Genomic DNA, 144,179 nt, shown 5'->3' with positions numbered 1-144,179 from the left:
CACGGTGCTTGCCCATGCCTTTGAGAGGGCAGGACGGGGATGAGTCAAACCTGAGTGAGATAGAAAGCATTTGTGATTCAGATTGAGCAACGGGCACAAACTGTAAAACACAAAGAGTGATTAGAGTGTATCAGAAAAAGAGGGATATCACTGCTCTCAATGTTTTGCGTCATTTAGTGCATTTGTTTGTGCAGTGAAAGAGCCCATGTCTGGACTGAACAACAGCACTTAGCCAAAAAAGGTGCTATTGATTTTCCTTCAAGTTCTCATGAAAGCATTTAGTATTTGTCTCCACTAGAAGTTGAGGGTCAAAGAACCTAAAATTCTTCAGCAAAAATTAATTTTCTTACTTGTTATTAACAGCCTGCTTAGTCATGCCGGCCTTTGGATAAGTCAACTGCTTGTAGGAAACTCTTACTTTGCTCATAATTGCCTCATTATGTTTAAGGTTGCTCTGACTCCAGGCTGTTTATTGCCCTCATCATCGTTACAATGTAATATGGTGTAATTAATATTTTTTTTCCTCTTAAAATGCCCTTTTCTGGGTTCATGACTGTGCCACTGTCGACTAATGATTCATGATAAGCATCAGAAGAAATGGACCAAGTTTGTCAAATATACAGACTTTGGATAATATTGCACTTTCAAAAAAAATATTTCCCAATTTGTTGGATGTATGGCCAAAACTCCTGCAACCGTAACCTCTTCATTTGTCTTTATGTTCATGCAAGAGGAAATTGGGGGCCAAGTGATTCTTGACCTAGAGTTTTTTTTAGTATTTTAAATAGGTTGAAGGAAAGCAGTGCCGCCATTCATCATGCAGACGGGGGATATCGCCAGAGCAAGGCCTATTTTCAGCCATCCTTGCACGGTTCACAACAATGGTACACACACTATATTAACTCCCTTTATTTTAATTATAGAGAGCAGCTACTACGCCCTGGGACAGTGTATGGATTCACTTTTTTCTATTCCAACATGTTTCCTCCTCACCATGTTGGTTTATTATCAGTAGAAACAAATATTTAGACTGTTTGGAGGGAAGTAATGTTAATGTGAGTTGAACGCAGGTAATAAGGCTGGATTTCCAACTACTTGTAATGGTGTCTTGATTGATATTGAGTTGTGAATGGAGCAGGCGGAACACGGTTAAAGCCTAAAAATAGAACGGTGATTTCCTGAAAGAATGACCAACAAGCATCAGTGGAAGTAACAGACGCTTCTGCCAAAGCAGAAGCAGAAACAAAGAGGATGCAGGAGAATGTGGAGGAGATGCCATCAGATAAAACTGAGATTGGTTTATTTGGCAGTCTTTGTGGTGACCGAGTGTGATTGTAAATGCTCCCGTTGCTCGCGCTGTCTGCTCCGTCGGGGTCTCGTCAGCTGCGTAAGGTGAGGTTGGTCGCCTCTGTGCTCGGGTGTCTTCTGAGCTTCATCACCACTGACAGCGTGCCTCACCATACACTCCATTGATTCTGTGACAGGCAGCCTCCACCAGTATGAAACATCCCTTTTGCTGGTGTGTGAATACTGAGTTTAAGTAAAAATGTGTCTGATACCCAAAATGACTTAATCCTGAAAGAATAGTGGCACCACTCAACTGTGACATGCTCCGTACAGGGTGTTAGTCTATGAAGGTTTTTAACATTTATTTTGCCTAAATATGCATTGAAAAGTGCAGCTCCAAACATGACAAAAAGCTATAATATCCAATGTTCAGGAAGAATTGTAAGAAAGAATATGAATCTTCTACACTGGCTATTGTGGAAAAAAAGAAGAAATTGAAAATCATGCCTCTAAGCGAAAGTTGGCCCCTTGTACTGTTGCTTTTGGACGAAGGAAACAAACAGATTGCTTCAAAGCTGTGATTAAACTCATCCCTGTGACAGTATCTGAGGCAGCACCGGTGTCAATGGAGACATTAAAAATGATCAGTCTATGTGTAAAGGAGTGTGCTCATAACCACAGAAGTCATCCAATGAGCCAAAAGGGATTAGTAGAGTCACCTTGAATCAGCAGTGTCATTTTGCCCAGTAAAATTGCATTATGGGAGCTGGAGCTGGCCCTGTGATTTGTGTCCTCCTGACAAGGCTTCAGTGTTCATTAGAGGCTGTGGTGAGCAGCCCTTAGACACACGGGAACCACACACACTGGACATTTCTGACCACACACACACACACACAGTGGACAGCTCTGGCCATCCCCACCCTGCTCATGAATATGCACTCTATCTTATCTAGAAATGTTTTATGATAAATTGAGCAATTTAGGGTTTTTCTAATTTAAGAGATTGGATTTTATAATCAGGTTTGTATTCGTTTGATAACGGTGGCGCATCTGTGCTTGCTGTGCAAATTGTTGGATAAACAGGCCACATGAGCCTGTGGACCTCTCACATGAAATCATGTTACATCATTTTCCTGTGAAGCCGGGGTCTCCCTCCCATTGCTGGTGTGTCAAAATGGCAAAGGGCTTCCCTGTCCATGCTGTGTTCATGTACACTCACGTATGTGCGTAGCATGTTTCTGCGTATCTACTCATATGTACCTTTTGCAACTACGTGTAACCTATTTTATGTGTTAAAACACACTTGACTACACAAAATTAGGCACCTCAGAGAAAAGGTTGTGTGTGTTTCTGCTGCATCCTGTGTCTGTGTACCCACTCGTGACCATTCCTCCTTTCCCCCTTTCTTTGCACAGATTAAATATGACAGTGCCGTTCCAGTTGGTTCGTCACTCCCATTATAATGAAACATCTCTTTATTGGGGACAAATTGATTTTGGGCCGAGCCTTGTTTATTAGCTTCTGCTCCTCTGAGCTGATCGTGATTCAGCAGATTCAGCATCTCTGTTTAAAACAATCATCTCCTCAAAACTAAGACCAACTCATGAAATATAGAACAAGGAGAGCGCCTCTGGAAATTGACTGTTCATTTTGAATAAAAACTGAGAGCTATTCAAATAAAAAAAGAAAAAAGCTTTTTCCCCTCACATCAGTCCAAATGATTAAAAGGCCTGGAAGAATGGTGAGTGAATGATTAAAGGGGTATGTGCTGTCAGTGGGGTGTCAACGGTACGTCTGAGATAGTTATGGATGTCGTGGAGAAGACGTGAGTTACAGGCAATATCTCATGAACATCTTCCTGTCTCTGACTTTCTTTCTCTTTTCTCTTTCTTCTCTCCCTTGGCCTTCCTTTTGCTTCCTATTATTTTCAAAAAAAATTGTCTTTTGCTTCCCCTTCCCCCATGTCTTCCAGCTTGGCCGATGATTGCCATTGTGGGTTATCTCCTGTGGTGACTGCAGACTCAAGAGTTTTCTTCCCTGCTGCATCTCGAGACCCACTGATCTCACCATTCTTGCAATCCCCTCATCAGCTTACATCACCCCTCTTTCCCCTCTTCCCTCCTTCTTCTGCTTCTAACTATCCTCCGAACCCCCGTGAAGACCTGCCAGTGGAGCCAGAATGGAGGACACTTACAATAACAGGACTTCCCTGGTTAAGGGGGCCAAGGGCATGGTCAAGGAGGCCAAGCGGCATGCAGCAAAGAAAGTCAACAAGGTGGTCGATCGCGCTACAGATGAGTACTCAACTCACCGCAACTACAGCCGATTCCAGGATGAGGAGGATGAAGATGAGGACTTCTACCGCAACCCGCCGAGGCAGGACGGAGAGGGTTACCACGACAATGAGGAAGGCTCCAGCGATGCCACGGAGGGCCACGACGATGAGGATGAGATCTACGAGGGCGAGTACCAGGGGATCCCCTCGGCAGGAGACAAGAAGCATAAGGAGGGCCAGGTGGCGTTGGGACAACCGGTGTCGGACTCCACAAGGGACCGTAAGGAGCTGGAGCAGGAGAGGCAAGCGGATGAGGAGGAGCTGGCCCAGCAGTACGAGCTGATCATCCAGGAGTGTGGCCATGGGAGGTTCCAGTGGCAGCTGTTCCTGGTACTCGGGCTGGCCCTCATGTCAGACGGGGTGGAAGTGTTCGTGGTGGGCTTTGTGCTGCCCAGCGCTGAGACAGACATGTGTGTGCCCAACTCCAGCTCTGGATGGCTCGGTAAGGACCATGCATGCGTTTGTGTGTTGGTGAATAATTATGCATCCGTTTGTGCTGATGTGAAATGATGCAACTGGTTCAGTGTTAATTTAACTGAGTGTGTTTGTTTTGTGATTCTGAATTGTGTTTGTGATTTTTCTCTATGTATCATTGATTACAGGCCTCTGACAATAACATTCCTAGATCTATGTCTACTTTACTTTCTTATTGTTGTCTTTCTTCTGAGAGGAATATAAATGTGCCTCGTGCATTTTTATACATATCTTCATATCTGCATTATTACAAAGCAGCACTCATATGTAAAAGGCATGGTATCAAAGCAATTTTCCCTAGGGGATCAAATCAATAAAGTATTTCCAATTCTGATTCTGTAGACACCCTGCTGCATTATGGGAACCAGTTCTCCTGGAGCTTGATTTGTACTTGGCCTTCAAAGTTGGGCTTCAGCTGTACAGATCTGGACTTTCACACATTCAGCAAATAGACTGAGTCACTGCTGCACTCCTTTAAATAACTAGTAACTGCTCTCAGTGCTTATAAGTGTCACGTTTTTCAAAGCATAGCAATCATCAATGTATGATTTAGACAGTTTCATCATAAAATATGATTTTGGATCTGCTGATGTTTAGCGAAAGTATCTTCTTTTTCTGGTGGTCTGGATGTAAAGGTACAAATTGAATAATATACGCAAAGAGCATTTAGCTTCTGATACAACTACATCTAGAATCAAACCATTTTAGCATGCACATGTACTCCATAAACATGTTGCATATTAGAATCATTGTTTGAATGAGTGTGTTGTGTGAAATTGCCACAAGCTTTTCTGTGTGTGGGATATCACTAGCCCTGAAAAACAGGATTGGCTCGACGTGTTTGTACTATACGTGTCACACTTTATCCAATAACAGTGTGTCACATGGATGAGGTGTTTCGGTCCGCTGGTCTCCGTGTCAGGATTAAGAGGGTAGCTAGAATTCCCTGTGTGCTCTGCGGGTTGAGGTGGAGTCTCAGCAGTCCTGGTAGCTGCAGGTGTATAATCCATCACCACAGAGCTGCGTACAGGGGCTGACTCATTGTGTCAGTACCAGAGTGGAGAGGACATTAAATCAGGCACACAGCCCTTAGATACTAACTGCCACAGTGAGACGTGACAATACATCAACTTCACCACAACATCGGATACAAAATTGATACGGCGGCGCCTCTTTGAGAGAAGAAGTTGTGACTGAAAGTTTGAGTATATGTGTAAAATAAGAATTGCCCCGGCACTTTTTAAAATGTATTATTGTGCCTTTTCAAAATCATACAGCGTAATAACAAGAAAACACTTGTTGGTATATGTTGTCCCTGTTACGTCTTAACAAGATGCTGTGGGTGTGAAACCTTCATTTTTCCGTCTCTTTCCAAGTATCCATGTAAACTCTTTTCTCCCTCCCTAGCCAAGCAAAGTCCTGCAGGCATTCATGCTCTACGCTCTGCTTCTCCTTGTTCGTGACTCCATCCCCTCACCCTCCATTCTATGTGCCTCCCTTTTCTTCTCCCATCCTCCCCCATTCTCCTCTCTTTTCTTCTACTGATTGCCCCCAGGCTCCTCCCCCGTTGAGGTGAACATGATTGGTGCATATATATGTGTGTGTGTGTGTGTCTGTGTGTGTGTGTGTGTGTGTCTGCATGTCGGAGCGTATCCTGCATGATTACTATGACCTTGTTGGTATCCATTTGGAGTTTTCCAGACTAATTACACTTAATTATAGCCAACAAACCGAAGTGAGTTGATGTTTTACAGGTGCCATGGCAATTTTTTATTGCCTTCAAGTGCAGAAATACAGAGTTAGTTAAATCTGTGGATGAATGCGATTGGGCGGTCTAATTTTTCATGTGTCTTGCATAACTTTTATTTAACTAAGCACGACAACAAGGCTGTTGTTTTGCAGTGGCAGGCTGACAGTTAGATGTCCTTTTTATGTGGGTCTGGTGTTAGCAGTAAAAAAATACTTGTAAAATAGAGCATCCAGCATTGTGCAGATGCAGGTTCAGTTTCAGCAGTCCTACCTGCGGCTTGGCCATATTATCACAACTGGCAGGTTTAGCGTTGGAGAAGCTAGTGAGGAATCATGTGGTTGCATGAATGGTTGGTTATGGTTGTAAAAAAAAGGAGTTGTGATCTCCATCTGTGTTGACATTCTCCACTTTGTGTGTTCACATGTACTTAAGTAGGTTACTCTCAACATTTTGACGTGTCACAGTAGAGGAAGCCCACACATAATAATGATGGGATGCCTCGGTTCTATTAAGCGTCCCAGTAAACCACCAGAATGCACAAAAGCAGGACCTAGACAAAGTGGAATGCAGCCATCATTAATATGCCTGTGTTCTTCATACTCTGACAAGCCATTATGTCTTGTGTTTATCTGACATCATGTACATATAAAAAACATGGTATTAGTATTTCAGATATGTGATTTGAGAATCTACATTTACACAGTGAAATTACATAAGAAAAAGCCTAGAAAGAGCCTATCTTGACTACACTAAATGAGTGTTTCAGAATAATTCCATCCAAAGTCTGATTAAAACTGGAACTAAAAGAAACACCATATTAATGTGTTTCCTACTATCCCCCACCCCTCTTCTTCCCCACTCTCACCCTAACCGGTCAAGGCAGATAACAGTCATCACTGAGCCTGGTTCTGTTGGAGATTTTTTTGTCCTCAATAGTTTTTTTTTTCTTTTTGGTTCCTTCCCACCGTTGCCCACTGCTTGCTCATAAGCAATCCAAAGGGAATGTTTGATTGTTGAGTTCTCTGTTCTCAGTTTAAGAATGTTGAGTGCTATGAGATGTCGTATGATGTGAATTGGTTCTCTAAAAGTAAAACTGAACTGAATTGTAAGTAAGTATTAACTTTAATGTGCAAATTGAATTGTCCAAGCAAATGTACCTACTGGCAGGTGGAAAAAAGGGTATGTTTAGTAGAGGAAGCTCATGGCCGTCTATAGTGAAGTTAACAGTAAAGTGGGCCTATCTCTTCCCAGAAATAACAAGTGAAAAATCACCCCAAACCGCTAAAACCAAATAACTTTCAAATAAATCAACACTTCAAAAAGAGCAGAAATCATTTATTTCACTGGAAAATTCAATTCATGCACTAAAACACATTTGAAATACAGAATTTAAAAAAATATATCCATTTGGTGTTTGGTTAGTGCTACCTGGGCTGGACTCCCATCACAGTTGCAGTGTGCAGCTCCATTAACCACATAAGAGGCGGAGACAGGGGCGCACTGCACAGAATGAGCTGAATGTAATGGGATAATGCAGTATGAAAAACACCAAGGCCTGAATAGGATGGATGAGTGAAATGCTGATTCGATTACTGAATTCAATTTGGTCCTACCAGTATCCCGATGTCACAGGAATCTTTAGCGTTACATCAGAATGAAGGATGGAGTGATGGGTTGGGAGGAGGAAGAGGAGGAGGGGGTGGGGTGGGGGTGGGGGTATACTGTAAACACCTTGAATATGAGTGGATGTTGTGGGGAAGGAAGCAGGAGGTGAGGCAGACGCTGTGAGATGTGATACGTGAGATGAACAGGCGAGAGGAGAGGCAGCTTTGAAGCAGAGAGATTACCAAGTTAGAGAGGAGTAAATTGGGGGAGAGGTGTGGGTGGATGGGAGAGGTAGAGATTGGTGGTGTTTAGTGCACCAACAGTGTGAGGGAGAGGCTTAGCCATCATCTCAGACACAACAGACAAAGGAAACGCATCGCCCTATCATTACTTATTTGTTCTCCTAGGCTGCCTTTTTCCCTGCTGAAACTCCCCTCATTTTTTCCCTTTGACATCCTCTCAACTCCCTGTTTTCACTTAACAGCCACCTCTCCTCTGCCGTCAACACATCCTCCCTCCTTTCTTTTTTTACTGCTCTACTTTATCTTCTCTTCACGCTCACTTCACCATCTTCTCATCTCTTGTACCTTTTCCTTTCTTGGCCGTCTTTGTGTCCCAACTTCACTCTCTGTCTCCTCTCAAGCTCCATCTCTACACTGCTTCTCCCTCTTTGTCTTTTCGTCATTTCCCATCATTACTTTCTTTTTTTTCTCTTTTACCCCCCTGTCTGTATGAGCCAGCTGGCAGGCTGTGTGGGGCTGCGTGGTCCAGGGGCAGCTGAGCATGGCTAAACTGCAGTAAGATCGCAGCGTCACTGCAGAGATACTTGAATAGTGCAGCTTGCTCCACATTGTGTGGGAGAATGTGCGTGTGCGTGTTTGTGTGTGGGAAAGAGGAAAGGCGGGAGTGTTTGATGGGACTGAAAGTGTGTGCATTTCTGCTCGCATACGGACACCAAACCTGCTGTCACCAGCAATATCAGCCACGAGTAAACCATGTCGAACCGCACGCTCTTATCACAGTCCCATAGCATCGCTGTATTTCATGGGAATTATCACAGTCTTTAATGTTAATGACGGCTGGATCATTACTGATGCTGAGTGAGTCATTTTAAACCCTGCACTCTAAGCCCCACAATAGGTTACTTTCATATAGATTCCATTGAAAATCCTGCCCCCACTGATATGACTTAAATATGACAAAAAAGCTTCAATCTCTTTTTCTGCGGGGGTGGCAGAAGACGGAGGCATGAATCCGATCAAACTGACACGATGTAGTACAAATGTGATTACACGCTGCTCACTGCAAAGGAGCTGTTGACAGCGGAGCAGAGAGGAAACTAAGGCAAATACTGTAAATGAGGAGAGAGGAGCAGGAGTGTAGAAGGGAGAAAAGGTAGGAATGAGGTGAGGAAGGGAAATGAGAAGTGAGCCAAGAAATTGGAAAGCACGAGGAGATGGGAGAAGAAAGAGAAATGGAGGAAAAGATTGGGAGGAGAGGCACGAGCTGAGGTGGAAGGAAAAGGAGGTAGTAATGCGGAGATTGAGAGAAACTGAGAGTAGTAGACAATTTTAAAACACAGGAAGGTACTGCAGTGTTGCCAGAGCGTACAGCAGCACGCTGTTGTATGATAGTAGCATCATTATGAATAAAACAGGACGGGTGTTTTTTGTGATGCTGAAACAGTTGGCACCGCTAAGAGCGAAGAGCATCAAAGCATGAAATCAGAGAAGAGGTCGTGATGCAGCTCAGCGCTCCCACGGCTCTCTGGGGGCTCCTTGGTATGTGACAGGGCAAAAAACACTGCACCAGGGCCTTCCCCATCTCCCCCATCTCCCCCATCCTCCCCTTCTCACTCAATCTCTCTTACCCTATCTGACAATTACCAAACTCTCCTCCTTCATTCCCCTTTTTCTCTCTTTTGTCACCCCTTTCATTGCTTTTGCACTTGCCACTGCACACTTATTTCATTTGCTTACATTTGTGCTTGATCCTGCATATTTTTTTTTAGTCTTCCCTCCTTCATCTAGTTCCCCATTTGCAAATTTAGCAGCACCAAAGGAAACTAAATGTATTTGTAATATATGAATCCATGTATTAGATTTACTCCTTTGTGTGTTTGTGTGATTGCAGCAGCACTTTGCTCCATATTTTAGTCTATAAGAGCAACTCTGTGGAATTTGTCTCGTCTTTAGAGCGAGCCTGGGATTTTGCTGAATATTTACCACTCTCGAAGACGTGTTTTGACATCTCAACATAGTGTCATGGGGCAAAACCTTTTGCTTCTGCCTGAGAGGTCTCCTGACACACTGTCATTTTCTGACGGTGCTCTGAGTCTATACGGGTTCACAGCTCTAAATTCAGCTGTATTTCACAGTCTTGCATGAGACATTTGTACCAGTTGGCATCCATTCAGAGCTTTAAAATCATAAAGAGAAAGCTGTAAATATGTAAGTAATATATTAAATATATAAGCAAACCTCAGGGCAAGACACCCATCCAAAAGCTGCAGAATGTACCCAGAATTGGTTGCCTATTTAACTGTTGTCATTTGTGTTTGTCTATTTTAGTTGCTTCTGTTTTTCTGCAAATTTCGAGAAGATTGTATCCTAAAGATCTCCTTTTTTTATTGCCAGATTTATGTAAAAGAAAAATTTTGCATGTAAGTTAGTTTGAACTAAAATATACATCTTGGGGAAACAGTTTAGTTGAACTTTGAAGGCTACGGAAAACATACTGCATTACCCTTATATAATTTGATATGCCTTTCGGAACAAAAGACACTAAATTCTGTGTGTAGCATAAATTTCGAACATGACAGGTTAATTCCACACAAAGGGGTGTCTGTGCTATTTTTGTATTATATTACACCACAGTGCACTACGCTGCCCTTTGCTGCTGCTGACATCATGCTCGAAGATACTGTGGAACAAGTGAGACAGAACGTCAATAAATTCATTACGTAGTTGACCGTCCTGTGAGAGATGTACTCATTAGTTAACAGTTTTATTGCTCTTTTTTTTAAGGGCATTAAAGCATCAGATTTTTCAGAGGTTTTATCCTCTTTGTCTTTTCTGTGCTGGCATCTCTAAAAAACAAAAAGTGGTTATTGTTTGTATGAAAAGTTGAATCCTGAAACAAAACGAAAAGGCCTCTGGATGTTTGGATGCACGACATTTAAATGGGAGGCCAGTGGGTGTTTGCCTGTGCACCGTATATCTAGCCTCTCCTTAATGAAGCAAATGTGAACTGTGCATTGGCTGAAGACTCTGTTAAATTTAGAATTGAATTTATGGTACCTTCTGGCGGGTATCTAGATGGCTGCCAAATGTGACAGATAGCTGGGTTTTGACCCCTGAAGCGAAAGAGTCAAACAGATATCCGCTGGCAGCAGAGGAGCACAGACCTGACTGCTGACATTACAGAAAGGAAATGCATCTTGCGATTAAGATTATTGTAATGGGACGAGCAAAGTGTCCCTATGGCTGAGCTGTATCACTCCATATATGACTGCAACTTTCACATCTTCTTCTTTTGGTGTGGAATTATGGATACGATAACCTCTCTGAACCAGGTTAATGCTTATGTGTCTGCAAATACCTCAAACATTGCTGTAATATTATCTGTTAGTAAACTCTGCTGTGTTCCAGCCTAGACCAGAAACATCACAGACATTTCAAATGGGAAAACAATCCAGCTGGAGTCACTCTTTGCTGCAGACATGAAAGCCTCTGACTGCACAATGCCACATACAATATAGACTAAAGCAGTAATGATAGGCTCCTCTCTTCAGGGCAGAGTCATGATGATCAGTGAAAGAAATCAATGCTGTTTTGTTGGAGCATTGATCCCATTTGTGATGAGAGAGATTAAAAGAGAGCAGAGGGCCCTTTTGTAAAGTCACACCGCATTACTGTTCACATTCATCTCCCCATTGATCAGAGCCGGTTTTCTGTCTTTTACACACTGTATTTACTCATCAGCGTTAGAGTGTGTTACCGGAGCCGAGGGTTTCCTGATTGACTTTGAGGTTTAGTGTCGTCAGTCAGAGTTTAGCTGTTAAGATGCAGTCAGAGCGGCAGGAATACTTTAAGTTGGAAATTGCACATGTAGCAAAAACGTCCCATCAGAGTGAAATTAGAAAGTATAGGTATAATATGTAGCTCAGTGAATATGTCTGTATGTGGGTGTTTGAGTGTGTGTGTGTGTGTGTTTTTGTGCAACAACAAAAGATGAGTGATATTACCACTTGTACTTAGCATTTCCTTTTCCCCATTTAAAAACATCACAATCCTTTATAAATTTTGTAGTCTGTAGGGTCTGTCATGAGTGCAATGTTGTGCAGTACTTTCATTTAAGAGTTTGCCATTTACCAGCAAAGGGACTTTTAGAGGACATTATTGAGTAAGTGTTGGCTGGCTCAGACCACTTAGACTAAGATATTTTCAAAATGAGGCCCCTTCAATCACTCTTTAGTCACTTCAGTGAATAAGATGTTATGGTAAATTGTGATTTAAGAATAAAAAAGCAGATCAGTGAATGCATTTTGTTCTGACAATGAGCAGAGAATGAAAGCATGATATGTTGTTTGGCAAAAATAAATAATGACAAGCAGCACAGAACTATGTGAACTTCCACTGTGCATATCTGGAATTATGTTAAGGTGTCAAAGAGACTATAATCAGTATTTTTATATTACCAATGAACCACATGACCAATTAAATGTGAGAGGAGTAGCTTGTAGTAACTGACCCTCAGCGATTATCTCCAGACTTTATAGGTCCAGTCAGCTCTATAGAGATTTAAAGTGTCTCATAATGCAAAAGGATACTTTTATGCATGGCAAAGTTACTATTTGGTTCAAGCTCACCTGACATCAGCATTAAAGTTAGCAACTAGCTGTTTAACAGGAGCACAGGAGTGGAGTATGTTCACCAAAGGGAAGAATAAAAAAAAGCAGGTTAACTTGTTTTGGTGTTACCAAAGGGGACATATAGTTTCTTTTTGAACTGCAGATAAAATCTTGCACCAAAATCATGTTTATTTGGTGACCAATGACATAAACAATAATGTTGGAAATGTCCATGTTACCAAACATGAAAACTCATCCATACATGCCTGAAGATGTGAGATACTGTAATGTATATCAAGACAAACAAAAACCAGGCCCCTCTCTCCTCCTTCCAGGCAGTGTTGTTTACTTGGGGATGATGGTTGGAGCGTTCTTCTGGGGAGGGATGTCTGACAAAGTGGGCCGCAGACAATGCCTCCTCATTTGCATGTCCACGAATGGCTTCTTTGCCTTCCTGTCATCTTTTGTCCAAGGATATGGCCTCTTCCTTCTTTGCCGTCTCGCCGCTGGCTTCGGGTAAGTTTAATAAAGTGGAGGTCATCCTGATGTCGACGAAGAGTTCAGGTGAATCGTGCAAAATGTTGCCTCAAAAGCTGCTTTTGCAATGGGAGGGTCACACTACATGTCCAAAATCAAAGAATGTATCAGTGACAGAAAGAAAGAATTAATCTCTGTGATGGAAAATCTATTTGGAGGAGTGTTTCTGTAGGCATGTCTCTGTCTCCTAATTATTTCTGCTGTTGTTGTTGACATCCTCTGAATAATTGTTGCAGTTGTTTAAAAGAGATTTGAGCCATTTTCTTCAATGATTACTTAAAGCTTGTTTCTCTCTTACTGCTCTACAGAAACTTATGACTATTTAATCATAGAATATTGAAATTATGCATCTGTCTATCTGTTTCGCTTTCAGCTAAATAAATACATTGTTTTCCAACTGCTGCAGAAACTGTAAAAGTGATGTAGTCAATGAAATTCCCACTATATATCAAAACTCTTAACACATACTGTACATCATAGCATCCTCAGAAAAATAAGTGTTTCAGAGTATGTGAAAGAAAATATCTACTGGAGACACGCAGTGTGTCCTCCTCTTACAACAAAGAAATATGGCACAGCCTGTATGATTTATTGTGTTGTCTTCGTCGGCAGTATAACTGTTCCTTTAAGAGCTAATTCAGTAATTGCATCTACATCATTCTCTCCGGAGACCTTCAGAGTAATTGAAAAAGCTGTCCAAACTGCCGATGTGACCCGTGTCCCTAAATCATGAGCTACTGGTGCACTAAGGATTTTTATTTATTTTTTTGTATAATTTTTGGCGTAAAATGTGCGTATCTGTACATATTTTTTGCTTAGTTGTTCTCTTTGTTAATTATTGCTAAGAGTGTTTAATTTACCACCAAACAATCCCCAAAGCAGTTTATAGAGGAAAAGAGCTGAATACAATGTACAGTACTAGTAATTTCATGTCTGACTTCTTCTACTTCAATTAAAGAAACAAACTAGGCCACAAACAGCATAACAATTCTAAATGCAGCTATATGAAAGATGTAAAACGTAGTGATTAATAAAGTTACTCCTACTAACCTTCCCATTGTCTGGTTCTTGCAGGATAGGAGGTGCCGTTCCCATCGTTTTCTCCTTCTTTGCTGAGGTGTTGTCCAGGGAGAAAAGAGGAGAACACCTCAGCTGGCTGTGTATGTTCTGGATGATTGGAGAGATCTATGCATCTGCTATGGCCTGGGCCATCATACCACACTATGGTGAGTTTACAAATATTGTAATGTCACCGGTCTGGACTACAAGGTTCGCTGGGAATCATAGTTTATATAATATAAATGCAATAACATTGAAAGAAATGTTATTCTTTGTCATTGAATGGTGCACTGGTAGAAGGCTGCAAAGTGTCTTAATCACTCAGATAAATGCCAAATTGTTGCTGGCAAAGTCTGCCAATTCTAAGTTGTAAAAGTCAGTGGTATGCTTACAAGGATTAAGTTTAGCACTGCCACTGATGGGATCGGCAATGTGACTTTATGCTAAGTTCCTGGCTACAGTTACAAAACTGTATGGCCTCCCTGTGGTCGTGGGTTAAGGTGCCAGTTTTCCCTGCTATGCAAATCAATCACTTAATGGCAGTGAGTGGCTGCAGGCTGGGAGAGGTAAAGGTTAAGAGATTAACGTATGCATGCATACATAGAGTAGGCACAGGCTGAAAGGGTGAGGGCGAGCCTGTGGGGAGAGAGAGCTGTGATTTATGACAGCACTGCATTGGATATCAACTGCACTCATCATGAAGCAAGATGAAGGGAATTGGCTTTCTTCCTCTCCCCTACACGCATCCTTTTCATTTCTTCCCTGCTTTTTTAACCTGCTGTCCCTTCCTTTTTACTGGCTCCCCTCTCCTCCTGTTTTGTACTCTCCCCATCTCTCCGTCTAACTCTGTCCTTCCTTTTATTACCTCCTCTCTCTCCATTCTCTGTCTCCGCAGAGTGTTCTTCTTGATCAAGCATAATTAGGTTTTTCTCCTTGCTCTAATAGGACAAAGCTACATCTAGAGGTGATTTATGGCCAGACCACGCTTTAGCCAACCTGTGACGTCAGTGAGAGAGACAGTGTGTGTGTCTGTGTGTGTGGGAGAGAATTTGTGTGTTGCTGCAAGTTGCATGGATGATGTTGTACTACTGCTGCAGACATATACAGGTCTTCTTCAAGGGAAATTGAAGTTAATAACTTCTGACACTAGAAGAGGTCGTTTGAGTTAATACACACACACACACACACACACACACACACACAAACAAAAAAGAGGTACTGTAACTGAGTATCCCATAAAGGACTTCCCAGTTTTCTTACAAGCAACTTAAAGAGGTGCTCACACACATGCACAGTTGTGCACACTGCTGTAGATCTGCTCACATGGATGTACAGAAGCATCCTCTGAAGCCAGAGCGAGTCTTCATGAAGAAACTCTGCTGTCAGTTCTGCTGATATCGTATTGAAGGGCTAGTAGTGGCCGTACTTTGCTCTTATTCTCTCTGACACTCACTACCACTCTGCCTCCCTCTCCCTGAGAGGGAACTACGTGTCTTGCATACATACTCCAACACTCACCAGTGGGTTTTATGTTTCCCTAAAGTGCTGCAGTGCCTTGAAACAGCAGCACTATCATGCGTGGGCAACAAAAGGCCAAAAAACGTCTCCCGCAGAGATACCTTTATGTCTTTCAGTGAAAACATAAAGGTATGAGTGATGGGTTATGATACAATTGCCTCAACTCTGGTATTTAATACACTATTAGAGCTCTCATTTATCTTCCCCACTTGCTGGCTCCTAACGTCTCCCAAACGCCCCCCTGCCAGACTCGCAGCTGGAGCCCTGAAGGAGGTCTGCTCGGCACAGATCCTTGACGGGAGGGTTTGAGGAGTTCACTTGCTGCCAAGCAAGATCACCACTCAAGTAACCTCATTAGACACCGCTCAGATCTGCAGATTAAAGTTTAAATGCCAAGAGTGGACTCCACATCGTATCTAATATCTGTACGCCATATATGTAGCTGAACCAATATCTATCTATCTATCTATCTATCTATCTATCTATCTATCTATCTATCTATCTATCTATCTATCTATCTATCTATCTATCTATCTATCTATCTATCTATCTATCTATCTATCTATCTATCTATCTATCTATCTATCTATCTATCTATCTATCTATCTATCTATCGTATCTGAGCCTGGGATGGGGGAGTCATTCATCCATAGACTTAGTCAATTATGTACATAATCCTTGTAATGAGATTTCCAGTAGCATGAGTGAAACACCAACCCCGAGGGGCAGGAAGTTATGTTACATTTATGTTGAAAAAGACAATCACTGCTGAACAACTCCTTCACTTTCTTCCTTTGCGACTCTGTCTCTTTCTGTCGTTGTTTCTCTCTCTCACACTCTGGGTCACTTCAGATGTGCACACACACAGAAAGACGGAAATAAATACAGTGACTCAGAGAAAACTGGGATACGCACGTCATGTACGGAAGTCATTACTTCTGCTGCTCAACACTACAAGAGTGAAACCAGCAGAGATTAGAAAAGCAGAACAATAAATTTATATTGCAATGCCTGGTAGCCTAATAGCAAATATGAAGATAAATCAATATATTTTTGTCTTCTGGTATTTTCCCCATTATGTTTACCTATTTTGTTTTCTTTTACTGACACTGACAGACTCTTCTGGGATATATTCATATGGTTTGTGACCGAAGCCCACACCCTTTGAAAACAGTTGTTTTTGGTAGTTGATATGCTTAACTATCTAAGCTGGATTCAAATATGCTGTGAGATTAATTCCAAGCAGCCTTTTTTCTGGCACAACCATTAGCATTAACCCCCTCCCCACCCTGTGACTCCCCTCCTACGCCTGCTGATGGATAATGGTGCTATTCCCTTTGGAGCAGTATCTCCATGAGGCACGATGTGTGGAGAGACGTGGGAGGTCACGACTGACACGGCAACCCCTTTCTGCGCATCCTGACAAAAAAAATCTAAAAAATGAAGTCAGTCACCTATACAGTAGCAATATACATTTGTGTTTGCATACCGGATCCTCCTCACATTACTGTTGATATACTTTATATAACAAGTATTCTTTACTGTAACTTTTAGACAGTGCACAAAATAAACTGTTGTGCAAAAATGCAATGCAGCAAATAATCCCATATTTGACAGGACAAAATATTCATCCACAAACTTCATGTGATTTAAAGCATAACTTGAATTTAATGTCATATTTAGTGCACTGTTTTCTGGTTTGTGACAGAAAGAACCAGTAATTCGGTCTTTTCTGTATTGGTGCATCCTGGCAGCATCATGTGGCTTTCAAGTCATTTGTTCTCTCTAACTTTTTAATGTTTTTATGCAGTATTTTGCTGCTGTTTCTCAGCAGAAGGGTTTACAGACTATTTTGCGCCTGAAAATAAGAAATGGAATATGAAATGTTTAATTTCCTAAGTATGTTTGTGTAATTACTTGTGTGTTTGTGTGGGTGGTGATGTGACACAGTATTATGTGGTGTCAGTGTAATCTGCATATGATTATTCATACTATCAATTTCGCCGCTGTTTTCGCTGTCAACGCACACACTCACGTATTTTTGGCATGTGTGCATTTCCTCCTGTGTGTGTGTCTGTGAGCGCATGTTACAATGATTAATGAGTCTGGAAGACTGCCTGTGGGCTGAGATCAGGTGCAACAAGATTTAACTTAGCAGAAAACACTCAATTCTTTTCCTACACATTCAATTAACCCGTCCCTGTGCACCTCTCTCAGCTCGCTCTGCAGAGGCATTCATCTCTGAGCTCACACATCTCTCTGCTCCGGCCGTCGAGTGCTCCCATTTAAATGCCATCTTTTATTTGCAGCACTTTTGTGTTTGCAGAATGAGTTTCACACTTAACATTTAGAACCCACCTTTCAGTTCAAGAATAGTACTATCTGCTCTACATCTAAAGGTGTACAGTCAGTGTTTCCTCGAAGCATTGTTTTAAGACTTATTAAGTAATCATATTTGCTTTTTTAATGCCTCTGTGAGTTGGAAAATTAGCTAAATAGTCACCATGCTATGAAAGGGTGCACTGAGAATGAGTTCATAATTCATCTGTTAGGAACATACTGAGCTGTGGGCTAGTCTGTCAAGCTGTTATAATCAGAATCATTCACTTTGGTGACTTTCCTTGCAGAAAATTAATAATAGACATTCAGAATCGCCCCATTGTCTTTACCATGCATTTTTATGTGCAAATAATGTAAAAATTACATGACTTTAACTCAGAGATAACTTACCTAGATCTACACTTACCAAGAATTGAATGGTTGAATGCCATTGAGCAGCATTTGTCTGATTCGTGAGCTTTCAGATTAACATGAGGCAACTGCCAGAGCTCCAATAAAAGCAAAACATGTTTTAAATCCTCGCAATTTGTGATAATGTGTCACCATTATAAAGAAACCATTCATCACGGATCTGTCAGACTTACACAGTGTGTGGCATAAAGCGCTCCTCCCACTATTGCAGCAGTATTTACAATGAGGCTTTCTTAGATCAAGTCTTTTTCATTAAAGCTGCACTGACTCATGTTTTATATCATTGTAGAAACAAATCCAATTATATAATTTTGCAAAGTGAAAAATGTTGCTTAAAGTGACAAACCTGCTCATAATTATCACCAACCAACGCTGCTGACTTACAGAGTTTATTACAGTTTTTTTCAGTTGCTTTGGTAAATTTCTCGATTCATCCTCGACATTTGCAAAACAGTAAATGCATTTCTCAAAACAGTTCGTACAAATAGCAAAACACCATGGATTACCTGTAAAAGCTCAGAATCCTTAGTTCATCTCTCAAAAGTAAATATCTGTCTCAGTGAACATGTCAGTGCCATCAGAATGACAAGTCCTTGTGTCATTGTGTGTGGATAAGACATTCAAATTACTCAGCCGTGTTGTCATTGTAACAGTGAACTCTGGAGAGATGATTTGATGTAAACTATGGCTAAAGTTTTGATGACAATTATTGTAAATTGTAAGTTACACCTTAGTGTATGTGGGAGACTGATTGCAAGAGACTGAACAAGATTCACATTTATGATTTTACAGTTTGTATTGTAATTTGTTGACACACCATGTCATTGCGATACTGAAAGGAAAACAGCACTGCATAGCACAAAGAAAACAACTAATAAACTAAAGTAGAAATGTGAACATAGGACAATCTCCTTAAGGAAAACTTTACATGCAGTGCTGTAGGAATTACAGTGCAGTCTTCCTGCACCTCCTGACGTTCCTGTCTGTTGGACCACAAATTCTCATCCACATCACAAATATCTTCTCTTGCGTCTTTGAGCGATTTCAGAAAACCCTAACCCTTCACCCATTTCCCTTCGTTAGAGAAAATCAAGATTCACCTGGGAGCAATTTACCAATTCAGGACAAATTTAGAAAAAAAGTCTAATGGAAACGTGTATAAATATCCTTGGCATATTCTGACAACTTGTTCAACCATTTTGCATGTAAAGACTGATGTGATGAACTAATGCCTAAATGTTGTGGGGGGGTGAGACTATTCAACAGAGACCCATTATAATACATTTTGATCAGCATGACATAAGCAACTGATAATGTAGGAAACAGCAGAGAATTGTCCAAAATCATTTGCATGGATGTACTAAAGCATTTGCAACTTGTTGAAAGAAATGAGAAACTGCTTTTTTGATGTACACAAGTGACACAATGATGTGAAGATTGAACAAGTAGTTTTGAGAATTTCAATTCTGATCTGAGAAATGTACCAAAGTGACTGAGAAAAACTGTAGCTTATATTAGTTCAGTGTGTGGGGTTTTTGGCCTGTAAATTCTACACTGATTAACCAGAAACATGACTTTTGGTCATTTACAGAAATGAATTGTCGATTTCATGCTTATAATTTCAACTATTTCAGATTTGGATTATTTACCTCAATAGACATTTATGCAGGTTCAGGACAATGAATCCCACTTGCAAGAAAATGTGAACAGAGCATTCAGTTCTCATTCTGCCGTGTCATCCTCTTCCATCTTCACATGACCTGATTGTCATTGTAGGCTACTGTGTGCTGCTGTTTGCAGGTTGGAGCTTCAGTATGGGCTCAGCGTACCAGTTTCACAGTTGGAGGGTGTTTGTCGTCGTCTGTGCTCTGCCCTGTGTGTGTGCCGTGGTGGCTCTTACCTTCATGCCTGAAAGTCCCAGGTTCTACCTTGAGGTAAACACTTCTTACTGAATTCTTCACAAATGTTGAGATCAAACCTTTTCTATTTTCTCCCAAATCTGCTGCATCAGTTGTATCTTAAAGAATGCCGTGTCAGTGTGCTGTGTCATTGTCCTCAGCTGTCAGGGCTTATCAATTTTTACATTCAGCGGCTGCCAGGCAGATTGAGAGTGCTTGGATAGTTCCCAGCAGGTACTTTAATCAGACCAAAACAGTGTGAGTCACTCAGAACTATTAGAGAAGGAAATGTGTGTGTCTGGGAAGCCTAGAGATCTGTGACAGTAGGTTTGCTGCTGCAGGATAATTAGCCTTTGAAGTGAAATGAGTCACGGTCGTCGTGACTCTCCGCATTTTTGGCCTATCGTAGAGAGAAATCAAAGGAATATTTGTGACTGTGAAACTGTTGCTGCGTTCCAGTAAGCGAGACCAGGGTTGAGCTCATGAATTTATCTCATCCTCACTCTCTCTCATTCTCTTTCCATCCTGTCAGGTGGGGAAACATGATGAAGCCTGGATGATCCTCAAACAGATCCACGACACCAACATGAGAGCGCGTGGGCAACCGGAGAAAGTCTTCACCGTGAGTGTTTGCTTCTTTCGTGCGCTGCCTCGGCTGGGTTTCCTGGCGCTTAAGGAAGCAAAGAGGCTTATATCCTGCCACCACTGGGACAGGTTTAAACGCTTTCACTGTGCAGGATCATATCTGAGTTACGATGGTTCTTGAAAGCTGTTTTGTGTCATTCAGGCTTATTTGCTCCGTGAGCTGCACTTTGGGAAAGCCGCTTAGTCAACACGTGTTACATGAATTGATCGAGTACTGTAGTACGCACTGTTTATATCCACCTTTCTGATTCTGATTTGGTTGTCATTGATCATGTGCAGTTGTCTTGTGTGAAACTAAAGATGATTATATAGAAATAAGTGAAAAACTGTGGTACTGCACCATCATGTAAGAAATGTAAGTAATGCTGAGAAATGAACTGAATCGCTACAAATCAATACTCTTGCACTGCACATCTCTGCACTTTTAAACTTTATTTTTATTTTTTCTGTTAAGCCACTTTACCCTCATCTGTCACCCTTGTATATATTGTAAATATTATTACTATTGTTCTATTATTCTTTTATTCTTATCACTATGTCTACTGTTACATAAGCTGCTGTAACAATGTAAATTTCCCCTGGAGTGGGGAGAAATAAAGAACTTTATCTTATCTTATCTTATCTTAAATATTATGTTTTAAACTGTTCCAGGTAAACAGGATCAAAATCCCCAGGCAGCTGGATGAATTGGTTGAAATGGAATCAGAATCTGGCAACCCAGTTTCCAAGGCTTTCTTTAGGATAAAGGCTGAAGTACATGGGGTAAATATATATCTTTTTATCTAACTTGAGCAGAAGACTTTTATGTGTTATTATTAAGCATTTATATCCACTATCTCAGCACCAAAGTGTAATATAATAGTTCTCTTTTATACTTCTCTGTAGATCTACCTGAACCTTATGAAATGCTTCAACTACCCGATGCAAGAAAACATGATGCGACTGGCTATAGTTTGGTTCACACTGTCTTTTGGGTGAGATTCTTTCTGTCAAATTCATTTTTTTTTCAATTGATTACACATAAAACATACAACTAGGGGAGACACATGCACAATTCCCTGCCTTTTAACTTATGTCTCATGTCATGTTTGTCAGAAAAATCAGACAAGTTTCTCTGGTCAGGTAATAGCTGGAGGGAGTCAGGCTTACAGCCACATTGCATTTCTGTCATCTTGATCTCTCTGCTGTGCAGAAGTTGCAGGGTCTCGAAATCAATCACAGTCTGTGGATCAATACTGTTCCATTGGTGTCTTGGTGGAGGCAGAGATAGGGAGGAAAGCAGCTAGAGATAAAAAGAAAGCACCCCGAAAATACTTTTCAAATTCAAAAGGAAAGCGCTTTCTACTGCTTCTGTCCGTCTCTCCATCCATCTTTGGCTGATCATCAGATCAGTTGATTCCTGATATCCTGTATCGGTGTGTCTGTTTCTGACTGCAGGTATTATGGTCTCTCAGTCTGGTTCCCTGATGTCATCAAACACCTTCAGGCAGATGAGTACGCCTCCAAAGTGCAGATCCACATCAATGAACGCATTGAAGGCTTCACCTTTAACTTCACCCTGGAGAACCAGATACACAAAAACAGCCTCTTCATTAATGACCAGTAAGACAAGTCAACTCACCTGCAGGATTAATAGCAAAAACATAAGTGTGATAACTGTTTGGTGTGCAATGTTAATTAGATAGTCCTTAGGATAAAATATGAAATTGCAAATAACTAGAATAAAGTGGGTGTAGGTTACCGCATTGCAGCTAAACTGAATGTAACTGTGCTTATTCAGATTCATCAACATGAAGCTGAAATCTGTCACCTTCATTGACTCCACCTTTCGTAACTGCTACTTTGATGATGTGACATCGGTGGGCTCCATCTTCCGAAACTGTACTTTTGTTGATGCCTTCTTCTTCAACACAGGTGAGATTTTAAAACTGTTACTCTGACATGACTGCATAGCTAGAGTGGTGTATTTTAGACTTTCTGATTGCAAGATTCACCAGGTATTATCTTACCTTTTAGTTATTTATTTTTATTCTTTGGGCAGATATTGATGAATCCAAGTTGATCGACGGCACAGAGGTGGTCAACAGCACTTTCACCCACAACAAGACAGGATGCCAGATGACATTTGATGATGACTACAGTGCCTACTGGGTTTATTTCATCAACTTCCTCGGGACTCTGGCTGTTCTGCCTGGGAACATTGTGTCCGCACTTCTCATGGACAAAATTGGGCGTCTGTCCATGTTAGGTAAGAATGAGGGATGAGTGCCAGGTTCATATCTGAGTGGGTACTTTTGTGATTAAATAATTGATTTTAGGATCCATCCCTGAGCATGACAGACAGTTTTGATTCACTCTTGCTCTGTGTGTTTGCATGTCCTTCAGGAGGCTCCATGGTCCTCTCAGGCATCAGCTGCTTCTTCTTGTGGTTTGGCACCAGTGAGTCAATGATGATCTTCATGTTGTGCCTTTACAATGGCCTGAGCATCTCTGCCTGGAACTCCCTAGATGTGGTCACAACTGAGTCCTTCCCTACTGTCAGGAGGTCAGAAGACGTGCATGAGCACATCCTGCAGATTTGTTTTCTGACAGACCTACAGATAAAAAACACAGACTATTCAGCCATCTTTAACACATTTCTCTCTCTACTCTTTCTGCAGAGGAACGGGCTTTGGGTTCTGCAATGCTCTGTGTAAGCTGGCTGCAGTCCTGGGGAACCTGATCTTTGGTTCTCTTGTGGGCATCACCAAGGCCATCCCTATCCTCATGGCTTCATCAGTGCTCGTTGGTGGAGGCCTGGTTGGACTCCGGTTGCCTGACACCCGGGCAAATGTCCTCATGTAACACCAGAGTAGCATTTGGGATAAAACCTGGATGTCCGAGCCCAAGAAGAAACCCAGCGAGCATTTTGAGTAAGGAGTGCAAGTGGCTTGGTTCATACACATCTTAGCACTATTAGTCACATTTCACTAATATATCTTAGGTAAAGCCAGATAACAATCAACCTTTTCACAGACCATTTGACTTTCATCATACAATTAGATCCTTGTGAGGCAATTCAAAGCTTAGATGCTTTGGGATTGATTTGTCTTGAGGTTTCACGTGACCAAGATGAGAATTTGCTCAGGTTTTTGTGCTGAGACATTAGTGGAGTCTTGTTTATTGACTGATTTCGCCTTCCAGCTGCAGTCATAACCATGTGTGGCAACAGTGCATGGTTAAAGCTCAAGGCTTTTAATATTGATACAGTCTTATTAAGACAAGCCAGATGGGAAGAAAATTGAAAAACAAGCTGTAATGAGCACCACCAACCTGCTGTGTGACAACGTAGGGAATAGATGATCAGACAGAGCGGACTCGTGACACAGCTGTATGACAGCTGGTTTGCCCACAGGACTCACATGCAGAACACAGGACAAGTGTACAGAAAGTCATCCCACAGACATACATAGAGAACCAAATGCATAAACCTCATGTGCAGAGACGAGACACTCACATATACCTGCACTTTTTTCCAACTCCACACTTAGATCATACTGTAAACACACTACTGTATTTTGATCAACATGACATTCGCTCAGATATCTGAAAAGTTTTCCGAGTAGATAATTAGGAGACCAAGCCCTTTGCATTACCTACCCAATGAAAATTATAAAGGCCATACTGAAAAACTGTATTTTCTTGTACCAATATCTGTATGTTAAGTTGAATTTAAGGATGCTAATCTTATTTTTTCTGCTGTGTTATTGTGGAAGTTGCATTAATTAATTGCTGATTTTGTCCAAATGTTGTTATTCCACATCCCCTTCCATGTGTTGTATTATTGTGTAGAGCTCTCTGATGAGCTCTCCTTCTGATTTAGCTTTGTGTTGGTTCCTGCTCGTGGCAGTGACATGTCCTGCTGCTTCCTTTCAAAAATACTGAATGGCCTTTTTTAATGTGCCTCTCCTTGACTGGAGCAGTCTGCCCATAGTCATGTGCTGTCCAAAGGTTATAAAGGAACAGACGGAAACTGAACAGGGAGTAAAGAGAGAAAATAATTATGGCTTTTTTTTTTGTATATATGTGAAATATGTGGCCAATAGGATGTACATTTATTTTTGGTCTAAACCTCATCTGATTTGTTAGACATAATCATTTTGGTATAACTTATTTTTTTTGAGTAAGAGTCCTCCTCTCCTGAAAAAAACACAACGATATGACACTAGTGGTACCATCACATTATGAACCACAGTGTATGTCACCGTGCATGTCTGCAGAGTAATAATGTAAATAAGAAACACCTGCTGGTGCAACCCAAGATGAAAATGTCTCCCAAGGAAACTAAAGATTGTTTTTAACATTTTATCTTAACTTATTGGGTTAAAATTCAACTCAGATATGGTTTGTTACATTTAAAGCTGTAAAAAAAACATACACAAAACTGGTTAATGAATTTGAGCTCTGTCAGTTGTTGACAAACCTTTTAAAAGTTATTGTTCATCTGGTCTTTAAATATTGGGACATCACTGAACACAGTTTAAGATCATGATGATAGCATAATAAATGATAAGATGAGTTTCAGATTGTTGTATTACATCTCAAAATTGACTTTTTAAAACATAACAATTCAGCTCCTCTCAGTCTTGTTTAAGTTGTGCCTGTGGATTGCATTTTCTGTGGCTGATAGCCGATGTTTTTCTTAGTTTCTTTGTATTTGTTGTACCTATGATTACAGTACAGATCTGGTTTGCTCTTGCAGTGCAACTGGCTCACTCGTGGCTACTTAAAAAGAAAGGAAAGTGTTGTATACGTGTGCATCCTTTTCCATAATCCTTTTCCCAGATTTTACAAAATCAGTTGGAAATACATTGTGTCATGTGCTGCTATTGCGCAATAGATATTTTCGACCGTATGAATTGAATATTTTTGAAGCAAGAGGATGGCATAGAGCTTCTAGACAAACAGCAGTGACTTTTGCTGTTTGAGAATATCGGAAGGAGTGAACAGTGCTGTTCTGGATGTGTTAAAACCTTAATTAGTGGCAGATCTACCTGATTTGTTGTGTTTTGGAGAGTTATAATATTACATTTTATGTTTGAGGTATTTGGGGTGTAGCGTCCATGTACTGTATCTGTGTGTGTGTGTGTGTGTGTGTGTGTGTGTGTGTGTGTGTGAGTGCATAAGAGAGAGAGAGTGCTGTGTGTGTGTGTGTTGGCCTCCGTATGGATGCATGAATGTAAATATTGTCCATATCAAAGCTGATATCGGCGAAGTTTGGGGTTAAATGTGTATAAGCTCCTTGGTTGACTCATGTGTGTCCTGCTTCGTCCGAGCGATAAATCCATCCGCTGTATCTCTGTTGTACATCTCTGTATGTCCTTGGCTTTCACCTGCTACTCTGTGTGTGTGTGTATGCGTGTGTGTGCGTGCGCGCTCAGACTTGCATGTGTGTAAGAAAACTTTTGTTCTTTTGTGCTCAACTTTGTGTTCTTACTGTAAATCCTCCTGGCAGAAAAATGATGGCAATATTCAGATTTATTTTGTTGAGAAAAATGTGAATGTATCACTCTTGTAAGTTCTGTTCATCCATTTTATGGAGGTAGTGAAATGTATGTTGACAATAAAGTTGTGAATATTATTGTGAAGGGCCTGCCAGTCAGAGGATGACTGAGCTGTATGTTCAGAGGTCCGTAAGTGTGAAAATATGTGAAGAAATATTTGCCAAATGATGCCCTATGAATAATGTTAGAAACTGGAAAGGCAGGAATTGCAGACCGTGCTGCTTTTGAACATATATAATAAAAGTTATGTTCTCTAGCAAATTATGCTGTTGTCTTCTTTCACATCCTTCAACCTGTTGAACCCCAGAATAAAACTAAATTCTGTTCTTTTTATATACAGTACATCAATACTGTAAGGCCACCAAAACAGCTGGACCTCTGAGGGTCCTGAGGGTCGGAGTGGCGTCTTTGTGGATCAGCCTTCTTTTGGAGGTTTGAGCCTGGGTTCTTTGCCTTGAGCTCTTTGTCATGTTCCTTGGCTCATTCCTGTGCAGTTTTTGCAGTTTGACAGGGTTTATTGTTCTGCTGGGGGTAGTCGTTGGTGCTAAGGAGTGCCATTTGCCATAGGGAGTGTGCTTGGTCTGCAACAATATTTTGGCAGGTGATATGTGTCAAACTACAACTCGCCTAAATACCAAGACCCCAGGCTTTTCTGCAGAACATTGCATTGTGACAAGATGACCACTTTCATTTACTTTACTTGTCAGTTGTGGCTAATCAGTGTATTATGTTAGTGAATCTGGCAGCAGACATTTGCACCAAAAAGGACAGGTAATTAAACCATAGCTTAACGTATCACGAGGAGAGGCTATGAAACCACACTTACAGTGAAATCTTCCCTGAAGGATGAAACCTAAACAATACAAAATAAGTGCAGTTGTCTGTGTATTTGACCCACCTAATAAAAAATATTGCACTGCAATTCAAAGTGCAGCATGAATCAATGGACTATAAAACAGTCCTGCAATAAATCCTATCTTCACAAGCATTTTATTGTTCAATTTTAGTTGAAACTGGTAGAGACGTGTTGATTTGGTCTCTTCTGGTGCTGTAGTGTTTGTGTGAAGTCTGTTGAATTATGCTGTACAACACTGTAAAGAGTTTCCAACATGTAGAGTATCATCACTGTTAGAAATGAACCTTTACGTGTACCTGCCAACTAAATACATGCAGAGAAACACACTGTACAGCTGTGTTCACTGAGGTTTCCTAAGCCATGATTTCAAAGTAATGCTGCCATCTAGTGGCCAAAATTAGGTACTGAAATGAGTACAGTAACAAAATGTACGGTAGTTTAACAGTGGGATCCATGCAGGTATAAAAGAATATGTCAAAATTAAATTTGACTTTGAGGACTTTTACACATTTTTCTATAATCTTAGAATTATAAGAAATAGAAGTGCCTCAGTGGTCCTTTTGCAACTGTGAAGGAACCTTTCGAGTTCAAAATACTTCTTTGAGGAACTTTGTAGCAAAGGTTACTCAAGAAGCCCCTCCAAAGATCTCATTTGTGTAGTTGAAAAAAAAGCCCATATATATATATATATATATATATATATATATATATATATATAAATATAAAAACTGTTTCTAAAACTCCCATTTAGTGTTATCTCAAGTATTATTCAGAGGAGCTCCATAATTTTAATACCAAAATAAAATGTAAAATAATTCCTTTGTGCGTTTTTTGGTTTGTTTGTTTTTAGTAAAGGTGAGTGTATTTGGTTGTCTGTCTCTATGTAGCGGTGTATAGAAAATTAATGGATGGATGTTTTTTCAGTTTTTAGTAGTGGAAAAACAAAGATTCTGACCTGTGATACGTTTCAGATACTGTCTTCTTTCTGCTGTGTTTTAAAAAGACAGCCCTGAGCTCTGGCTTTGTTTTCCAGACCCGGATAATCTGCATCTAATGTAAATATTGAGATTTTAAAAAATGGTTTTATGTTGAACTAAAATAAAATAACCTCAGAAATAGAAATTGAGATAAAATAATAAAGCAAAGTCTAAATGCAAATGAAAAATCTAAGCTAGGCATACATAACTACAAAATGGACTTCCTTGTTTCTCTTCTCTTTCTAAGAGAGTACAGCAATATTATATAGTACAAACATTTTTATGTATTATGTAAAGCACCTTGAGTTGCCTTTCCTGTTAAAGGTGATAAATAAATTCACATTGGCAAATACACCTCTGTGTGACATTACACTTAGAAAAATAAAGGTGCTAATCATTACTTGTTCGTGGCAGAACCAAAAATGGCTCATGGCAGGAATGCCACAGAAAAAAGAAGATACATTTTATGTTCCACAATGAACCTTTTAGCGAGAACAGTTTTTTTTAACAAACAATATTTCAAAGAACCACTAGACTCGACTCAAAGAGTGCTCAAGAAATGATTAAATTTGCCATGAATGATGCTCCAAAGAACTTTAGTAAAAATAAGTTCTGTACGGAACCACTGAAAGATGCTTATTTTGAAAATGGAAAAAAGTAACATTTCTGGATCCTTTCCATTGTGCTAAAGGTCATATTTTGGTCCTGGACTGTTGTTCTGACAAAATAAAACAATACAAGTTGCCAGCTGGCGATCTGGGAAACTACGATTTGTTATTGACCAGATGGTTAACAATTAATCTAGAAAATAATCTGCAGATTAACTGATGATGAAAATGATCATTAGTTGCCGCTCTAATTTTATGCTATCACCTGCCAACCAAATATATATATAAAAAAACAAAACAAGGAAGAACATTTATCAATATATCTTTATTGTCATTGTATGTGTACAATGACAAACACTGAAGTGCAGACCTAACCTGTGCAACACTAAAAACAGCTTATAAATAGCAGACAAAAGTAATAATCATTATAATCATAATAATAGTAACTAAGACTCTAAAAGTGGAACCACAACCACACTACATTCCCACATTCAATTTGCACCATTTCCTTGTAATTGCACAAAAAACACGTTTTAAAAAATAATGCACGAAAAGTATATTTCAAATGTGAACTCAACAGTGAGCAGTGTTTAGTGTAGTTATTGCTCGGGGGTTAAAACTGTCTAGTGTCACATATACAGGGTGGGCCATAAGTTTCTATACATAGGAAAATGTATAATGTATTTTTTTTATGTTTCAGATATCCTAGAAGATGCGTTTGACGCTATCTTTGGGGGCACTTGAAGGCCATGGTGTATCAGGTGAAGATACGAGACATAAATCATCTCAAGGAACGTATCACCAACACCATTACAAGCGTAACTTCAACTGTGCTAATGCAAGTTCATCAACAGTGGAAAACACATATTAATATTTGTTTTCGAAACAATGGTTATCATATAGAGCACATTATATAAATAAAAGTGGCTGTACAACATAAAATGTTTATTTTTTCTATGTATGGAAACTTATGGCCCACCCTGTAGCATGTAAAGAACCATCCCCTATATGCCGATCAGGCATAACATTATGACCACCTGCCTAACATTGTGTTGGTCCCCTTCATGTCCTCAATAATGTTCTGAACCATTGGGCATGGACCAGAGGACCTCTCAGGGTGTCCTATGGGGTCTGGCAGGATGTCGGCAGTGGATCCTTTGGGTACTCTGCGAATCAAACTCGTTCCACTGCATCCTGTTGATGCTTGATCAAAATGGGGTCTGGGAAGTTTGGAGGTCAAATCAACATCTTAGGCGATTGTCATCTTCCTCAAGGTGTTTCTGATTGGTTGATGTTTTTGCAATGTGCTGGGGTGCATTGTTCTGCAGGTGTAGGCCAGTGACATTTGGGATTTTCATTTACATGAAGGAGTGCGCTTGTTCTGGGACATTTCTTTGAGTGTCTAAGTCTCATCAACGCAGATGCCAGAATCCAAGGTTTTCCAGCAAAACACCACATAGTACCAATATGATCACTGTTATTCACTTCACCTGTCAGTGGTCATAATGTTGTGGCTGATCGGTGCATAGAGAGGTTCTTGAAATGGTGATGGTGCTTTTAAGAGCCTGAGAGCATTCTGATGAACCATTATTTACTGTCAGGTTTTCTTCAAATGTGGGTTCATTATTGCAACAGAGCAGAGGTGTTTTCTCCTTTTCCTCCCAGCAGCAGTGAAAGCAGGAGCAGCAGCTTGTGACCAGCAGGTGGCGCACCTCCTTTCTGTCAATCATTTCATTTCACAGATAACACCAGGCAGGAGCATTTTGTTCAGGAGGCAGCACCACTACTGCGCACCATGGGGCTTTTCTGTTGCAGGTCACAGTTGACACTTTCGTGAAACTTGAGGAAACTGTTATTTCTTCCCTCCCAGCAGCTACTTTACTGACACCAGTGGACCCTGAGAGGCGGCGTCCTGCTGGCTGTTAACGGTTAGCTCGAAGTAATTTCCAGTTCAGACGAGTTCACAAGTGGAGGAAACGCGGCAGGATGTACCATGAAGAAACCGCGACGTTACACAAGCCACGTTATGGAAGTAAGTGACACAATTTCTGACGGTCCTTTCCCCCAACCTTACAGACTTTTTAACTTCAGTCTTCATGAGGAGAAGTTGATGAACGTCAGCTAACGTTAGGACATGTTTGATGAGCAACAGGTGCTTCACCTGCACCTGACTGCAGGATACCTTCAGTAGGTGTGGCATCCACTGGAAATAAGATAAAATAGCAATGAAATGTGCTCTAAAAAGCACTAAAGTGAGCAAAAAAGACTTTTAAAGCTATAAACCCACGTTCTTGGTAAAATAACGCTCCCGCTTAACTTTTTAAGTTATGTTATCTCAAGGTTGCCCTGAACGCACCACAGTGATTTTTATCTGTTTATTTAATGGCAGAAGCCAGCATATCAGCATGTCTACACATCAGGTATTTTTCTCATAGGTTAATCATTAACTCTGGATTTCTGCTGCTGTTGAGAAATGTACAACTAACTCCGCGAGAATGTCACTGGATTTGATTAAAAATCAACAAACAAGCAAGCAAACAAACAAACAAAAAGCTTGTAATACCTGCAGAAGTAGGGTTTACTGGAGATATCTTGTCATTGACCAACATCTGTGGGCAAAGTACAGCTTGGAGAGACAATACCAATCATTTAGGTCTTCTCTGTCCTTTTTTTTAATCACCTCTCACTCAATAAATTTTATTGACCACCTCTTGCTACTGTAGCTCCACAAGAACTGTATCTCCACAAACAAGCACAAATAATGAGTGGTTTGTTGCAGACTGCATGATAAGATGTTCATCATTTGTTGCCATTGTTGAATAAAACAAAGCAAAGTTGCCCCAGCGTGCATTTTAACTTGCAAGGGACTAAAGCAAAGCAGTTCCCTAGTATTTATTTTATTAAATGTCCTACTAACCTTACTCTTAAGTTGAGTTGCATGTGAAATGGACAAACCGAAAAGCAAATTCGGTCATGACTCGTGGCTTCTCATTGGGCCTACAAAAACACAGAGCAACCCTGCAGCTCAACAAAAGCTTGAGTCATAGTCACAGAGACTGTCACTCAGGTCCGGTGATCCTGTGACACACAAACGCAACAAACCCATCCTGATAGTTAAATATAACGCTCACTGCAAGAGTGCAGACGGGCTCTTCCAGGAAGTGTGTGCGTGAGTCAGTAGAGGTGGTGTGTAATGGCTGCACTGGGACGAGCGTTCATGTGTGTTTTCATCCATGACTTCTGCACAGCTGGGCCGCTAATCTATGTTTGTATGGCCGGAAACTGAGGGTATAAAACATTTCAGCCATGCGGTGGGATAACTGTTTGTGTGTCTGTAAATGCCTGCATTTGGCTTGTGCCTCTCTGCACATGAGTATTATTTGTCGAGCCTCTACTGAGACTTGGCGAACGGATGTCTCTGCAGGTGGCTGATGAATGGACAGAATATAACAGAGTACGCTTGAGAGATTTAGAAGATTCTGGCGTAGACACTTGATGGAAGAGGTCAATGTCCCACATAAAAAGCAGTCTTAGACTTCACATTAAAGTTATTGGTTAAAACAAATACAATATGGGACTAAAATGACAAATATAAAATGCCACAAAAAAGAATTACAGCAACTTTTAACTGAAATATTATCAGTATTAAAAATATACCCCAGTGCATGTATTGATTCCTTAAATTTTAACTTTACAGTCTAGTAAAAAAAGAGATAAACCCTAAAGACTGTGCTATTCCACGTGAAACGTCAGCCACCAGCCTGTACTCCAGTCAGCAGAGAAAGTTCTCTTCTTCTCCTGATCCCCTGCGTCTGAGATCGTACTTTCACTCAGCCAGAAATAAAGAGATTTGATTGGATTAGAGTGGGGTAAGGAGCGTTGGGAGCGGAAGAGATCTCATTAAGCTGCAGGTAAAGGTCAACTCTCAGCAGAAGTCACTTGTCAGCTGGACGCACCACTGAGGCCTTTCTGACACGGTCATTTCTTCTCCATCATACAGAGCCTCAGTGGAGCGTGGGATCTATTAGAGTGGACTTCAGCTCTTAACGGTTTAAATAAACGTCCTTTATCAGAAAATATCCCTCTGTTTTCCTGTTGATTAGGTTCTGGATTAATCGATTGGTTGTTTAGTCTATAAAATGTCGGTAAATGGTGAGAAATGTCCGTCAGTGTTTCCCAAAACCCCAAGGTGACGTCCTCAAAAATCTTGCTTTGTCCCCAACCAAAAAACAGATTATACTCAAATGACAGAAGCTGGAATAAGAATATTTATACTTCTTCAAAAATTACTCAGACAGATTAATGGATTGTCATACTTAGTGACTATTTTAATTGTTTACAACTAAGCAGTTAATAATTGCAGCTCTGTAAAACCTGTTAGAGGGGAAGCCGTTTCTGTGGTGAGGCGATTCTTCACAATCAGTGTATATAAATAAGTCGTGTCATCTTTAAGCGAACTCCATATGTGAATATAAAGTTCTCTGCTTTGGGATGAATCTTCATAAATACAAGCAATGCAGTCCTTAAAGCTCAGCAGTGATTCAGTATTATTGACTTCCTCTTGTCCAGCTTAAACAGCATTTCTTCAACTGTAATCATGGGTAATTTGAAACAATAGGAAATTACACACTACGTAGTATGTTGAATGATGATGATAATGGTGTAATTTAGAGTTTTCTTGCTTTTTCCAGCCATTCAGGATGATGAGAGGCTGTCAGCAGAGGAGATGGATGAGAGGAGGCGACAGAACATCGCCTATGAGTACCTGTGTCACCTGGAGGAGGCCAAACGGTAAAGTGGGAGGGGAATGAAGGGGAAAAAAAGCCTTGAAGATAAGAGGAGCTTAATGGAACATGCTGACTGAAGACAACCACTTTTTTTTTTATACTGTTTGCTTTGTTGTAGCTTATAGGAATTATGGTGGGTGTGTTCCTGTGTCAGTCATTCGGTTTGTTTAATGTTTGATCATGTTGGACAGTTTGTGTGTTCAGTGAACATCCCTGCAAGGAGTGGCTGAGAAATATTGTGATGGAGAGAAAGCGAGGACAATATGGTACAGAAGAGAACGAAGCAGCGTGTGATTAAATAGGGTTTGTATTAGCATAAAGCTGCAATGACAGATAAAGACAGAATCAGCATGCATGTTGGATGATGACACGGAGCTGTAAACATTCATGAGAACAAGTCAGGGGAGGTGCTGAGTCAGTGGACAGCATGGCTCCCTTCTACAAATGAGCTACTCAAATGGCAGTATAAATTTGATGACTTCAAGGAGTTTCTGTAGGGTGCCTGAGCAAAACCAAACCGCTTCCTGTCATCTTCACGAGGGCATCCATCTGAACAGAAAAAGAACAGGAAGTGAGATCACGCCTCTTTTTACACACTGATTTTGTGACAACCCCACCCAGTGTCACAGAGATTATTCCCCATTATTAATTTCTTGTGCTTCTTCCATTGCAGCATGCTGTAGTGTGTCGTGGCGATGCGAGGACCACTCTTTGTGTGGATGTGTACAGACTCCTTTGCTCCTTGCAGCATTTTCTCATAAGTTATTGTTTGACCACTGCACTTGCACTTTGACTCAGTAAAGGCTGTTTGAATAGCCTGCATTATCTGCTTATGTCACAGGATAGTATGGGTTTACAAGGCTGGGTAGGCTTAACTGAGCACAGATTCAAGCACCATCATAATCAGGTCATGCCTACATTATAGTGTGTTAGTTGTTTTTTAGCGTGTGTTGTCAGAACTTTAGTGGAAGGCGGGCTGAAATGCCCTAATTAAGGAAGCGGTAATTGGTAAGACACCAACGTTAACCTCAAAATGACTGCATTTGACTCTCACTTTCTTGCTTCCTGTTATTTCCATCCCGGTACTACTGACTTTCTGTCACTTCTGCCTATTGTGCAATGGAACCTCTGTTCTGCGAAAGGTGTCAAGTTAGATTAGGATTAAAGCAGTTCCTAATTAAACTGCAAGCCACAGAGCGTGGGATTAAATTCTGATCACTGGAGTCAGCAGTCACTAAAACAAAGCAACCATGAATAAGCAACTCATTAAGTGCACCCAGGTTTTGATCTTTGAAGTAATACTTGAATTTTCCACTTTTTTAAGATTGGTTCGTCCACAGCTCAAGTTCGCTGATGTTGCCAAAACAGTTTTTAGTGTTTCATGTGGGGGAAAAATAAAACATTTAAATAAAGTTGAATTCACCCTTTGTGACATCACTTCAAGGTTTTTAATTCAAAAATAAGCACACAGGTGGTGCGTGATCTATCCTATGAAGGCACCCACCTGTCATTCTAGGTGGACAGGCCCTTAATTATGCATACCTTTAAGCCTTAATACAAATAAAAAGGATGAGTTATACAAAATCCACCCTCTTGGAAAATCATTATGAACTGGGTCATTAGCTATAAAGACAAATCATTTTTTGTACCAGGCTGTAAACGTATTTATTTCTACTGTAAAGCTGGGCTTGTGTCATGTGTTTAACATGGTGGTCTGTGGGTATTTATTTGCTTTTGGAGCCAGCTTTAAGTGGCTGTTTGAAGAACTTCTATTTTTCTTTATCTAAATGACTTCTTAGTGTGTGATTATTGACAAAACAGAAGCAATAATAATTAACTGATAAAGTATCAGTGGCTTTGTTAGTTACATGCCAATATCAGTGGCAACAGCAGATGTTCTGATTTGTTATCGTCAGAAAAGCACTTATTATTACTAATAACAATTAATGTTGGCTCTGTTTTATTGAAGGGTCCCCTAAGTCAAGACAATGAACCCATATGGTCGCCATCCGAACCCTGAAACTTCAGTTATTATTCAGAATTTTATTATTTATACCTGTGTCTTTCCAACTGTAATATGTCAATATATCTTCTGTGAAGAAAATCCTAATTAGACAGGGAAGTTTTTGTTTGAGTTCCCAGTCCAATTACATTCAGATACCAGATCCACTCTGCAGGTCAAAATGACCCATTAAAACAGAACTGTTTATCCAATTACCTCTTGTGACACGGCACAAATGAAAACCAGCCAGCAGGGTTAATAAAAATATCCTCATTGATAGTATGTCAGACAGACAGACAGGCACCTTTTTGAAACATACAATGAAATAAACATACTTTGCATCATGTTGATATATGGTGCACATAACCGTACATGTTCAATGTTCAATTCAGCATTCAGTGTGTAATTGTTATACAGTAGATTGCTTTAATGTTCTAGGTCCACTTGATCTTTAACATCTGCCTATGAACTAACAACAAATGTCTCTGGAGACAAAACAGCTGGTTTACATTTGTAGTTTTTTTGGAACCTTTTTGATTTTCTTTGACACAGATCCACCCTGAGGCAATCTATTTAATCTTTGTTGTTAGTGAATGATGTTATCCTAATTTTTGGACACACCCAGCCTTACCACAAGTGCTAAACTTCTCTCATTACGCACACAGGCATTTACACAAACACAAACTCATGACCAGCATGACTTGGATGCATGACGCAGGCTTCCTTAAGACGAAGTGTAGCCAGAAATACTGTAGCTGAAAGCCACAAGAGGGTAGTTTACTAATGCGGTGAGGTCGGATAGACCTATGTTCTAGATTCCAAATGCTGCATCTTGTTCAGCACAGTCTGTCACAGATTGGACAATGGCAGGAAGGCCTTCTTTGTGGAGTTGTAAACAAATGTACTAGTCTGTCCTGCTTCAGGAGACAAGTTCTCCCTGCATTGTTTTAAGTGCAGGAAGTAAAGTTTCACAGGAGAGCTTTGTAACCCATGCAGGATGTTCCTTGACCATGTTTGCATGTAGCAAACAAATTTTTTCTCTGTAATCTTAACTATCATCTGCACTTGCTCTCCATTAATATGTCACTTCTATGGAAGATGTAAAGGTTCGGTATTTTGTTTGTGTTGGTCTCTGCATTGATCTGGTTGGCCTTAGACACTCAGCATCTCTGTTTTTGTATCAATTTTATATGGATTTAGCGTCAAATGTACGTGGCTGAGAGAGCTCATCGTATTGCAGTGTAAGAACATGAATGCAAATAGACAAAAGACAATCAACTTGTGCTGGAAATATACACTACACAATACAAAACAGAAACATGCTGCAAATACAACATAGCCAAATACAGAAACATGCTGCAGATAGCAGATGACAACAGATCTGTTTCCAGGGGATGCAAAAAAAAGTGATGAACCTGACTTGGAAAAGATAGTTTATCAATGCTTTGTGACTTTTGAATTTAATCTTGTTGGCTGAATGCCAGTTGTTTTGGAAAATGAGTTAAAATGTTTGTTTTTTTGGTGCATTTTTTTTTTTTTTTTTTAAATCATATTATCCAGATGTTATTGCAGATGTCTGTTATGCATCTAGTGTTATCCTTTTGATTATTATTAATCATCTAATTCAATGAATCTGAGAAAAAAACACAGTTAAATGTGGTATGTTGTGTTGTTGTTATGTTAGCAAAACCTACTGGTAGATTAACTTGCCTGTACCCTGTTACCTTAGATTCCAAAACTAAACATTAATAGTTCGCGTCTCCTGGAAACAGATTCTTTGTTGTTGGTGATACTTGCAGTGTGTTTCTGTATTACACTGTTATGTGTATGTGCAGTGTGCTTGTATTGGTTTATGTTGTCAAACTGAAGATGTTTTCTTAATTTGCTCATGTTTTGTTGAGTATCATGCGTTTCCTTATGTTGCAGTAACAGAGCTCTCTTGACCGCTGTGCAAAGGAGGTTTTTCTTACTGCCAGTATTGTGCGGTTGTCAAAGGTTAAGTGATGTGTAGTTATATTGATACCACAATCGTGTCTGCTTGATAACAAGCCAAGAAATGCATGCTTAACATCAGTGTGTGCCATTAATATTAAGAAGGGAGCATGTCCCCGTTAGCTATAATTACAGAGATATGGACTGAGAAAATCACTGTTAGATTTCTGCTCTTGTTCCCTTGAGCCCAAATGCTGAGCTTTGACCTGAACCTGTAAGATTTTACATTCCCCATGTGGAGAGGGCTTAACTTTCATGTTAATATTAACACGCCAGATTATTTTGCAGAGCAACTGCAGTAGCTATCTGTGCTGTCCTTTTTATAAACACCTCAGCATGGCATAGCTCTTCCTCTGGCATAAACGCAGCATCGGTTGACATAATTGGTTTCTACGAATAGTTTATTCATCAAGGTGCATAACCTACACACCCCACTGGGTTTGTGTTGACAGTGCATGCATGGTTTGTTGTGGTTGTCCTTAATGTGCTGACACATATTTTGCCAGACTGGAGCTGACTGGCTCTGTGAGCACCCACCTAATTAACCAAAACAAGGTGTCTTCTGCCTGCATGTGGGAGGAAAGGCTTCCTTGCTAATGCTGCAACTCAAAGGAGGCAGGAGTTGCTGGTATGAATGAAACGTATACATGAAACATAAGCAAGCTAAATCACTGCAACTTGCACACTGTCCTTTGGGCAAGGGTCGAATGCAGCTGTAGGGCGTTAAGCAACAATATAACAACTTGCCCACATTTAATTTTTTTGGTTTCCTTCAATCAGGTCAGAGGTGTAACCACAGCAGTGGAATTGGTGTCAGTTACAGGCAGAAGGATAATGTGTAACAGACTTTCAGACACTCATGATTCACCAAGCTCACAAATCATTCACTAGTTCTTTGGAATGGGTTGTTCCTAATATCTCTGGGAATAGTCTGGCAGAGACTGCGTCCCCGAAGCTGCTGTTGAACCTTTCAAAGGGAAATTACATCAGTTTGAAAGAAGGTCATTATATTTCTACAGAATATTCTCTTCAGTTTTTAGTTTTTACTGTCTTCAGAAATCTCTGGTCCACTTGCAGTGTTAAAATTCCGTATCTTGCACAACAGAAATTCATAACCTTTAATTAGTGTTCAGTTTTGTATAGACCAATTGAAGTAGTGTAAATTCATCTTGACAACTGTTTACCTCACATTGTCCACTTGACTACTTTAGCTGAAAGCAGAGTGCCAATGTGCCTGCTGCCCCCTTTCTAAAGCATGCTGGACTCAGTGTGGGTGTTGCCTGTAACAGTTCCCAGTTCCCTCACACTAACAGACTACTTTGTTGCTCTGTTTAACCAAAACCTTACAATTGATGGTAGCTGCAATGACTCTTCAGAGCATAATGAATACATATTGCACACTGTACAGGCTGAGTAGCCTAGTATTATGCTATTAACAGTAATTTAATGTAATCATAGTACAGTAATCAAAGCTGAAATGATTATGTCTATCTAAAAGTTGATACTATAGTTTGTATTGATTCTTTTTTCATATATTTGCATATTCTTGTTCCACAGTTTTTAGCTTTTGCTTGAATTGGAACTTCAGCAGGTGCAGGAAAAGCCAATATTGACTTGTTGACTACATGCAGGCATTCAGCCAACTAATGTCTCTGCACAGTGCTTTGTAGATATCAGATAGCAAGGTAAACAGACTAGTACCTTTAGCAATGTTATAGAGAACTCAATAAATGTAGCACAAATTAAATGCCCTAATCATAGTTTAACTGGAAATGTATACGATCTATATAGCTTAAATGAACTGAGCTCATACTGTATGTTTTTCACGATTTGCTCATCTCTACCTCATCTCTAGAGTTTTTCACTGCATGAAGGAATATCGTTGCCCTGCAAAAATGTACTCATCAGCACCAATGGAAATTCATCCTTTCCATCCATTATCTATATTCCACTTAATCCTCATTGGGGTCGCAGGGGGGCTGGAGTCTATCCCAGCTGACTTAGGGTGAAGGCATGGGACACCCTGGACAGGTCACCAGTTTATAACAGGGCTACACATAGAGTCAATCACACTCACATTCACACCTGCAGACAATTTACAGTTACCAATTAACCTCAGCATGTTTTTGGATGGTGAGAGGAAGCTGGAGAGAACCCACGCATGCACAGAAAGAACATACAAACTCCATGCAGAAAGATCCCAGGCTGCGATACAAACCTTGGGATCTTTGAGCTTCAAGGTGACAGTGCTAACCACTAAGCAACTGTGCATCCCCAATGGAAAATCACCAGTGTCAGTATGATCAGAACTGAGAATTCAAAAATTGCTAATGGGAGTTTCAATTATTAATGGATATTCATCATATTTCTGCATAGATTTCTGTCAAATAAAGTAACTTTTTGTCTTTGCTCTACATGGCATGGTCATGTTTTCTGCCTTGCAAAGTTGACCTCAATGCCCATTCTCAACAAGGAGCTTGCTTAGAATTTGAAATAAATTCTTCAAAAGTGGGTTTCCTGGGGTCAGTATGTTTGCAAGTGATCAATATTATGAAATAATTGTGCTTATGAAGACCCTTTGTCTAATCAGTTAATATTTGTGTGCTTTCAGATGGATAGAGGCCTGCTTAGAGGAGGATTTGCCCCCAACCACAGAACTGGAAGAGGGACTTAGGAATGGTGTCTACCTTGGCAAACTTGCCAATTTTTTTGCCCCAAAAATGGTGTCTGAAAAAAGGATCTATGACAGAGATCAGACACGTTATAAGGTGCATCTTTTGTGGTTCCATTGTTCTTCTTTATGTAAGGTATAATTGTGCTACATTTGCATCACAACAGACAGGAAGACTGTTTCCAGACCTGTCAAGCACTTGCTGACAGTTTTAAGCAGATGTACACAGGAAAGAGAGAAACATGGCAGGCTAGTCTTGTAATATGCAGCTGTTGTGCTGGTGGAGTGAGATTCTTAGCTTTACTCTAAACATGATATTTCTCTTTGACACATTTTAAACAATACTAATCAGACTTGTTGATGGTGTAATAAGTTAAGGAATCCATGCAACATTTTTAGTTCAACAAGCCTGTGCATGTTTTAAGGTCTTAAATGCAACAATATTTGCTACTACGTTTTTGCAGTTTCTTATGATTATGTAGCCTCACTTTTTGTGTCTCTGCTCTTGTGTTCATCTTCAGAGCAACGGGCTGCACTTCAGACACACTGACAACACGGTGCAGTGGCTCAGAGCCATGGAGTCAGTGGGCCTCCCCAAGGTAAACATGGACAGTATACAGTCCCATTTAAATCAGCTTTCACAGGAATCATACCTTAAGATAACAAGATATTGCAGCTTTTGTTTCAGGGAGCATTAGCATTATGATATAACAACACACACATTAAAGTGAAACAATCTGAAAAACAAGGACAGGGATGAGGAAACTTCATGGTGTTGCTTACTCATTTATAGACCTAATTATTATGTCAGCACACTAATCTACATGATTCCTAGAGATGTGGCTTGATTTCAGGAAGAAAGACTCTTGAGAAGTTACAGTTGTTGAATTATTTGCTGACAGCAGATTTTATTTGAGACTGCTTTTTTTTCTTTGCAATGTAATGCTTCATCTGAGAAGTGTTGCCAGTGGATTACCCGCTGTCTCACAAGCCCATCTGGGTCGGGAACTTACAAAAATGAAAAACAACCAATTCAGCCAAGGACATCCCATTTAGCTGATCCTTACTGCAATAATGTAGACATAGAGGGTCCTTGCTTCCGTGTATGCATGTTGGTTTGTTTTTTCTCTTCATATTAGAGGGCTAAACAATCTTAGCAACTAGGAACGTCTAGCTTCAGTGTAGCACATACAGACGACATTTTATACATTAAATTGTAATGAGGGTGTGGCAGTTCTGACAGAACAGTATTAACCTCATTACATCATTTATGAGATGACATAAGACTTCACTGAGGCGTACCCTGGAAATGAAAATGAGGTAAAACTGATACCCTCATCAGGATCGCTGTTTATAATAATCTAATAGGAAAGTATTATGAATAGCCTTTTTAGGAAGCATTAATCTGATAATGCATTCTTACCTGTATCCAGGTCATTTTAATAGCATTGATAAGGTGTGACATGATTAGGATAGTTTCAGAGAAAGGCAAAATTGTCCCCAAATTGCATTCAGCATTTTTATTTGCAAAATTTGGACAGTACCCTAAAGGAAACGTGAAAGGTTAATGTTTGAAGCAAACTAGAATGTAAATACTCTGAGCAGCGATAAAAGGAGCGGAGCAACAGCACCGACACCTCTGAAATATAATACAATCAGTGAAATAGCACTGACATAAATACTACCTCTATGAAGCTCATAACACTTAGTACTTAAGAAATTATGGCCCAGATTCCTGTTAATGCAGCTCTGTAATATATGTGCTTTGCAAAGGTAATATTTACTGCACTACTGCTGCTTGGAATTTCATTATATTTGTTGGTATTCTGAATATTATATCCAGTGCTTGCAGCTTCTCATGTATCTACAGATTAAAATTTAAAAAACAATGTTTTTGTATATGCAGTCTGCTCCTATTAGGGTGCAGCAGAATAAGAGAAAAAAAGAGTGAATAGTAACTATTGTGGTTTCTACTTTCAGATATTCTATCCTGAAACTACAGATGTGTACGATCGCAAAAACATGCCCAAGGTGGTATACTGCATACATGCGCTGAGGTAAGACTATAAGAGTTGCAAAAACACACCGATTTTTCACTTTGCTGTCTTTATGCATTTCTCACATTTGACAGCAAAATTGCTCACTCATCTCTATTGCCAGTGGCAGGATACTCTGTTGGTTTTCCTCAAGGTGCCACACCTGAATTCTGAGCGTGATTTCACTTCTAGGAGAGAAATATAAACCAGAGGACTAAAATGCTATTGTTAGATGACCTAAAGGCTAAGTGCTGGTATTTGGTAGCTAGAATTAAATGGAGCCATTGGGCAGTTTAGATTACATTTGCCTGTAAATGTTGACTTCGGCATGTGTGCAGCAGCACTGTGTTCATACTCTGACATTTATTCACCGTTTAATTCTGATTCATTTCCTTTTACTACATAGCAATAGCAGACAGTGTCAAACACTTAACTTTGACATGTAGTGGTTATTTTACACAGAATTTGAGAACAGCTCATCTGTGAAATGACAGATGTATAAAACTGCTTACATCTGCTTGCTGTGTCCATTAAGTTTAACCTCTCATTTTTTTGTCAAAGGCAGAAATAGTACTTGGAAAATGACATGAAACAGAAACTGAAAAATCCTATTTTTGCTTGTGTAAGGTAGTGAGAGTGCTTCTTGTCAAATACTGATCTTTTGTGATTTGTTTAAATAGGTCATGTGTTCTACAGAACCATGTATGTAGTTATAGGCTGCTAGTAAAGCAGTAATCTGCATGTTTACACACTTGCAGCCCTTGAATTGCCTGTTTGTTCAAACACCTTAACTTATGAGCTAATTAGGTATTAAATTCAGTTTTTCCAAATAGTGTTACTTAAGTTTGTTGATGATCATAACTACTCTAACCACAGTGCTTTAACAAACCTCTTTACAGTTAATTGTTGTTTTTCAGTGTTAAACTCTTCACCTTAAACATGAAGCTCCACCTCAAAGTGGTAAATCTTTGGTCACAGCTTAGGTTGTGTGACAAGTTTTGCAATTAAAGTTAGCGGTACTTTTTGAAATGGGCTTAGCTTTACTTAACTTTCAGTCCTTGCTTCTTCTGTTGAGATGACTTTGAATGAACTGAAGGTTAGATTTTTATCAGTCTTACCGATCCAGTGAGCCAAGCACAGATTTAGGGAGTGGTTATGTGAGCTGCCTGGATTGTTTTCTCTGTTGTAGTGTTTCGGTCAGGTCCTAAGAGAATTGGTTTCCTTCCCTTCTTATGCACACACGTGCTCTTCCTTCCTGCGAGTCCAGCTCTAGTCCCACAAGGTTCCAGTGAATGCTGTGCTTCCCTGGGTACAAACACATGGAGACAAAATAGTGGATGCTTCTGCACATTCACTGTGGTGGAAAATTAAAAAGGAGCATGATATAACAGGGAAAGAATTTACCTTGCAAGTAGATTGCAGTAGATTTTAAAACTTTTCTTCAACTGGTAGTGGTTAAGGCTTAATTTGTTGTCTTAAAGAAAGAGATAATCATTTAAAATAAACAGAGTTCATCCACAGTGTGGGGAGAGATAGTTGCTTCAAGGTAGTCAGCTGATTGTAACCCCAGTGGCTTGTAATCATTTGCCTTCATTAACCCCAGTCAGCTGTCAGCTGTTTGTATCTCAGACTGAATCAGCTGCCTGTATGTTAAAAGGTTACCCTTTGTATAAGCAGATTTTAGATGGTTGTTTAAAGCTCCTGTGTCTGAAGGACAGAGTGCATCTTATGTTTACACACACATGCTGAGACCAAAGGGCAGAACAGCCAACAGCTACAACAACTCTTCCATTCAGAGCCGTGCTGATGCCAGACCTGGCTCAAATATCTATAATTCATTACTGCTTATCAGGTACCTGCCAGAAGATGAAAGTTTTATGAACTTTCCAGACACGTGCTTGTTGAATTCATTGCTTAGTGGTTGCCTGAGTCCGTTGGCTGCTGTCAGGCAGTGCTAGTTGTAATCTGAGCCAGTGCTACCCCCCTGTGGTGTAGAAGGGTAGATGTCGAAGGGAACCCAATCTTGAGAGAAAAATAAACATCTCCATGTTAATTTTCACTCAGTGTTCATCTACAGAATGTTTCTGACTTCACAGTGCTTTCCTGTTTTTCTGAACCCCCCCCGTGTGGTTTGTTTCAGCTTGTACTTGTACAAACTGGGAATTGCACCACAGATCCAAGACCTGCTGGGAAAAGTGGCCTTTACAGGTAACAGCCCTGGAAATCAGTTTGTCTCCAACCAAAGTATAGCACAAAAGTGCATTCAATTTAAACAGTAGAAACAACAGTGAAGTTTTTATCAATTGTTATTAAACTGAAGGATAAACATTACCTGATCAAGTTGTCTCAGGGCTTACAACTTCATTTTCCATCACTAGTGAACAGTTATTTGAGTTTTTCCTCAGTTTTAAGGAACTTTAATTGCACTTTGGGAAAAATATGTGTTCCTTTTGTTGACGTAATATTCAGGTTTTTTTTCTCAATAGCTTGAGCACATTTATGAAACATTTATATTTGTCAAAACACTGAGAGCAACTACCACATAATTTTATGGTGAGCCATACAAACATCAAGTTAAACTGCTGTCTTAGCAGCCTTCATTTGTCCTTCTAAAGGGCATTAATCACTCTAAACATTTAACACGTTAAAAGTAAAATATAGTCAGCAAGGTAGAGGTATGTCACATCAGTGCTCAGTTTTCTTGTATTGTCCCATTTGCAGTAGCTAACCATATGTTAAATGGTAAAATATTACAGAAAATAGTAATTTTATGTGATATTTGACTTTCCAACAACTATTAAAAGAAAATAATTGCTCTGTCATCAATATATATATTTGTCTTCCAGAGGAAGAAATCAGTAACATGAGGAGTGAACTGGACAAGTACGGCATTCAGATGCCAGCATTCAGTAAAATTGGAGGTATCCTGGCCAATGAGCTCTCAGTGGATGAAGCAGCCTGTGAGTCCTTTCACTTATTAACTTGAATTCTGGTGATGGTCCTGACAGTTAAATGTTAAAATAATTAAATAAAATGTTTCCGCTCTTATATCAGTGCATGCTGCTGTGATTGCCATCAATGAGGCGGTTGACAGAGGTCAGGCATCTGTAACAGTGGGAGCCCTGAACAATCCTAATGCAATGCTGAGGAACATCCAGGAAGCTCTGGCCCAAGACTACCAGGACACACTGAGGCAGGCCAAAGCTCGCAAGCAGGATCAATCCTCAGGGAGGGTGAGAAGCCGAATGAACACTTGAATCTCCTCTTGCGGCTGTTGCTTTGCTCCTTAGCCTTTTAGCTGTGGGTTCAGCTAAACTGGACGTTGTAAGGTTTTAAACTGCTGCTGTGTGCTAAAGTAGATCTGATTGCTGTGTCAGAAAATAAGCACAGGTTCAGCTCAACGGAAGCAAAACTGCATGAAACGGCAGACAACTTCAGGATCGTTTGGCACATTAGAAATAGGCATGTTTAAAGGCTTACCAGCGGAGGAATTATGATCATCAATCCATCTGTTACTGATGTCTGCACTGTTTCCACTGGTGTTCACATCCATAGTGGTGCACAATGAATTATTTTCAGTGAATTATCATCTAAATGATTATTGAGATTATTTGAGGTTATTTTAATTGAGGTTATTCTTGGCAGTGATATGATGACATGATGCATAAAATGATCTGCTTAGTTTTTTCATCTTGTTGGATCTTATATAATATTATATAATAGCTGATTAAATAATATTGTTCTCATAAAAACTGTGGTGGGAATTTATCTGACAACACATTCATGATCAGTTGTTTGTGACTTATTACCAGCAGCAACATGACCACATGTATTTGTAGGAGCTGGATATGCAGTGGTGCAATAAATAATAGTCACATACCCAGTAACTTTATTTCATGCACAGCTAAATAAATTTTCCAATTTTTAGTGTTGCCTTTTTAAATTTAAGAAATTAGAAAACTGATCTAAGCAGGATAAATCTGTCTTTATACTGAACTTAATGAACATGACTGTTAATACACCATGTCTGCACTCAGACTGAAGTTCCCTCAGAACCTCAGTTGGAGTTTATGTGATTTTTATGATCTGTTGACCTGTTAGCATCTGCTGGCCACCAACAGATGTTTAGCCTTGGATGGGGTTCTGAAAGCAGTTTCCCTAATGTACGCCATTTAAAACTTAGTGTGAGCGATTGTCAAGCTAAATTCACGGTGTGCAAAATATGTAAACTCAAGTTGAGCAGGTGTTTTATGACCGTATTCTCCGATACTGACAGCTAAAGTAACTGTAGAGAACTCTGCCCTGTAGTCTGAAAGAGTTCCTGCACTGACTCACTCCACAGGCCCTGACAGCACATTCCAGTGGCTGCACTGTCAGCTGTATTTACACTAACCCTCCACACCATCCAACATCACACCTCCCATTCTCTTTACAAATACTGTACAAACATCCCTTTTCACTTAATGGCTGAGATGTGACATGTAAAATATGTAGCCGCATTGTTATAGATGGCAAGAAATGAACATGAAATTAAATTGACTATGCTACATCAAATAAACATATATTTTTCTTTCTTTCTTGTTATTAGCGGTCCTCAGTTGCTAGTGAAGAAAGAGATGTTTATGAAGAGCTGCTGACTCAACAGGAAATCCAGAGCTGCATTGACATTGTAAACAGTAAGGACTTTCTCACATGACCTGTAAAAACTTTTCCCAAAATATTGTCATGTACAATGAATACATTATTTTTTGCATGCAAAAAAACATCCTTATTGCTTTAAGCATATCATCAACACAGGGCATGTGTCAACTCTGGATAAGCAGTAAAGACTGTATGATTCAAGAAATTCAATTACATTAAGTTTCCCTTGTTTCAGAGCTGATCTGAAAACCTTCAAAAGTGACTTTGATATCACTCAGGGATGTTTGTCTTCATTCTCTATGTCTCCAGTCCAGGCAGCAATAAGGCAGGTGAACCAAGCCGTGTTGAGTAAGGATGAAGCTGCTCTGTTGGCTGCACTCAGGCTTGATGCGTTGGCCTTGCTAGGTGTTCAGGAGTCAAACTGCTGCTGGTACCTGGAACATTTTACCACCTACTGCCAACATAAATCCAAGGTATACTGAGTCAGAGCTCATTTTCTTAATTGTTGTTCACTCACGGCGTTGGTAGTCGGATCATTTCTGGTTTTCTAATTCCAGCAGTGAGTTAATTGGATTTATTTGCAGTTGTGCTAAAAGATAGAATTAAATCAGTTAGAAAAAGCAGCACTGTGGGGATCCTGTGGTTGATAGCTGAAAACTCTGGTGTTGAAATATATAGAAAAGGAATAAATATTTTAATAATTATCATTGACCCACTTTCCAAACTGAACTTTTTCCTGATGTATTTTAGTCCATCTGATCTGTTTAATTTTTCAAATGTTGCTGAGTGCATGGCATTTTGTTAGACTGGAGCTGTTGCTGTCGTGTTGCTTTCACTGCTCACACTTTGAACATATTTTATTTTAAATAAAATAAAACCACATCTTCAGTTGAAATGGACTCTCCTATTCACTTCACTCTCTGCTGAGTAATCACGGGATCCTACTGGTATCTCTCCTGTGTATTCTAATGTTTGTGCTGCAGGATGGTGGGAGGGCAGTAATGCTGGACAAAGAAGAGATTCAGCGAGTTGTCAGCTCTTGCAATGACTTTGCTGAGGCAGAGAAACGAAGTAAGCACATTTTACCAAGGATGTTTATAAATGCCACTTACAGATCGGTTAAAAATCACATCTACCCACTAATGTTTCTAAACACTTAGAAAATAAGATACGATAAACTTTATTGATCACTCACTTCACAACAAGTGCAGTTCATGATAAATATTTGACCTGATTTTCCAAGGAATTTCATCACATAATTTGTGGGCCTTGGAAAACATGCAGTTTTCATACTGAGGGGTGTCTGCAGAAATTGAGTTTGGGTTATCTGCAAAACACGACTACCTGTAATACTTCTCTTAACCAGAACTTGAAGCGGTTGCAAGGATCAATACAGCCATTCGTTTTGGCAATTCTATGGACACAGTGGAGGAGCTGATGAACCCTGAGGCACAACTGCCGATCGTGTACCAAACTGCTGCCAACCTCTACCAGGCTGAGCTTTTCAGTTTGCAGCTGCAAGGGCCACGGGTGAGACATGTTTCAGTTTTGATATGTAGACATACATTCTGATATCGATGTGCTTACAGGTATGGGAAGGGTCAATGCTAGATAGATACTGGAGTAGAATATCACTTCATGCTTTTGATCCAGTACTTTCTGTTCACTAGTCTGGGTTGGGCCATGAAGAGTTGAGTGTAGCTGTGGAGATGCTGTCGGCTGTAGCAGTACTGAATGAGGTGCTGGACACCAAAGACCCCCAAGCTGTGATTGAGCAACTAACAGACTCTCCTCTGGGCTTCACTAACATAGACCAAGACAATCTTAACAGGTAAGATGGCTGCAGGACAGATGGATCTGGACTGCTGAGGAGAAAAACGTATCAATGTGTGAGGAACCTCTGCAGCTTATCTAACGTTGGGCAGAAGGTTGCATGTTCATGCTTTTCTTTAGGAAAACAGTTGCTGGCTGACATGTCCTTGAGCAAGACGGCACACTTTACCATATACACTGGTGTTACTGTAGAGTTAAATTTAGATGACTAATTGCCATGCTATTACATTTGTTAACTCTGGTGGCAATTCAGAAGTTACCAGTTACTGTTTTGTTGCTGCTGCAGTGCCATGAATGATACTCTGATGATAGTGTGTTTTTAAAAACATTGTTTGATTAAAAACTTAATTTACAAGAATTTATTTTTGCACGTCCTCTGTACTGTAGACTGTAGGTCTGTCTCCATTTTAAATTTAGCGTGAGATACTGAGATGTGATTTCATTTGATGTCATGAAAGTTTTTTTGAAACACTTTTTCTCAGGTATGCCGACATGCTCATCAAACAACGAGCTGAGGCTCTTGCCAGGGGCCAGGAGTTCCTCACCTGGAATGATGTTCAGAAGTGCATCGACACAGTCAATATTCAGGTCCAGGAAGAGCATGAACGTAAGAAAATGATACAGATTTCTTTTTTTTGGTTAAGATATTGCAGCAACCCCTAACTTCTTGATATACTTTTTCAATCTGGAGGAATTTTAGGCCAACAGTATCAAAATTGACAGTGTGGAACTGTGGAAAAGCTTTATAGTGTCCTACAGTGTAGATTTACACACAATGAATCTGTCCTCTACCTCCAGGTATCATAGCTATAGCTGAGATCAATGAAGCACTTAACTCAGGTGATCATCAGCAGACGCTTGCAGCTCTGCTCCTGCCTACAGCCAAGTTGACGGGGGTGAAGTCAGCCACAGCCAAACACTACCATGATGTCTTACAATATACCAAACAACTTCTCTGCCAGGTATTTTGACAATTGTTGTTTATTTGGAATATGTGTGAAAAACATGTGCTTGTGCAAAATATGCAAAAAATTCTCATGGCTGTCATGCCTCAGTCTGTGAATTTGCTGGGTATACATAATGAGCTTGTATAGAATTGCACAATTTGCATGTGCCTTTTCTGATACAGTACACAGACTCATTTGAGTCACAAAGATTGTTATTGTTTTGGACTTGACATAGTTTGCTCTATTACCCTGCTAAATTCACAGTGTCCAGTCCTAAGTTTCACATCTTTATTTCTCATGCCTCCCTGCTGTGTCCCAACAATAGTCTAGCAAGGAGTGGCTTTTTTTGTGTACATGTGTCCAGTGTCACGTCATAACTGCTGGTCTCTGAGGTATCCCACGGAGGGAAATGAATTGTAGTTCTGAGGTTGCCGTTTTGGAAATGAGGATACACAGGAAGGGATCCAGACAACTGTGGAAGCAGCAGAGGCACACTGCTACTCTGTAATATCCATAGAGTCTGTCGTCCCCGCTAGTGAACAGGCGGATGTAGTGGGCGATGTGCAGGATGCCGCTGGGCAAGAAACACACCACAAAGATGATAAAGACCAGAGTGCTGACCTTGATAAATGGTCTCCAGTCACAAGCACTTTGTCCAAGGTGGTAAGCAACTGCCGTATGGGCATAGATACAAATCAGTAGAGGCATTATGAAGCCCAGACTAACTAGCATGAGCCTATATGGCACCAGTGGGGAATGAGATTTTTCTTCTAGTGGAAGTACATCATGACAAGTGGTGATTCCTAGCTGGGTAATCTGGTAGCTCTGCCTCACAAGGAGCTCAGGTATAATAGCAACTCCAAACAGGAACCATACAATCAAACAAGCCCACAGTGCCAGCCTAGTCTTAGCCAGCCTTCTGTACAGAAATGGTTTCACTACAGCCAGGTAGCGTTTCAGACTGATGCACGCTATAGTCTGAGCTGAACAGTACACATTCCCATAGAACAAAGCTGTAATAAGCCGGCAGGAAATTTCCCCAAATATCCAGTTGTTTCCATTTAAGTGGTAATGAACACGCAGTGCAAGAGAAAGCAGGAGCAGCAGGTCAGTCAAAGCCAGGTTCAGGTACAGTATTACTGTGGCCAAGGATTTTGCCCTCAGTCTGAGTCTCAGGAAGGCCAGGATGTAGGCGTTGGAGGGGATTCCCACCAGCATGGCTAAGATGTATGATGAAGGTATGACCCAGGTGCTCAGGACCCCCGTGGTGTAGGCTGTCACTGGGTCCTCTGGGTTCACGTACAGGGGAGGGTCTGTGCTGGGATGGAGCAGGGCTGGCAGCTGGTTTGTGTGATTGGGTTTGTAGATTAACCCCTTGAAGGTTTTTGGTATCACACCAGGTTGAGTATTGGTTTTGTTCTTGGTGGAATTTCCTGTAATGAATAGAAAAACAATATTTATAGCAGTAGCCCATCATTTGTTTAATGAAATTATGTTTAACTGCAATAAGGCAGAAGTTTAGTTAGTTATACTGTTTGTTTTTGGCTAGTCTTGTTTTCATTTCAGGAAAAAAACTGTTTAAATCACAAATATATGTATGGTTAAATAGTCTTATCACAGTACTCTACATTAGTTACATTTTTGTTTGTTTTGAGTTTGATTTGGGAAATGAGGCCCTGTTTAGTTTGTGTGCATCTAAATGACTTAAAGTTTCAAAAACATCTAAGCATAAATATCTAATTTTGGAGCCAAACTGAAAAAATACATGTAGTAATCTTCTGTTTTATTGAACTTACCTTCATGCTGACTGGTCTGTACTGCCATCAGACAAATGAGTAATCCTGGCACAAGATCAGCCATGTCCCCCTTCAGTTTAGATCCCAACGTTTTTAAAGATTTCCTGTCTTCACCTGTGTTGCCGTTGCTTCTTTTCAGGAGTTTTACATCGGTGAAATTTGATGTTTTGCATCTCTGCAGCAGCAGTAGAACTAATAATGGTGTGTGCTCAGACTCAGCTTCCCGCTAGTGTATGTGGCATGCTTTTGTGATCATGTTTCCTGTCGAGGCTTGAAAACTGAATTCCCTTCTGCCTGCGTCAGTAACTCCCCTCTGACTCACTGGGGTGGAAGGAAACCGCTAAATGGTTAATCAACAACTGCACTTCTATGTAGTTTGTATGTGCTCTTGGTTATTTAGGTTTTGATATTAAGAGTAATTTGGCTTTTGCGTTTTCTAAGAGAGTGATTTTAGTGTTTGTCAGCCTGGTTATGGAATTAAAGAATCACTGCTCAAATAGAAAATGTAGGATTTTTTTTCTAATTAATTGTATTATAGACACTGGATAATTTTTTTCAAGTTGTTGGTGTTCATTTCCCAGCCTCCCACCTTTTTTTTCGTCGCTTTCCCATTTTGCCTTTGCGTTGTGTGGCTCAAGACCCAAGCACATTTATGTCTGTCTGGTTTTTATGGTAAACTTTACACTGTATTATATTGCACAGGAAACAAAGACATTTCCTTTTATAATTAACAAACAACTGGGAATGTTTTCATTGCATTACTGTGATTGGCCGACCTCTCTTGGCACTCCTACAATACGTGATGAGTTTGTTAAATGCATATGTAAACAAAGACCCTACTTTTAGACTGCTCAGTGATTTTGTAAATAGTGACTTCCTTCCTGATGGTCTGTGGTCAAGGATATATCCCGGCCTTCTCTAAAATTAGCCTGAGAACAACTACAACGGTCAAGCTGAATAAACATTTGTTGTGCTTGTTGTGATGTTACACTGTTAGAGTTACGAGGGTAGTTGATTGAAGTGTGGGTCAGAATGTGCTTGTAATTCATCTGTTGGCAAGAATTCCTTTCCTGTCGGTCTTACCTCTTGACATATGGGAAATAGTGCTGTCTATTATGTGATGTTGCTGTAACACCACCAGGTTGTGTGGTGTTAATGTGGTAGGTGCTACTTGTGTGGAGGAAAAACATTATACTTACTAATTTACTACTTTATGTAAAAATCTCCACAATCCGCATTTGACCAATTTGCATAATGTAGTGTAACTACGAGACTTTCTAGCCTTGCACAGTTTTGTCCCCAGTTACTTTATAAATGAATATTAAGATAGTGTTGTTATGTGTGAATAATGTGTTTTTCTTCTGAAAGTAACAGAAGTGACTTTGTGCTTTTATCTGATTATAGAGTTCTGGTGATGAATCTGCAGTGCTGTGGCTGGACCAAATCCAAGAGGCCATACTGACAGCCAACCAGGATGAAGATGAGGCTCTCGCATGTATGCTCTCAGTTTTGTAATTCACTCACGTATATATCTTAACTATAATCCCAAAGTTTTTGACTAAGGCCCACTTACCTATTCTTATATGATGGCACACAGGCTGCTAGAATAATCACACTCAAGTTAATGTTATGAATTTACACATGATACATTTTTTTACACATTAATTCTTTTTAAACAATGTTTTTGTCGTAAAAAAAAAATCCCTTTTCTAATGACAAACCTATGTGTTGCCATTATGCAGTTTTCTTTTAGAACTTCAGCCTCATTGCTTGTTGTGGATTATTTCTATACTGTTTACTTGTTTGACTCGCCATTTTCTGTGCTTTGATAGTGGCTGGATCGATAGCTGATATTAACAGGATAGTGGCTGAGGGAGACTCCCAGAATACATTGCAGGCTTTGCAGGCTCCCAATGCAGGATTGAAAGCAGTACTCCCTGAATGTGCTGACACATACCAGACTGAACTGGAGCAGAGGCAAACAAGCAGCGCTACTAAAGGTAACTGTGCTCACAAGTTATCACCAGGAAGGATGCTGCATGTTTAAGAAACAGATGCGTACATAGTCTGAAGTCACCTGATTATCAGTGTTGGTCTGACATTCACTGTGTCTAAAGGAGTACTTTCTGGTTTCCTCCAGGCAGCACTGATAGTTTGTGGGTAAAACACTGCATCAAGGACAGATACGACTACTACTATAACCTAGAGACTGGACAAGGCACCTGGGAGGAGCCTGAAGCATTTGAACACAATAATGGCCAGCTCAGTAAAGAGGAGATCCAGGTACTTCTCTATTATGCAATGTTGCCTTAACATACTAAACATGCCAGTGAGACTGATTTAATGTTTGGTTTAACAATGGATTCAATGAGGTGCATCTTAATATTATTTACACTAATGTAGAATTGACGTGACTTTTTCCCCAGAACATTGTCAGCTGTGTGACTGCAGAATATAACAGAGGACAGTTATGGCTGGCCAATGAATCCTTCATCACCCAGCTGCAGGCGAGGATCAGAGGTTACCTGGTCAGGAAAAAGCATGCAGAGAGAATGGAGTATCTACGTCAACAAGAACCACATGTCATCAAATTGCAGGTAGTTTATGGCACCACTATGAAGTGTGAGTAGTGACTGATCATATCAACCTCAGCGATTACTAATGTGGCCGTATAGGAAGTTTAAATAAACCAACAGAGTTAGCCAGAGGAAAAGATAAACATTTACTCCACGCCAAAGTGGACTGACTGTGTATTTTTATGCTGGCATCATTCTTTAAAGGAAATCCAAACTCAGAAAAGGCAAATCTTTCATTTTGAACACTGACAACACCTGAGAGTATTGTTATCTATCCAGGTTAAATAATCTATGTCGTGGTGTCGCTGATACAACACACATCATGCAGCGTGTACATACATTTTTGGTCATGTTTTCTGATTTTTTGCAGGCTTGCTGGAAAGGTTGCAAACAAAGGAAAGAGTACAAAGATAGGATGCATTTGCTGCAGAAAAATGCTTATTCTGTTGTCAAGGTGGGGAATTGTTTTTATTAAAATAAAAGTCTATGTAATGTGTCTCTTGAGTGACTAGGCAACTATAAATGAAAGCCTTATTACCAATGTGTGAAAATTACGTTAGCACTGGTTTGCAAACACTTTATTAATTAATTTATATGCGTCTATAATGAATATCATGGCTACAAAGACCTGACATAAAACACTGATGTTCATAGATCCAGTCTCTGGTGAAAATGTGGAGCGCAAAACGTAAATATGGTCAGAGGCTGCAGTTCTTCAAAGATCATGTAAGTAATATTTTAATCAGTAAACATCACTGTTGTGTTTTCATGCTGCTGAAGACTGTCTGTTATCTGTGTATTTAGGAACGAGAAATTGTGAAAATCCAGGCTTTTCTTAAGGCCAACAAAGCCAGAGATGACTACAGAACCCTCAGTGAGTCAAAAAGGCTTTTTACACTCCCGCAGTTAGAGCTGACCTGTACTGATATAATTTCAATGTGATGTCAGACTACAAATACCTGGGATTTTAATCACGATCACATTACAATGTTGATCAAATTTTAGATTTTCCTGGTTCTATAGCCTATATTTTAGTCAAGTAACACAGATTTTTTTAGTGTGTCTGATGTTTGTACCTCAACTAGTTTAGTTATTGTGCTCACAATACTTTATTTTTCCAAATATTTCTCTGTGTAAATTTGTCAATTCTCTGAAAGCACTTACTATTCCCAAATTCTAGTCAGTGTTCTGATATATGTATGTTAGCTCTAGCTATTTTTCTCTGTACCGCCCAGCTAATGATAAAAAAAATATGTTTGATGTCAAAATTATAAAGTAAATACAATTACATATGTGTATTTAAACCACCGGTGCTTTTGTTGACTTTTGTGCCAAATCTCAGCTGGGGCCAACGATCCTCCGCTGTCAGTGGTGCGAAAGTTTGTTCACTTGTTGGAGCAGAGCCCCCTGGATCTGCAGGAGGAACAGGAGGTAACACGGCTTAGGGAAGAGGTGGTCACCAAGATTCGCTCCAATCAGCAGATGGAGAAGGACTTAAACCTGATGGACATAAAGATTGGACTGCTGGTGAAGAACAGGATCACTCTGCAGGTAAGTACATCTTAAAATATGCAATGCAAACCGTAACTCAGTCTTTAGACTATTCATAGTCTGATAAAATTCAGTTATGTGTACTTTGTAGGAACATCTGACTAACTACGACTAACTACAGTCTAAAAATTGTCTGATGATAATTTTTTTTATCTAGTTCAGTCAGGGTTCCTAATTAACTAATTGTTTTTGTGTTTGTTTCATTGAAAAGGATGTCGTGTCGCATAATAAGAAAATGAAAACAAAGAAAAATAAGGCGAGTAAAGATGACCTGGCAGGAGGAGACAAACTGGGTATTAAAGGCCTGAGTAAAGGCAAAAGAAGGAAACTGGAGGCCTACCAACATCTCTTTTACCTGCTACAGGTATTGTAGAAATGTGTATACTCATTTAACCCCACTTAAACAACAGATTCACTCATCTTAAAATTAACATGTTCAAATCCAGCTGTAGACATGCATTATCGTTTATCTTCTCTCCCCTTTAGACCAATCCGACCTACCTGGCAAAGCTGATTTTCCAGATGCCCCAAAACAAGTCAACCAAGTTTATGGACACTGTGATCTTCACCTTGTACAACTATGCCTCTAATCAAAGAGAGGAATACCTGCTGCTCAAACTCTTCAAGTCGGCTCTAGAAGAAGAAATCAAGTGAGAACTGCAGCTCTGCACAATTTTGTCAATGTACTGCTGTAGTGATGTGGTGGTTGTAACATATTATGCTTGTAGTAAATAAGATCCTTGGATTTCCCTAAATATATTCACATTGTATTTTATTTTGATATTTGGTTGATACTACTGTTCTTCTGTACCAACTGCTTTGTTTGTGTCAGTTCTAAGGTGGATCAGATCCAGGACATAGTGACTGGCAACCCAACAGTCATCAAGATGGTGGTGAGCTTCAACAGAGGTGCTCGTGGTCACAACACCCTCAGGCAGCTGTTGGCCCCGGTGGTCAAAGACATCATTGAGGACAAGAGTTTAGGCATCAACACAAACCCTGTGGATGTGTACAAAGCCTGGGTCAACCAGCTGGAGACGGCTACAGGAGAGGCCAGGTAGTGGAAAGTACAGTTGGGGAAAACAATCCTGGAACTAAATTAGTTGTCTTCCACTGGATCTAAACTTTTCCGTGCATGCTAGTTTGATGTCTATGATATTTTTGTGGTCATTTGCAATTAGTGTTAATGTTTTTAGATATTAGATTTTTCCTCCCTACCTTTTGAAAACAAATTCAAATTTCTGAACTGCGCTGAAACACACCCACAAAGAAAAATGTTTTAACTGCATTTTCATGTAACCATGGAAGTCCAGTACTGAAATTTCCCTCAAAAGCTGAGAACAATGATTCTGACACTTGCATAAATATTTACTTCTGCCCCTCAGCAAGCTGCCTTATGAAGTGACTCCAGAGCAGGCCATGTCACATGAGGAAGTACGCAGCAGGCTGGAGGCATCTAGTCTGGTGTTGAGGTCTGCTACAGATAAGGTCTTGAACTCCATTGTGTCCTCAATGGATAATATCCCGTAAGTTAACAGGACCTGTTAGTGTCAGTGTCTGCTTATCCACTGCATCCTCTGTGACAGATTTGCTTGTCAGTGTTTCTGCTTATTGGCTAGCTCTCTGTACATGAGTTTTGATACTGATTTATTTTCCTCCCTTTGTATAGAAATGTTTGAATTGACATTTTCATGCTACTCCTTCCATAAAACAGTGTGACCAAAAGAGGTTTAGGCATCATGTGATCATATGCTTTGGAACTCACTGTGGTTGTTTAAAGTTCAGCTTTCTGTTACGATGGTTGTTACTAGATAATCACTGCATTGGTGCAGGCAGCCATCTGATCAGTTGTTTGCACTTTGTGTCACATGAGTTCTACCAGAGTAACACAGCTTTGTGACAGATAACAATCTTTGTTTCATTTCTTTGATTAAAAAGGAAAAAAAAACTCCTTTAAACTAAACTATGCATACCACTAGATGGTGCTGTTTTATTATTTTTTTTGCGAATAGAATCTCTGTCATTATTGATACATCAAATACATCCCAGTTTCCTTGTTATGAGCTTGTTTTATCATTTCATTTGCCATATAGCATGTAAATGCATGTTGTTTTCTGTTGATTTTTGTTTTGCATGTAGTTATGGCATGAGATACATAGCAAAAGTTCTGAAGAACACCCTCCATGAAAAGTTTCCAGATGCCTCCGAGGATGAGCTGTTGAAGGTACAATCCCACGATTGTATAAATATGTCTGTGGTTCAATTCACAGTGTAATATATAGTCCTCTTCATGAGAGAAATATACTTTACAAGACGTTTTTATGATGTGCTCTGTGTTTTCGTGTCAGATTGTAGGAAACCTGCTTTACTACCGCTACATGAACCCAGCCATCGTGGCCCCTGACGGTTTTGACATCATCGACATGTCAGCAGGAGGACAGCTTCACCTCGACCAGCGTCGTAACCTGGGATCTGTGGCAAAGATGCTCCAGCATGCTGCTGCCAATAAGCTGTTTGAGGGCGAGAACGCACATATGACACCAATGAACAACTACATATCTCAGACATATGAGAAATTTAGGTAAGAAAGAAGAAATTAATGTTGACAGAAAATCGATGCTGTATAACTGGATCAAATGTTCTGCTGAAACTCTGATCTGGACAATCCTGAGCATGGGTGGGACTTGTGTGACATCCTAATTACATACAGTGTTCTTGTTCAAAAACAACACGATGAAGGGAAAATACATGAGGTGGAGAGAGAAAGAAAAAGTTCCAATATCAAAGTTGCTTCTATGAAAAAAAGACATGTTGTTCATTAATGTGTTTCGCTTAGAGAGTCAGATTTAGTGGCGTGGTGGAAGTCGAGGTAACTCTGGCCAAATACGAAGCTGTTATGTGCTGTATCAGCAGGTGGGAGACAAAAATCAACTGAATTACTGACAAACTCAGGAATGAGAACGTCTGGACCAGTGTGCGTGCTGCTATCTGCTGCACTTTGCTAAATTGTGAATGACTCATGATTACTGGAAATCCACATAAACCTTTGTCCATTTTGTGGGAACAAGTCAGTGTCAGCAATTTACCCCAGTTAAAAAAACATCACAGACACCAAAGAAAATTCAGCATTTTGACCAAGTTCTTCTGTTATTACAGGATCATTTTTGTTATTTCTCTTTTAGTATTTGCAGCTCAAAGACAGACAACCAGTAACTAATGATAATTTTTTTTTGTCTTTCAGGTTATTTTTCCAGTCAGCATGTGACGTCCCTGAACCCGAGGAGAAGTTTAACATTGATGAATATTCAGACATGGTGACCTTGAGCAAGCCTGTCATCTACATCTCAATAGAGGAGATCATCAACACACACTCGGTAAACAAAAGCACAATGGTGTAAACCTCTCTGTAGATGCATGTCAAGGACTCAGGATGTAATTCAGGTGTACATAAATCTGTTCAGGAAAGCATGCTGCCTTACAACACGGCTACATGTATGAACGTACAATGCTGTCCTTCTATCACTCCATTGCATGCTTGCATTGGTTCTACATTTGTGATGTTACTTCAGTGTAAAACTGTTGACTCTTGTCTTGTGTTGCCTCTTTTTTTGTCGAATTGCCAAGTGTTGAAAATCCAAAGTGCAGTTGCAATTTTAGGGTATTTTAGTATTACTACTGTAAAAGAACAAGTATTATTGTTAAATCAGATACGATTAGGTCTACTGTGAATTTTTCTTTTTTTCCTAGATAACCAAATTTCAACGTTCCTCTGAGCTCGTCTTTTCTCATTAAGATTATAATTCCCAACCCAACATCTCAAACAAATTTGGAAAGACATATAGATACTCAGTTAAGTCACAGTGTGTTATTAGGATATATCATCATCTCCCATCCCTTTATATAATCCCCTTTTAGAAGTTTTCTCTCACACAGCCACTTAATGTACTTTCTTTCTATCATCATCCTGTTTCCTTTCTTTATATTTCCAGACCACTTCCTTGGAAAGGGGTTAGTGGTGAGGACATCAGTTTGTTAAGGCCAGCTGTGTCCTTTTGTCGTATGCTTCACTCTACACAGGGACTAACAATGGAGATGACGTTGGTTTGGGCAGATGTTCCCTCAACTTTCATTTGCACATTAAGATAATTTGGTTCTTTCCTACTGCCTTAATCTGTAAAAAAAAAAAACCTAAACAAACAAACAAAAAAAAACATTATTAAATGGGGGCATGACTTCACCTGTGCATCTGTTGTTATGTGACAACTGTAACTGTGCTGTGAGCCACAGACCTCATACTTAAATATATTAAGGTTATCATGGATTTGCCAAGCAAGAATCAGTGTAAGATAAGAGGACCATAAGCACCACTGACGTATAAATCCATGTTGCTGTTTTTTATCACTTTATCTATTTAGTGTCATAATATGTTCAGTGACTAATTGCAGTGAATCTTTATGCTTTTGTGTAAAACTTTTCCAATCTGTTTTTGTTCAGCTGCTTTTGGAACATCTGGAGATCATCTCTCCAGACTGCAACGACTTGCTACATGAGCTGCTGCAGGACCTCGGAGACGTTCCTGACATAGAAGCATTGCTTGGTAACATCATGCAAACTTTATCTTAAGCACAGCAAGTTTGCTGCACTGTAGTAATCATTTTATATGCTGTGCTGCTTTATTTCAGGTGAAGGAGCTGTGGACCCAAATGAGCCAAACAGAGAGAGCGCTCTGAGCCAGCTAGCCAAGACTGAGATCTCCCTCACCCTGACCAGCAAGTTTGAGCTGCTGGAGGGGGATGACAGAGACTTGAAGACACTCGTTACAAAGTAAGTTCATTGCTGGAGAATGCTAAGACAAACATGTCATGTACAGCTTGTTGTTAAGCTTGTCATTGGACACAATTTGATGACTGAATTCCTTCAGTACGAGAACTTAGAAATAATTAAGATTCCGGTGTTGTGTCCTGCAGTGGCCATCTCGGTCTAGAGTTTCCTATGAATTCTGTGATGCACTGCACGTAACCCTGCTTAACACAGTGTGTGTTTCTTCATGACTGTCATTCAGTTGCATATCTTTGTTGTCTTTCCTGTGCTTCTATCATATCCTGTCAAAAAGGAAAAGGTTTAGTGGTCAGGGTTATCTTGCCCATAAACATGTATCCGTCTGGATCATTTTCTCAAGAGACTGTTGGAGTGTTGTCCTCGTCCTTCTTTTCTGACATATCAAACTCTGAAATACTCCCTCCAGCAAAAATCTAAGTTTGCCTTGTTAACTTGTACTTGTGGTGTTTTAAATATGGTAGAAGACATATCATCAGCTTAATGAAAAGTCAGCACTATGGCTGAGTATTTCCACCTTGAAACTTGAGCTTATTGATGTTTTAAGGAGGATAACTGATCAGGGAGAGGGAGTTTAAGTACTTAAGTTTAAGTACATTTTGAGGTATGAACAAAGTAAAGCATCCCTAATAATTAAAGCTGTGTTCTGACATATCATTGTAATGTGAGCATATGTTCTTGGTATATTGGCTATTTGCTATCAGTTCTGCTGAGAGAACAGATTTGTACTGTGTGGTAACGGGCGTTTTACATGTCTAGATAATTTTTGCAGCATGTCGCTTTCTGCCATTGGATCATATCATGTTTTTTGCTTTGGTGATGTTACAGCTTAAATAAAACAAAAAAAAAGGTTTCAGTCTCACAGATGATGTTCTCCGTGTGTTTGGTGCAACAGGACAAAGAAACTAATCGTAGATGTGGTTCGGATTCAAGCTGGTGAGACGTTGCCTGAAATTCTTGAGACCCCGGCTACTGCACCACAGGTGATACTGTTATTCTTGTTTTTTCTTACCCATATGCCCAACAGCTACAGGAATATATGCAGCTAATTTTGTTCATGCTGGTTCTTTGCAATATAATGTGATAGCTAATTTCTGAATTTCTTATGACTTAATTCCTGAAGGAGTCGGAGCATACTAAGATTATAGCACGCAGGGCAGTCCAGGATGCTCAGACACCAGAGGGTCTGAAGAGCAGCCCAGCAGTACTGGAGGACAGCCAGCTGCCTCTTGAGCAGAAGAAAAGGAAAATCCTAAGGAACCTCCGTAACCTGGAGCAGGCTGGCCTCGTCACTACAAGCAACAAATACCAAGACCTCATCAACGACATCGCAAAGGTTCCTAGCCAGCTCCTTTTTCAAATCTGGAGATGCATATCTGTAGTGTTAACCTCTTACCAGTCTGTTCAACTCCTAAATCTGTAAAGAGCAACTAAAACCTGTAATTGACAGGATATTCGCTACCAAAGGCGCTACAGACAGAGGAGGAAGGCCGAACTCGTGAAGCTCCAGCAGACTTTGACAGCACTCAACTCGAAAACTACGTTCTACCAGGACCAGATGAACTACTATGATACCTACATCAAGACGTGCCTGGATAACCTCAACAGGAAGTGAGTTGTACTTTTATTTGATTAGCCTTGTTAGGATAAATGTTTTACAAAGTAATTATTTTTCTTGTTTGAAATAAATGTTCTTGCTTCCTGCAATTTGTGTTGATAGTTTGATGGCTGTGGGAAGGTTTCTTGTGATTTTACAAAATGTATGACTGTTTTACCTGCCCAGGAATTCACGCAGATCTATAAAACTGGACAGCAAAGGAGACGATAAGGGCAGTAAGAAGTGGAAGCCCCAGTCTCTGAAGTACACTGCAGCGAGGCTGCATGAGAAAGGAGTCATCCTGGAGATAGAAGGCCTTCAGACAAACCAGTAAGTTAAAATTTTCAGCACTTCTATCAAAAGTGCATGTCAAGACACCATTATTAGCTTTAATATAACATGCATTAACCCAAAGTGTTTCCAGTAGAGAAACAGGATTAACATTAATAATTTCTCTAACCAGTGTAAATATTAGGGAAAGACCCTGAAGTATTATTTATACTGACTCAGCATAACCTGGAACAAATTTATGCTGTTTCACTGTGACATGCAGATAATTATAGTTTAGATAATTAAATCTGTCCTTCAACCAACATCCTTGTTGGGTTAATCTGTGTCAGATCAGAATGTAGGGTTGCTTTACCGTCTCAGGTTTTGCGTTTATATATTTGTTATTTGATATATTTGGGCAGAATTTTGCGAATTTCACATTTTCAGACCTGAGAGGTGTTTTTTTTTTTTTTTTTTTGTATTTACACCCTCACCTAGGATATAATTTTAAATGTTCAATAAATTCAGACATTTAACTCCCACCACCATGAAACTTGGACACAAACAAAACTATATAAGACTGAATGGCTCCAGTAGAAGCCAATATTTTATTATTGGATCTATAGTTACCATAAGGTCATATCCTTCTTTAGATTATGTTTAATTTTCTACTTGCTTTGATATACAAAATTTGGAAGCCTTGACATCTGTTTTTATGTTTGCGTGGAAAGAAAAATACAAGTATCGCATGATTGGATGACCGTTAATTCTAATTATCTAGAAATATGATGCCTCAGTTTGTCAACACAAATGAAGAGATGTTTTGGAGTTTCTCCAAAGTGCTGTTGAAATTCCAAAAATCAGCTATAACTTTGGACATACCGTCCTACTCTCCTGTGTCCCACACTTTCATTGTCTTTCTAATCTCTCAGGTTCAAAAATGTCATGTTTGACATTTCGCCCACTGAGGAAGTTGGAGATTTTGAGGTGAAGGCCAAGTTTATGGGTGTTGAGATGGAAAAAGTCCAGCTTCATTTCCAGGTAAACATTGCACAAATGCGTCACAATTTCATGAAATAAAGCAGCTCAGTAGTCAGCACTAAACCTTGGTGACAGATGGTTAAATTTCCTGTTCCCCTCATTGGACTACTGGCAGGATTTATCAGGGGAAAAAAGCCGATTCAGACAACAGTAATAGACCTGTGTAGTAATAAACACACTATGGACGAGTTCTGGAGTATATTGTGTATGGATATCTCTGTAGAGAATAGACCAGGCTGTAAAGTAAAGGGTACATTGATTCAGAGAATACCTGCCAGCAACTTTGTTATTGATACAGTACTTTGTTTTAATTAACAGTCACATATGTTTAAACCTGCTCAATGTGCATTGCGTCTGTAGAAACAGTGTCGAGTTGACAAGTTGGTGTGGTGTATTTTGTGTGCAGGACCTCCTCCAGCTGCAGTATGAAGGTGTGGCCGTCATGAAAATGTTCGACAAAGCCAAAGTGAATGTCAATTTACTCATCTTCCTCCTGAACAAGAAATTCTATGGAAAATAAATGTATATAAAACAATGAGGAGAAAGCAACAGGAGTGGAGGAGGAAACAGGTTGTGCCTTCTGACAGTCCTGAGTTTGTTGAACAAAACTAATTTGGTCAGAAAACATTACATGATGCAAGACAGTGTTTTGTTTCACCTTCTTTAATTTGATGGATTACACCAAAATTAAATGTTATTGTCAACTTCATGTATCTGTTCTGCATTTGTCCCACATGGTGATTGTAAATGTAATGTATTTTTAAAAATTAAATTGTAATGGTATTCATGTTTTGTATGTAAAAGATACACAGAAATTCATTGTTATTGTGACCATGCATGTGGAAAACTGGCCTTCATGGCTTTACGAAATGCTATAGTTTACCAGTGCCTTTTTAATTAAAGCGTTCAAAGAAACATGTTTTAATGAATAAAACATTTTAGAAGCTAAAACTGACATTTTAATTGACTATATAACTGACTTCTATTGCTTGAAAAATGTGCATAATAAACTACACATGTCCAAAAGACTTTTTTTCCCCACAGTGGTTTCACATATTTCTATCAACACTTGCTTTCTCAGTGGATCAGTCAACCTTCCCCCTCTTTGAGGAAAAAAGTATTTTGGCCACTAGTCCATATAATTTCTCTGTGAAGGGGAGGAGATGTGCAGTGAAGAGGAGGTGGAGTATCCTCACTAGCCTGCAATAACTTGATTGAATCTGACAGGAAAAAAAAACACTTCAGTAACTCTTCTGGCAAACATAGTCTCATCTCATTGTAAAATAGCTGGAGAATCTACACTGAAACCATGATTCCCCTGTTAACGGGCTTCTTTGTATTGTTTTCTCTCCAAAGCTCTGCACTCCCCTTGCAAAATGGTGAGTAACTTTCTTAAACTTTGAGTAAAAGCTAACTTTGTGTGACAGTTGACAGATTATTGGGTCATATTATTTGTAGTTTTGCACTGAACTGGGGTTTAAAAATGCAAGAGTAAAGTTTACTATCACCCTCTCATTGAAAATATTTGTTTAAAGTTAGTTGCTTCAGTCAATATAGTGACTCAATTAAAATGAGCTGTTAATGTAATACAGCACATTTGAATTTTATTTATTTTTTACATAGTATTAACTATTTTACTTTTCTGCATCCAGTCTTCCAGTGCTGGTCGCTTAAAGTTAGGACTTGTATATAGTCCAAATAAACAGCTAGAAACCAGCTCTGTAATAGCCATTCTTTATCCAGAGACTACCACAGATAATTCAAAACCTGATTAAATTAAACTCCTGTTATTTTCTCTCTTGTGTCTCCTTTAAAGGCTCCCTTCCCCTCCCTCGGACTTTTTCTGGTCACTTTGTGATGGCCACTGATGAGGCTGTCGACTATATTGATCTGTCTGCGTTGGACCTTTTGAGGGATGATGGAGGTTCTGGTTTCAGTTCTGAGCAGGAGTCGGTAAAAAGACGCCATCATCATGCCCAGAAGCAGTTTTTTGTCTCTGAAGAAACCAAAGCATTTCTCCAGGGTCGCCTATCAACGAGCTTCATCCCGACTGTTTACATCCTCGTCTTCATCATCAGCGTGCCCCTCAATCTTGTTGCCATGGTAATGTTTGTGCGTCACATCCGTCCCAGGAAGCCAGTGGTGATCTACATGCTGAACTTGGCCTCTGCGGACCTGCTGCTCGGCCTGCTGCTTCCCTTCAAGATTGCTTACCATTACCATGGCAACAACTGGATCTACGGCTCCTTCATGTGCAGAGTTGTGACTGCGGCCTTCTACTGCAACATGTACTGCTCTGTCCTGCTCATCATGTGCATCAGCGTCGACCACTTCCTGGCTGTGGTTTACCCCGTGAACTCGCTGACGTGGCGAAGCCCGCAGACAGCCTCAGCTGTGTGTGCTGCTGTGTGGCTGTTATCTCTGGGAGGAGTCTCCCCTCTGCTGGTCTCAGGACAGACTGTCTACTTATCAGACCTCAGCATCACCACCTGCCATGATGTGCAGGATGTGGAGAAACTGCAAGCTTACTACCTCTACTTCTTCCCCATCTACTCCTCTGTCTTCTTCTTCATCCCTCTAATGTTCACTGTTGTCTGTTACGTGCAAATCATCCAGGCTCTGGCAGCTGCCAATGTGGAGAATCTCTCCAGGAAGACTCGGGCCGTGGTGATGGCTGTGGTGGTGCTGCTGGTGTTTGTGGTCTGCTTCACCCCCACCAACATCATCCTGATGGTTCACTATGTTCAGCTGGCCCACAGGTCCGGCGACAGCTCCTACCAGGCCTACCTGCTCTCCATGTGTATCGGCAGCCTCAGCTGCTGCCTGGATCCGGTCCTCTATTACTTCGGCTCCTCTCAGTGCCAGAAGCAGGTGGCAGCACTGCTCAGGTGGAGGCAACTGGAAGGATCAGAGAGTAGCTCAGAAACACACAGTACAAGATCCAGTGGGTGGACAGAGAGCAGCAGATCATGCAAGTTGGAAGGCGTTCAGGCTGGTCTGGGGAGCCAATACAGCAGACTGGAGGATTAAATCAACAGACATGAGGAGCCTGATTCTGAGAAACTTTTCAAACTTTCACACACATCCACCGTATGATACAATCAAGTTGGATCAAAAGAAATCTCCAGTGCCCTGCAGTGCTGGATTTATTTTACTGAAGCGAGCATATCTAGTGTATCCGTGTGTACCTGGAAAAGCAATTAGCTTCTATGCTACTTTGTAATCTTAGAATATCTATTAACCACTATGACAGTGAGCTGAAGTCACATAGCAAAACATTTGTTGTCATTTGTTTCAGATTTCTGTCATATTCTTGCTTTCTTTGAAATATAAATAATACGCATTTTGTGCATCGATAATAATTCAGGTTCAATTCCAAAAATGTTACAAGTGATGTATTAACTGCAATATTTTCAGACAAAAAATGTGCTCTCTATATGATTTTAATAATGCAATACAGGATATCATCATCTGTTACAAGTTTCATCAAGAAAAATGCAAAGTAGATTGAATCATTAATCACTTGATGTACTGGCATTCGTGAAGCCAACAATATGTGTAAAATACAGATAATTCAGTCAAAACAAATAACATATTTTTTCTTAACACAAATGTGTGTATTTCTTTTCTTCTCTTCTATATTGCTGCTCACTCAGTGCTTTCTTTGTCGTCAGGACACAGCTCTGAAAAAACAAAGACAGACTGTGAGACTAGAACAGAAAAGAGCTAATATGGCTCCACTTATGAATCCAAAAATAATTACGTTAGCTGAACAAAGACATCATGTAATGAAATTTACATACTGCATTTTACAATACATCTCCACCTTGTGGGTGATTGCTGTAAGATGCTGTGTCCAGTAAACGTGTAGAATCACGGGTCCAGCATAGTCCTGAGACACTATTACCGCAGGTTACTGAATAGTTACTGACCTGTTTTGCCATCATAACTGTGAAAGTTCTCTGGAAAGTTCAGACACCCAGCTTGTTTCTTGAAAATTTCAACATCTTTGGGATCTATTTTTCCTGTCCTTGCTGAAAAAGAAGGGAGGGTTAAAAAGGAGACTGTACATTTAAAACTTGAACCAAAAATGTTGACAAGGACAAGACTTACTAAACTGCATGATGTATCGACCAATGACATCCCTGTTTCTAAAGGTGTCCGTCCACAGCAGACAGTCAGAGCAAGTCTGCAGGATGTGTCCTTTGTGGTCCGACAGATTTTCTTTAGAAACAGAATGTTTTATTATCATACAGCATTCTTTATATTGTTGTTTTGTCATTCTAAAGATAAATGCTCGTAGCTTACTGCGAAATGTGGTGGCAATTCTTGAGATTGTTGCATTTACCTCCCCCAGTATACACCGGTCACTGAGAAGCAACAAGTTGAGACAGAATTTAGGTTTTCACAAGGTTAAAATTGAGCATTTTTTTCTGATATGGTGAAAGAAACCTAGATGCAGATAGATGTAAACTCACAAGCAATGATCTCCCCATCGCAATGTCACAATGAGATTGTTAGAAGTGGGAGACAAGTCGATCCAGGAGCTTTTCAGGGATGCCAGTGCGTTGTGGTACGTCTTGGGGTCACCAGCTCCCATAACATACACCCATTTTCCAAATACCTTCATGCAAAAACATGTCTTAAAAAATAGCAGCAGACGCTTATTGTTTTAACATAAACTTAAGTTTTATTGTTATAAATAAGACTAGGAAAAAAAATGTCTTAAGCTCAACTTACCAGTTTGGGGTCCTCTGGCATAAAAGGTTTGATCAGGTCCTTGCAGTCAGGTGCAGAAGCAGCACTGAGGGAAGTGAGAGTGAACAGAAACACAACAACAGCCAGAGCCATGGTAAGACAGAGGATGTTGCTGAACCTGCAACAGAAAACTTCTACTGCTGATTCATTTTCCCTCTGGGGGTTTCAGACAAAAGAGGTTGTTGTGCAAGTGCTGTTACGGGGGGAGGAGGAAAGGGGGGTTCCTACATGCTCAAATGCCCTGGTGAAGGTTGTCACAGAGACGTACAGATTTCTTTGGATTTGCACTGAAAGGCCACCTCAACAGTCCTCTGTTGCCCACACCGCTGCTCCTGAATGAACTCCGGCAAGGTGCCACGGCTCGTCTTGGACCGTTGAAACCTTTAAAAAAGGGACTTGAAGCAGCTTTTCATCAGTAGAGCGAAGGTTGTTTCCCTGTGAGGTTGAGTGGACTCCTTGTGGTGACAGTTTAAAGTTTGACATCTTTTTCTTTTTTTTTTTTTATCCCCCCTGACAGTGAAGTTACCCAACGACATTCTTTGTTGGTGTTTCAGAGAACAGTGGTGCACTTTAGGGGAGCTGTAATTGTTTTGATAAAGTGTTTAATCTTATCATATGTCAGCAGTGTTTGGCAGCTTTCTTTTGAAAAAGGAAGGAATGTTGGTGCTCATAAGCTAGACACTCTTACCGAATAAGGATAGAAATAAATGACTGGAACACAACAGAGGCAGAGTGAGAACTTTTTATTTTATTTACCACAGGCAGTGGAAACGTTATATACAAATATCACTGAGTAAATTTAATCGAGGTGTTCAGATGGATTTTTCAACCTCCAGATGTCAGATTTGAACTCCTCAGACTACACTTGATTTTACATGACATGAAACCAGCAGGTCTTGAACTCTGTTGCTGCCTAAACCATGTGACTAAATAGTTATTCTACAGCACAACATTACATCAGTGCATGTACAGATCACATTATGACATTATTTAGTACATGTTATGCTGGATTTGCTTGGATGTGTTGTGACTGTTCGCAGAGCTGTGACTTCTCGGTGCTCTACTTTACACTGTAGTCGACTGAGTCTCCGTCTGATCATTCTCTGCTTTCTCCGCAGCAGATGAAGCCGTTTCCCTGTCATCTGGACACAGATCTGAAATAGGAGAAAATCACAGGATGAAGACGGAGTGCTTTGATCGTTGCACCGAGTGCCGGGAAGATGCAGAGCTGAAATGATTGCTGACCTGTGCCTCCATAGTGGTACTCCGGGAGGAATTTAAGACATTCTGCCTGTTTCTTAAAGGTCTCTAACTCAGAGGGCTCCAGAGTGCCGGTTCGTGCTTTAGAAGAGGGATCAGAGAGAGAACAGAAGTGATTGGAACAATATCGTAAGTGTTAATCAATGTGTTATTACTTAAATAAGTGATGAAAGAAAAAGCCTTACTAAACAGGAACAGGTATCGTCCTTTTGACTTGCCGTCAGGGAGCAGGGTGGTGTCTTCAGACAGCAGGCAGTCGCTGCAGGTCTCATAGTACCTCCCATCATGATATGAAGTGTGGCCATTAATATTAACTGTGAAACAACAGGAAAAGTAGGATGTTGATGGTAACCTTCAAAGATGGAAAGCAGAGCTATAAAAATGCCCAAAAAAGTACTCCAATATTTGGAGCCTTGCAGGACAATTTTTTTTTTTTATGAAATCCACCTACAGCTTGGTATAATGTGATTTAGCTGCATGCATCACCCACATCCCAGTGAGAGATGGTGAGTCAGAGTGCAAAAATAATGAAACAAAATGCAGAGAATATTTTGAAACACATACAAGTGGTGTGACTGGTCATTCCTGAAATGGTGGCGTTGGCTAAACCCTGCAGGCATTTATCATTTCTGTGATGAAAGAGAAGGAATTACAGTCAGCATCAAATTAAATTGCTATCTTAGCTCCGGACAACTTTAGAGAGAATAATGCAATTTTCCTTACAGGCGGTCGGCCCAGTAGATGGTCATGACTCCATTGTCTGAGGAAGCCGACAGTTCCACCCAGGAGCTGCTCACCGACACCAGGTCGTTCTTCAGCCCAGGTTGGTCCCACGACCCCACATGAAGCACCCACTTCCCATAGATCTGCCACACACAGGGAAAAGTGATTGGACTGCTTGTGCTTCAGTGTGATACATTATTCTCCAGGAGGATGCAGCAGTTTGTGATGGACATTAAAAATTTGTTTTCGTGAGATTGATAGTTCATTTTTGGTCCTCGCTCCCAAAACAGCCAAAAATATTTAAGCTGGAGAATTTTTTTTAAATGTCTTTGAAAAAGAAAGCTGGGAAAATCTCACCTCCCATGATGACTATGCAACTTCATCTGCGGAGGAGATGCGGTTGCAAGCAGCATAATGTTAGGGGAAAATGTTTTAATTACTTAACACTGGTTTATTTCCATTGAGGGAAAACGAGTTTGTTATTTGTTAAGAACTGTAACTGAACAAAAAATGGAAATTTCTTCTAAATTTCTTGGGTTTCTTGTTAAAAAAAATCTATATATTTCTAGTAAGTGGGCACACAATGAGCATTAGATACATACAAGATACATCAGTGTGCACAGGAAATTTAATCTGCATCAGGTTTACACATGCAAAATGATAAATTAAGATAACTGCTGCACGGATGCTGCAAGTTGCAACCATTAATGACCAAAACAAAAAAGATATATATTTTACGACCCCACAGTACCCTTGCCTAAAACATTAATTTTACTTCTATTTATTTTTACTCTCATTGTTGCAATTTCCAATGCAAGTAAAGTTAACTGCAACAAGCCCAACCCAGCGCCAAGCCTCGCCACAGATGACCAGCTCATAACAAATGATCACTGATACTCACAGGGCTGTGGCTGTCCAGTACCAGAGGCTTAACCAGCTCTTTACAGTCCGGTTCAGATGCGGCACCCAGGGAGGTGAGAGCCAGCAGAGCTACAACCAGCTGTGCAGCCATGGCTTGAGACAGCAGGCAGCCGGAGAGCAACGCTAATGTCAGGGATCCTGCCAGCCAGAGCCTCTGCAAAGGAACTGGGGGAAGTGTTCTGTAACAGTGGGCTGGACCACGCGCACACACACACACACACACACACACACACACACACACACACACACGCGCACACACACACGCACACACACACACACACACACACACACACACACAGGTTTTCTCTCTTTCCTCTGGGGAAGAACTGGTTCACTTTTCACATCCAGACAGCAGGGGCTTGTGTTCTATTTATCTTGTTACATAATAGGCAGCTGGCAGAGGCTGAATAGCGAGACCCCTGCATCTTTCAATCTGTGCAGAACCTTCCCTTGCACAGAGACTCTGTCACACACAAGGGACAGAAAAATAACAAGAAGGACACGCACACACCCACACAACCACAGACACCTCTCCTCTGATAGTGATGCCTTCAAAACATTCTGCATATTTCCACTGACTGCTGTTATTTGTCAGGACAGTGTACATTAGAGTGATTATTTGCTGTACTTACACATGTGCTTTCAGTCAAAATGCCCCATTTGTGCATGTTCAGTGTTTACATTTACTATGCAGATAGACCACTGTCTGATCTTTAACATTACTTAGTGTCTACAAAATGCTAAAGAGCAAAACACGCAGCAAAAACCGTGAAACTGTTTGCCTCTACTGAAGTAAAAAAAAAAGCTACATTGACTTCCTTTGGTATTGGTTCTCATTTACCCAAAATAAAGAACTATTATTTGGTGGCCAAAAGCAACAGAAATATTAGTTATATTCAAAACAGTGACTCCAACAGAACAGACAGACTCAGCATGGACAGAGCTTTTTGCTTTGTCAAACAGACTCAGCATGGACATTTGTGCCTTTGACATTAGATTATTTTTTTCCTCATCCAGGTGCAATAATACATAACATGCCTTCACTTTTTTTTTCACTGAAATAGTTCAGACTGGTTGTTCTGTCCTGTTCTTTTCATTCTGTATTTTTAGAGGGAATGAATCCTTATATATAATACTGATAATAATAAAAAATAGCCCCATAGAGAATATAGAGCAATATAGAACATAGAGATGCCTTAATGTAATCTGGTAAAAGGGAGCTTAAAGAGAATCAAAAGGAAGGTAAAAATTCACTTTTCTTCTTTCAAGTTGATCACCATGTCGTGCAAAACAGATTGTGAAAGGGCTGCATTCCAGCTAAAGTTTCTCACAGCCATGTGAAAGTGTGGCTCTCCATCTTTCAAGGGGCCTTTCAACAAGCAGACAAGATGAAAAGGCTGTTGTCAAGGCTGAACAGGAATAAGCATGAATGAAACAAACAGCCAGCCCTGATTAGTATTTCTAGCTTTTTAGTCACAGTCGCTGTGACTCATAAAAAACCCCCCAAAAACTCTTACTTTGCTGCAGCCCGTGTCGGCCAGTATTTAGCAGAAATCAGTGGAAGTTACAGAGTAGCAACAGCCAGAAAGCGCAAGCAGATTGCATTTATGCAAAACAGAAGCACGTGAACGCACAGTGTCCTTTTATTAGGCTTTATGTGATCTTTTTCCATCATGATTTCATTAATCTGACAGTAAATGTGAAATCAGTTTATTCAGTTCCTTTATAATACAGCAAAGGGTATCTACTGATGATAGCAGTTGTAATGATGGATCACTTCAACAGTCGTCTGTCAGCACATCTAAGTGGTACAGGGAGATTTGTCAATGAAAGGAAGCACATCTGAATAGAAATTTGACTTGTGGACTAAATTCAGGACTCAGGATAGATTTGAGGGATGCGTTGGGGGACTACAGTCTGTTCAACGTGGTTTTGTCTATTGGTTTTCCTTCGTCACATCTGTGGCAGCCTCCTTCTCGTCAGGGCACAGATCTGAAGCAGAGGAAGAAATTCAAGCTGTTAAATGTCACATTCAGGTTAGTGTTGTGTGTAAAGACACAGAGAGAAAAGCATTTTACCTTTATTCTCTCCAAAGTGGATATCTGTGGGGAAGTCGAGACACTGAGCTTGTTTCTTGAAAACTTCGAGTTGAGAAGCATCCAATGTCCCAGACTTAGCTGGAGGGCAGAAAATGGGAAAGGAGACGATATTTCATTGACTAGTCAGAGCATCGGCAGTGTGGAATAAATCAAAAACATTTGACAATATTCATTTTTTTAAAGACCCTCTGCTGCAAAAATAATAATTTTCTACCTTGTTAACGTGTCTATATAGTGTTTTTATATGCTGGCAAACATATTATGACCAAAATTAGCAGTCAGTGCAATGGTTGAGCATTTTTATCATGAAAATGCAGCATTCCAGTTAGCGCCTTAAAAACACAGATTCTGACTTTCACGGTTTCCTATGTAACAAACTTTAGAAAGCAATCCTGTCAACTATTCTTCTTTAAAATTGATTTACAGTATAAACATTTCTGGCTAAATTACTCCAGTGCTACCGCTTGGCATTGTGAAATTGTCAGTGTTTGAGCAGAGGCCTAGGTGAGCTGGTGTGCTCGAGCTGCAGAGGAACGGTTGGGGAGGGAGGTGGGAACTTCATAAAGGATGCAGCACTATAGAGGTACATCCAAACGAGGTGCTCCTTTCCTCAAAATGTGCCTATCTTGTATTTTTATATGCTGGAAGACATGTTGTGAGTGAAATTAGCACTCGTTGCCTTGGTTAAACATTTCTATCATGAAAGTGCAGCTTTGCAATTAAAGCCTGAAAAACACAGATTCTGACTTTCAGAGTTTCATGCCTATGAAAGCGAAGGAACAAAGTTATTCTTCTCTGAAATCTGACTAAACTACTCCAATACAACAGCTTATCACTGTGTAGTGCAAAATAGTTTTACAGTGTTTGAGCAGAGTCCTAGGTGAGCTGGTGTACTCGAGCTGCAGAGGAGCGGTTGTGGAGGGATGTGGTAACTTCACAGATCTGCACATTTTAAAGGATGCAACATGATAGAGTTACATCCAAACCCTTTTCAGGTAGGACGGGGTTATTTTCAGGGAGAAGAAACTTCTGAATATGTAACTCTGGTACACAGAGATGAGTTTTAGAGATTAAATCAACATCAGAAAAGGTACTTTAAGCGGAGTGAACATACAAGCAGCTTCAAACAGCTGCAGGAAACTGTGAACTCACTGAAGATGTAGATGTTTCTGCCTCTTTTGGTTTCCCCACTGCCCACTGAGTTGTCTGTCCAGAGGATGCAGTCAGGGCAAGTCACCAGGTGCTTCCCAACATGCTCATGGGTGGTCGAGTTATAGTAAACTATTAGATGGAGATACAGAGCGTTAACATATTGTCATGCACTTGGAGCATCACTAGCACTGGATAGTTATTTACTTACATGTCACGGCGGTAGAGTTTCCTGAGAAGGTGGCATTAACGCTTCCATAAACACATTTTCCATCCCTTGTAAGGAAGAATAAACATAATAAGCACATTAAAAAAAACTACTTACTTTATGTACTGGCTGCCTAGGTATTAACATTTTCTTAAAGATTACCAGTTACATTTTGTCTCCATAGCGCAGGGTCATATCGTCACTGTCAGGTATGGGTGAGAGTTCGATCCAGGAGCTCTGGATGCTTTTGAGATAATTGATCCCTTCAGTGGCAGATACTCCAGCATAGTATATCCATTTTCCATGAAGCTACGAGACAGATGAGCAAAATTAAAACCCCATTTTCAAGAAAATTTACACATGTGCACAGATCTGACAATCCCCTTCGAATGACTAAAAATGTATTTTATTTATAACCATTTATTAGGGCACCACATATATTGAATTGCTTGTATGTTTATCTTGATGTGTGTTCAAGTGATCCAGGGAAACTTCAACATGCGAGACACTGGCGCTTCAATTACAACTACAGTTTTAAGGACACTTGCCTCTCCAGCTTGTGAGTACCTCCCAGATGTTCGAGTTTTATGAAACTCAACATTATGAAAACAAAAAAATCTAATTGTCTGTAGCTGTTATATATTTGTTCAACTGGAGGTAAGGCTGGGTTGGATAATTACATGTAAATCTAGCAATTGGGCCTTTTAAAACAAGGAAAACTTGGTAAATGTCGGTGCTGTGGCTTTGACGTACCTTGCTTCGATCCTCCAGAATTTTAAGCAGCTCTTCACAGCCTGGATCAGACGCAGCTGTCAGTGAGGAGAGAGCCAGCAGCGCTAAACAAAACTGAACAGACATGATTAGAAGCCAAATGACAGTCAACTGGATACCACAGCAAAAGCAGGACTGACAAAAGTGTTGTCCTGCAGGGAGGCTGCTATGAAGAGAAAAAGTCAGATGAGAGAGACACTGAGTGAGGTCTGTGGAGGGAGGACTTATAGAGGTGAGGCTCAGAGGGGTTGTGTAACGGTGGGGTTGTGTAATAATGATTAATATGAATCTCTGCAAGGATAAAAGCAGAGACCAAGCATTTTTGGCACTTTTCCATAGATTTGCCATTCATTCCTGAATTTGCAGAACCAAGGAACACTTATTTATTAAATGATAAATATCTTTAAAAGCTATCTCAGAGTGTAAAAAGAAAAACACTGTATTTGTGGCTCTGCCGAGCCCCCACATTGTCTTCTGTTGTGTAACATGAATTATTTCTTCAGTGAGTGATGGTGCTGCTTCTCTGTGTGTCTTGGTCTCCTAAGGACACAAAGAGACACAGGAATGTGTTTATGTAATGTACTTACATCCACTGTTCCCCAATTGCGCACTGCTGACACGGTCTCCGCGCACAGAAAATCTGCGCTGCACACACAAAAAAAATCCAACCTAAATTGTAAATAAAATAAATGGTAACAATTCATTCTGTGCTATTTTTCAATGTGAGTCAGTGAGTGACCAGTGACTGGCTGCTGCAGCCAATGATGCGATTCACATACGTATTTACCATAGACTGTATATAATGGTATTTACTCAGCTAATCAACGTCAGGCGTCCTTATGTGCAGCCACCGTTGTTCTCATAGATATGAATGAGTAGATAGGACACGCCCCTTTGAGCTGCGTGCTACAGCGAGGCTAAGCTAGTGGGAGCAAAGTTTCAGTGCATTCCGTTGATGTTGGCGTGAAAACGGAAACAAGTATGCCGGCTCACTGTGCTGCATACAATTACACACTGCGTTGTACGATTGAGACAAGGAAACTTGGAATGACTTTTCATAGGTAAGAATAGTTTTTGGCTCTTTTTTCATTATGAAATCTTGTTGAGAGCTTCCAGTCTATGAGAGCTAACTAGTTAGCCACTAGCAAAACACTAATGCGAGCTAGCAGCTTGACAACCAAATGCCAGACGATTAATAGTAGCGGTAGTATAGTTGTACAAGCAGTAGTAGTAATACTAAAAGTACAAGCAGCAGTAGTAGTATAAATGGCTGTTCGAGTCGTAGAAGTAGTATCAGCATTTGTAATAGTATTACAAGTTGTAGTAGCAGTGCCAGTATCAGCAGCAGTAGTGTACTAAATGTACTACCACTACTACTAGTAGTAGTAGTCACATTGCTATTACTACCACCAGTACTACCAATAGTAGTTATAAAGCCTAACTCATGTATATCCAGATTACCATCTATGTTCTTCCTCCAAACCCATTTTATGATTGGGATTAAAGGCAGTTCTTTAGGATTGCTCTCAAATAATTGAAATGTTACTAAACAAGGTTATACTTATCAAATTAAATAGCTCTGGTCTCCAGTATATTGACGAATTCGGTTCTTTGTACTTAATTTATCAGCATGATTTCTTTTTAATATGTTGTGTACAGACTTAGTTACTTCTCTGTCTACTTTTCTTACTCCATGTAGGTTTCCCAGAGACTATGGGTTGAGGAGGAATTGGAAGTTTGTCTGCTTAGACCTGGTGTCATTCCATCAGTGTTAAACTTCCCGGCTCATCTTGGAAGAGTACGTGCCAGAAAGACCACGACCAAGCAGCCTTGAGATCTTAGGCAGTGTCTCCCTGAGGTGGGTGTCGACAGTGTTCACGGTCAGGTCTGTGGTAATCCTGTCAAAAAACAAAACAGAAAAAAAATCTAGATTATAAATCAACATGTAACCAAAGCACTCTGTGTATAACGCCATAGTATAGGATGTAGTTCAGAAAACGTACAAGTATAGTATGCTTTACTCAAGAATAACATAGTATGGCCTGTAGTTCATAGTACAGCATGTTGGCAAGAAAAAAAAACAAAACATAGATTATTATGTGGTTCAAAAAGCGCAAAATGATAGGACGTTGCCTAAAATTGTCATGTATGATATGTGGTTCAAAAAATGTCATAGTGCAGTATATTGTCAAAATAGTTTGTAATTCAAGAAAACATCAGAGTATAATATGTTGTCTAAAAAATGCCATAGAATAATAATTTCATTGCACAAGTAAAAGTATAGTAACTTTTAAAACTGTTCGAATTCTTATATGTTGCTAAAAAAAACAAAAAAAACAAAAACAAAAAAAACATCACAGTAATATGTCAATTAAAAAAGCCTATAATATAGCGTGTCACCCAACAAACATCATAGTATAGCATGTTGCTCTAAAAACGTCACAGTATAGCCTTTAGTCCACAGCTGTCAGTAGGTGAGGAGCAACACAAAAACAGTCCAAACGCTGGTTTCCAGAGGGTTAGACGAGAATTTATTTGAAAGAGTAAGTTTACAACAACACAACATGTGAGGGGGTTAAAAACAAATGGGTGTTAGTAAAATAAAAATAAATAAACAGAACTAAAAGTGAACTTCATGTTGACATTGATGGGCATTCCAACCAGGAACAAAGTAAAAGATAATCAATACAAAAAAAAACTCTTCCTGTTCACCTCTTAAAATCCAAAAACACACCGCAGTAGCACCCTAAACTAAAACTACCAATGGGTTCCCTGTTTTCCTTTGTGAACAATTCAAAGGTCCCTCTCTATCTCCCTACACATCCACCAACCACTGGAACACATCTCCAAAGTTCTGCCGGTCCAGCTCAGCTTCCCCTCAGAAGAAGTGCCGCCACCTGCCAGATGAAGGAGCCTTTTGAGAGGCAGCTGGCATCATGATTGGACTGTACTTTGGTCTGTTCCAATCCAGCTTCAGTTCCAGAGACGGCAGGCGGGACGAGTCAACGGAGGCCGGGTGGATGAAGACATGCAGCTGAGTACAATCCAGATAACAACAGAGGAGGAGTGCAGCAGCCCAGGGCCAGAACAAACAGAGTAGCATCGTATGTCTCTTAGAAAACATCATAGTATAGCCTTTGGTATGAAGAAACACCATCATATATATCGTATATTGTACAAATAACAAGTCAAAGGAAAGAGACATACATTGTAGAATTGTAGTAATTGTGGGCTGACTGATTTACTGATTATCAGTATTTTATTTTTTACTGATTTACGGTAATAAATACATTTAAAAATGGTGCTACTTTGGCTCTGAACCTTTATCTACCTGTGGTCGCTCTGTCTTCTGGAGTGATTTGATTGGTTATACGTCACGAATAAAACTCCTTTAACTTAACATCTCTAAACAAAACAAAAACGTATCAACAAAGTTTTCTGTTAGAGTTTGTGTTCTTCTAAGTTTAACTCAAGATTTTAAATACTTTCATTTACTGCAAATGAATATCTACTCCAAATGTCTCACTAATAATCATTATCAGCCTTAAAAACCCACAAAACACCCCTCTATACTCGACGACACTTATTACAGTCCGGTTCCCCCTTCTATAAATCTGCTTGGAATCTTCCACTTCCTGTTTGTCAAAGTGGCCTTCTACCTGGACAGGTTTTGTTGGAGCTCATGCGACAAACATTTTGGGTAACTGCACTTTAATATGGATGGATGACACTGAATTAGAGTCTGTTTTAATGAGACTGAGTTAAGATGTATAGCTCTGTCATTAAATAGTAAATTATTTCTCAGAATTCACAGAGAAAAGTCTGAAATGTTTGCTAGGTTAGCATCCCACATGTTCTTTGGCTCAGCTAAAGCTAACTCTCTCCAACTTCTGGATCTCTTGAGTTGCTTGTTGTTAAAATATCTTGCTGTAGGTGCTGAAGCTCAGAAAGTCTGAGATGTTTGTTCAAAATCAGCTCATTCTCAAGTCTTATCTGAACTGTCCTCTTTTGTTTGAACTTTCCCTAAACTTAGGAGTTAATGACAGAGCAGCACATCCAGACTCAGTCTCATTTATGTAGAGATTAAACTTCAATGTCATTCATTGATGTTAAAGTGCAGTTTTTCAAATGTGTGTTGCACATGCTCCTGACCAAACCAGTCCAGGTGGAAGACGATGTGAAGAGAAAGCTCCAGAGGATGAATATCACACATTTACATTGGAAATTAATGTCCTTTAATTAGGCATTGTCATGCAAAAGTTGGATTTCCCTTTGTTGATGTTGGTTTCTAAATGTTTTTTGACACTCGGCCCCAAAGATTAAAACCTTCTACGGCTCACAAGCTGCAACAATTCACACATTATCAACTATCTGTCTGACTAAACTAAGATAAAAAGTGAAAAACTGCCTGATTCCTGCATCATGAATGTAAATCTTTTTGGTTTTTATGACAGTAAACTGAATATATTTGGGCTTGACATTTTATAAACCAAAACAAGAAATGAATTACTGGAGAAAAGGACAGATTAATGGACAAAGAAAATGTGTTTTCTGACATATATGAATTACTCCAACATTACAAGATACATACAATTTTAATTCAATTTTATTTATATAATGCCAATTACAGGTCAAATTGTCTGAAGACGCTTTATTTTTATATTTTTTTGTCATATTTAAAATAGGACAAAGTAAGAAATTTAAACCTCTTGACTAATCCAATTTATTATTTAGTTTTTAAGAGACTAATTGACAATTCAAACTTTCTCCACTAAAACTAATAAACATGAGGTCAAATAGAAGGAACAGTTTTAAATACTGCAGTCCCACGACGACAAGAATAAAGTTTCTCAACAAAAAACTAAATCTGCTGGTGGATTCCATGAAAGTCCTAATAAAGGATAATAAAGTGTGATACTAAAGCTTTGTGGTGCTAAAAATCTCAAAGTAAAGATATCAAGTTGAACATGTGGATGGAGGTTGATAAAAGTTGACCTTCTTTCATTTCTCTGGAGCCGACTCCATGGATTTTATGGATGGTGGTTAAAGACCTGCTCTTCTAGTTGTCTTCCTTCCAGTGGCTGTAAAAAGTCATTCCATCCTGGTCGACTTCAACACCTCTTCATGACAACTTGTTCTGCCTCCGACCTCGTGGAAACTCAAGAAACTCGGGAAAACCTGTCGAGACTCGAAGAACTCGTGGAGACTCGAAGAACTCGTCGGGCGGGGGAAGGTGTGGTGGGTGGTGGGGGAGTAGAGGGGGGAGGCCGCCACCCACCTCCCCGCCTACTCTCCGCCCTGACTCCACCCAGACTCCGCCTTGGCTCCGCCCATGTGGTGACTTCAGCAACTACGATGTCAAAGGGACGACGAATTTATTTCTTTTCATCTGATCTGTAGCTCAGTGAGTTAAGGATTTGCCTATGGAGCTGCAGGTCGCTGGTTCAAGACCAGACACTTCTTAAATTTTCATCAAATTCCTGACAAAGACAAAGAAAGAAAACTGCCAGTGGCGGGTCTTGAACCTGCGACCTTCCACTTGGTAGTCCGTCTTCTTATCCCCTGAGCTATTCGCTCAGATACTAATTCTTCTTTTTTTTGCGCATTTATCATCTATTTTTTGTCGTTTTCGAGTTTTTTTTAACTCGAGTCTCGACTCGACCGTTTTTCTCAGGAGGTTGGACTTCAGCCTTTGTGTTGGAGGGTTGAACCCTCAGTTCCAAGACTTTCCAAAGCCTCCAGACCTCCCGAGTCCTCAGGACCTGAGCTTTCACACAGTCTGAGGGCTGAAATTTTCTAAGTCCCACAGTAGTTCTCTGTTAGATTTAACTTTCAGACAGTCCAAGGACTGATATCTTCTAAGTTCCTGAGTAGTTCTCTGTTAGTTTGAACCTTTCCACAGTCTGAGGACTGAAATCCTAAAAGTTCTTGAGTACTTCTCTGCTAGTTTGAACCTTCAGACAGTCTGAGGGCTGAAATTTTAAAAGTTTCTCAGTACTTCTCTGTTAGTTTGAAGTTTCTGGTTAACAGAAGCCTTAAAACTTGTGACCATGAGTCTTGATTTCACATTTAGACCATCCATCTGAGTTCTTCTCAGACCTTCACCTGTGGGTTTTTTAGAAATCCTCAACAAACTTTGATTCTCTTCACTGAACAGTAAAGTTTGTGGAGATCAGAAGGTAACATTAGTTTGATCGATGCCTTCAACTACTAGTAGACTTTATCTGGAAATCAGTTTTCTTGAATGAGTTCTTAGTAAATCTGTCCACAATCAAACCAAGAACATAGAAAGAGGAAATGTTTGAAGAAACAACATGATGTTTTCATTTCAGACTAGAAAACACTGAAAGACATTTATCTGTTTTTGCTCTTTTTGATCGTTTTATTGTCTCTTCTGTTTAATTTGATCTTCTAAAGTCTAACTGGTGTCTTTTCAAATGTTTTGTCTTTAGTTTGATTCTTCTTAAATGTTTAGTTTTGCTCTTTTCTCACCTTTTATTCTTTTCTAATGTCTGATTTGATTTCCAAATGTTTTGTTTTTTTAATGTTTAATTGTTGATTTTTTCAAATGTTTTATCGGCTTGTTTGAAAAATTTCCTTTTCTTCCCCCGTGTTTAATTTTTCAATTAAATCTTTAAGGTTTTTCTTTTTAATGTTTTACCACCTTTTAATGTTTAATTTTCTTTTTAAATACTTCATTGTATTTTCTGTTTAATTCCTATTTAAAGTTTTATTGTCTTTAAGATATAATTTTCTAATTAAACATTTAATTTTATTTCAATGTTTTGTCTTTTTAAAGGTTTATTAATCTAATTAAATGTTTTGTATTTTTTTAATGTTTAATGATCTTCTTGTTTAATTGTTTTAAATGTTTATCAAAAATATGTTTTCTGTAATTTTTAATATTTGTATTTTAAAAATTCTGTTTAATTTCATAGTTACATGTATTGTATCTTGTTTAATTATCTAATTCAATATTTTGTCTGTTTAATATAGTTAAACATTAAATACAATTAAATGATATTAAACAGACAAAATATTGAATTAGATAATTAAACAAGATACATGTAATTATGAAATTAAACAACATTTTTAAAACACAAATATTAAAAATTACAGATAACATATTTTGATAATTCAACATTTAAAAAATACTTTTTAATAATAAAACTTTTTAGAAGTTTTATTGTATTAAATTTTTTTCCTTTAATTGCTTTTTGTTATGTAGTTTATTTCTTTAATCTTCTTTTTCTGTCAAGATTTTAACCCCAACCTTAAAAATGAAATAAACCCTTAAATCACAATGAAAATACTTCTGTTGTCACAATCATGAGTTAGTCAATTATTCAGTTTATCAATTCAGCTTTATTTGTTTAGCACCTTTCACACAGATGACAAAACTAAACAAGCAAAGAGAAAAAACTATGCTAAAACTATGATTAAAACTCAAAAACAAAAAAAAAAGATTTAACATCGTAATAAAACGTGTCCAGGGGATGGAGGGAGTTTATTGAAGTCTTCTTGGGCTCACATGAGAAATCATTTAAAATATAAACTTGATATTCAGTCTAAGGAAACTGCAGAGCGACAGAAGAACCAACAATATCTCCTGTTTTCTCCTTTAATGAGTCGACTCTTCTTGTGCTTTCAGACCAAAGAACTACAGACTCTTCACAACCTGCTCAAACTCTTGGTACAGGACCTCACCACACGGGTCAAGAAGGTTTCTGTCTCATTTCTACTCTGAAGCTCACCTTCTCCTGCTCAAACTGCTGACAAATGTTTCTGCTGCTCTAAAGTCTGGTCTCCAGAACTTCCTAAAAACTCTCAAAGTCTCTTCTGCTGCAGGTTGCTTTGTAGAACTGTTACAGAAAACCTCACTAAACCACATGGAGGGGCCTCAAGATAGTCATCCAAATGAAACCGTACAAAAACCAAACTAGCACAACCCAAACGCTAAAGTCTCCTGCAGCCTACCAGAGAACCTCTGAGAACAGAGAATCAGGACAGGAACTCTTACCTTCTGGACAACCAACGCTGGTTCACAAACAAGAATACAGAATGTGTCTGACCAACAACCTCTAAAGACTCACTACAGCCAAGATAAAGACACAACTCAGCTGTACCAAATCCACTAATCACTGCACACATTAGCACCATGTGCTAACTGTGGCTGAAGAACCACATTTACCAAGACAACTATCCAGTACAAAGCCCTAAAACATACCAAGAAACACATTAAAGTCTATTTTACTGCTGGAAGCTGCAAGTCAACGCCTAAAGAACATACTGAAGCAACGGAGCCAAACCCGGTTCAGTGCTGAAGGGAAGCAGAAGAAGTGTTTTTCTGCAGCCACATAAAGCAGGAAGACACTGAGCTGCTCAGGTGTTCCTGATAACACCAAGCTGCTCAGGTGTTCCTGATAACACCAAGCAGCCACCTGGACAGCCAATAGGAACACAGCTTACTGGAAGTCCAGAGGACTGGGTTAGTGAAGGAAATTTAGTTTAAAGTCGATGCAGAAAGTTAACAAAGAAAGTTGAAAACCACCTTCTGATACCTGAAATCTCTGAGTTTTCACACACTTTTCTAATGTCTGATTTGATTTCCAAATGTTTTGTCTTTTTAATGTTTAATTGTTTTTTTAAATGCTTTATCGGCTTGTTTGAGTTTCTTTTTCTTTCCCAATATTTAATGTTTCGATTAAATCTTTAAGGTGTTTCTTTTTAAACGTTTTACCACCTTTTAATGTTTAATTTTCTTTTTAAATGCTTCATTGTATTTTCTGTGTAATTCCTATTTGAAATTTTATTGTCTTAAAGATGTAATTTTCTAATTAAACATTAAATTCTTTAATTAAGTGTTTTTGTCTTTTTTCAGCTTTTTATTGTTTAGGCGTAGTGAGAGACAGAAAACAGGGGAGAAGAGTCGGGGGGAAGACATACAGCAAAGGGCCGTGAGCAGGAATCGAACCCGGACCGCTGCGTCAGAGACCAGCCCCTGTACATGGGTCACCCGCTTAACCCGTTGAGCTATACGGGCACCTGTGCTTTGTCTTTTTAAAGGTGTAATAATCCAATTAAATGTTTTGCGTTTTTTAAAACGTTTGACGTTCTTCTTGTTGAATTGTATCCTTTAAACGTTTAATTCTGGGAAATATTTTATCTGTACTTTTGAATATTTGTATTTTCAAAATTTTGTTTCATTTCATAACGACATGTATTGTATCTTGTCGGATGATCTCATTCAATATTTTGTCTGTTTAATATAATTTAATGTAATTTAATGTTTAACTCTATTAAACAGACAAAAATATTGAATGAGATCATCCGACAAGATACAATACATGTCGTTATGAAATGAAACAAAATTTTGAAAATACAAATATTCAAAAGTACAGATAAAATATTTCCCAGAATTAAACGTTTAAAGTATACAATTCAACAAGAAGAACGTCAAACGTTTTAAAAAACGCAAAACATTTAATTGGATTATTACACCTTTAAAAGGACAAAACATTTCATGAAAAAATTTAATGTTTAATTAGAAAATTACATCTTAAAGACAATTAAACTTCAAATAGGAATTAAACAGAAAATACAATGAAGCATTTAAAAAGAAAATTAAACATTAAAAGGTGGTATATGTATATATAATTTAATTGTATTTAATGTTTAACTCAAACAAACAAAATATTGAATTAGATAATTAAACAAGATACAATACATGTAACTATGAAATTAAACAGAATTTTTCAAATACAAATATTAAAAATTACAGATAAAATATTTTCGATAATTACACATTCAAAAAATACAATTAAACAAGAATTAATTAGAATATTAAACCTTTAAAAAGACAAAACATTTAATTAAAAAATTAAATGTTTAATTAGAAAATTACATCTTAAATTTCTTAAATCTTTTTAATAGAACTTTTTAAAAGTTTTATTGTATTATTTTTTTTCCTTTGATTTAATTGCTTTTTGTTATGTAGTTTATTTCTTTAATCGTCTTTTTCTGTCAAGATTTTAACCCCAACTGTAAAAATGAAATAAACCCTTAAATCACAATGAAAATACTTCTGTTGTCACAATCATGAGTTAGTCAGTTATTCAGTTTATCAATTCAACTTTATTTGTTTAGCACCTTTTACACAGATGACAAAACCAAACAAGCAAAGAGAAAAAACTATGCTAAAACTATGATTAAAATTCAAAAACATTTAATAAAAAAAAAAAAAAAAAAAAAAAAAAAAAAAAAAAGATTTAACATGGTAATATAATATGTTGTGTCCAGGGGATGGAGGGAGTTTATTGAAGTCTTCTTGGGCTCACATGGGAAATCATTTAAAATATAAACTTGATATTCAGTCTAAGGAAACTGCAGAGCGACAGAAGAACCAACAATATCTCCTGTTTTCTCCTTTAATGAGTTGACTCTTATTGTGCTTTCAGACCAAAGAACTACAGACTCTTCACAACCTGCTCAAACTCTTGGTACAGGACCTCACCACACGGGTCAAGAAGGTTTCTGTCTCATTTCTACTCTGAAGCTCACCTTCTCCTGCTCAAACTGCTGACAAATGTTTCTGCTGCTCTAAAGTCTGCTCTCCAGAACTTCCTAAAAACTCTCAGTCTCTTCTGCTGCAGGTTGCTTTGTAGAACTGTTGCAGAAAACCTCACTAAACCACATGGAGGGGCCTCAAGATAGTCATCCAAATGAAACCGTACAAAAACCAAACTAGCACAACCCAAACGCTAAAGTCTCCTGCAGCCTACCAGAGAACCTCTGAGAACAGAGAATCAGGACAGGAACTCTTACCTTCTGGACAACCAACGTTGGTTCATAAACAAGAATACAGAATGTGTCTGACCAAAAACCTCTGAAGACTCACTACAGCCAAGATAAAGACACAACTCAGCTGTACCAAATCCACTAATCACTGCACACATTAGCACCATGTGCTAACTGTGGCTAAAGAACCACATTTGCCAAGACAACTATCCAGTACAAATCCCTAAAGCACACCAAGAAACACATTAAAGTCTATTTTACTGCTGGAAGCTGCAAGCCAACGCCTAAAGAACAAACTGAAGCAATGGAGCCAAACCCAGTTCACTGGTGAAGGAAGCAGAGGAAATGTTTGCAGCCCAATAAAGCAGGAAGACACTGAGCTGCTCAGGTGTTCCTGATAACACTGAGCTGCTCAGGTGTTCCTGATAACACCAAGCAGCCACCTGGACAGCCAATAGGAACACAGCTTCCTGGAAGTCCAGAGGGCTGGCTTAGTGAAGGAAATTTAATTTAAAGTTGAAGCAGAAAGTTAACAAAGAAGGTTGAAAACCACTTTCTGATACCTGAAATCTCTGAGTTTTCACACAAAGAACACCTGAATATGTCAAACTGGTTCCATAGTAGAACCATCATTGTAAAAACGTCATAGTATGGTGTGTTGCTCAAAAAACATTAGGACCTGGCTGTCAGGGACAAACATGTAAGAAACATGAGAACAGAGAGAATCCAACCAGTAGGTCACAGTTTATCATCCCCCAGACATCTCCTGAAGTCCATATGGTGAGAGACATCAGTATCTGGTTGTTAATTTACCAGAGGATGCTTATAATCATGCTGATGTGGTCTGTACTCTACAGTATTTTAGTGACTCAATAAATGCCTAAGTCAACCCGCCCGGCCAGCAGGCAGATAGGTTCCCCAACATTAGAGCCGGGTTCTGCTCGAGGTTTTTTTCCCTGTTAAAAGGGTGTTTTCCTTGCCACTGTCGCCTTTTGGCTTCCTCTGGGGGTCAGGCATATGGATTCTGTAAAGCATCTCGAGACAATTTGACTGTAATTGGTGCTATATAAATAAAATTGAATTGAATTGTTTTATTTAAAATGCTTTTTAGTTTTTAATAAACATTTAAGAGCCTATAGGTAATCAATAAATGGCCTTTGCCTATCTTAAGAAAAATTCACTCTGAACTCTGATATGTTAACAGTACTAAATAAATCAATAAATACATGCATACACACAAAAATAAGTTAATACATTAACTGTGTTAAGATAAGATTTAGATTTTTAAAAAAGTTGTTTATGTTTTTGCAGAATCCAGTATTACTCACTGGTTGGTCATTACATTTTGTTAGTTTGATTTCACTGTTTAAAATGATGCCACCTCTTTTCAGACAGAACCTATGATAATAAAACAATACAAAATTTTTAGTTCCGTATTAATAAAGCACTTAAAGCTTTAAGTATGGCTAAATGCTTTTTTCAAAATTAAATCTATCACTCCTTAGGTGGTAGTGGCCCCAAGTTCAGTAAAGTTGGAAAGATATTCACTGATTCAGACTTCCAGCATCAATAACTCATTAGATATAGGTTGTCAAAACATAAACGGTGCCTCTTTCCCATTGTTGCAAGGCAGACAATGTGCTACAAGCCCAGTTTTATCAAAAGTAGCTGTCTTTCAAGCTACAGGAATAACATTGGTGTCTATGGAGTGAACAGGGTCCGTCTGCAATTTGCAAAACCGCTGCAACAGTAAAGAGAGACAAATATTCAATAACTTCACTCTTATACATTGTAGTGTCACTAAAATCACTGCAGCCTTCAACTGGCTCCTGTTGACAAAGTGTTTTAACAGAAATGTAAATGCTGTAATTTGATTCTTTTAATGAACCATGTAACTTGAATGGATGTGATGCTGGTGTGACCACAGTGCACACGTCTGATGTTGCTCACAGTGGTCCAAGGGACGCTCAGGGAGTTTGTGTGTTTGCTCAGACTCATGAAAAATTAGAGGGAACATTGCTTACATCACACAGTCTGTGATGCGATCTCATGCATTATCTGTATTGACATTTGGGTTGTTTGGAGATAACAGTCAGTCAGTAAACAAGTCAACAAGAATCAAGAAGGTTGATACCAGTCTCACATCAGTGTAAATATGTAAGTACAACCAGCAGATGGTTTTGACTTAACACGTAGACTGGAAAGAGGGGAACGGCTCAGCTGACAGTCTCTCCAAAGCTCACTAATGATCATGTTTTAAGTTTTGAAGCCATATAAAGCCATTTTATGTTGCTTCAAGTCTGGTAAATGTTCCCTTTTCTCTTTTACTGATTTATCCAGGCAGACTTTGTTGAGGCCCCCTTTTTGCAGGAGTTGCCTGTTAACACTGACACAGGCCATAAATATAAACTTTCCAGCTTACTTGCTGAAAGGAAATGGCTAAAGGGTACCACAGTGGTAGTACCAAATTTATGGTGGTGGCCGGTGAAATCTGGATCAAGGGACAACTTCTCAGGCTGAAAAATGAAGCCAAAAACTTGTTCTTCAAAAGGCCACTTGAGGCTGAATCCAACAGTGAGACCACAGAATGGTCGTCATTATTGTTCAGCTCTCAGGAGAAGATATGCTGTGGTTTGTTTGTATTTCATTAAACCAGTCACAATCATATTGGGTGGAGCTCAGCGAAGGACGCAGCACCTCAAAATAGCAAAATAGTGGTAGGTAAATTATTTTGGTGTAAGGTTTGCATGCAGAGGCAAAAAATATCATTAAAATGACTAATTCACTGACAAAAACGAGCACCTCAATGCACAATCAAAAAACTTCAGCAAAACTTCAAATTTTCAGTGTGTTGGCCCTGAGTTTGTTGTTGTTTATTCTTGTGGTGATGCAAATCTTGAGAAAGGTCAGCTTGTGGGAGGTTAATATCTGCAATCTACAGCCGCTGAGTCAGACTATTCTTCATAGACCTCTATGTTAAAATGCTAAATGTAGAGCAGAAAAAACATGTTAACGGCCTGATGCAAACGAGGTTCTGGTCTCTATAGAGTCTTAATTTCACTTTACATACCCAGAAATAATTGGTCAGTCCTCGCATTATCCTGACGTCCTTTTGGTCACGACCTTCTCTGACCTTTAGACCGCCACTGTAACATGGTGGTTTGCAGCCAAGTCAAGGAACAAACCTCAGCTGCAAAATATCCTTTGGCAGGATTATCATTCTTTGTTGTAAGTGTTGTCACACAACACACAACTTAGAAACATGGCTTGTGATAAAATATCGTCACACACGCACACTCAAATGTTCCCTGAAGTCCTCAGAAATGAAAAGCGTTGACACCTTGACTAAGGGAAGAGAAGCTTTATACCAGCATATTCAAAACCCATGAAACTTCTCTGTGTATTTACAAAAACATAATACAAGAATAAAAAAGAGAAAATGAACACATCACAAATGTCCCACATACTGCCACGAAACAGAAAACATGATCCAATTTACAAATGCGTCTTCTTGTACTCCCGCTTATGGCTTCAATCTAACAGGGAAACAAAATATAACATCTCTGTTCAGTTGTGATGGTGCGTCATCAGTCCATTGCTCCCTTTTGCAATAATTCTCTCCAGATTTATCTTTAAATAATAATAATAATAATAATAATAATATCAAATACACATACAAGACAGAGGAGCTACATTTGTGAGCTGTACACTTTGCAGTAAGGGAAGGGAGAGGAGAATGTTCACAGGAATATTGACCCTTTGTACATGATGATCATCCATCTTGGGCACTGAAAAAGGTTTAAAACATTAATCAAAAAAAGAAGCTTATTTTAGCTTTCTGTACCCACCAACTTTTCATATCAAACTCAAATCACAGTTTAGCCGGATGTTAATTAAGTGACCAAAATGACTTTAAGCTTTACCATCCATACTGGTAATCTGCCTCTCTTTCTCATTTTAACATTTCATGTCAAAAGAAAATGGATCCTTGCACCCATTTGGCCGTTGTGGTTCCAGGATATGAACTGATGAATCATTTGGAACCAGATTCAAAGAACTAGAGAGCAGAGGTATTAGCTGAACAAAGGAACAAAATATTTAACAACTGGTTCTGTTCAACTCAATAAAAAATAATGTCTTTTGGTGACCTTTTCTCAAATTTCAGCCGCCACTGATGCAGTCGATAGAGTGCAAAGTCCCTTAAAAGCTGTCTCATTACTCATACAGTGTCACAAGTTGAACTGCAACAAAAGTGTTCTGCTCAATACAGAAAGATGCATGACTTAATTGTAAAAAACAACTGGCCAAACTTTTACTCTGTACAGTAGTATTGAGGGTATTGTATTAACCTTTTAAACTGACCTCGCTCTTATCGTTACTGCATTCTCCAATTAATTTACAAATAGCATAGAGACTAGTCAGACATGACTGACAGGGAGACTATGGAACTTTTGAAAGCATAATTAACACATGTTGCTCTAACAAATCGACAATTGAATTTATAACTAATAAAATGTGCTGCATGTGTGTAATTTAACACACACCAGGGATTTGCTTTTGCAGCCTTACTGTACTTGGTTTGGTATGACCAGTGGCTTTTGGTTGCTAAATGTTAGCTAATGTAACAAACTTAATCTAGATATTGCTTTACAATGGACATCAAAATGTCATTTTACCATCTTTGTGCACATAATTTTAACATTTACCATCTTTTCGTATGATTAAAGGGCTTTAACAAAAGCTACATAGTCTCATTTTAATCTCGTTTTCTCAATAACCATTTGAAATAATTTCAAAATGAAAACACTTCAGATTGTGCTGAAATCTTTCTGCAAATTACAATTAATGTCTCAATGCTGACTTTGATCTGCGCCTCATTTGGAGAGACAGAGTGTATGAGCTTACATTTGCCACATTTGTGGCTCAGTTTGTGGATGGAAATCAGAAACACATAGTACTGAACCCATAGTACAAAACATAAAACACCAGGTTAGTGGTCTTAAAGATTTAGACAACCACAAATTCTGAAAAGACTTCACACATATCTGCACAAGTCTCAATTAAAACCTCATGGCAACATGACTGTGATGTCTCTCAAAGTAATTGTCAAGAAAAGAAAAGAAAAGAGTCTAATTAATCAACTTATCAACTGAAAAGTGCCAATATCTATTTAAATCCACTGGAATTTAAACTTCATGATAGTGGCGTTTTGTTTTTTGGGTATTAAACTCTGTGACATGATGCAAAAGGCAGAAACATCTGTCTGTAGCTGGAGTGTGTGAACTGTCTCACACACACTGTATGCAAATATACAAAGAGTTCTCCTCTGGGTTGTTTCAATTTGGTTCCTTTGTACAGTCTCATAGTTGCAGAGGAAGAACTGATGAATGTAGCAGAGTCACCACTTAGAACGGGAGAAGAAACCGGAGGGAAGAGACATGGACAGAAACCATGGAGGGGCAGGGGTGGGGAGGGGTGGTAGAAGGATGGTGTCTGGGGCAACTGTCCCTACTGGGCAGGTAGTGGTAGAGGAAGAGTCACTGGCCTAGATGACATCCCATCGTGTCTCTCTGCTTTTCACCGATCCACACCAGAATACCAAGCGACTGAGCAAACCTGCTTCCAGAGACTTCACACGCTCATCGTCATGTTTGGAGAATACTGCAGAGGGAGAAACGAATGACTGTGACTACACGAGTGTTGGAACATTCAGTTTAGTTGAACCTACAGTACAAAACTTGTGTGCCCCTCTTCTGGCAGCGACAATAATTACAACAACACAATTAGTGTGTGATTATGACATACAATTGTGAACAAAAGCTTCCATAAACTATGTTTATAATGACCATGTATATCATGGCAGTCTTGAGCTTCCAATGACTCGGTGATTCAATAATTTTCAATTATTGAATCACTGAAACACGTTCGTCTTTGTCACAAAAACAATCATACATTTTGGCCCTGTCATAGATTTATTCTATCGGTCTTCCACAACACATACAGCAGTATCCCTCGCCATCCTTCGTCTGATTGTAGAGCTTTGTTTTTATTTGGAGCATTAGAAACTTTTCTTGGACACGTCCTTGGTTTGTCTAACATTGGCCCCACCGTAATACTACCGGTAGTTGCTTTAGCCTAGTCTCTGTTGCTACAGTTGCTCCTCTTTTCAGCCTTGACAAACCAGTCTTTGTGGGTAGAAATGGATCGTGGGAGCGTTCCCATTGACATCAGATTTAAAACTCTGGTCTACTGCAAAATACAGAGATTTACCTGGCACTGACAGGCATAATGAGCTTTGTGAGAACTTGTTTGGCGAGGGCTTTAGTGTAACAAATGTTCTTTTGTATGAACAAGTCACTCACTCAAGCTTTAACACTATTGTATATTAACCATCTGAATTACAAATTCATCTAAAATGGTATGGACGGGAATGTGCTATTTTTATTTCTTGTTGAGATTGATAGTCTGCTGGGTGATCTAGAGGGGCTTAGCTAAACATAAAGGCATGAAACCAGGGGGACTCCTTTAAAGCTCACTAACACACTATCTCTTTATTTGTAAACCTAAGTGACTACCTGGAGTATTGCTGTCCCAGTGATGTTGCCAGACAACCAGTAAAAATTACATATTAAAATATGCATTTAAAAGTAGTGCTATTTTAATAAAAAAAAAACAAACTTGTTGATAATTTATTTATGGGGAATTCTCATCGTCAAACACCTCTGCATCCCACTAATCATTCCAGACAGTAGATCACAATTTACTCACACTTTCATTCTGAAAAGGGTTAAGGAAGTTTCCTCCCATCTCTCCGTCCTCCCTGGGGGTCCCAGGTTGGTTACTCATACTTAGGTTTCCAGGAGAGTTCTGTTGAAAGATAAGTAAACCATACAAAACACAACACAATGAGGACACCCCCGTACAAAATCACTAAAATGTCAAATGACACAAAATTATATCAAATTTCAATAATTGCCCTACATGTAACTTGACTAGAAGAGTATTTACTCTTATTAACAATCAAAAACGTCTTCTTTAGAGAAACTATATTGAAAATACAAACTCAAAAGTAGAAAACTCAGCACAACAAAAATGAACACGCCTGTCATTAGTGACACACAAGTTCTGAAAATCTGAAACTAAATTGAGTGCACTGGCAATTTCCAATTAGCCTAATTGCATCAATGCATACCAGATCTGCACCAACACCTTTGTTTGGAGCACTTTAAAGAGAAGGACAGTGCAACAGCGAAGAGCTGCTGGAAAAAATGGCCTCTGAAGAATGGCAGAATATTGCTCCAGAAATGTGTACAAAACCAGCATCCTCCATGCCCAGGAGGACTAAGTCTAATCAAAAACTAGGTGGATCTATCAGGGATTAAGAAAAGATATTTGAATATCAGTAATGAAAGGTGAGGACATTTTTGTTGAATTAAGTTCCTAGTGTCTGCTACTTTTGAATTTTGCATAAGACCAAAATACCCTACTGTTAACTTAGAAGCCATGTAGGTATTGAAGGGAAAATAATTAGAAATCATTCAGGTGTGTATTCACTCCTGTTGTACAACTCACTGGCCACTGCTATTGTTAAAGTTACAAAAATGAAACTACAATGCCATTACAAACTGGAAGTTTACAGTAGGTAAAAAACAATCTCTTACCTTGGGGAGACTGTCCATATCACCTGACCCTGTTAGAGTAAACAAAAGTATGAAAATAAAGAAAATCACCAAGACAAATTAAATTAATGCTAATTTTTCATAAGCTATTTGACAAATTAGAGACAACACAGACAGAAGAAATTCTGTCAGTGATAGTTGTTCCTCTACCTAAAGATCCATTCATGTGATGGGGCTCCATTCCAGCCATTCCTCCTAATGGGCCGTCGCTACCTGCACCCATAGGAAACTGAGGAGTACATACACAGGATATAATGGTACACAGGTAAGAATATACACCAATAAAACAAATTCTAACACAGAAACGGTGTCAATTTTTGGACATCAAAGAGCTCTTCCACACACAGACTCTGTAACCACTCAGTCACTGTGATATACAGAGAAAAATGTCTCACATTTGGTCGGCTTCCACCCGGAGGGACTGTGTTTATCATAGTGTACATGTTGTCACCAGAGTTGGTTGAATCTGACAAAAGAAATAAGGACACAATAAGAGGAAAAACAATTGTGGATAGGTGTGTAGATAGGACACAGTCAGCCTTCAGCATCTGAACAGCACAATGTTACCCCAGTCATTTTAACAAAACGGTCAAGTTGTACAGGGATCATAAATGAATGGCCTGTTTCAAGTCCAGCTACAGATTGTTCACTGGATTAAGGTCTGTGCTCTGACTTCATCACTTCCAAACATTCATCTTGTTGTCTTTAAACTATTTCTGTGTAGCTTTGGCTGTATGCTTGAGGTCATTGTCCTTCTGGAAAACAAATCTCCCAAGCTGCAGTTGAAATCTGCAGACTGCATCAGGTTGCCCTCCACAATTTTCCTATATGTTGCTGCATTCATTATACCCTCTCACTTTCCAAGCCTTTAAGGCCTGCTGCTGACAAACATCCCCACACTATGATGCTGCCACCACCATGCTTCACGGGGAGAATGGTGTGTTTGTGATGATGTGCAATGTTTGGTGTTTGCTAAGCATGACCATGATTAATTCTGATGGCCAAAAAGCCTAATTTAGGTCTCATCAGACCAAAGAACCTTCTTCTAGTTGACTTCAGAGTCTCTTATATGACTTTTAGTAAACTCTAGTTGTGATATAACAAGAGCTTTCTCAACAGTGCCTTTCTCTTTGCCACTCTCTCATAAAGCTTTAACTGGTAAATAACCTGGACAACAGCTGCTGTAGGCACAGTCTCTGCTACCTCAATCATTGATGGATTTAACTGTATCCAAAGGGATGTTCAGGGACATGGAAATAGGTTTTTTTGTTGATCCCCTGATGTGTGCTTTTCAAAAACTTTTTCACAGATTCACAATCTGCTTTCACTCTGACAGGCAAGAGTCTTTTTCTGTAAATTCTGGTCAAAAAATCCTAATTAAATCGACCATGATTCAATGTTGAAAAGCAACAAAAGGAGAAAACTTTCAAAAGGGGTGAATACTTTTTATAGGCACTTTACATATTCACAGAACTTACCTGCTGGACTTGGCATTATTGGGGTTCCAGGTGGCCCTCCTCCTCCAGGAGGTCCCTAAAGTTAGAGTTGGGTTTTTATAAGATTACTTTATGAATTAATGAATTACAGCCTATTCAGCATGTAAAGAATAGTTTAAACTACATCATACACACCACATAGCTTCCTGGAGATGCAGAAGAATAAGGGGTCTGCAAAAACACAGAAGAAAAACATGAAGCTAATGAAATAAACATTAAGCTTTGTGTTAGCTGTCTTTGTTTGAGCACTTACAGAATTGGAGTTGGGAGGATTTGGCCAGGGCCTTCCTCCACCAGGTCCCCTGGAACACACAAACACACACTTTAGTTTTGTGCTTTGGCAGGCTTCTTCGTTTCCGATTCATTTGGGCAGAATTGGCAACAACAAGCTCTTCTGATGCCAGAGAAAGGTGATGGGAACAACAAGTTGAGGGAAAAAAAACAACAAAAAAGAAAACAAAATAAGGGCAGCCACTTTCAAGTTACACTTCCAGACCCAAGAACATACAGCAAAGCTGCTGTAAAAGACAGTAAAAGAGAGAGATTAGGAATATTTGGCATTGGTTGTTGTCCTCTCAAGTGAGGGAAATCTGGAGCATTTAGTTACATTTCAGAGAGAGAATAGGAAGAGGACTTTTCTCTTTATTTTTCACTCACTCTGTATATGCCTGTCATTGTGTGTATGAGAGAACAGGAGTAGATTATACTATGTTTGAACCACTCACATGCTCATGCCAGGCATCCCTGGACCAACCAAGGCGTTCAGCGGGGGTCTCATTCCACCTCCATAATTCTAGAAAAAGAAAAAAACACCCAAATTACACTCAGCTATATCCACAAGAGAATACCTATCAGCAGAAATGCTTTGTAAATATCCCTACAAATCATCTCACCCCATACCTGCGGCCCTAGTGGTACCATTCCTCTGGGTGGAGTCATCCTCTGCATCGGTCCTCCCATGTTTGGATGCCCTTAAAGAAAAAAAATATGACTATATAACCAGTCAGTCAGTTTATTCCAGGATGGTAACATTGGGATTTCCTCTGACATTTTCTGTTTTTCAGGTAATCATTTTTTGGATAATGTGTATCTTTATAATCTTTCTCTACGTTGGAAGCCATTTATATATTATTAAGTCTCTACCATTGTCTGCTGAACTCTCTTTAAACAAATACTTTTGCATTTTACAGCTTTGTCTGGATACTGTGCTGTTTCAAATCCACAGGACATCTTTTTCTGAGATTAATTTACACATCTACAGCAACTAAAGATCTCGAGTCTTTTTACCGCTGTATATGTTGTCTGGAGGAGTGACACTTAAGTGTACTTAAACGATAAGAAAATATTTTATTATCAACTGTTTTCCCATGAAGAGACTGCACTAACTATGAATGAATCTTGCCAACAAGTATTGTTTGTGTATCTACAGGCTGATACAGCTCATCCCTCTGTGCTCTGAAACTTCATTGCTGCCAAAGAAATTATTAAAAACACATAAAGGTGCAATACTGCAGTGGCACACCGGGTGACACATTCCTTCGTTTCGGTGAACAAAGCAAGTGTGCCTTTAATACATCTCATCAAAAATAGCAGCAGTATATAAAACCTTTTTCCAGTGAAAGCTAAGAGATCGCTACTGTGAGATCAAAAGTACAATTACGCAACTGAGTTTATTGAAATGAAAACAATGTCAGGCAGTGTAACAGTAAGGCAGTTTAATCTTTAAAAAAAAAAAAAATCCAAGCTAGTAGTGTGGCTTGAGGGATGGCAAAGGAGAGTAAGACCATAGTCCTTTGATCCTGAGTGAAACATCTCAACAATTATTTGCTAGATTACCATGAACTTTAGATTTCATGGTCCCCTGAGGAATACTCCTGACTTTGGTGATTCCCTGACTATCCTTCATAGTCAGGTTGAATTTTTTGTTTTATAATGAAATATCGTGACAGCTACTGGATGGACAGCCATGATGGTGCCAATGTCGATGACTCTAATCATTTTTTCTAAAAGGCAAGAGTTCTTTTAGGCTTTGATCTCAGAGAAAACACACCTTGGTCAGAATCAACAGATAAAACTATGTCAGTGTTATTTTTAACAAACTGGCTGTTGACCGAGCACATGTATCGCATCTCATGTCTGTGTTTGTGTGTCTGTGTGTACCTTGCTGTCTTGTGGGATCCATTCCACTGGGTAACATAGGCTGGCTACCTGGAACTCCTCCAAGTCCCTGCAGAGGGAATAGGATCCATCTCCGGCGTTATCATCACTGTCACACACATGCTGTCCATTCCAACTGCCTAGTTATGTCTGCTGCCTGCAGGTGTCAGTGTGGCTCTCACCTGATTCGGTAATCTGAGAGGCGGTCTGGGTCCTCCGGGGTATCGAGGTGACATAAACGGCTGAAAAACAGGTCAAAATATTTCCAACCAATCTTCAAGAACACCAAAAACTGTAGTGAAACGGTTGAATTGTCAGGTATGGTGACAAATTCAATAGTTTTACAACCATTCTCACAGAAACAAATGGCTTGTTAAAACTGTAGGGGGCCACAGTGGGAGTTTTTCATGATCCAAAACAGGAAACCGACCAGAGATATTTAACGTGTCCTCTGACAGCTTTAACAGTTCCATGACAGCAGAGTGAGGAAGCTGACCGCATTTTGTACTGGACTGAATTTGTGGAAAAAGAATGAGCGAATAAAGGATGAGGCTTGTTAATAGTGATGTCAGCACATGTGTTAACAGCGTGGAATTTGGCAGCGTGTGTTTGGAAGCTCTTTTGCAGCTGTCAGTGGGTTTTCACTCGTCCACACCACAGACAGTAGCAATGCTGTTGCTATGTCTGCTGAACCAATGCCACCGGGGTTAGAAAAGCCAGTCTGCTGTGCTGGTACAAGTAATACTACACTGTGCCACTAGAGAGCAATGGTCCTCTTAATTTGATTTCTTAAATGACTATCCTAGCTGTGCCAAAGAGACATGAAATAAATACAACTACAGCACTTTAGGTCTACTGAAGTGCTACAATGATTTAAAATATAATTCTTATATTATCAAAGAGAGCAAACAATTGATTAAAGAGAGTTGGGAATGAGTCGGGGAATGATTTAATTATTAAACAGAATCAGTTACTGAATAAATAAAAGATATGGGCGAGCACAGTAAATATTATCAGTGATCTGCTTGTGTTTTGTGAATTATACAGCAATACAGATATCCTCTGATCGGATCCATACATGTAAAAATCTGGCAGTTAGGTAATGAATACATTTCTTTAAGTGATAGGTTTTGACAAGGAAAGAGCAGCTGATCTTCAAAGGAGATAGAAAAGGATGTTGAGACTCACGTTTGAGTTTCTGAAAGCGGAACTAAGAAATGCCTCGGAAGGCTATTGATCCACGTGTCAGATGTGAGGGTGTGACTCTGACCGATAATGACAGTTAATCGATGTACAACTGGCCTTCAGAGATGATCTGAGGCAATGCTGCATGTGTGTGTTTATCTGCAAGAGACTAATGTCTACTGTCAGACTGTTTTCTGCTCTGTTTTGGGGAACACAGAGTGGCACACCCGCACACAGATAAATGCAGATTGTACACATTCTGTGCGTTAATATTTAGAGTTACATTTGAGTTAGTGAGGAACATGCAAGTCAGTGTACTGTCCTTTAAAGTGATGGAAACATACCTGAAAGAACCCCGGGGGGACGGGTCCCACCGGCATGCCCTCTCCTGGGGGAAGGTTTCCCAGGACGGGGCTCGGAGCTGCTGCTGCACTCTGAAGGAGTCAAACACACAGAAAGAAAAGAGACTTAACCTCACATCTCAAACTCGTCTGCAACTCAATAAACTCAACACTTCTGTCCTCAGCAGTGATGGAGACCGGAGAGCATGTTCAGTCAAGCACTATACCTAAGTACAAATTCAAAGCTTGATTATTTCCATTTCATGCTGCTGTATAATTTTACTTCTTCCACTACAGTTCAGAGTGATATCTGGTCCCTTTTACTCCACTACCTTTATTTGACAGCTTAGTTGTGAATAAAAATGATCCACTGATAGAATGCATTATATCACACGCGTCACATGTATTTGATTAATTATATTTGAGGCGTTTAAACGTAGAAATGTACTTGTAATGAAGTACTTTAATACTGCAGTATTGCTGCTTTTACTTGGCTGCATCCATCCACGCTGCAGATTTAACACCTACAACACAAAAGCTCTGCTGAACTTACCACCTATGATAAGAACACAAGAGGCACGAAAACAAACAAACACAGAAATTAGCAATCCGAGGGTCTTCCCCCGTCTCCCTCCTGCTGTCTCTCCCTCAGTGGGATATTTCCTGTTTCTGCAGATGCCCTGCCATGCTGGCGCAGGTTTATTTTTATACATTGTGTTTTTTGTTGTGCTTGTCCCAGACGGGTGGCGCTGGATCATTTCAGCACTGCCTCTGTCTGCTTCCTGCCGTATTGTGCTAGTAACCCGGTGTTACCACCCAGCACCGGCCTTCTTCCTCATCCTCTTTAGGCACACAGGGCAGACAACAAGCCGAGCGGGATCCACATGTACAGTGTGAGAATGTGTGAGCACGCACAGCCAGGATGTCTGCATCTGTGTGGATTTTTTTTTTCTTTTTTTTGTTCTTCTGCCCACTCTCTGTTCTATTTTTCTGATCTTCTTCTCTCACTTTCTCTCCCCCTCCAAAGGCATCGGCTGGGTGTAAAGAGCTCCAGTGAAATTCACCCACAGTCTCTGAAGTTTCCGCCAGCTGACTTTTTAGGTCAGACAGGAACAAGGTTTAATCAGAGTCGAGATAAAAGCAGACTGACGACACTCCTGTATCCCTCTCTGCTCCACCCCACCACTCTCGCTATTCCCTCAGCCTTCCTCCTTCTCCCTCGTATCTCCCCCATCGTTAATGTTCGGCAGCAGGGAGCAGGACGAGGTGCCGTTTCCAGGCTCCATATTCTGCTGCAAACATAGCATGTACTTGTCTCAGCAGACGAACGTACAGATGGACACAGACGGATATTGTATCTCCATGCTTCAGTGGTGAGAGACTGGATTTGGTTTGTTTCTCTGTGTGTACAACATCATGCACAGCATCAAGTGTGTGTTGTGATTTTGTGAGTTTTTTTTCCCCCTCCCGTTCTTCCCCCCCCCTCCTCACACCCTGGATTACCCAGAATGCATTTGCTCCCTGGCAGCCTGGAGGTCTGCTGAGTTTGCCTTCACGCATAGAAAGAGAGGGAGGGAAAGAGGAGAAAAGAGGACAAAGCAGAGATTATGAGTGTGTGTGTGTGTGTGTGTGTGTGTGTGTGTGTGTGTGTGTGTGTGTGTGTGTGTGTGTGTGTGTGTGTGTGTGTGTGTGAGCGCACTTAATGTTTGTGCAGGAAAAGAAGAACTGTGGGAGAAAAAAAAATCTACCTGACCTGCTGACAAAGCAACATTTTCCAAATACAGCAACAAGAAAAATAAATAAATAAAAACAACACGGTAGGATATCTCCCGGCCCCGAAAAACAGCACCACCTTCCAACTATGAAAAACAAAAACAACACTGGAAACAATTGCTCTTGTACTGACAGTCTGTGTTGATTATGACAAATCAGATTGAGTCAAATGACATTAAAATCAGAATGAATCACACTGGGATGGATTCAGAGAGCCTCTTTAGAATAAAGGATGTGAATGTTTTTCCCCTGTTTCTTCTTAAGAAATGAATAAGTTGGAGGAGTCATAGTAGTGTTAGTACAGTACAAATAGATTATGAAATAGACTTATTTGCTTTCTTACTGACTTAGATGAGAAGATTAATGCCACTTTAATCCCAGTACAGCAAACGTGAAGCCAAAGCCAGCAGTTGCTTAGCTTAGCTTAGCAGGAAAAGGGGGAGGAAGGGGAAAAAAAGCTAGCCTGGCTGTTGAGGAAAACAAAATCCACTTACTAGCGCCTCCATACCTCATTAATTCATGTTAGAACATGTTTGTTTAATCTGTGCAAAAAGCGAGGTGTATAAATGGAAAATAAAAATGACGGAGGTAATGTGGCGAACCATTTCTTGGTCAGTCACAGTAATTTCCCAACCTGGAGTCTCAATGCTTAAGAGACTGGTAAGAAGTAAATTGTGTTACTTTTGGACAGTTCTGTGCCGAATCTTACTCTCTCCAAAAAAGCACATTTCCCAAAATGTCAAAATGTTCCTTTAAGTCTTTGCTGTTGTAACAAGAAACATGATTGCACTATGATTTATTGATAGAAACATGGTTGCATAGTTTATAGAATATGCAGGAAAAGTAAAAAAAAATATTTCTGTTTATGTAAAATATTTTACCTCAAACATTACCTCAAACACCACGTCACTCTGACGGCAATAAAAATGAGTGCACAAACTAAAATTCTGCACAGACATCATCATAGATTTTCAATCAAGCTCTGTAAACAGCACATATAAAATCAGTTCATTTAGAGCATATGGGAACACTAGCGCTATGGAGTGTTAGTGGGCAGCAGCTGATAAAGCTTACCAACCTGAAAAATCACAAGACCTAATATTACCTCCGAGTTTAATTCAATATCATACACAAAATGTTTCCATACACAGAAAAACAGAACTAAATCACAGCCAATAACTAAAACTTGAGACTATGAGGCATCCCAAAACTAATACTGAGCAGCTTTAATACCCAGACTGCCAACTTGGGATTGACCGATATGGGTTTTTCAGGGCCGATGTCGATAACCAATAATTGAAGCCGATGTACATTACATGCAATGTTTTGACAGCATGTGATAGCAGAGAACCTGTCATTCATAACTAGGCTTCTTCATTAATAAGGTGACTGTAACTGAATATGTAAAATACAAATAGGACTGATTAAATTAGAACACTGAATGGAGATTTATCAGTTTGTCCCCTGCAGTTATGTCTGATGTTCTTCTCCATTTTCTTAGTATTTTACTAAACTAAGGTCCATATCATAAAGCATTATTAATTATTGTTTTACAGTCTCACAATAATCTGTGGCTGCCTTCCAACACAGCCGCAAGCAGTTAGCATAGCCTTAGCCACTGTGAGAGAAGCTAATTATCCTGCTTTGTGGCAACAACTTGTGTTTCTTGTTCACCTCTTGCAGTCTCTGTTTGAGAGGCATTTCTGAGACCACAGAGTGACAACAGACACAGAGAGGAGCTGTATCAGACCTGGAGTAGCTCATTTAATTCAGCAATAATGAGTCAATAATTTACCAATACCGATAATGGGGAAAATAACAAATATCAGCCACAATAATCGACCAGGTCAATAATCAGTCTATCCCTACTACCAAGTCAAGTCATACATACCTAAACCTGAAACTGAGTCACTTTCTGTCCTCCTCTAAATACAAGCTACAGGCCTTTACTAGTGCAGATTAGTGGTGACACAAACAGAACTAGTAGAACACAAACAAGCCACTTTAACTCAGCATTAGAAAATCTACCAGGCAAAGAACATTGTGTGGATGAACTTCCATTTTGTTCCAACAATGAGAGTGAGACCATGCATACTCTTTAAATGCTCCTCAATGTTTTTGAGCGGGTGGAAGCATGTGAAACACTAAATACAAACATTATCGTTGAGAAGGCCAGAGGAGGAGAGTGAGAGGATCTGTAGGTCTAATTTACAGCCTCCTGAGCTCAGCCTGCTCAGGTGTTTTGCATCTCTGACAGCTCAACGCATTAACAGCATGGAACACAGGGAACAAACACAGCCAACAATGAAGGACAAGATAACAGCAACCCTGAGGCCGTCACAACATATATAATTAAAAAATGGTCATAACTGTCTCACTCGTCTTTATCTGCCGAGTTGTGGATGTTGATAAAGAAGTGAATGTAATGTTTATTCCAGTGGTAACGACGTAGCATTACTGTGATAAGTGATAACAGTTTAATTAAACATGCTGATGTGCTCAGACCTTTACTCCGTCTATCTCATTCACAAACTATGCAGTCAGTCATGGCTGTAGATAATTATGTTAACAGTGAGACTGCATTGCTTCACCTGATGTAATGTGGCCACATCAATGCGGCGCAACTACGTACCTTGTGTTACTGTTACTGTAGCCGCAACAATGCAGCGATCAGGAAGTTAATGCTGGCTGCTGACTGTCATTCATACTCTGAATTTGACTTGGTAAATTCCTGTTTGCTAGCTCTGTTTAAATACTGATTCACAGCCAAGCTCAACATATTCCAGCACTTAACCTGTGTAAACACAAAAGGCCCACAGATTGTTAAACACTGTTAATGAGTCTATCATTTACACCTCTCACACATCAGTGTTTACACTTTTCTGACAAGGCCAAGTGAGAGCAACAATGACATATTGAGCTGGTGGCTCTACACATTAACACCGTATCATAGTGTGCATTGTTGTGTGACTGCTGTGAGCAGTGCAGCAGCGCTGAGGATGCAGGTGGATTTAAAACACAATCAAATGCTACTGCTAATTGTCATTGCACTTGATCTAATGGAGTTGGTTGCAGAATCAATTTGTCAACAAATTGTCAGAGCTATTGTAAGACCCAGAAATCTCTAAACAGAAATTCTCAGCCGTTAAATGAAAAACAACTTCTTATTTTTAGCAAGTTTAATCATTTTAAAGAAGAATAAGGCACAAGAGCCCTATATTGCATCTGATCCAACATGGCTGCCCTGTTCAAGCTTAACTCCCTTCTGTTTGCTCATTTCAGTCATTTACTCTCTCTTCCATGACCCTCTGTCTTCTTCCTTTTTCCAGAGAAGCCCAGAAAGACCTGATTGAAGCTTAGCAATCTGAAAACAAGAAAATCAATTCATCCGTCTGTCCATTCTGCAGCCCCATTACATTAGAGCTTTTGATTTCATGAGTCATTGAATTGTTCAGTGATTTGCTCGCTGTGTATTGTTGTATGCTATGATCCCCACATTGTGGTTTACTGGCGCTCTAACCGAAAGGTGTTTGTGATGAAACCTGAGGCAGTGGAACGGCCCCCTCATGTCCTCAGATGAACACCTGCATCTCCTGGCAAACTCATTTGTTGCATAAATTATTCAAGACGCCTCCCTCCAGGAGAACACTACAGTACAGCAGACGTACAGTAGGACTGCAACGCCACTGAATGTGCACTAATGTGTACTTTGTAATAACAAAATGTCCACAAGGGGGTAAAATGAGATGATTGCCTGAAAGAAGGATGTGGAAATATAGACACAAATGTCAACGATTTTGAAGCTAGTAAAGACAAATATCTGTTTTTAAACGGAAGCAGAACAATTTCTGTGTAACCCTTTGTTCAGGTGATGCTTAGAAAGCATAAAACACATTAAAAAGTCTAAATTTGCGGTAAATGTATCATATTCTAACATCAAAGACAGGTTCACCTGTGTGGTGACTAAAACAAGACATTTTAGCCACTAGCTTTGTGGAAATGCACAGAATTCCTCCATCAGAAATGATGCATTACTCCTATACAGGAATATTAATTCTCATATGAAGCATCTTCAGCTTTATGTCCCTGAAATGATCGAAACATGCTACCCTTTTCTCGAGAAAACACAAAAATCCACTGGAGGAGCTGAAGACATTTAAATGGAGTGCAATTACACCACAGCTCACCACTTTACAACTTAATCAGACTTTCTCCATATTACATTCACAGTACACTAATCTCATCAGACTAAAGGGCTCGGTAATACTTAATGAGATAACTTGCAAACTCTTTCTTCCCTATATGTTTACAGATTCTGTCCCTCGCTAATGTGGGTGTGTAATGCATGTAAACAGTACAGTGTGTGTGTGTGTGTGTGTGTGTGTGTGTGTGTGTGTACAGGTAAAGGTGGGGAGTCATTTTCATTCAATACTGCAGAGACTGAGAGACACTCAGAGATGCATGAGTGGAATCTCAAAAGACTGTCTGTGTCCATCATCTCTGTCTCACTGTCTGTTTATCTGCCTCTCTCGCCGTCTCAGCCTGCATCGGTCGCTGTCTGCTTTCTCCACCTCTCTGTCTCTCACAGTCACGCAAATCAGCTCTGTCTCATTTTTTTTTTCTACCCATAAATAACAATAAGTTGCCATCACAGATCTGGTGACGTTCCACATTTTTTTTTAAGTGTCAACAAATTCCAGTGTTGCCAATGTGGTCAAACCTTCCCTCCTTCATTGTTGTCCTGTTAGATACACAACAATAAACCACACTGTTGCACCTGAAGATGAGTTTCTTCATCACAGACGCTGTAGTTTATTCTAATTCAATCCCACATGCATCGTCCTGCTGCAGCAAAAACTAATTTGGGAGCCAAATGTTTATAGTCGAATACAGATAATATAATTTCCAAGAAAGACACTGTTTACTTACCGGTTTGTGAAAAAGCTACAGTGCCTGGCTGTGCACAAATTAGATGTTTTTTTTCATTTTTGTAAAAGAAGTAAACAGTTTTTTTGCTTTTTAGCATTATACCTGTGTCATTCTGAACACCACGAAAACACACAAAAACTGCTTGGGGTTCAGAGTTAATGGGACACTCAGTGGAATTTGTTGAAAAAATTATATAGTAGACAAACATCAGCATATCCTTTAAACTTCTTGTCAGTCAATGTGACTACAGATATTTTGTCGTTGTCAATAATTTGCCTCTTGTTTTTTCTATTAATTGATTCAAGTTTTGCTCAAAAATGTCCAAAAGCAAAAAGCACGTAAGAAAACAGACGAGTAAAAATTCTAGCAAACTCCTGGTTCGGTATACTTTCTGTTTTGGGGAGCCTTTGGGTGAGGGGCAGGAATGGGGTCTGGATGGGTTACCGCCAAGTCTCAAGGCCACACGTTGTACATCAGGATCTACAAATGACACACTACACAGGAAGGAACTCCGTCCATCCTCCCTCTCACTCTTTCCCGCTCCCTCCATTCTCTCAAATGCCATTAGTTCACTTCCTGAACGAGGGAGGGGGGAATGGAAAGAAGAGATGCTACCATTCTGCACGACACACACAATTCCCCTCTCTCACATACGCACACAGGCACAAAGAAAAACACACATTCATGTATGGACATTAGAGCGTGAGAGCGGAAACACAATAAGGAGATTGATTTTTGTTTTAGTATATATGAATATAACTTTGTAGTCTGTCAGTCACTGTCCAAAGCACAACTGCACATTCTGTAACTAAAGGTTTTAACTAAGAAATACATGCCAGGCAGCAGAAAAGTAAAAGACACAGATTAAAAAAAAAAGAATTTTAGCAGTGTAGAGATGAGAATGGGTTTGCTCTGCTTTTAAGTCTCAAGCAAGCATAAGTTATGGCAACTGGACTAACCTCGTGTGAGTCGAAAACGTTTCACCTCTCATCCAAGAGGCTTCTTCAGTTCTGAAAGCCTGGTGGGGAGTACCAGATATTTATCCACCAGGAGGGTGGTGGCAAAAACAAGTGGACAAAGACCCGAAACCAACAGACTCGTTAGGTGTTAATGTGAGTCGTTAGCCTTGATGGGCGGTCGTTACCCCTCCCAGCCCTCTAGGAGGGTGGTTGGGGGTCACCTGACTGCAAGTGGGACAGATGGCTGCACCTCCTTGGGAGGGCTCTAAGAACGGCGTTGTAAGTGGGAGACAAGTGGTGTCTGAGGCCCCCTCCTCTGTTCAAAGATGGCCGTTCTAGTTTGACATGAATGGCTTCTTTTACCCCTCTCTCAAACCATCTGTCCTCTCTGGCCAGAGAGGACAGATGTCCACTTGTTTTTGCCACCACCCTCCTGGTGGATAAATATCTGGTACTCCCCACCAGGCTTTCAGAACTGAAGAAGCCTCTTGGATGAGAGGTGAAACGTTTTCGACTCACACGAGGTTAGTCCAGTTGCCATAACTTATGCTTGCTTGAGACTTATCATGACCTGGATGACTGAGAACATCCACAGATTTACTCTGCTTTTAACCATGTATTATTCACACTCTCCCGTGGCAAGACGGGTCAACTCCACTGTTGAATCCTGAGCCAAACTCACTTTTCAATTTCAAGGCAGATAGGCTTAAATTCACCCTCTGGCATTCAAAGCTCCCTTTCTTAGTCAAAACGTAGCATACGATGCGCCAGTAAAACACAATGGAAAGTGGAAAGAAAGTGTTATTTCTGCGCACTTCATCCCAGGAGTCTTGCTGTTTAGCCACATTGTGCGACAGCTGCTGGTAAATCTTTGAACCAACTCCAAGTCAAGTCTCAGGGCTGTTGGACCATCTCAAGTCACAAATCCCCTGGAGCAAGTCCATGTCATGCTTCAAGTCTTTACAGCGAGGGTCCAAGATGAGGCTCAAGTCTTTAAGATGTGACTTGCTGATCAAACGGCAAGTTTTTCTGGTATATCAATGCCTGTATGAAAATTTACAACAGCGCAAATACTTGAAAACATAAATTAGAATGTGCACAGTGTCATTTCTCCTGGTTTCATCTGCGTTTGGTCACATTAAAATGAGTACCTGATCCTGAATCTTACTAATTATTCTCTAATCATTGTCATGTTAGCTTTTCAGTAAAACCTATAATGAGCAAAGTGCACGAGGGATCAGACTTGAACCTGCTTTACGAGTGTATTTCTAGAAGTCAAGATTAATTAGCAGCTTGTGTCAGTAACTCAATAGGTGCTGGCTGAACATTTTACTAAATGTTTTTGTTGCAAAATATTTAGTTAACTTACAATTTTAATGGCAGGGAAGTGGTTATTTTTTTTTCTTTTTTTTAATGCATATATATACAGTACAGCACTTTTCATGATGATAATTCTGCACAAACTAATGACCCAAAATGTATGTTTTTAATGTCAAATGATAAAAAGTACCATCAGAATCCTAAGTGATAATGGCAAGATTAGCTTAGGATAGCTAACAACTGAAAATACTGATAGTAATCATAATTATGAGACAAATATGAAAAAGAAATTCTTTTAATAACTAAAAGTAGGAACTATCTAATAAACCAATGGCTTGTGCATTCTCACGACTGCTGGAAGGAAAACAGGCGATATCACGGATATGAAGTGGGGAAATGAGCTTTGTGTGTATAGACTAAATCATTTTGTAATGAAAAACTAATTTCCCTCATCGGAATTTGGTGTTTTCTCTGTTTTATTCTGGCACAACATCCTCGGCTCTCAGTGTTCTCTCCATCTCACTCCTTCTATATCTTTACAATCTTTATCACCTTTGGCAGCACATTATCCTGCACAACAGAGTTTCTGCCAGAACCCATCCTCTAGTGTAACATTACAGGTGATTACCTGGTAAAATGGCAGCACAGCGTGAATCTATTTGGTCTCACTGGGCGATTACAGGTGGGTGATATCAACCGCACAAGGGGTGACAGTGAAGGGAGGGTGATCGTCCGTGTTTCCTTTATCGCTGATGTCATTATCGACCCTTGTAAACATCTCTGAGGCTCCGAGGAGCTGCATAATATGTGAGGAGCCGCCACACGCTGATGCTCTGTCAGATACACATCCAGAGTTGAAAATGATAGTCACTCTGGTGCTGGGGTGTCACACTTCTCCCACCACTATCTTCCTTGGTTCAACGACACCGGGGCAGATAAGGGAGATGGACTGAACACAGAGGAGAGCGTAGGAAGGCACAGAGGAATATTTAAATGCCACGGCTGGAGATGAAGAAGAGACTACATTATTATCTTTCCTCTCCTGGGAGATCATTGCAACACGGAAATTTAGAGGTTTTGTGATCTTTAATTGAATCAGTGTAACTATTTTAAACCATATTGTCATGCGTTTGTAGAGGCTGAGTTAGAAACCTGGCAGAACTGTTGATAGAAAGACTTAAAGTGACAGGAACAAGAAGTGAGAAGCTGTCTCATTTTGCAGCTCTTCTAGTGCTGGCAGGCCAGACAGCCTGAGATAAGGATATGGGTGTCTACACTAGAAACAAACCACTTGGGTTAGTTAGGGTCAAAGAGATAGCGTGCCAGTCTGATCGTGTCAGCATTCTGTCTTCGCCCTCCTACTTTTCTTACGTAGTTCTGCCGCCACTTCTGCGGCTCAGGTCTGGATCAGTCACGATAATCCCTTTCACACACATAACCCGTCAGGTTGCTGCTGTGGTAACTTTTGCAGAATTTCTGGAACTTTTCTCCCAAATATGACTCCAGTTTAACAGAAATATTCGTGAAGCTTTGCCGAGTGAAGCTGCATTACTAGGAGCTCAGATAACAACAGCACCTTCGCTCAGATTGTTGCAGACAAACAACATACGCTCCTGACTAAGCCCCTTATTTTCATAATCAATATCTGCAGTCAAAGTAGAAACTACTCTCCTGTATCCCACAGCCCCATTACAGCTTCTTCTTATTACACCTTCTGCCTTTCGCTGCCCTCAGTTAACCTCTCCTGTTCACTCTGCACCACGGCCTCATCTTTACCCCATGTCCACCGCCGAGCGGCAAGGTGTGCATATGTCAACATCCCATAAACACCTTACTTAGGCATGTCTAAACACGCATGTGACATGACTCAGCGAGATACGCCTGTGGAAAACACGCTCCTCGGAGACCACGACCGTGCAACAGGCCAGCAAAGAGAGGAAACAGCAGACAAAAAGAGGAATGAAGAAGGAAAGAGATCAGGGGCAGAAGGATGAAGAAGAAGAGAAAAAACTGCTGACGTGAAGGAGACGTGATGAAGCAGTGTAGAGAGTGATGGGGACAAGTAAGGGGAGAAACACAGTGAGATATTTCATGCTATCCTAGAGTGTAAGCAGCCCAACAGACAGCAAGTATTCACTGAAATTTACTCTGTGTTTTTTTTTTTTTTTTTTAAAGGAAAAAAAACAGTTGGAGGTTGTGACAACCATTTCTATCTCTGCTCAACCTGTGGAAAGTCCCATTCTTTTTCTCCCCCTCTATCCCTCTTCACTCGGCTCGCTCTTCATTGCCATGGCAATGATGTTACAGTGAGTCACCTCCACATCTCCCTCCTCCTCAACGCCGCCAAGACGGAACATGGGAGAGAGAGAGAGACGGACAGAAAGAGAGAGAGAGAGAGAGAGAGGATGGTGGTGGGGTGGAGGGAGGAAGAGAAAGAGCTCTGTTTCCCTGGAAACAGACTGGGGGTCTCCGCAACCCCCATTGGTTCTCCACTGGTTGGAATCAGCTTGTTACCCACAATACTTGGAGCCAACAGAGTCTCTGTTTCTAGGTTGTCTCTGTCCACTCTGTTATTTTTTTCTTTCTCTATTCAAATGCATGCACACACAAACAAAATTTCGGATTTGCAGCGACTCAAGCTGTCAGTTGTCAGGTTTGCTTAGTGCCATTCCTCAGTCAGATAATGAAACGTCATGTCCCTATCAGGAGGAGTTGTATTTTTAGTAATTTTTGCAGTCAGGAATGGCAGCTGCTTCTCTGAGCAAATAAAATGCAATTCATAGCATTTTTTTCCTATTATTTCCTGATAAATTACAGTCATGTTAGAAAATTGCAAACCTGGGGGAAACTGAGATAGAAGCCATCCAATATTTAGTTCATAATTTGCTCTAGTCAGGAAAAACAAGTTATATGGTTGAGCTTCGAAGGCTACAAAAGTTTTGCTGACCTTTGAATTGGGGGACTTCAGGGGAAAGAAAGACCAACAGTTAATAGTGCAGGTCGGTGTTTACTCTATTTAATCCAAACTCCTGAGAGTGTCTTGAAACCGAATTATTCTAGTTTGAAAAGATCAGTAGTTTTAATTCTTTTCATTCGGCCTTCATACTGTAAACATAAATCAAGTTTATTAGACTTGTTAAATTATTAGATAATCTTGTGTACGAGATAAACACAATAGAAAAACACCTGATGTAAGAGGGAAGGTGGAAATTACAGGGAACATAAATGCGCTCAGTGAATTTCATGGCAATCTGCACAAGTGGAAATTTTAGCCAGAAAAGGTCAACTCATATTGTCGTCCTTGCAGTGCTACAGGGAAATTAAACATTAATTATGAATCATTTTAAGATAACCACATTTTCCATTGCAACTTCGCTGGAAGTATTATAGTGTAACCAGTATATTAAAGCTGCAGTGCATTAAAGAAAGCAACCAGAGCGAATCGGGGTAAAGACTTTTTTATGGCTCATTCATAAATATTCTGGAACAGTGAAAACACATGCAAAATCTATGTGTAACTCTCTATATGAGTGTCCTTGTATTTAGTGTAGCAGCACACATTTATATTTTATGTTTCTCGCTGCAGATGGGAGCAGTTTGCAGGTAAACCCTGTCCTACAGGCTCTCAGAGAGTGCAGCCTGTGTGCTTATCAAACAGAGTGCATCAGTATGTAAATGAATAAAGCAATCCTGAGTGTTGTTACATATTTACAAATCTGTGTATCCTTTAGCTTTGCAATAACGACAAAATATGCGCGCCGCTGTTAACTGAGCGCCGTGAATACATTTCCATGCGTGAGTGGGAGACAGTATGAATGTGAGATCCGGCAGCGTGAGACAGAGCTTTTTTATCAAAGGGGGCTGCTCTTGGCACTGCCTCTTGATCTCTTCTTCCCCTCTAACTGCTGTGTGCCTGCTATCTCCCACAGTGATGCCACACAATGATATCAGACTCCCCCCCTCCATATAATACTCGCCTGTAACACTGTTGCCTGTCTGCTGCACATTTTATGTCTGCTCCATCTCCACTTCATCCAGCTGGTACTCTCTTTGTTCATCGTAACTAATTTAGCCTTGTACGGGCAGACAGCAGGGTGCGATCGCAATTGTTTTTGCTGGAGTTTTACCAATTTAGCAGCATCTTAAAACAGTAGGTCCCAATCTGGTGGTGGAGACGCCTAAGACATGCGAAGACATCTGAGGGGTCATGAGTGCATTAACAGGGTAAGGCAGAAAAATAATGTACTGCAAAAATGTAACTAAAGAGAAAAAAAAGTGCCTATGCTTGAATTATCGCTTGAATGATTTGTTGATTGAGAGAAAAATCACAGTATTTTATGTCTTTTTCTTGCACTGCAACTTAAAACATGCACATCCATGAGTTGTCTCTTCCAATGATGCAGCGTGCTGAGCTCTCTTGGCCACCTTCATTTTCATTTTCACATTTTATGAATCCAGTGATTCATTAAAAATAATTGCATCTATTTTATTGTGTTTTTTTCCTTTCCTCAGTGAGAATCAACAGGTTCACACACTGATGAGACAAACATGCACAGGCTCTTACAAAACACCTTCCGCCTACAACGTGTCAGTTCAAAGCCTATTTTCATTCACAGTGATCACTTAAAAAAAGATCTCGTTTCATAGAGGAGAATTTTTTTTTCAACCTACGACTTGCTTCAGTTAAAGCACAAGTCTTATCTGCAGGCTGCAGTGTAGCGGTGCAACTGTCAGACACCGATAATCTCCCGAAATCACAAGTGAGGCATCTTTCTCACTGGAGTTTAGTTCAGAGTGCAGTTCTCCCAAAACTCCCCAAATTTTTCCAACTCATCAACCCTTCTAGCACCAGTCTAGCGTCTCCTCGAGATCTTGCCAGAAAATCCACAGAGGGGAACTTGTACAGAGCATATTCATAATTATTCTGCAAACTGAAAGTGCCACACAAAAAAACAAAATCACGCACCAATGCACTTAACAGAATTCATAAGGGGACATTTGTGTTTCAATTAAGCGGGCCATTTTTTATTACAGCAGATATTTTAAAGGGTCTGGAGTGATGCTAATATGCCCAAAATGGCCATGCAAGCAATTTAAAGCTGAATTTACCTTTAAATTTGCTCATGTCATGTTAAGAAAAGAAATCCCTCCAGTCATATTTCTTTATTTGCATCATGGTGACACACTGCAATATGTTTGTATTACAATGCTTCATCTAAGTGTATATTCAGAATTAAGATGGTTTATCTCTGTGACAGCTGCAGTCTGTCAGCAGAAGCCTGAAATGACCGGCATGGATCTGTGTCTTATTCTTTAAAAACAGGAACGGTTTTGACTTTTGTCTCCAACAAGGTCATTTCCGGGCCAAGCATAAGAATTTAAAAATAACTTGTTTTTATGACTCCATGAGCCGCTGCAAATGGAAACCGCTCATTTAGTATTGAGAACACAATTTACAAAGCACTTAACAGAACTGTAAACGGCCTTTCTGATGCCTGAAACGCCTTGTCTGAGGATGGAAATCAATAACGTTGCATCTCTCTTCACTTTGTTCATCAGTCTTTTCCTTCTTTCCTTTTTAACATTAGATTACTGTATTAATGCCCGAGAAGACCGTCCTCACACGCATACAATCTGTTACAGACACAACGCAAAAACAGGAACAGAGCGCACAAAGATCCACACAAAGCCAATTGTTTCAACATTAGGTAGTTTGAATAAGTGCAATAAGTGTGCAAATGGAGTCAAAAAGCCTTGTCACAAGCCCATCGATTACCAAAGGAAAGGGACACAAAGATGATGCGAATGAGCTCCTACATCTCCCCAGCATTAATTAGGACTTCACTCAGTAATTAGCTATCTGAAAATAATTACCATGAAAATGTCTGATTAAAATCTCCATCAGTCTCAAAGTCAGGAGAGTGAAAGAGAGACTCAAGCACCAAATTAAGGCGTGCTACTTTTTCCAACGACGTCCACCGCAGTTGTCCCCTCATTTTGTTCTAATTGAGCGGCAGATATGTGGGTAGTACCTCTGATTGGATCTGAGAAGCAGCACGGCATCGGAGCAGTTGATTGAAAGTGACCTTGGTCTAATTACAATTGGTCTAATTATAATTCTCTGATTACATCCCAGCAGGAAATGTAAGAATAAGATGCTGCTGGTGGCCTTTGCTAATGACGTTACGATTCATTCGGAATGATTTCTGAGTTGAATTGATTCTGATCAGATACGTCGAAACAACAAGATACTGCTGTTGTCAACTTGAGCACAATTAGATTTAATTACTGTTGTTTTTTTGGTGTCGAGACGTGTTTCAGATTAAGCGCCTGCCTTCTTCCATTTGTCTCTCTTTGTGTCTCCTTCTCTTATACCATCCATCTCTATGCTTTCTCTCCTTTTGCGTTCGTCTCTCAGGGCTGAGGTCGCGCTGCCCTCCAGCTCCCATCCCCCGGAGCTGGGATGACATCACCACATCGCCGCCTCGTCCTCAGAGTGCCTATTCATCACCCTGATCATCATTGCCGGCATCAGCAGCATCACCTGCACACACATCTAGCACACCTACTGCAAGAAGATAAAAGAGGAGAGAGCCCCCGCCGGTTGGACGAGCTTAAAGGAAGGAGGGAGCAAAAACCACAGAGAGAGAGGAGGAGGAGGAGGAGGAGGAGAGAAGATCCTGCTGGGGTAGGCAGAAACCCCTGACCTGTGCACTTCCAACAATACATCTCAATAAACCACTGTACAGACAAATGTGATGAGTCAGACTTGAGGCTACAGAGGGAAAACAACAACATAAAAGGCAGCAGAGAGAAGACCCCTGCTCACCCACACACACACCTCAAACCTCCCCAAAAGGAGACTCACACACTTCCTCACTCTTAGTCACCAGATTAATCTAAAACTTCAGGAGTTCTGGCACCGCTCGCTGTCTTCCAGTTACCGGATGGCGCATGACTGAATCAACCCGAGCCTTCATGTGCGGGAATTACAGCAGTTGGAGTGGAGTCGCACTGAGAAAACACAGCAATAAACAACGTTTCCACCACGCGGGCCGCTGCCTCCCTGCCCAGTCTGGCCCTCGCTGCAATGTGCTCGCGGTGCTTTATGTGTACCAGCCGCATTTCAGAGGCCATTCTGGTGGAACACAAGCAGCAGATACAAAACCCTAAGCGAGTGCGACATGTTCTCCACACTTTATCGCACACTTTGAACATCGCAACAACCAGCGTTTAATTAAACACCACTTCAGATCAAAGATTCATAGTGAGATAAAAAAACATTTTACGGGGTTGTAAAGACAAGTTGCAGCCACGCGGCAACCAAACAGTGGTAAGTATATTGTTCTCGGATTAGATGTGAGAAACTGATAGATGTGGTCTCGACTTTATGATATAAATATGCAGTAAGACGCTCTCAGCCATTGTTGTCGTTAATATTGCTTTGGCTATAATGTTTTTACACGATAAAATCCACACAAAACACAGCAAGGAGGAAGCAGACATGGAAACACTGAAGTTTGCGTTGAGAATAATCTGTTTGAACATATTTCATATTCATCGTTGGAAACATGAATATTAAATGAATAAAAAGACATCATGAAATAAATATTTCTATGAATATATACACAAAACACTGTAACAAAACCATAAAATGGTGACATAATCCAATTTTGTCCGCTGTAACATAAAATGTGATTTAATCCCACTTCTTTCACTCCAACAGTGTATTTCAGGTAGCTTTCATTTCCCTCCCACAGTTTTTATTTCACAACGTACTTTTTCCTAAGTCTGCTTGTATTTCATAAAGCCTCTTTTCATCAAATGGCTTTCGTCTATCAATACAAATAGGAAAGAGCTGTGAAGGCGGTCACGCCGTGAGTTTGACTTCCCATCAAAGCAAGAGCCAAACACAAGCGACAGGCTGTTGTTGAGAAAAGAAACAAATGAAATAACATCTTATTGTAATGAGTTCAGCTGTACAAATTTCATTGGATTACTTCACAATTTCATGGCTAGAATGGTCACAATTTTCATGGATTTATCTATTCAAAGAGGGATTTATTTCATAATATCGCATCTATTTATTGAACACTGAACACTTCTCCTGGTCTCCTTATAATACGGCATCTCCAAGCACACATTTTATCGAAATGCGCCACAACGACATCAGTGCAAACTCACGTAGTCATGGAAGGCCTTAGCTTCACTGGAGTGTTCACATGTGTCTCTCCTCTCTGGAGCTGCACAGTACAGGTCCCAGAAAACACTGCAACACACAGAGAGCCAGTCAGAGAGAACAGCGGCTAAATCCTGACAGATGAAAATACTAATATAACAGTCAGTTTTGGAAGTTTACAGTAATCCAGCACTGAGACAACATGTTTCTATTATCAGCACTGAAACAGATGACTTCAAGTGTAGCGTTGAAATTTGCAAACAGCAAACTGAGGAAGAGCTTTCAGGGACAATTAATGAAATAAAGACAAATAAAAACAGGAGGAGGAGAGAGAACTACCATTTTATCCAGTAATGTCAGTAATGGAATGAAGAGAAAACGGCATTAAGAAGAGTGTATCGGGAATCATTAGACACAAAAACACTCACCACCACCATGAGTGGAGGAACCCCGGAGGTTCTCCTAATGTGATGTTCTTCTCCCATCGGATCTTGACAGACACAAAGAGAGGGAGAGGGAGAATGAGATGCTTCAGAAACATACTGAGTATAAAAACATGCCTGACATCTGAATTACCTGCTTTATAAGTTTGAAGAGGGTGCGAGGGAATTCTTATAGCACATGCCATTAGGTAATTATGTTATCATTCTCATGGAATCATAAGTGGATAAGTGGGTTTATGTGTGCCTGAAAGCCCGCAGATTCACAAGTATGGGAATATATTGTGTACATAAGTGTGTGTACGTGTGTGTTTGTGTGTTTCCTGAGTCAGGAGGTGTACAGAGTATGAGGTTAGAGACATGTAACAGCCTGAATCAGCCCAATCAAACGTTTGTTCAACCCACGCACCCTCCAGTCTGTCCTCACTACATCATCTGTCCTTCTGCTTCCAGTGAGTTTCATTCACAGTTTCCGATTTCAATCCTTTGTTTTGTCTTCACAAGTAGACCGTTCCTTCTTGTCTTCCCCCCTCATTCCTCCCTAATAAATTGCATAATGATTGCAGTATGCTTGAGAACAGCTAGTTTGTATGACTGAATGCAAAAGTATTTATAGTTAGCTAGTTGTCTTACTTAAATATGGGCTAAATAGTGGCCCCCACTGAGAAAGGTCAAGACAATCTTTCCTTAAAGGGATCCACCAAGTCATGTTAGGCCATAAACCCACCTTAGAGGCATTTTTTTCTGTAAAGGATAAGTTACAGAGCAATTTTTTTGGTGAAATGTCCAATTTCTCACCTGCCAGATTGTCAGTATTAGAAAGCATTGTTCAATCACAGCTTAACAGCTGTAACTAGACCTTTAAGCAGAGCTGTAAAATTCAAATCTCTCGACTCCTGTAAGAGCTCTAGACGAGCTAGTGGGGTTATACCTCCATATGTAAGAGTTTTGACGGTTTTACAGGGAGAGACTACAATGTCAACAGGGTGAAATTTTGAAACTCATATAAGCATGAAATGTCCCTATATTATTACTTACAATATAACAATGATTACTCAGTTTAAAAGTTTTCTCGAATGCAATTCAATTGAGGCATTATAAATCTAAAAATTTCCTAATTTGCATTAGTGTCCAGAATATTGTTAAACATTGAATAAAATCGCCTCCAGAATTTTCAGTTATATATATTAAAGACAAATGTTCTGACAAATGGGATTTTGGGTATCTCTTTGTAACCACTCCAAAAATCAGAAAATACTGAACACAAGAAAATGAAAAAATTTAAAAATCTATTTTTGCCACATTTTTAGGAGTAAAATGTTCTATAAATCAGTCTATAATGGATATATGAACAAATCCCTATAACATATTCAGAATATAGAAATGAATACAAATACCAAGCCTAATGTATGTGAGTCAAAAAGGAAGTGGAGTTTATTTCTGGGCCAGTGTTTTGAGCAAATACTTGTAAAGATATGTAATGCTAAATTCCATAATTTTTTACATAAATCATTATTTATGGGTTAAACTAATAGATATGTTGCCCAGGCGATGTCTTACATTTAGACAAGTGTTCTTATTATAATACAAGTTTAATCAATGTTATGCTTAAAGATGCAAAAGAGGCATTATCTGCATACAAAATGTAGTGAATGAAGCCTAAATGTGTGTTTTAGGCATTTTCTGTCCACTGGACTGAAAGAAGATCATCATCATATCATATCATGGAAGCAAAACATCAAAACTGACCAGTGCATGATAATACAATGACTTTGCCTGTAGTGACCTGCCTTAACCAAAATCAAAAAAGAACTGTCTTCTTTACAAGCTGCAAAAACATGTCTGGCTACTATACCTGCAGTATAACTATTTTAACTCCCAAGGCATACGAGTTAATTAAAAAAGCCTCTTCACACACTATGCTGTGCTTTAACAGTTAAGGATAATGTTAGGGGTTCCGTCCTGATATTTACTGGATTATACACCTCAGCAACCACACAATCAAACCCTTTATCTGATATTACTATTCTGCATGCTAAAAGGCTTTTCTCTTGCATTATTAATAAGGCAAATACAAACAACAAAGCATGAATCTAACCTTTGTCCTGTTTGTCCAAGGACGTCAGCTAAGCAGCAATATAGACTGATTAGAATATAAATCATACTGACTTTCATTGACTGACTAGTAATGGTGATTTCAGCCAACAATCAATGGCTGTTGGCTAGAAAAAAAAACATTCTCATGTCTACCATTGTCTAAAGTCAAGGGCCCATTGTTTCAAAAACTGTTTTTACTGTAAACGTCATAAGTGCGGTACAAGAAAGAAAAACAACTATCAGTTTTGGGGAATTCCATAGTGAGCATCAACAAAAGGTGTGGACTGTTTCAGACACTGTTCCACCATCAGACAAGCACTTTAACACCTTACGTCACTGACGGCTGACATCACCGACAACAGGGTGGATTTATGTTTGCACACATTGTCCATGAAAGTGCACATTTAAACAAGACACACAACTAACAGTGAGCAGCGGTGAGACTCCTGCTATCAGACAATGATACCATTGTTTAGTCCACCTCTCCTCCACAAACACACATCACTTTATAACTTTTACTTCTTGCTTTTTACTTTCCTTCGCTGAAACATTTCACACAGGTAACAGAATAAGACTATTGTGCCACCTGCTCTACTAACAGTGTGAACAAGCTCTACAATAACAGGAAGAACTGAATCACTGCACTTTCAATCAGACCGTCCTGACCTCAGCTGCACATCAGACACAGTGACTTTTAGAAGGAATGCGCTGCTTTGAAGTTTTTTTGGGGAGGGACAGGAACTGCTTCTATTTGCTCTCAGTCTAACTTAGAAGTTCCTACAAAAGCATCTGTTAATTCAAACATTACAGGCAACTGGCAGCCAGCGTCTTCTATACACACCGTGACAAAGAAGGATTTGCTTCCTCACAATTGCTCAAATGGTGCAAAACATATGCAGAATGGGCATGACGTCCCTCATTTCTCCACATTTAATTGGCTGTAGCTCGGTCCAAACAAGATTACAGACGGTTCAGGTCAGGACACTTTTCTAGTTGGCTCTTTTGTTCCCTCTTCATCTGGAAAGTGTAGGGGGGAAAAAATGCCCGCATATCCTGTCTTGTTGCGGTCTGCGCTCCTGGGAGGTTCTTTCATTTACCTTCAGCAAGCTACACTGAGATCCCTGCAGCATGATTATTGGCAGATGTAGGCTGTGTGTTGCAGAGGCACAGTTTTCTTTCCACCCACACAAATACACTAATTTTATTTCCATCTTTGTATTTTTATTTTCTGTGTTTTTTCCCCTTATGTTAAGGTTTACCTGTTTGAGCCTTCGGTTGAGTCTGACATGCCTGCACGTTTTCTTGTTGCCTCCTTCTCCTGCTGTTTGTGATTTGGTATTTATGTTAAGGTATCTGGATCTGATTTGTGAACTGCCATTTTGGCCTCTTGTTGCCTGAGCCTGAGGACACACTGTAAACCGATGCGGACGATAAACGTGGACTTTAAAAAGCCATGTTCTACTTCACCTCGCTATTCCCAGAAAGAGCTACATTTTGCCGTACTGTTTACCCTGTGCATGTGTGTGCTGTATACAAGTGGCTGTGTTTATACTTGTTGCACTCTTAGCTAGTGCGTTCCCACACTTGAATATGACACCGCCTATCCTTTTCATCTCCTTCATCTGCGGAAGAGAGCGCAAATGACATGGCAGGGAGGAAGGGGTGTCGGGGAGAGACGGAGAGGTGTATGTGCACCAACACACGCCAAGCCAGAGCGATGAGAATCAGTGCCAGCTGATGATGTAACCTTTTTCCATCCCCCTCTCTTTGTTCTACTCTTCCTCTGGCCCATGGACAACAAGTCTCTCATCTTCTACGTTATAATTTACCATCATTTACAGCTAAGCACAATAATCAACTGACCTCACTTTCACCCCATCACCTTTTATGTTTTTTACCTCTGCAGAATTAAGCTTGCAAGTGGAGAAACCAAAAAAAAAGGAGAGCAAAGAGACAGAGAGAGAGAATAGAGGAAGAAAGAAGAATAAGACAGGAAGAGACTGACTGTGAGTGGATTAGACAATGATGTCAGTCCAAGATGTCAGCTCCAACTCATCCTGTGCTGCAGCTCCAGACCAACTAAATGCAGCACGAATGTCAAAAAAGCTAGTCTGCTGCACCAACCTGTCGGCTCAGCACTGTTAGGCCAAACTAATTCAATTAGCTGCTACACTCATTGGACATATTGCATGAGGGTCAGACCACTGTTCAGAGCAGCATGTGCTGCAGTCTGACACACACACACACACACACACACACACACACACACACACACACACACACACACACACACACACACACACACACACACACACACACACACACACACACACACACACACACACACAGCATTTTTGTTGCTTACCTCTGAGAGAAAGGTCTGTGCTGACTTCTGCGCTCCTACATGCAGCAGGTACTCGTACACATAAAGCGCCAACCTGCACAAATAAAGAACACAGCGGGAGGATGCGGGTCAGTTTGTTAATCAAGACCCAAAAAGCAAAAAAAAAACAAACAAAAAACTGAGCAAAACAGAAATTGGGACATTTTCGAGAGTGGAGGCAAACAGACGAGCACAAAGAAAGAGAAAGACAAATTTAAACAGGGTTTTACGAGCACACAAAAGGGAAAATATCCTATGATTGCCAGAAAAGACAGAAGAAGGAGCCTACACAGGGATACAAGTTGACAAGCAGCCCCTGAATGCTACGTGTCCCTCACAAATCTCATGAGAAACAGAAACAGAAACACCACTGTAGGAGCGCTAATCACTTCCCAAATGCCAAACAACATTTAGGGCAACCTTTAAAGACATTTGAAATTCACCCAACATTATGCTAAATCGAAAACCCACCTGTTTAGGGGAACAAACAACATGGTGATAACAGTATGCGCTTGGTTGGACTGCACTGTCAAACACCTCACCTCCTCGCCTTGGGCTCTCCACGGACTTCCTCTCGTGGCTTTGATCACAGTAAGAATTAATTAGGGGCCTGATTTGTTAATCAATTCCCTTCCTGGTGTGTCTGCACTGGTACTAACAGCGCGTCAGAAAAGAGGTGATCTAGAGGTCTATAAATACAAGATAGAAATTGATCCGCAGAGGATCAACAGCAGATCTCACTGACTCCTGATGGTACCGTGAAGATTTAGAGATTTAGACAATGAAACAACTTATAGCAACTGTGTGGGGCAATGAATCATGAAGTATTTGTCAGGAATTTCCAGTAAAAGTCTATGTGAACCTGGTTTGGGCCTGATTGGTGTGATTTCTGAGGTGTTCGACAAACAAATTGTGGTGTGTTTTCATGCTTTTGAAATGTATTTAGCCACAGTAGAAAATACATTGATTGTTAGAAGGCTTGAAATGTTAATTTAGCAAACTTGATAGTATTTTCTTATAGAAGGTTACAATTGCAATGTCAGAAAACTCTAAAAATGCATATTTTATGCATTTCCCAAAGTAAAAGGTGACAGTGAATTTGCTAGTTTGCCCAGAAAACCATGATGAAGCAAAGAATCAAGTTCTCACATGTAGGAAGCGAGGAAGATGACATAACACGAGCGTTGACCTGGAGCTCGATGTGGCTATGTTTGTGTACATTGAAAGACAGTCACACCAGGACAGCATCTATCCTCGAACCCCCACTGAAAGGTGCTACCAGTTTCCTGTAGCCAGCCCAGACTCCTATACTGAGGTAAAAATAAACTCCCCAGACAGCCCTGTCTGCCCGTCTGAAGATGATGGACTGCACACCTTTCTGCTCTGCACACAGGTACTCTATCTGCACAACCCCAAGCCCGACTACTCTCCTTCATTTTCATCTTTCTTCTTCATCATGTTCATTCTCAGTGCTCCTTCATCTTCCTCTCTCTCTGTATGTGTCTTTTCTGTCATGCTTACCCTGCTCCCCTCTTGCACTCCTGGTCATGTTTGTTTAATGGTGAAGGAATAAAGGGAACCTCTTCCCTCACTCTTTCCATTCCTTCTTCTTCCCTTCATGCCCCCCATGGCCTGGCAGTAATGTTTAACCAAAGAAATAGAGACAGAACGTTTCACAGGGACAAGGGTAAAGGAACAATGAGAGGCTTGACAAAACTCTTGACACCTCGACAACCGAACATGAATAAAAAATGTGCCCGTTTTTTTTCTCTTTTTTTCGAGGCACTGTACAAGTCGGAACATTTCGAGGAACAAACTTGCTCATTCGCTCTGTTCTGCATCCCGTCGACCTGTCTAAATCTGTCACTCTCCCCTGTGAACCCCGACGTCAGCTACAGCAGCGTCACTATGGAGCTACTTATTATTACTGAAAGATCTCGAGTATCTGCAGTGAATACACTCCTGGCAATGATGGGCTGTATGAATGAATTCATTGTGTGTCAGTGGGAATAAATAAAGAAATGGAAACTTATCCTCAGCACGCACTGGCCTTTATCCAGTCAGCTATCTATTACTGCACATAAACACAGACTTGCACGGTAGCTGCCTTTGACTAAAAGGTTTAACCTATGATTGATTTCACAGGAGCTCTAAGACGTGACCTTTGGTCCTGATTGAGAAACAGGATTGTAGAAAGTATGGAGAGGTGCTCAGATGAGGGCAGCAGTGGAAGCAAAGAATGAAAAACGGACAAATATTAAGGTATCACAGGTAAGTAGGTTAATGCAAGTTTTGGAGAAGAGATGAAAGAAAAGAAAAAAATAAAGCAGGTCCTAATTCATGTGCTGCTTCTGACCTTAAACACAGGGCTTTAAATGCACTAAGGCTTGCAAAAATACACTCATAAATCAGACTTAAACCACTCTTGTCTCGCTCCCTCCCTCCCTCCATTTTTTTTTTATTGAACACACTCCAACAGTAGGCAGAGTTGAAGTAGGACTGATAAGCAGACAGCGAAGCAGCAAAAGAAGTCACTTTGTTAGCATTCGATATCTCTTGAACTTTAACTCAAAACTACTAATTTTCTCAAAGACGAGTGATAGGCTTTGAAAACACTAAAACCCCACTTCACGCTGCTCTTTTATTGTTCAGTTACCACTTGTTCGGCTCAGCTTCCCGCTGATAAAAACACCCGAATATGTAGAACTCCACTGACTGACAGAGTCAAAACACAGAGCAGAGATAAGGTTGGAGGATTAGAGGATGGCGAACTGTTCAAGGTTAAGAATCCTCTAAATTTAACACATTGAAAAATGAAAATATTACAATGACTCTCTTGTCATGTCAAATAAACTGTCACCTTAAGTAATCTCTGCAGCCAAAAGTGCTCACATTGAGGCTTTTGTAATAGATTTTGGAGTCCGTGGTAGTTGACTGGCATTAAAGCTTTAGGTGTTTGCCCTTGCTGTCGTACGTACACCAGGAAAATGAAGACACTTTTGATTTCTTAGCTGTCTGCTTTTGCAATTTGTGTTGTAAATATGACCCAAATTACATTAATCACAACTTCGACTAAGAAGATTAAAGAGATCGGATGCTTTCCACTTTGTTTCCTCTCGCTTCCTGTGTGGGTCATGTGAGGTATTTGTGGTAAGTGGGTACAAGTGGGTGAGGTAGGGCAGAGGGGACGACTTTAAGCTCCACACCCGACCCATTTCCCCATCAAGTTTCGCTGGTTTTGTCTTCTGTGACTCGCATTTAATTAAATTCATATTTCCAGGCGACCCCCACCCCCGGCTGCTCCTGTAAATCTGCACAAGACGAGACAGCTACGGCAAGCTTGAACAGTCAGAGACAGAGCTTAGCTTAATGAAGGCAGCAGGCAGAAACAGCGACCAGCTTCTGTGCTGCCTTGTTACTGCGCTGGCGTTGTTGTTGCTGAACTGTCATACAGAGAGGAGATCAGACAGAAAGGCGAGGATCTCGGAGCTCACCCACAACCTCAGCTTAAAGCAAAGACGTGAACCTATTTTCCCAGGATCAGCATTTAGGAGTCCAGTGGATCTCTACTAATCAATTTACTGCCATGGCGATCAAAGTCTGGCAGAGCTTCAAATCACAACAGGCAATGGCTTTACTGATTGGATTTGCCTATTATAGATTAGCTCCAGATTATTTCACCCTTGTTATAGATGAAATGGAAAAGCGCTTAAAATTCTGATCTGAATCGACATGTTAAGTGACATATTTACCGTACTTGCTACTCGTTGACATACACTAATAACATACTTGACCAAGAAAATCAAATTAAATGTTGCATAAGCGAAAATAGAGGTAATCAAATCCTTGGTAAATTCCTGCCAGAGAACATGCTTTCCCCATTAGTGATGCACAAATCGCTTCTTCAGCAGTCTATAGTAGTAGCACTATTGGTAAAAGGGTCAAGTTTTTTTTTTTTCTTTTGTAGCTTCCTAAACTTTTTTTCTTTTTTTTTTGTTAAAGCTGCACCTGGAGATATTTTTCAGTAAAAAAAGACACACTACTGGCTCAAAGTTCAAGCACAGCAGACAGTGGTGTCTCATCCCCTCGGAATAAGATGCTATAAATTTGCCTTCTTTGGACAAATTAAATTCGGATGTTGGGTGTGGGCAGGAAATCGTGTCTCCTGTCTATTACACGGCCGTCAGTGAGTGATGTGGTGAGAGAAAGATGTCTTTTCCCTTTTGGTTCTCAGTATAGATGATCACAGACTATAAGCTGTGCAGCAGAAGAGTGTGGCTTCACTGGGTTAAATGGGCTATATTTCAAATCCTGCAATATGTAATTGTAAACACGATATTGGACATAATTTCACCTTAGAAAATTCATATGTTGAACTTGTTTAACAAGCAGTGGCTTATCTGCACATCCAGCAGGTACAGACTGACATTAGTATTTAGCTGCAGTTGTAATTCATGTTCATATTTAATTCCTGAAGGAAATATCTGGCTCTTTAGTAGCTAAATGCTTCATCCATCTGGTTTGCTGGCTAATTGTTGGCTTTATTTATAGGCTGTTTGATGCAGTTGTACAGTCACATTTTGACTTTCTGTGTGGAATTTGCATGTTCTCCCTGTGTAGATTTTGTCTAGCTTTCTCCTACAGTCGATTCCAAATCATATGAGCTCTGCGATGGACTGGTCCATGGTGTGCCCTGCTTCCTGTTTGTTGTCTGGGATAGGCTCCAGCCTCCCATGACTCTCTACAGGGTAAAACTAACAAATGGATAAGTGGATGTCGCCACTAAAAAGTTGCTGCCCTCATGCTCAGTCACTCCTTCTGACTTGTTTTTCCTCCTTGACTAACTGTCCTGACATTTTAGACTCTTCCAATCCAACCTGCCCTGCAGTAACCTCAGAATTTCCCACCATTCACCACTATTCCTATCCACTGACTCCCCACCTCCATCTACTGACCTTTTCCCTATTCTCTCTGCAGCTCTCCCAGTATTTGTGCCCGTCCAGTTTCACTCGTTCCTCCTGTCAGTCTAATGTAGCACAACTTTCTGACATTTTTTTCTACCTGCTCAGCTGCTCCGTTTGCATGTGTTTCTTTTTTGCCTCCTCCCTTTGCTTGTAGAGCAGTTACCTCTTTCTAACCAACATTAAAAGTGAAGCTTTAATCAACTTCTGGGGGCAAAGATGTGACTCCGTGTCTTTGCCTGATGACTGTAATTTACCAGATGTGGAAATGTTCCATCACAATCAAAGTGCTGTCTGAATCGAAAAATAACTGCACATACAGAGAATACTGAATATCTCACAGCACACTGGCAAGGATATTCATCTGAGGTTTAAAGCCACAACAATGTAGCTTTCACTAATAATGGCAGTTACACTGCACCCACTGTAGATCTCCTGTATATTTCAGTGACATTTGTGGTCAGTTTAAATGGTTCAACATGCCATCAGACCTGGTTTCTCCCTTTGGATTGAATGTGGGCCAAGCACGGTGTTACTTTAGCAATCAAGAGTTTGTACAAGGGATGGAAATATTGTGAAATGTTATTGACAATGAAGTGAAACTGATTTAATTGACTATGCGAGAAAAAAATTTGAATATGTGAAAAAAAGAAAGAAGTTGAAATTGTGCGCTGTGGTAATCTATGGAGGAAGAGTTGTAGATTAGAGGCTCTGGAAGGTGTCAATCAGGGATTAACCTGCAATGTCTTTTATGAACAGGTCAAACACGGGTTGAACACATGTTCTGCAGAGTGTTTCATACACGGATCTCCCGCTCTGAACAATAGTAGACCTACAAGATACATTTTGCTTTTACATTTGGTAAAAATGTATCATCTTTTTGGAGGTGTAGAACTTCATCAACCAAAGAACAAGAGAAAAAAAAACAACAAACAGTCAGAAAGTGAACCATATCCCTCGCTCCACGTCCAGTCTGGAGGAAAAATAGAGAGAAATTGAGAGAAAGAGAGTGATGGTGTGACAGGAGCACAACAGAGTGAGATGAAAGGTTCTGGAGACGAGAAGAGAGAGAAGAAGGGGGATTAGAGAGACAGAAAAAAAAGGCAGATGGGGAGGATGGAGGTGATGGGTGCTCGCGGATGAGCCCCAAGATGAATACTCGTGAGATCTGTAAACTTTCATATTCTAATGTTAGGGATTCTCACTGAGCGATGTCTCGGTTAGCCAAGCACCCTGCTGTGACCTCCTTCTGCAAATTAACACAAAACCCCGCAATGAAAACAGTTGGGCTAAAGCAGACCCGCTTTCCAAGAGAACAAAACCAAATGACTACACACTGTGCTGCAAACATAACATACAGAAAGGGATGCAATGAAAGATACATAGACACAGTATGCCTTGGAGTATGCACCGGATTTCATTATATTTTTATAAATGAATTTCAATGAGTTCTGTGTGAGCGGGAATAACAATGGAGAAGTAATCCTAGCTTGAACTAAGTCACAGACAGGAAGTTATATACTGTAATTATCTCTTGGACATGCTTACCTACCACAAAAGACTAAATTACTGTCTTAAATCTGTGCCGTGTGTGCTCACAGCAAAGAATAATTTTCGTAAAAGTAACACTGTGAAGTACCTACTGAGAGCTCTAGTGTCTTTGAAGCACTTTGCTTTCAAGTGAACGAACACAAAACAATAAAGCAATAAAGAAATAATGTGACTCCCCTAAATTCCCCACAGATTAGACAGCAATAACACCATGCAATAAATTAACCCTGCAGTAAGCTCCAGATCGGTAAAAGTCATAGTTGCAGCACCATTTTGAGTGCTGTGCTTTATTTGCGTAATGTACAGTGGTTAATTACGAATCCTGCTAAGTGTGCTTTAGAGAGTCTTGGTGAGGATCGACTTTTGCACTCCTCAGTGCAGCTTGTCTGGCAAATGTTTTCGTGATTTTCAGACTCTTTGCTGTGTTACATAATTTTGCAGCATATGTGACTGATGCAATACAGACAGTGATGGCAGTAACCACAAATACAGAGGCAGCTACCCTGTTCATAACTGAGCCAGATTAATACTAATTACAATTAACAATATGCATTAGCATCATTAGTATAATATTCAATATTTTTTTAACATAAACGGTTATTTGATTTGCTTCTAACTTAGTGTCACCAAGCATACTAAAGTGGACAATTCAGAGTGTAAAAATCAGCTCTGACAAACTATGTGATGGTGACAGTGTTTCTAAATTACCTCAAAACTAAGTTGGCATTTCAGTGCTGCGGTTTTTTATCACTTATCAGCCTGGACATGGACAAACAATTATATATATAGAAGGTTGACAAATTAAAGGAAGAACTGGTTTGAGATCTGATGACTGGTGACGGCCATAACATATGATTCACATCATTTTCATCCTCATCAAACCATTCAGTGACCCCTGTGTTCTGTTGCCATCCTAGAAGAGACCATATTCAAGAGATAGAAACGTTTCATGACAGGATAAAGGTGATCACTCAGAGCAACTTCATGTTAATTTGTGGTGACTTTGATGCTCAAAGGGGACAAGTGGACCCAAACCAGCATACCAGAGCCACCAGATCCCCTCACTACGTAGGGGTCAAGGGTTCAGCTATTTTCTTTAATTGGACACCTGTCTGTATCTGCCAAAAAAATCAGCAAATACACTGACCGAGCTCAGGAGAAGACTGGCTTTCTTGCATGAGACAGTGGTAAAGACCTGTTGTTTACCCTGGTTTACTCCTGTTTGTTGGTACCCTTGCTCACCGACTGAGGTGTTCTCAGTGACTTCACAGCTCACCGCCACAGAGATGCAGGCCACGAACTTTGACTCAGAGGTGGGATCGTCAACATTATCATGGCCGGCCTACAGCGAAGCCAAGCGATCTCTCACTCTCCAGTCGAGTCCCTGAAAGCTTTGGCAGCTCAGGCTCCTGACAACTCTGGCGAGAACAGAGAGGGACCCCGGCATAAAAGAGAGAGCGCAGCGATCAAGCTGCTGCCCCCACTGAGGACAGCCCTGTGTGTGACAGCCAAACACTTTCCCTGATTAATCAAGCCTAGCAGCGGGGCTTTATGTGCCATTAAGAGCCCTGCTAAATGACTGCACTTCATTCATTAAAGTGGAGCATCTTCTGTGGGTAGAGCGGCCCTGCTTGCTAGACAGACAGACAGACAGACAGACAGACAGACAGACAGACAGACAGACAGACAGGTGAAAGCCGGGAGAGAGATGGTGGTGGGGGCACTGAGGCAAGATAAACAACGACAAATATAGACCCATTACAATGCTGAATAATTCATCTTATACGCAGAGCTTCAGGAAAACAACGAAGGAAAAAAATAACAAGAGCCCAAACAACCATGGGGACTATGGAACCTTTATACAGGTAAGAGCATCTTCAAAACAGGACTATTTATGCACACACCTTGTCTGGGAAAGGTACAACACCAGGATCATTGCCAAATCACTTTATATGGAAAATTGCGTTCCAGTAGACTAATCCTTGATGCATTTTCATTAGGTAAAAGTATAGTTTTAATGAATCCGTGCAGGGGAGTTGAACAGCTAAGGTTTGAGCGAATTAATTGTTTGAAAGCGCTGTTAGTTGCATAAAGTGCATGCTTTGTTTGAGCTATTCTTCTGCAAGCACGGCATACACATACACACAAGGAAGTGTACAGGAAAACCCAGAAAACAGGGAGTTTATGGAATGTGGAGGAACACACTGATGGTATTGAGAGAAGGACAAAGACAGGTAATTTACCAGCCAACAGAGAGATAAAGATGTAGCGATAGAGAGAAAGATAAAGAGATAAAGATTAGCAGCAACAAGAGATCCAGGGGGCAGAGAGGAAGAGAGAGACCAATGGGAGAGAAGAGGAGGGAGACCGAAAGAAAGCCGGAGAGAGAGACAGAGGGATAGAGAGTAAATGATTAATGAAAGGAGCTGCGAGGGGAGGTCAGCATGGAGCAGGAGAGGAGTGATGCTGCAGCCTGTGAGCAAAACTGAAAAGGACAATGTTATGAACAGCCTTGCTGCTGTCACACACCTACTGTAACACTGGATTTGAAGAAGCGGATCTGAATGTGTGACTTGAAAACAGCTTGAAAAAGGACTGAATTGAAATCAGTGAATGGGACACTTCACTCTTTTCGATTTTCAAAGACAGTTGATCACTCGGCTTTAGAGAGGCTTTGTAGTGTTATTTACTCAAAAGATTGTCATGATTGCATAATACAACGACGGGAAGTGCTTCAAATAACATGAAAACCAAGTTGAGAAGGAAGTTTAGGGCATCATATCAGCTGTACAACTAAGCTGCCCTCAGTCATGTATGAGGAAAACATATTTTCCTGCAGATTATGTTGGTTTGTGATCACAAATATGTTTCAAATCAACATGTCTTTGTCTTTACTTACACTCCTTTTGTAGCCAACCCATCATATATTGGATGGAATTGGACTTGTCACCCTGGCAACCCACAAAATACAGGAAAAGCTTCAAACATGTTGTAAAAGGGTTGTATTTTAACTCAAACCATATTTTCCAAAACTTAACCAATAAGAAATTGAAATCTGAGAGTACAGATCCCACTCAGGACACAATCCCCAGTTTCAGGGTAACAGTCCTGTTACAGGCTTATCTCTCAAACCCAAACTTTGTGGCGCTTCATACTGGAAGTGTTTCCTAGTAATGAGCTTCTCTCACAACTTAAATGATTTCGCAGAAAACTATCAAAACTCAGATGCTTTACTGCTTGACAAAACTGTACGAAGACTTTCACGAGACTCTTTAACTTCTAGCATCGTCTCACTCCAACACATGCCTTAAATTAATCCCCGACTGGCTGTGTGCTGTGGCCCTATTGCTGCCTGCTCACTGATGCATTTCTAATTGGCATTTTTGCTGATGGTCACAAGTTAAATCTATATTCTCCATTACCCTTCCACAGTATCCCCTGGGATCACTCTAATGGCTCCAGCTAAAGACAGAGCACTTGGATAAAGATATTCCTATGAAGTATATTGTCGGCGTACACGTCCGGTCCGAGGTTCGGTGTGTAGTTGAGAGTTGGGAGGAGCAGTAAAAAGTTCACTACAGCTTTGAAGATTAACAAAACACGTGTCATAATCCAGCATGGACACAGCCGGAGGAAAGACACTCGTAGCCAAATAAACTGTGTTTTATCTGCTCGTGTTCCCACTTTTGTCTCCACTGAGATGGTCTCACATGCTGCTTTGTGAGCAAATGTTTGCCGTAGCCTTTATCCCTCTCACTTCCACAACACATAGTAAAGCCCTCAGTGGAGCTTTGGCTGGGTGACAGGCCTGAATGCTCCAGTACTGGCTTGGCAAAGAGCAGTGTAGGCTAAGAATGGTTTACTGGCTTACTTCAGAATTGTGTGAGAGGCTGACCAGCATCGCAAATCAAAATCTCTATGACATTACAGGTGGCTGTCAGGGCAAACACTCGAGTTATTTGAGAGATGAGGTGTGATGTTCAGACAGGATTCTTTCTGCAATTAGACAATTAAAAACATCAAAATGAAATATTTCTCATAGTTCACATATAAGACGTGCAAAATCGAACATGACTATAAACAACAAAGCAAGTTTCAGTGCAAGTTTCCTCCAGCAATGAGAAGAATTTGCCCGAGGTGAAATGTCATGCATAAAAGTATAAGTCCAAAGAATGAAGCTCATATCCTGACAGAGAGGAAGAATCCCGCATTCTCTGGCTCACCTCGCTGTAGACCTTGTGTTTACCTTTCATTAACTAGAGATCCCACAATCCTCTCCTCCCTCTCCCCACCCTTGGGACAGTCCAACACAAGGTGAAAATAAATGCTGTAAAAGACTCACTTGAAAGACAAACACTGAAATAACAGAGATAATAATGTTTGAGTTAGAGTTTGTTTAATGGATTCCCAGGAACAACATTGTTAAGTTTAATGTATTTATATTAACATCCCCGCTTGGGTTCTGTTTCTTGGCCACTCAATATTTAGAATATTTGCCTTATAGTGATAAATGCCGAACAGAACCCAAACAGAGTTATTAAAATAGCTCTAAAAGCCCTAAAGTATTCCATTTACAATGATGTTACAAGAGAAAATCATCCACAGTTTAGCAACTGTCAACAGAGGCAACATATGCTCACTATCTTTCTGCAAATGGACAAACAGTTCACTGAACTACAGTGAATTACAACTATGAAACGAATAATGTCAGCTCATGCAATAACCCAAAGCTACAGGACAGAGACTGATAGCAGCCATCTGATCAAGATAGTCTGACCACAAGTCCAACTGGAGCTGCAAATCTCCACCCTGAGCTCCAAGGACAGGCCACACTGTGTCGTCAAAAGGCTACACCCAAAACTGGCTATGATCAAATGTGTTGTGACTGTAAAACAGTAGACAGATAGGACACAAGTCTAACAGAGCAGAAAGTAAATTAAGTGTTTAGTAATGCACAAGCCACATTCTTTAACTGAAAAGAAAAGATAGAATGTCAGTTTAATAAATAGAGGTTACATTAAAAAAAAATTCCATATACACATTATATAGACTGATATTATATTTTGATTTCGCTAATGACCAAGCAGATGCTTTATTCCAGAGAAATTTTAGAGTTTGTTATCATATGTTTGCGTGCTAGGTTTGATGCTGTGTACATTTTGTGTTCACTGGACTGTTATTAATGAGCATACAAAGTTTATTATCAGTCATATGAATAACTACGGTTACATTAGAACTATGAATTCTAGGCAGTTTTCAAGGTAATTTTGCAACTTTTACTTTTCATTTCTGATCTTGGTCATTCTGCTGGTGAGTCATCCATGCTGTATCTTTTTTGGCTCTCCAGATCTTCCATTACTTATACTTGCAGATTTTAGCCCTTATATCAAGGAAACAAAATCTACATTATCAAAATGTCATGTTTTTACATGCATCTCATCATAAAATGCTGGCAGTAGAGATATCTTTCTATAATTGTCTAGAGATTTTCTGAATTTTGACAATATCAGAACTACAATAGTGGGATATTATGAAAAATATGTGCTTAGTGACATTACTTTGTGCTTATTTTTCATACTCAGAAGGAGATATCAGCCTTATGTGGAAGACAATGCAGAAATTTGCAGTAATTTCAAAAGTGAATTACTGTTTTGCGCTCAAGAAAACAATAAATGTCATTGAAAAGGGTAAGTTCTGCTTTTATTTTGTGTGTGGTAGGTCTATGTTAGGTTAAATGACAGGTTAAATGACAGGACTTAGTGACTCATTTAACCGTATGCAATGATTGCATAGACATCCACCTATCTTGATATTAACATACCTATACAATGATGAGTTAATGAATAATTTAAACAAGGGCAATGGGTGCAGAGACGCAGCTGTATGCAAGTTGTAACTACCTTGATTACATTTGAGGTAAATCTAAAATAATTTGCATCAAAAGCAGCTAGCATTGTCGGAGAGGTCAAGCTGTACAGTTCTATGTGACACTTCACTGCAATAAATACTTCAAAAGCAGTTTAGCAGAGAAGAAGGGGTGTGAATTCGGACATGAGATGTGTCCATCAAGCTCTCAGCATTAAACATTAAATACAGAAATCAGAAAGCGATGTTCAGATACACATAGAACAACGTGAAAACAACTACTTCACTGTAAACTGTGAGAAAAAGCAGATCTCAGCAGAAGTTATTCTCGGGTGGTTCCTTACAGTTATTTTAATTAATCTTTCCTCTGGTAGCTGGTCTCTAGTACATAAAATGTCAGAAAACATTGTCCAAAACTGAAACCAAAAATATTCAGTTCACTATGAAAAGTGAAGAACAGCAGAAAATACTCACAACTTGAAAGCTGGAACTTGGTAGTGTTTGGTATTATTTATTTATCCATCACTCATTTTATTTAACACATTTTTCATCCATGCTACTTGTTAACATCCAATATGTCTCTGTTATAGCTCACATCCTAGCGGAGTGGTTGCAGTTGAAGTGTATTTTTTAAATTCACCATTTAGTTTGTGCATCAGTGGAAATATGAGTTCAGTGGTTGGTGTCTAACAGAGGATGCTGACTGACTGCTGGTGCTTCTGGCAGGATATTTATTCCCCACCTTGTGTGTTGAATACAGCAAATTAGAACTGCTGCAATTACAATTTGAACAGACATTAGAAAGGAAGCACCCCCTCGCCTCATGCCAACACAATCAGACAAAGTGAAACAGTTCTTGTTCTGTCAGCAGTGCAGAGAGTCGACTGTCTCACAGAGCAGACAACAATGCCCAGGGCTAAGATAACAGGAAATGCCAGCTTATCAGAGACAGGGAAGAAACAGAGAGAGATGGTGAGAGAGCGTGATGAGTAAACTCACTGTTTACCAACAGTCAAACTGGGCAGAAATCCACTTGTGTCCTTTATATGTACTTCTGTAATTTACACATAGCCAGTAAGAAACCACCGTAATTTGTTTGCAGAACATGTAAAGTGGATAGATTAAATAAAAGCGCCGGCAAATCCATCACTTTCTTAATTTGAGTTCCATTTCATTGCCTTTGATTTGTTTAGATTGAGTCACCTCTCATGGGGAGTTTGTTTAATTTCACAGCTGAAAGAACACCAATGATTTTTAGGAGTATTTCCCTTGTTCAACTTTCTCTACAAGCTATTACAGTAAATCTTGAATGCAATACAGCCATAAAGCCCAGAATATTAAACTGCTGTTTACAGAGAGAATTTTGATGGCAACACTTAGTGATCATACAAGGTTAATTACTGTATTGTAAGTCTTTTTTTTTCCAGAGTTTCTTGGGAAAAGGGGCGTAAAATGGATTGTGAGTGTACATGTAGCACTGAGCCGCTGTAAATGTAACTAAAAATCCTCATCTCTGTGTTGTGCACATATATTCTGTCGAGATGTCTGCATTTAATTTATATCGCTGACCATAGACGTAATAATTCGAAACACTTTTCAATATAACAAAATGCATTTTAACAAATTGTTGTTTTTATATAAAAGACTGTTTATTAGTTCTGTTTTTTAAATGGTAGACTGTTATAACCTCTTTTCAAATACTGAAAAATACACCTCACATTTTCCCAAAGCCCAGTTTGATGTCTTTAAAGTTCTTCTTTTTTCCAGCCTACAGCAAAAAGCAGAAGATATTGAATTTATAATAACATGGTATAAATGGAGAAAAAAATGGCTTGACCCAGCATTTTGCTTGTCCCTGTCTCTGGCACAATTTTCTCAATTTTAGCTATCAGGCTAATTAAGCCTGTGTTAACTTCAGTAGCTGGTTTGAAAAGCAGTCTCTGGTTGCTTCTTTTAATGTTTTCAGGAACTTATTTTAAAATGAGAATGCTGTAAAAAAAAAGAGGTCTTAAATACACACTTGCTGGCAACACAAATGATATAGTGTGAAAAGACAAGCACACAAAAAGTCAGTATCTTCACCAGCAAAAGCTCAATGTAGAAAACACAGAAACAGCACTGTTCCTGTATTGCTTTGATTTAGTTAGTCCTGACAATATGAATCTGTTAAGGGAATAAATGTACAGTTCAGGAAACAGGTTTAGGAATAGTAAATTGTGCAGTGATTTCCGACATGCAATCATTGCTGTGCACAATTTCCTTATTCTGTTCTACTTGATGATCATGTTCTTTTTTTCCCTCTTCTATTATTTTTACTCACACTGACATTCATTTTTACACACACACCAACACATTGGTGTTGAGGTATTTTTTTAGCTGCTATTCTCTGTGCTATAATACAGTAGTGGGTTATGAAGGACCAGGAATGTGACCGTCCAGCGGCACAGCGTCATTGTTCAGCGCACACAATGCAACATTCCACAATCAACAGCAACTTTTACAAAAAAAAACAAAAAACCAGAAGGAGACGACTTAGAGAACAGCACTGCTCTAATCTTATAGGATTAGAATTCCTTTCTACGGGACTCTAATAGGCCTCTATTCTTTTAAACAACAAAGCTTCAAGATGAGATCGAAAAAAAAAACGACACAGATGAAGGCAATCTGAAGCAATTTGGGGAAGAATGTGATGTTATTAAGGCCTGCACGGAGGCTCTGGAGGAAGTATAAATAAATGACTAACCATTCAGAGAAATATTTCCTTCTGCGAGCAGTAAAATTTATGCAGCAAGATGCCTGCAAATGAATAACATCATTTAATAACAAAACACAGTGAGAAAAGATGAAAAGGCATGAACTAGTTATACATATTCCCAGTTAGTTTACATCCAATGCTGGAACGATTAGTCCTACTGCTGTCCTGTCACACACCTTGTGTCACTCATTTATCTCTCCTGCTTGTCTCTGGTTGAAAAATGGGATTTAGTAGGGCTGAAAAAGTCAAGAAGTCCATGTCAGCAATTTGAATACTAAGAATGAGAATGCACTGCCTTGGTTTAGGAGGAGAGAAAGTGTCATTGTGGACTTTACAGGGATCAGTGGGCTGACAGCCTGTCATCTAAGCACGGCAGACTTACAGAAAATTAAAGTGAACAACTCTGTGGCTTGACTTCACAAAACAGACAAGAGAGACAAGTGCGAGACAAAGAGGAGCTTGGGAGGGGGGCTCCGTACAGAGAAGAGAAAGTGAAATAATGTGTGTGGGTGCAGGAGAGAGAGAGAGAGAGTGTCTGAAGCAGTTCCTAAGCCTGGCCGTCACGCATGCTTAACCTTGCGCTAGCGCCTGTGCGATGCAGCTTGCATATCAATGATGGAGGAATATCAGCAGAGAGGCCTCCAACCAACCTCCACTCTTCTCAGCAGGCAGGGGGAGCACAGCAGCATCCGCAGTTACGCTACGGCACTTATAACAGCGATGCAAGTTACACGGGTGAAGCACAAGAGCTGTTGTAAATGCATCTGTGGCAGAAGACAGGCTGGTAAGACTGATCTGTGGGGAAAAAAGGACAAATATAAACTGCTGGATGGAGGCGCGAATAAAAGATGATGCTCTTTTTCACTGACAAACACAAATGTTCACATCAGACACCTGACATACATATAAAAGCCCCCTTCAACCGAGCCTGTGACTGTTGTTTCCACCGACAGCATTTACTTTTAGCTGGAGCTCTCAGGTTACAGGAAGTGCTTTGAGGGAGAGCATCCCTAACTGTGCTGTGGTTTGGAGCAAAGCGGTGCATGTTTAGTGTCACCAGGGCAACAAAAAAACTTGCCGACAAAACCACAAGATCCACCACTAACAATGTGAACAAAGCCTGACAGCATGGATCGTAGTTTCCAGTCATGGTCAACAAAGCGTGCTATGAAATGCACCCCGACTCGGCAAGGTTCGGAATCCTTCACTCCCCCAAATGTCAATATCTTTATCCCATAGACAAACCAGATACAGTGCAACTGTTGCAGAGAAGAGAAGAGAAGAGAAGAGAAGAGAAGAGAAGAGAAGAGAAGAGAAGAGAAGAGAAGAGAAGAGGGAAAAAAAGGGAAAAGATAGGATGTGATGGCGTGTTTCTAATTAAAACTGAAGCATTCAGGGACACCCATGGGGTCCTAAGGGACCAGCACCAGGTGATAAACTCACTCATCCGTACCCTCCGTCTTTTGAGGGGAGTGATAAAAGACTTTCAGGATGCTGTGCCCTCTCCCCCTCTCTTCCCCTCCTCTCCTACATGCTATCTGATGCCGACGGAGACCTTTTGTCACGTCGATCCTTCCCAAGGACCCTGAGGCGTCCTGTGAGGGCATCTTCCACAGGGTCCTGTCTGTTGATTGACACGTCACCCCTTCTTCTGCTACGTCGATCAAAGGCTGCCTCCCCCCTCCGCCTCATACAGCTCAATAAGAGGCCGCTGCTTTGATAGCAGTTCTGTGGCAAGTTACATCTCTGGCAGTAGGGATAAGAGACAGACTAGGAGGGTTGCTAGCAGATAAAAGAGGACTTTTAACAGTCTCTATGTGCTCAGCAGGTTAAAAAGTGTTTTCTATCAGAGCCTTGTCAAACTGTCATCATCAGTTTCGTTTGAAGACAGCTCTGTACACCCGAAAAGAAAAGAAAACACGAGGGCTCAATTTCGTCTCTGGTTTTCTTGTAATCCCAGATTGATGCTAATCTAAAACACCATGAGGATTACATTCACTGGCACCAGTTTTAAATTCTCTCGCCGGCCGTCAGTGTTGGTGAAAGACAACAATAGGGAGCAGTGACAGTTCTCTGTGTTCTCGCAGTTGTTCACAAGCATCCCATGAGAGGCGGAGAGGCTATTAGCTGTGTAATGATCACTGGATGTTGTAGTTCACATTCGCACAGGCAGCGTGACAGACAGATGGAGGTTGATTTTGAGGGATGAAACATATGGGGAAAGTGCTGTGAGCAGACAGCTCAGATGGGATTACAGATTTACACATGCAGTATGCTCTCAGTTGACCCAAAGCAGCAAAGTGTGGATACGCACACATAAAATTACACACTTTTATACTGTTTTCTGTCGACTTAAACAGGAAAGAGTAGCTTAGGCTCCACGTGGCTCCTCTGTATGGTGTGCACTGGACTCAAGCCAACAGACCCAGGTGTGGCCACTTACCAGTGTAAGTGATCCACAGAGAGAGTGAGATGTATGCTGAGTGCAGAGGTCCGACATGTAGCCATTATGGAGCATTAGACCATGAGGTCCTGCAGGACAACTGACCCCGTCTGACCTACGTGGAAAAAACCTCCTCCTTGCCCGTCTACTCATTTCAGCTGCTGAACTTTCAAATTTGTTCCACCGTTCAAGTTTCATGCTCGTTTTGCATAAACAGCCTCTCATTTCACCTGCCAAGTTGACCAGCAACATATGTTTATCCTCTGGCTACATTCTTTTGTTCATGCTATAACAAATGGTTTCCCTCTTTGCTCTAATGAGCGCACCACCGTCATTTCTCAAGGTCGACGAAATGCAGTAAACAAACAAAAAAAATCTCATCAATTACATTCATCAGGTGGCAGCTGGCAAGGACAAAATCTGATTCCCTGCACAGTTGATGCAATGCATTGTGAGCATACAGCATATGTGTGCGTGAGATACTGCTCTATTTTTATTGTAGTTCCCCTGTAATGCGACTCTGTCAGAGCCAGAGTGGCAGCCTGAATTGCTTCTGTCGGATAAACACTCCCAGCATGCACTGCTTTGCCTCAGTCTGCGCAATGCTGCATTGGCAGCCTCCTGGCAGGATTCTGAGGTGTCTCGGTTCAGAAGTAGCTGTCTGTGTGTCTGTGTCTGTGTGTGTGTGTGTGTGTGTGTGTGTGTGTGTGTGTGTGTGTGTGTGTGTGTGTGTGTGTGTGTGCAGAATGATGATCCTTACAGGACTAGAAATGCTTAAGTCTGCACCAGACTGATGGTTGGCACCTGAACTACAGACTTTATTTTTGCAATTGTGAGTTTGCAGTTTGTGTTTATTAAAATGGTGTGAAAAAAAAACTAAATAAAAATAAAGTAAGGTGCTGTGTGTCTGTAAAAAAACAGAGAGACTTGCAAGTGTGTTCGTGTCTGTGCATTTTAGGGAGAGTTTGTTCCATGGTTGGGTACACGCACAGAAAAGGGGGAAAAGGAATGCGCACTATGTGCTGCAATGCAACTGAGTCAGGACCACAATCCCAGAACTATGTGGAATGTGTCCTCTAACTGGCAGTGACTGAAACATACACTCGTTGAACAACTGCAGTACACAGTCGGTGGTTGTGTACTGTCACTCCGAATCAAAATCAAGTGCGGACCATGACACAGGTAGACCCAGGCAGAGCGAGAGAGAGCAGAGACGTGGACAGTGTTGTTGTCTCAGAGCCAGAGAGAGCGTTCACGATAGCTGTATAGCTTGAAAGACTGCTACATATTCCCAGCACACACATACATGAACTATAAATACATGTGACGAAGACATATCCAAAAATGAATCATCAGGATTTTATTTAAAAACACGAGCACGCTATAAATATTTAAGGCATGTTCTTGACTTTTACTCAGCATAATCCACTGATGTTGCTGCCAGCAGTTTGTGACTGGAACTAAACAGTCTAAATCTATTATTGGCTGGATCAGGGACATTGTTTCTGCACAGACATGTTTCCATTCAGTTTTTTAAATGTAATCTTTTGGCGGTTTGAGAACCAGAAACAAAACTCCATTCATCTGTATTGAACTAATGTGCCCCTGCAGTATTTGTAGAAGCAGATATCTGCCAGATGTGGCCCATGCAAGTGGAACTATCCGATATTTTTATGATTCAGGCACAACATCCAACTCATTTACTTCTCTTTGTCTGCATATTTTGTATATTCTCTGAGAAAGGTGCAGGTTTAAAAGGGGAATCAATAATGGTTAACAGCGTTTGCTACGTTCAGAGAAATGTGTTTCTAATACTTTATGCAGTCGGAGTTCGTTTACTTTGCAATCTATGAAAGAAAAAAGGCTTGGAGAAAATTCAGGTGTTTTTTAATATAATCTCTCCACAAGAGAAAACACTCAGCATAACATTTACAGCAGTCTTGTAGGTAAATTAAACTGCTGAGAGAATGTTAAGTTGTCAAACATTACAAATATTAGCCTGACATTTAGGTTAATGGTGAAGTCTAACATTTTAAGGGTTATATTTTTATGCTGTGGACACAGACTTTAAATGGCAACAAAAATTCAGTATTTGCTTTATTAAGTTTTAGCATCTCTGGCAGATTCAGCATCCTGAAAATGTGCACGTTTATCAAAAACGCAACATTTTGTGATTCTTCTGAAGCAAGCTGCATTTGTATCAGGCTACACTACATTTTATCTCCAAGTCTAAAATCTACAAAACCACCAGATAAACATTTACAAATCCATGGTGTATCTCACACTGGTGGAGGGGGAAAAAAAATTGCTCCCAAAATGCATCTGCAGCAAGGACATACCACGCAAATCAGATGCTTATCGCACGCACGCAAGGAGCAGTGAACAGAACTGCATAGAGGTCAGCTGCATTTAGAGCTCCTCTACATCTACATGGGCGAGACGCCAGAGCCCCGTGTCTGTGGGGGTCCATTCTGAGGTCAATACTACAACACTGTAAACTAATGATCCAGCAAATTCCCTCAGTCCCACTCTCTCTCCCCTCCTCCTTCTTCTTTCCCTCAGTCTGTTGTTGCCCTCTGTCTCTCCCACTCTCTGATCCCCTGCTGCGCTGCAGAAATGAGAAACAACTGAAACTCGGCAGCGCTGGTCCTGCTCGGCTTCTCTGATACACACCACTGATAAACAAGGCTGCCTGTTAAGAGACAAATGAAACTTGGGCTTGCTTGATTTTTCGCCTTTCACTGCCCTTTCATCTGGTGTTTTTCTTGTCGCCTGTTCCTCTCTTCTGCCGTGGCCTTGGCAGTAACGCCCAATGGAACTTGCATTGAAATGTAAACACGGATAACGAAATGATCTGCGGCAACACGGAAGTCCAAATCAAACAATCAGAGAGGAATAAGAAGAAGTTTAGTGTGCAGGAAAAATCTTGCCTCTTTCAATATCAGAGGGACTAGGATCTCCTTGTATGTAAATTTGTGTACATGTTCAGGAAATAATAATCTGAAATATCATTACAAGATGATGTAGATACAACTCAACAACAACACCAAAGCTACATTAAGTCAGTGTCTCATTATTACCTGTCTCCTTTTTTTTATGACAAAACTATTGGTCACCAAGTTGTGCACCTATAGAAACACACAATAATGTGACTCTATCTCAGTAAACTGCAGAAAATCTCATGCTCCCACACACACAGATGAATGCATGTGATCACACAGAGTATCTCCCATCTCTGCCTGTGTTAGTATGCAACAAGGCAGCGATGGAGCCTCACTCCTCAGTCCTTTTCATATCGATTCAGAATAAAGAATGGGACTCGAGGGATGCAGATGAACTCTCAATCACACTGTTGACAAACATGAGTGAACTGGATTCAAAAGACAGAATAAATGCACGGTGGTAGCGGGGAGTCGGAGCGAGATGATTAATCTCGTCTTTTATGGACATCTTCACAGGACAAATAACCCTAAACTGCTCTCACAGGTGGCACGAGCTGAAAAACACAAGTTCGATGTGAGGGCTGTCTGCATTTATCTTCATGTGGTTCTGTCAGACTATTAGGCTCTTCATCTGCGCGGATGCTCAGACATCCAGGTTATGGCAGCTCCACTAAAAAGCAACTGGATCTCTCTCTCTTTTGCTTTTTTTTTCTTCCTTTTTCTCTCCCTTCCTGAATCTCTAATCGGTTGCAGAGATCCCGGCCACAGAGACAAAAGACCGTAAATGTTTTTGTCTGTTCACAGTGATGGCATATCATCAACAATCACCTCCTCCCCCGTGTGTGCTGATCTATGAACTCTGATAACTGACCCTGAGCTCCCAAAAAAGTAGTGAACAGTCAAACCTGGCTGAAGGTCACTTGTACAGAATATGTTGCATTTGGTTTGGGAACATTCAAACATGGATTTAGTTTTAATTTTCAATCTTTATCTCATGCATGACATCAGAAAAGGTGCAGTGCTGCAAAGTAGAATAAACAGACAATGTGGCAAATGTCATATGTGGAGTGTTTAAAAACATTTTTTTAGATATAAGTTAACAACAAAACCGACTTAATTCTACAATGTCTGACAAGGAAAAGCAGCTGGATTACTCAGACTCACGTCTGAGCCCATGAATCCTTTAGAGTAAATAACAGAAAACACAGCTCAGTCATGACAAGCATTCCCATCTAAAAAAAACAAACAAACCAAAAAACACAACCGCTGATCTTTCCTGGCTGACATGTAAACACACAAATTGCTGGACATCTTCAATATGGCCCCAAACAGCCGGATCGACGAGGATGACAAGTCTGCTGCCACAACACTAAAATCTCCGGGACATTCAACGCAACACAACCACAGTCTTCCTTTTTATTTTGCAAAAGCGACACCTCTAAACACAGCAGCGGTGAAATGCGTGGACTTTCCCACCGACATCGTGGATCTGCGTGTTTACAAAACTGCACAACACTTAAAAAAAAAAAAAAAACAGCCCAAAATTACAGCGTCATGTTCAAAATGCCACATTCAGATCAGACAGCGTGCAGAGAAAAATGCCAAGACATGACAAGACGAGGATGAAACATGAAATCAAACTGAACATGTGAGGCAGAAAGCGCGCGTTTGATTCTAATCGTCTAATGGGAATAAAACCCTCGCTGGTTAAAAAAAAAAAAAAAAAAAAAGAAATGCCTATCTTTCCTCCAATAAATGAAGCAGCCAACTTTCCACGCCGTGCAGAGCTGAGCAGAGAGCCCCACGCCGCTCACTGCTTCGCCTTGTACCCTCCCCTACCGCAGCTCAGTGTGCGACTGCCCCCGGCCGCTCATGAACTTCCCTCACAGCCGCGGTTTCCTCCCCCATAAATAAAACTTACTTTTCTCTGGCTTGGCTGTCGGACGGCACGTTGCTACTCTTGCCTTTGGCGTACATGCTTGCAGAGAGCTCCGATTGTCACGCACCTGTCAACCCATCACAACCTCCCTGGGCACAGCCCCGTCACCATGGTGACACAAGCAGCGTCCGCTCCCATTGGATGCCCCGCTGTTCGGGACCGCCCGCTCACCATGGCAACCGCCAGTGAGTGACAGCTGCGCGGCCACGCCTCCTCAGCATGTAACTCCACCCACTCCTCGCTCTCTCTCTCTTTCTTTCTGCTCCACTCTGTCTCTCCTCATGCTCTGCTAGTCTGTCTGTGTGCAACCTGTCTGTCTGTCCATCCTTTCCCTGATTGGAAAGACTCTCCTGACATGCAGACAGACTGACACACACACACACACACACATCCGCACTCCCTCCCTCTATTCTCCTCTCTCAGTGCACAAGGGGGGGATTTGAAACCGTCCAACTAGGATTTTAAACAACTGGCTTTGGCTGTTCCTTTTATAGACAATCACACCCTCTACCGACGCACACGCAGCGCACTGCGCAAACAACTCTCGCAAATATGAGCTGCATTTCCATGTTCCGTGTTTATTTGCATAGGTGTTAAAATTTCCAAACATGCCGGGAGCCGAAGACTACCAAGGGCCTGTAAACAACAAACACCCCCAGCAAGGAGCGGGGAGCTTGTAGGCCTGATCTTAGAAGACGTAGGCGAGCTTTAATGCACACACCTACTGGAAACCTTTGGGAAATCAAATGTCAGATAAATAAAACGCAGGAGGACAGTGAGGGTGATGAGCAGCCAAGTACAAATGATGACCTGTTGGAGTATCACGTG

General features: G+C 40.2%; 6 protein-coding genes and 1 long non-coding RNA gene across 8 annotated transcripts in view; 4 read left to right on the top strand and 3 right to left on the bottom strand.

Moving 5' to 3' along the window:
- Nucleotides 1-26,515, top strand: part of sv2ca (synaptic vesicle glycoprotein 2Ca) — a 29,098-nt gene extending 2,583 nt beyond the window's left edge. Inside the window, exons 2-13 of the mRNA XM_023281508.3 lie at nt 3,260-4,064; nt 12,639-12,819; nt 13,915-14,066; nt 19,969-20,102; nt 20,599-20,688; nt 21,363-21,473; nt 21,597-21,685; nt 22,149-22,313; nt 22,492-22,625; nt 22,753-22,959; nt 23,097-23,256; nt 23,372-26,515. Coding sequence (XP_023137276.1) covers nt 3,467-4,064; nt 12,639-12,819; nt 13,915-14,066; nt 19,969-20,102; nt 20,599-20,688; nt 21,363-21,473; nt 21,597-21,685; nt 22,149-22,313; nt 22,492-22,625; nt 22,753-22,959; nt 23,097-23,256; nt 23,372-23,555 — 2,205 coding nt within the window. The 5' untranslated portion in view covers nt 3,260-3,466 and the 3' untranslated portion in view covers nt 23,556-26,515. The remainder of the gene's footprint in view (nt 1-3,259; nt 4,065-12,638; nt 12,820-13,914; nt 14,067-19,968; nt 20,103-20,598; nt 20,689-21,362; nt 21,474-21,596; nt 21,686-22,148; nt 22,314-22,491; nt 22,626-22,752; nt 22,960-23,096; nt 23,257-23,371) is intronic.
- A 3,928-nt stretch (nt 26,516-30,443) lies between these two features.
- iqgap2 (IQ motif containing GTPase activating protein 2) lies at nt 30,444-64,312 on the top strand. The gene is made up of 38 exons (XM_023281485.3): nt 30,444-30,727; nt 33,387-33,486; nt 40,088-40,244; nt 40,669-40,746; nt 42,128-42,204; nt 44,324-44,391; nt 45,030-45,143; nt 45,238-45,416; nt 46,772-46,859; nt 47,134-47,297; nt 47,808-47,895; nt 48,191-48,354; nt 48,495-48,655; nt 49,140-49,264; nt 49,456-49,619; nt 52,805-52,895; nt 53,233-53,400; nt 53,541-53,683; nt 53,827-53,997; nt 54,347-54,430; nt 54,631-54,702; nt 54,781-54,850; nt 55,319-55,527; nt 55,739-55,891; nt 56,014-56,177; nt 56,360-56,584; nt 56,913-57,053; nt 57,667-57,751; nt 57,876-58,108; nt 58,769-58,901; nt 60,022-60,124; nt 60,210-60,351; nt 61,259-61,346; nt 61,487-61,699; nt 61,814-61,974; nt 62,147-62,290; nt 63,163-63,271; nt 63,678-64,312. Exons 1-38 carry the CDS (start codon nt 30,682-30,684, stop codon nt 63,789-63,791), a joined length of 4,989 nt encoding a protein of 1,662 aa, XP_023137253.2. The 5' UTR covers nt 30,444-30,681; the 3' UTR covers nt 63,792-64,312.
- f2rl2 (coagulation factor II (thrombin) receptor-like 2) lies at nt 49,621-51,630 on the bottom strand. Its single transcript, XM_023281486.3, has 2 exons — nt 51,401-51,630; nt 49,621-51,037 (listed from the first exon to the last, which is right to left on the bottom strand). Exons 1-2 carry the CDS (start codon nt 51,462-51,464, stop codon nt 49,971-49,973), a joined length of 1,131 nt encoding a protein of 376 aa, XP_023137254.1. The 5' UTR covers nt 51,465-51,630; the 3' UTR covers nt 49,621-49,970.
- Nucleotides 64,313-64,431: 119 nt separating the features above from the next.
- Nucleotides 64,432-66,883, top strand: f2r (coagulation factor II (thrombin) receptor). The gene is made up of 2 exons (XM_023281505.3): nt 64,432-64,650; nt 65,088-66,883. The coding sequence occupies exons 1-2, from the start codon at nt 64,581-64,583 to the stop codon at nt 66,299-66,301; spliced, it is 1,284 nt and encodes a 427-aa protein (XP_023137273.2). The 5' UTR covers nt 64,432-64,580; the 3' UTR covers nt 66,302-66,883.
- Nucleotides 66,884-68,757: 1,874 nt separating this feature from the next.
- Nucleotides 68,758-75,360, bottom strand: LOC111576017 (uncharacterized). Its single transcript, XM_023281506.3, has 10 exons — nt 75,143-75,360; nt 74,559-74,698; nt 74,393-74,457; nt 74,185-74,313; nt 70,914-71,125; nt 70,013-70,155; nt 69,854-69,918; nt 69,475-69,603; nt 69,275-69,370; nt 68,758-69,183 (listed from the first exon to the last, which is right to left on the bottom strand). Exons 1-10 carry the CDS (start codon nt 75,245-75,247, stop codon nt 69,095-69,097), a joined length of 1,173 nt encoding a protein of 390 aa, XP_023137274.2. The 5' UTR covers nt 75,248-75,360; the 3' UTR covers nt 68,758-69,094.
- A 135-nt stretch (nt 75,361-75,495) lies between these two features.
- On the top strand, nt 75,496-81,813 carry LOC129349129 (uncharacterized). The gene is made up of 3 exons (XR_008601996.1): nt 75,496-76,221; nt 76,860-77,018; nt 77,960-81,813. It is a non-coding gene; the product is annotated as an uncharacterized LOC129349129 (long non-coding RNA).
- Nucleotides 81,814-89,303: 7,490 nt separating this feature from the next.
- ssbp2a (single stranded DNA binding protein 2a) lies at nt 89,304-143,549 on the bottom strand. Of its 2 annotated transcripts, none has more exons than XM_023281479.3 (17): nt 143,334-143,549; nt 120,878-120,950; nt 116,404-116,465; nt 115,981-116,065; nt 98,819-98,908; nt 97,472-97,531; nt 97,293-97,359; nt 96,033-96,103; nt 95,858-95,925; nt 95,386-95,434; nt 95,268-95,303; nt 95,115-95,169; nt 94,032-94,102; nt 93,787-93,865; nt 93,619-93,647; nt 92,726-92,824; nt 89,304-91,618 (listed from the first exon to the last, which is right to left on the bottom strand). In XM_023281479.3, exons 1-17 carry the CDS (start codon nt 143,387-143,389, stop codon nt 91,589-91,591), a joined length of 1,080 nt encoding a protein of 359 aa, XP_023137247.1. In that variant the 5' UTR covers nt 143,390-143,549; the 3' UTR covers nt 89,304-91,588. The 2 variants fall into 2 exon arrangements, with proteins under 2 accessions (XP_023137247.1, XP_035809352.2); XM_035953459.2 differs by lacking the exon at nt 143,334-143,549 and adding an exon at nt 138,471-139,175.
- Nucleotides 143,550-144,179: the final 630 nt, after the last annotated feature.

This window comes from Amphiprion ocellaris, chromosome 6 (assembly GCF_022539595.1).
Source record: "Amphiprion ocellaris isolate individual 3 ecotype Okinawa chromosome 6, ASM2253959v1, whole genome shotgun sequence".
In the NCBI taxonomy this organism is placed as follows: domain Eukaryota; kingdom Metazoa; phylum Chordata; class Actinopteri; family Pomacentridae; genus Amphiprion; species Amphiprion ocellaris.
This window is presented reverse-complemented; position numbering and strand designations above follow the sequence as displayed.

Excerpts from the sequence above, each read along its gene's own strand:
- iqgap2 (XM_023281485.3), top strand. The coding sequence starts at position 30,682 with ATGTACCATGAAGAAACCGCGACGTTACACAAGCCACGTTATGGAA. Across the intron at positions 30,728-33,386 it reads ACACAAGCCACGTTATGGAA|CCATTCAGGATGATGAGAGG; the intron begins GTAAGTGACACA and ends TGCTTTTTCCAG. Across the intron at positions 49,265-49,455 it reads GGTCCAGGAAGAGCATGAAC|GTATCATAGCTATAGCTGAG; the intron begins GTAAGAAAATGA and ends CTCTACCTCCAG.
- f2rl2 (XM_023281486.3), bottom strand. The coding sequence starts at position 51,464 with ATGGCTGATCTTGTGCCAGGATTACTCATTTGTCTGATGGCAGTACAG. Across the intron at positions 51,038-51,400 it reads ACAGACCAGTCAGCATGAAG|GAAATTCCACCAAGAACAAA; the intron begins GTAAGTTCAATA and ends TATTCATTACAG.
- f2r (XM_023281505.3), top strand. The coding sequence starts at position 64,581 with ATGATTCCCCTGTTAACGGGCTTCTTTGTATTGTTTTCTCTCCAAAGC. Across the intron at positions 64,651-65,087 it reads TGCACTCCCCTTGCAAAATG|GCTCCCTTCCCCTCCCTCGG; the intron begins GTGAGTAACTTT and ends TCTCCTTTAAAG.
- LOC111576017 (XM_023281506.3), bottom strand. The coding sequence starts at position 75,247 with ATGTCTGTTCAGTTTTGTTTAGCGCTGCTGGCTCTCTCCTCACTGACA. Across the intron at positions 74,458-74,558 it reads CTGCGCTATGGAGACAAAAT|GGATGGAAAATGTGTTTATG; the intron begins GTAACTGGTAAT and ends CTTCCTTACAAG. Across the intron at positions 69,371-69,474 it reads ACGATACCTGTTCCTGTTTA|CACGAACCGGCACTCTGGAG; the intron begins GTAAGGCTTTTT and ends CCTCTTCTAAAG.
- ssbp2a (XM_035953459.2), bottom strand. The coding sequence starts at position 138,535 with ATGGCTACATGTCGGACCTCTGCACTCAGCATACATCTCACTCTCTCT. Across the intron at positions 120,951-138,470 it reads TCTGTGGATCACTTACACTG|GTTGGCGCTTTATGTGTACG; the intron begins GTAAGTGGCCAC and ends TTATTTGTGCAG. Across the intron at positions 95,170-95,267 it reads CATCTCCAGGAAGCTATGTG|GGACCTCCTGGAGGAGGAGG; the intron begins GTGTGTATGATG and ends CTCTAACTTTAG.